This window comes from Octopus sinensis, unplaced genomic scaffold (assembly GCF_006345805.1).
Source record: "Octopus sinensis unplaced genomic scaffold, ASM634580v1 Contig10558_ERROPOS1192469+, whole genome shotgun sequence".
Classification (NCBI taxonomy): domain Eukaryota; kingdom Metazoa; phylum Mollusca; class Cephalopoda; order Octopoda; family Octopodidae; genus Octopus; species Octopus sinensis.
In genome coordinates this window covers 57,690-192,500 of record NW_021832128.1, presented here as the reverse complement: position 1 = coordinate 192,500, position 134,811 = coordinate 57,690, and the positions used below count along the sequence as shown (strand labels likewise).

Here is a 134,811-nt window from a genome sequence, read left to right as displayed (position 1 = left end):
CTCACTACACTCACAGAGTGGTTGGCGTTAGGAAGATCATCCACCTGTAGAAACACTGCCAGATCAGACTGGATCCTGGTGCAACTTCCTGGCTTCCGAGACCCCGGCCACACTGCCCAACCCGTGCTAGCACGGAAAACGGACGTTAAACGATGATGATGATGATGATGATTCTCCGTATTTGTTTCTCTCTCCTTTCTCTCTCTCTCTCACTTCCCACTCTCTTACTTTTCTTTTCTCTCGGACTCTCCCTCGCTTTCTCTTACTCTCTATCTTTCTATCTCTCTCCCATTTATAAACAACAGAAGATCTTGAGTAAGTTGAGAAATAAAATATTTAGAAAGATCAATCAGAAATATGAGGCAGTGGCAATGGAAAGGTCTGCTTCAAGGCAGACAGCAAAACGCTAACATTTAAAAGGGACAGACGAACTTGCGAGCTGAATAAAAATAATAAAATATTGGAAACCAAAGTTTGAAGGGATAGAATCTGAGGATAGTAGAGTCACCATGGCTGGCATTTGTTAATGACGGACAGCAACGTTGTGACAGTTTAACGGCTGGCGTAAAATTTTGAACTTGATGTAAAAGAAGATTCGTAAACACCAAGTTTTGAAGTGATTCTTTCTCACGACAGTAGACTCACCATGGCAAGCATTCAAAACTTCTTTATCATGGACGGCAACACATTGACGATTAAAAGGCTGGTGCAAATTTTTTAGCTTGATGTAACAGAAAATTCCTAAACACCCACTCCTAGAAATTTTAATCCCCTTCCAGCCCCATTTAGACCCCTTTTCACATTTTGGTTAATATAACCCGATTTCATTCGGGTCTACTGGGGCCACATTTTATAAGATGAGGAATTTTGTCCTAGAGGTGACGCCTTTCAGTTGAGGAAAAAAATAGTTGTCATGCAAACTTGTCAGCACCTTTAACATAGGTGTGCATATTTTCAGCTGAATCGACCGACTACGTAATGCACACATTATATATATATGTGTATATATATATATGTGTGTGTGTGTGTGTGCACGCATTATATATACAAATGTATACAAATGAGATATATATCTGTATAAATTAAATTAGAGATAAAACCACTAATAGGCAAATCAAACAGTGAAAAAACAAAAACAAAAAAAGAAAATATAACATATAAAATATATCTATATATATAAAACTGTTGTTGTGTGAGTGTCTGTCCTCTACGATTTAGATTCCTAACCACTCCCACATTTTGCGGTGCAGTGTAACCAAAACCGGGTATCTTATAGTCGTGATTCATATCGAGCCCTTCTGGGTATTAGCGCGCGTCTACGATGAGTCTACGATTTAAAAAAAAATTTACCATCATTTTTTATTCCATTTTAATGCATTTTTTGCTATTATATAAGGGAAGTAACTCTCTAAAAATGTCTACGATGAGTCAACGATTAAAAAAAAAATTACCATAATTTTTTATTCCATTTTAATGCATTTTTCGCTATTATATAAGGGAAGTAACTCTCTAAAAATGTCTACGATGAGTCAACGATTTAAAAAAAAAATTACTATCATTTTTTATTCCATTTTCAATGCATTTTTTGCTATTTTTTTTGGCTATAACTCACTAAAAATGCTTATATAGTTATTTCCCTTACAAACCCGAGCAACGCAGGGCGATACTGCTAGTAAAATATAAAATTGAAAACTTTAAATTATTTAAATTGAAAATAAAAATTATTAAATTATATTTATAATTTGTTTAAAAATATATATAACTATGAAAAAGTATGAAAAAGTTTAATATACATAAATACAGATATATACACTTTGTATATATACATTATATATACATATTTATATATGGAACACACACACACACACACATACATTATATATACATATTTATATATAGAACACACACACACATACATTATATATACATATTTATATATAGAACACACACACACACGCACATACATTATATATACATATTTATATATAGAACACACACACACACATATAAATGAACGCAAGAATATCTGATTCATAATATTTGTTCTCATGCTCGTGTGTTGTTTGTTGGTGACAGACATATACTTAAAAGAACGCCGCCGAAGTGATAGGAAGGTAGGAAACAGAGTCAGTGAAAAAGAAAGGAAATAGCGATAGTGACGTAGTGGACTTCTGAAAGTTATGAAGAGGAGTAAGAGAGGGGAAAGGAGGAAATAGGGTGAGTGAGGAAGATGGCCCCTAGCAACCACACCTTTTAAGATAGGGATTTCTAAGGTAGCCCACGCGCATCGTCACCTCATTCTACATGTCCCTGTAAATTTTGGAGCGAATCGGACGGGATGTAGTGGCATTGAAAGCGATCCAAGCGGTAAAAACGCAATTCAGTTTTATATATAGAGAAGATAGAGAAGAGATATATGGCTGCTACTTTTCGCGGGCCACGACCCCCCCCCTCTCGATATGTTTTTCTCTATCTCCTCTTCACATTGTCTTTCCATCTCTTTCTATCGCCACTCGACCTCCCACTTCCCTATATGCATATACAATAGCGACTGAATAATAATAACGGTCCCACTTTGATTCAAACTGTTTGAATCAAACCGAAAAATGAATTCCAGCTAAGCAATTTAATTTAATTCAGCCCGTACTTACCAGAAATATTTCTGTGCAATTGATTGTTCTTTAATTACCCCTCTTTATCTCTATTATGTTATAACTGTGTCTATTTCAGCCTCATGCCTCGTGTTATATATATATATATATAATTCAATAGTTCATCTGAATATATCGATGTCTCATGTCTTGTGTTTAAATATATATATAATCCTATAGCTCGCCCCCTAATTTTATCGATCAGCCTCACGTCTCGTTAAATATAGAATAATGGCCGTTTGCCAGCTCCGTCTGGCTCCTGTGCGGGTAGCACGTAAAAAGCACCCACTACACTCATGGAGTGGTTGGCGTTAGGAAGGGCATCCAGCCATAGAAACACTGCCAGATCAGATTGGGCCTGATGCAGCCTTCTGGCTTCACAGACCCCAGTTGAACCGTCCAACCCATGCTAGCATGGAAAGCGGACGCTAAATGATGATGATGATGATATATATATATATATATAAATAAATATATATATATATATATATATATATAAATATACATTACAGATGTAGGGTGAAAGATAATTAATTTAATAAAATCAACAAATTTCACCTAGTAGTAGTATTTCAGTATGGAAAAGGACCATATTCGGTAAGAACTTATACAAAAATTTTTTTTATACATAAATATAACAATAAGGGTTTAGCAACAAGTTGCTTGACCATATACCGAAAATTTTTAGAAATAGCAGCCAAAGGACTACTATTTTCTTTTTCTATTTCCTTTTTCTGCTATTTCTAAAAATTTTCGGTATATGGTCAAGCAACTTGTTGCTAAACCCTATATATATATATAAATATATACATAAACTAGCAGCATAGCCCGGCGTTGCCCGGGTATGTAAGAGCCCCTAGTAGGCAACGACTAATCCCAATGTAGTCCTTTCCCTCCAAGGAACGAAGGTGCATGTGGACGTTGCAATGTCTTGTCTTCACTCGAATACTTCTGTATATACGATGTTCCTAGCTGTCCGTTTGGGCGAAAACATGAAAACATCACTGCGCCTCCCAACGCGTGAACACCCACGTAGAGTTGACCGTGGGCGAAGCACTGATCGCCCAAATGTAACCCAGCGACTTGTAGCGTTTGGCCTTGGGATTTATTGATGGACATTGCGAAGCAGAGTTTAACAGGAAACTGAGAACGCCTGAAGTGGATTGGTAGGTCAGCGCCCGACGGTTGAAGGTGCATCCGTGGAATGAAGACGTCCTCTCCCTTCCCACAACCGGTAAGTATTGTGGCCGTTATTAAATGTGGTGCCAAATGTTTCACAACCAAACATGTGCCGTTGCACTGTTTAGGTGGAACCAAATTCCTGATGAGCATAATGGGCGCACCGACTTTTAACTTCAGGATGTGTGGCGGCTCAAGTGAATTCAGGAATTCAACAGGATAATCAGCAAGCTGGGCGGGGTCTGCTGTCCTATCTATAGATTTGTAGACGTGGACATCACCAGGAATAGCTTCAAGTAGCTGGATATTGATGGAGTTGACGGTTGTATTTTTGGGTGCGAGAATAGCTCTGCCTGCCAGCCATTTTAGGTCGCGTAAATTGTTTTGTAGGTCGTGGAAGACAGCGTCCCGGAGGCTAGCAGGGGTGTCGACAATGGTGCAAAGTGAGTCCAATTGAACGCAGCCATCCGCATCAGCCAGCATCCTATTTTCACCGAGCGATAAGAGGTCCCTGGAGAATGCAGCGGATCCGCTGTCACCAATAACTGCGCGCGCATGTTAGTTTGGAGGTGCAAGGGCCGCACATGTGCCCAAAGAGCTGACGACTTAAGGCACGCGCGCACGGCATCGGCATGGGTTCCTTTTGGAATAACAGGTAGAGTCTGCCTGAAGTCTCCTGAAAGAAGTAAAGTTAATCCTCCCATGGGGGCCGTAGAGTCTCTGATGTCTTGCAGGGACCTGTCCAGTGCCTCAAGGGCGCCTTTGTGTGCCATAGTGCACTCGTCCCATACGATGAGTTTGCATCTGCACAGAATGTCGGCCTGTTCTGAGTTCTTGGCGATGTTGCAGATAGGTGACTCGGACTTTGCCAGATCAAGCGGGAGTCTGAAGGCAGAGTGGGTGGTTCTGCCACCCGGAAGCAACGTGGCCGCGATACCAGAGGAAGCTACAGCCAGGGCAATGTCCGTGTTGCGTCTGACCTCCGCCAGAATTAGTTTAGTGACGAAGGTTTTGCCAGTGCCGCCGGGTGCATCAAGGAAGAAGATCCCCCCACGTTGCTGTCTGACAGAGTCTACGATGGTGTTGTAGGCTATGCACTGGTCTGGAAGCAGCCATGGTTCATTATCTTGGACGTACTAGTGCAGTTCCTCAATGCAGTAGGAATTTTCGCGTAACAATTCAGCAGACATAACATTGGCGTGTTCACGTGTGGGTGGTGGAAGGCCGTACTCTGTTAAAGCAGACCCATCCATATCGATGACAGCGTCTTCGAGTTGAATGAGCGCAAAATTGTAAATGAAGTTGGTGAACGTGATCTCGGCGGAAGGGCAGTGTTGCTGAGCCGTACGTAAGAAGTCGTGCAACATGTCATCCCTGTATTTCATCCAGAGACTTAGTGGGTGACTAAGCTGATATTTTTGAAGAAGGATTGCGAAAAGATGTCGTAGGGCCAAAGGCGTTTGCAGTAAAGCGCCCTCTGCCATCGTGTCGTCCCACTGGGAGTCATCCTCTAGAAGGCCAAGTCTCATACATGCTTCCCTGAAGGTGTCGCACAGAACCCCATTGACGGTACGTATATTGCCAAAACCTGTTGGACCAGTGACCTCATGTAGGAGACGGAGGTAGAAGCATTCTTGCTGGTTTGGCGGGATGTTGTAAACTCGACCCAGGCAGGAGTCAAACTTGACGCCTGGGAAGCCTTCAACGTTTTTGCCGGATTTCCGTCGAACCCAGGTGTTTTTAGACCACACGAAGTACGATGGGACCTGTGGGTACAAAAGCGTTCGAGCGAAGTCATCACGTTGGCATAATTTGAAGAAACCAGTCAACGTTGTGTCTTTAGGGCTGGTGGCTATCTGCACAGCACTTTGCTCTGTGAAGTAAATCCGCTGTCCATTTTCCAAGTGTACAGCAAGCTGCACCACAGCCGGGTGTCTCTGATGGAGCGGGAAGCCGTAAATGCGCCAAAACGCTTCGTTGCTGCTGAGGTACCGGCCAGCCAAGTAGTTGGACACTTCGTCGCAACTGGTGGTCCTCTGGATGCTGAACATGGCAGCATCGCTGCCTTTGTTGATATATTTGCAGACATATTGTATTGACCTGATAGAGCTGAAGAACTCAACGTTGACGTGGGCTTTGAATATCTTCGACAGGAGAGGACAGTAGGGGACAATGTAGCTGTTGTCCACTTGATGTCGCCCAACCGTAATCGTGCGGCCTCCATTGGCTGGACTCCTTCGTTTGTACAGAGGATACCCATCGCCGCCTGTTTGAGTCTCCAAAGTGAACCGTTTAGGGAATCCCTTTGAGCAGGCTAATCCGTTGTTGCAGCATGGTGTGTTGGCGTAATTTGGTCCACAGGGCCCATGTACCATGGTAGTGCGGGCAATTTCGTAGAGTTCGGGGTCCTCATCGGGGTCAGGAATTTCGGCGGAAATGAATTTGTCAATATCATTAGTCTCGATTTTATGAGTTAGCCAAATTAAGATGTGAGCATGTGGCAAGCCCCTCTTTGGCCACTCAACCGAAAACATGTGGCACCTGACATGCCCGAAAATCTGACCCTTAACTATCAAATCCTTCATTTTGCCCAAATTCAGACCGAAAACCCTAGCAACGATGTCGTGTCGATGGGTGTGAGATTGACCCGGGAGGAGTTCGCGAGTGATTTCGTCGCAGCTGGGATTGCACGTGTAGGTGATAAAGAGGTCCAGCCGGCCGTAAATGCGCACGTAGGTCAAGGCGTCTTGGGTCCTTTCACGCATATATCGCGGTCCTCCCGTGAAGGTGGAGGGTAGAATGCATGGCTTGCCGATGTTGCGAGGGTCATTTTCTTGTTGCAAGCCGTCACGGAGGTGAATGTAGGAGTCGGAGCGAAGTTTGGTCTGATTAAGTTTAATGTATAGCAGCCTTTCTGATTCCATTTTGGCGGCCATGTCGACGGCGAACTGGTTGAATAGCTGACGACAACGGGGCAATAAGCTGAACTCACCCTCCCTGACCATGAACCGATATGAGTAGAACGCCCTGTAGGAAACCGTCTTTGATGCCGCAGTAGTTTGATTGGAGGGCTGCTGTAAAGGAATTCCGAAGTGGTAGCCGTCTTCCCCATAAGGGAAAAGCAATGGATACTGAAGCACGTCATAAGATCTGTGAGTCTCGCTGATCCTGTGTAGGCTGTTACCACGGGAGGAGATGATTATGTCACGGCTGTTGTGTTGCTCTCCGTGTATGACTGCGGAAATTTCGTTGCACGCAGGTGCGTTGAAACGGCGTTCGTGCTCCCTGTGGGGTCGTTTATCAGCATCAATGACAACGGTGAAGTTTGGAGATGGAGCACTGTCCAAGGCATATCTGAAGCTGCAGACGTAGCTGTTGATATCATGAAGCATGGTTTGGAGACGGAGAAGAATGTCTTTGCGGGGAACATAGCTTGTACCCGGTATTATTCCAAGGCGTGCATCAACCTGCTGGTTGTAGTCAGCAATGAAGTATATTTGGAGGAAAGAAGACTGCTGAATCTCGTCTGGCAGAAGTGACCCAATAAGATGGTAGACCTGTCCCTGCACTTTGAAAGTAGGCATCCAGCCTTCTCTAAGAGGAATTTTGGCCCCGAAAGAGGTCATTTGGAATGAGCAGTTGTACTTTCGAATTATTTCAAGGAATTATGACGATTCGGGGGTTAAACCTGCCGCAAGATCCTTCAGTGGTTGAGGTGGTTCCCGTAGGGGTGGCAGGTCCACTTTGCCACCAGAGCAGCACAAACCAGGTGGCTCTCCATGCCATTTCTTGGCTTAGCAAAACTGGCATACAATTGTCATTGACCCTATCTTGATGTCGTCACGCAAGGAGAAGTTAATTGTGGCGTCGTAGTTGAATGCTAGTGACAACCAGAAAGCGGGGGCAGGGGTATGTACACCACGAATGATATCCCGACGTTTGTTGATACTCTCAAGTCGAGCGCACCGTGCCTCAGCAGATTCAGATGCACGTGCGACAGCGGTAGCAGTGGCATCCCTTGAAAGCCTTTCAGCTCTCGCCTCAGCACCCTCTGAAGCCCTAGCAGAAGCAGTGTTAATGGCATTTCTGGATGTCCGAATAGTTCGTTGGTGTGGAGTTTCGGCAGATCGAGCCATGGCTGTGTTTGCGGCGTTAGCAGCTTGGCGAGCTCTCCTCTGTTGAGGTGTTTCGGCAGATTGGGCCATGGCTTTGTTTGCGGCGTCAGCATCTTGGCGAGTTCTCCTCTGCTGTGAGGTTTCGACAGATCGTGTCCTGGCGGTGCTAGTGGCGTTAGCCGCATTCCGAATGGCCCTTTGTTCGGGGTTCTCGCGAGCTCTGCGGATGGAAGCACAGGAAGAAGCCCGCATGTTTTGGCTGGACTGTTGCTCTTTCGTCAACCTCGACCAGAGGGAAGATCTGTACGCTGCGACCCTTGCAAGTCGGGTAGAACGGTCGCTAGTAGTTTCAGATGCCTGAGCAGCGGCAGAACGGGAAGCTGTTTGCAAGAGGCGCAAGGCGGTTTCCTCGTGGGTCTCGCGTGCCCTTCTAGCCCTAGCAGCCGATGCCTTGGCCGTCCGAGGGCTGAGGAGGGTCCTTCTCTTCTTGGGTGGCATTTTGGTGGATAGCAATGTGTTTGGCAAAGGTGTAATAAAAAGGAACACGTGGGGTAAGTATTTTGGTGGATAGCAATGTGTTTGGTAAAGGTGTAATAAAAAGGAGCTCGTGGGGTAAGTATCCCAAAATGTAAAAAAATGTACAAAAACGGCAAAAAAGCGGGCAGCAATGTGAGTGACAACAACGAAAAAGTCAAAAGTGACCAAACTGAACAAACGAAAGGAAAAGGTTTTTTGATGCACATGACAAAAGCGGTTTATAATAAACCAAGAGTTTGCAAGTAGCGTCCGAGGGCTGTTAGGGTACGTCAAAAATTTAAGGTAAAACGTTTGGGGTGGTAGTTATAAAGAAAGTGTAAACAAAAAAAGTATTCGAATAACTTGCGGCTGCAGCAGCTATTAGCAGAAGTGTTGGGGGTAAAGTCTCGAATGTAATTTCTTCCTGGTAGGAATTGGTTGGATCGAATTATCGATAGCTAAAAAGGTCGAGTTGCGTCCCCTAGACAGTCTGGTTTGTGTTTAATACACAAATCGGTTTGCTATGTGTGCCACATATGATTTAATTAATCGATTTTTTCCAATAATGTATCCTATTGGAATAAAAAGGGCTATATAGTTCCTTGGAGCAGACATGATGCTCGTTGTGAATAAAAAAAAAAAATTCCTGCCAATTTGTGAAAGATATTGTCGAAAATATGTCATCTTGAATTTGAACACGATTTCCCAAAATGGCATGATTTTATCGATTGTTTCTGATGGTAAGGTATTGCATGGAAAACTAACGTCAGAATTGAGTTTCTTAGGGTAACATTAAGCTTCCCCATGAGTTTTGTGAAAATCGATTGCAAGTTGCGAAAACTACCATAGATAATGCGTTGCATATAAAAAGCTTAGATTCTCGAGTTGCGTCCCCTAGACAGTCTGTGGTTTGTGTTTCTGATTGTCGACCCCATGTCGAATGTATCAATTTTTTTCAGAACTGGGGGAACTTTTCAAAATTTTCGCTGCGTTAGTTTTGAATTATGACATTGGGCTATGTGTGTGTCAAGTTTCATCAGAATCGGTTGAAAGCCGTGGTCAGAGTGAGGGTACAAGCAAACAGACACAAGAAACACACACAGACAAACTGCCGTTTATATATAGAGAGATATATAAATATAAATATATATATAAATATAGAAATATATATATATAAATATAGAAATATATATATATAAATATAGAAATATATATATATAAATATAGAAATATATATATATATATAGAAATATATATATATATATATAGAAATATATATATATATATATATATATATATGTTAGTTAGTTAGTTAGTTAATTTGGCTCAAAAGCAAATAGCAAGGCCATGTAGGGGGACATGGAGTTAAGTACAGGGTGGTGTTCATGTAAAGAGTTCAGGCCACTTGAGGTCAAAGGAGGCTTTGAACAAAGCGGTCGTCAGCATCTTCACCATCTCGTCTGGTAGCTTGTTCCACGGATCCACAACCCGGACAGAGAAAGCTCCTCTCCTTCGATTGAGATGAAATCATCACAGGTAGAGCTTTTCGGAATGACCCCGCAGCCGATGCTCTGGAGCAGGAGTGAAGAACAGCTCTATCGAGAGGTTACACTTTCCACTTATGATGTTGTGGGCGAGAATGAGATCACCACGGCGGTGGTGTTTTTCTAGAGAATAAAGGTCGAGCGTCCTCAGCCTTTCTTCATAGGACAAATTTTCGAGACCATGAACTATGCGGGTAGCCAGCTTCTGGACTCTTTCGAGATGCTGTATGTCTTTGAAAAGATAAGGAGAAGAGGCTTGAATCCCGTACTCCAATATGGGTCTCACCAGCGTGACATAGAGTGGTAGGAATATGGCTGCTGTGATCATTCCGAATGACCGTTGAATCAAGAACAGAATTCCGCGTGCTTTGTTGGCAGCATGGACGCACTGGGCCGAAGGCAAAAAGGAGGAATCCACCAAGATACCCAGGTCCCTTACCTGAACGGTCCTCTCCAGCAGCAGACGACCCGGCTCGAAATCAAGTTGAGTTGCAGGAGGAGAGCCAACAGGCAGATGACAGCACTTTGACACGTTCAGACACAGGTCCCATTCGTTAGACCACCTCCAAATTTGGTGGAGGCATCGACGAAGATCCTCTATATCACCGCGAGGAGCGACCAGTTTGACATCGTCGGCAAATAGAAGGGTGTGTTGCGTGAGGTCGTCGGGCAAGTCATTTATGAAGACTAAGAACAATAAGGGCCCAAGCACTGAACCTTGAGGCACGCCACTGCTCGCACTGGAGACGTCGGACTGCGAACCATTAACTTGGACTTGGAAGGAGCGATCTGAGAGGAAGGCACCAACCCATCGTACAATATCCGGATGGAAACTATAAGCTTGAAGCTTGACAAGTAATAGGCGGTGGTTTACCGAGTCAAAAGCTTTGGCAAAGTCCAATAAAACGATGTCAACAGCATCACTATCATCGAGGATGCGCGTCACCAATTCTTTCATTACCAGTAAGTTGGTCAAGTATGATCTCTTCGGCACGAAGCCGTGTTGGGAATCAGAGATAGAGGCTGTGTTTTGGAGGTGGAGCATCATACTTTTCTTAAGGATGGTTTCGAACATCTTGCTGATTATTGATGTAAGGGAAACTGGTCGGTAGTTAAGCGGGTCTTCGTGGCTCCCTTTCTTGAAAATTGGGCAGATTATCGCTGTTCTCCAGTCCGCAGGTATAACACCTGTCGCCAATGACATATTGAATAGACGTGTTAAGGGCTCGCAGATGACCGGAGCCAACGCTTTGATAACCTGTGGGTGTATGCCGTCAGGGCCATGACCCTTGTTGACATCGAGGCCTTGAATAACACATTTGACTTTGTCCCGCGTGATGACCAATCGAAGCATTGGAGGTACCAATCTATCAAATGGAGGGGGTTCACGACCATCATCTTGTTTGAAAATAGTTGAAAAAGCCTCGGCAAATAATTGACTCTGTTGATAAAGGTCCTCAATCGATACGCCTGTTGAGTCTACCAACGTTGCAATCTGGTTGTTCAAGCGGGAATTCCGTTGGACATGGGCAAAGAAGGTTTTTGGATTGCTACTGGCATTTGCCGCGATTTTGTATTCATAACTGAAGCGTTCTTCCTTTTCAATTTTCACGGCTCGGTCTCAAAAGCTGCAGTCGAATCCAGATTTTTGAATTCAGCCCAAGCAATATCTCTGAGTCGAAGTTCTCATTTAACCTTCTTCGTCACCCAGGCCTTGTGTTTCTTCTTCTTGGGAAGCCCAGCGGGAACTGCCTGGTCAGTCAACCAGATTACATATGCTTTGAGGGATGACCATAGTTCATCAACTGAGGACGTCATCAGGGATCGCCAGTCCAGAAGCGCGGAAGCCTCGGTTAGAATTTCAAGATTAATTGCAGAGAAGACTCTACGTGGCAGCGAAGTAGTCGTGGGCGTAGAAAAAGTTGTGTGCATGACGAACTTCAGGACCGCATGATCACTCTTGGCAAGAGGGGCGCACATAGATACGTCTGACACTGATCTTGGATAGCGGGAGAATACCAGATCCAGCATAGATGGCTGCTGCCCAAACCAATGCCTTGTCGGATATTCAACATGTTGCGATAGAAAACAATCTTCAGCCACGTCAAGAAGGGCCTAGCTGAACCGGGAAGATGATGTACAAATTGATGCGGGCCAATCGATCGTGGGAGCGTTGAAGTCACCTAGTATCAAACAGTCACGAGAAGCTGAAACTAATCTTATCGCTTCGAGTAAATGAACATCGTCCTGGGGGTCGGCAAGAGGCGGCCTGTAGACAGCTAACGCGGGCAGGCAAAACTCGGATAGGCTCAGCTTGCAATAGACGGCATCGAATTTTGTTGTAGGTTGAGCATTAGTGGGTAGAATACCGCTGGATGGTTTGTGATCAGATTTAACATACACAGTAACACCTCCACCTCGCCTTTTTTCTCTGTCACATCTGAAGAGGACGTAGCCCTGTAGGTGAATTTCTGAGTGCTTTACTGCTGGAGTCAGCCAAGTCTCGGTGATAGCTATCACATCAGGGGAGTCACATATGGCCAGTGTAAATAGTTCGTTGAACTTTGGAAATAAGGAGCACGAGTTGGTATAGACGATGCTGAGCTGTGAAATTTGAGGGGCGGGAGTTGGGAAACAAGCAGAATAAGGGGTATCGTTGACGGGGGTATCTACTTTACTTCGATTCGCCCTCAATTCACTTTCCCCGTCAGCACTACAGCATGCGACCAGAGGTAGGACTTGATTATTTGTCCATCTTGGATGCGTAAACCCTTCTCTCCCATCTGTTTTCTCATCTTTATATAAATGCTAGCATGGGTTGGACGATTTGACTGTGACTGGCAACCCAGATGGCTGCACCAGGCTCCAATCTGATCTGGAAGAGTTTCTACAGCTTGATGCCCTTCCTAACGCCAACCACGCGAAGAGTGTAGTGGGTGCCTTTACATGCCACCAGCATGAGGGCCAGTCAGGTGCTACTGGCAACAGCCATGCTCAATATATTTGTATATTATATTAATTAATTTTATTTCTATGTTTTGGTTTATGTTTGTCACTGTTTGATTTGCCTAATAGTGGTTTTATCTTTAATTTAATTTATATATAAATATATATATATATAAATAAATATATATATATATATATAAATATATATATAAAAATATATATATATCATCATCGTTTAGCATCCGTTTTCCATGTTGCACCAGGCTCCAATCTGATCTGGAAGAGTTTCTACAGCTTGATGCCCTTCCTAACACCAACCATGCAAAGAGTGTAGTGGGTGCCTTTACATGCCACCAGCATGAGGGCCAATCAGGTGCTACTGGCAATGGCCATGCTCAAATGGTGTTTTTTTCACGTACCACCGGCAAGTGTGCCAGTAAAGCGACACTGGTAATGATCACGCTCAAATGGTGCTTTTTACATGCCACCAGTATGGAAGCCAGTTATATATTGTGATTGGCATCACACCCAAACAGTAGAGTTTCATTCATCATCCATCCAAATCTATGGTACCAGACCCACAGAACACTGTAGAGGTAACACTGACTATATCTCTCTGGCAACAGTTTCTACTCTTTGCCTCTAAGAATTATAACATTTCAATATGAAATCATTAATGGTTGATCCCTCTTGGACCTGCTTCAAGGTCCTGGGACATGCATCCTCTGTGCTCCTACCCTGTGCCTCCAAGAACAAGTTGCAAGCTTATTGTTGGTTGTATCAGCACTGCAATATATTTTTTGAATGGGACCCTCTACCTAAGAACAGAAAATATTCCTTGTTAACCTGTACAATAGGTGATGCAGTGAGGTTGTTCTTTTGAGCATCTTTCATATTGCAGTTTTTGGTGGTCTTATTCATACCAGGCACCAAGCTGGTATATGTATTCAACACATGAATGGTAGAATCATTTTATATATAAAGTAGAATCAATTTTATGCATATATGTATGGGTGGATGGATGGATGGATGGATAATATACACACCATGCAAATCTTTTTAAGGAAAATGGTTGGCATAAAGAACCAGCTACAACTGAGTTTGCATTTCAATATAATGTAATATGTATATAAATTGTTATCGCCATATTAATATGGCATTCTAATTATAAGAATAAAAGCTGTCCGCTGATTAGCTCCATGAGGCCAAACGCCTTAAGATAGCTATGATACACAAACTGTATCCATTTTTAACCTTCGAACAATTGATTTCTAGCGACGCTGCCGCAATCTCTTTTAGAGAGACTTAGTAATATTAATATTTCTGTTATTAAGAACAAGTGGATGTATTCCACTGAAACTAGATAAATAAAAACCTTCGAACAGAGATGTCAGTGTCGCCACCTGCTGAGGTCTGACTGCGCTACATTGACAAAGGGCAAATACCCTGAAACACGTCTGTAGCTGTCGGACTGGCAGTGTGAAGCGGCTGACCTCCCTTGTTCGAAGGTTAAAAATGGATACAGTTTGTGTATCATAGCTATCTTAAGGCGTTTGGCCTCATGGAGCTAATCAGCGGACAGCTTTTATTCTTATAATAAGAATGCCATATTAATATGGCGATAACAATTGATTTCTAGCGACGCTGCCGCAATCTCTTTTAGAGAGACTTAGTAATATTAATATTTCTGTAATATGTATACATTTTAAAGAAAGGGAAAAGAAACTGATATATAATGTATTTCAGAGAAAAATGAAAACAGAAATATTTGAGCTGACCAGTCACTATCCACTATTAAATATTCTATCACAACAAACAATGGACTAGTCTACCTCCTAATTTGCTATGAACAGCCATAATAGAAACATTTCCAGATGTCAACAAACACTGATTCAACCTGCCTGCTTGCTATGTCCATTATAACATTCATCAAAACATCTCCATAGTGGAGAAGGATATCGAATGGAAGTATTTGATCAAACCATTCAGTTGAATCGAATTTGATAGTCATTTCAAGAGGATAAAAAGCATTGATGATAAAACACCACAGCTCCCCTCTAAACTTCCCTTTTTAATGGTAGACACAATCCACCACCTAGTTTAACATCAATCCAAGCCACAGTATACTCAAACTTAACTCTGAAAGGGAAAGTCTGCAAATAGATTCTACTCTCCTTTCTCATCACAATGACTTTTGATTACTCTTACTCAAAATCTTCCCAACTCGTCTAAATGCAACCGCTGCCTTTGTGTCTTTTCCAACAACCATTTCTTCAAACACTGAGGACATCTATCTTACATCCTCAGCAACTTCAATGCTATTCATACAGAACTGAATCTTTTACAATCCTAACTTTCTACAACAGTTAGATTCATTCCCTTATGCATCTCAGATCAACTTATAAATCTATACATACATAAGCACCAGCACCAGCAGGGTCACCAAGTAACTTGCAAGACAAGGAATTTTTGAGGTATAGCTACCATGGAGAAGTCTCCTACACTGACTCATACATACATAGATACATAAAATAGTAGGGTTTGGTTTGAGGGAGATTTAGCTGCTATTTCTAACAGCTATAGCTACTATGTAGTAGTTTCCCACACTGGCTTATACGTACATCAGACAGTTGGTATAATTCGAGGGAGATTTGGTTGCTATTTCTATTAGGTCTAGCTACCATATAGAGGTCTCCCCCATTGGTTCATAAATATCTCTTCTCTCTCTATATAAACGGCAGTTTGTCTGTGCGTGTTTCTGTGTGTCTGTTTTCTTGTACCCTCACCCTAACCACGGCTTTCAACCGATTCTGATGAAACTTGACACACACATAGCCCAATGTCATAATTCAAAACTAACGCAGCGAAAATTTTGAAAAGTTCCCCCAGTTCTGAAAAAAATCGATAAATTCGACATGGGGTTGAGAATCAGAAACACAAACCGCAAACTGTCTAGGGGACGCAACTCCACCTTTTTTAACTAAAAAAAATATTTACCATCATTTTTTTCCATCTTTTTGCTATTTTTTGGCTATAACTCTCTAAAAATGCTTTATAGTTATTTCCCTTACAAACCTGAGCAACGCTGGGCGATACTGCTAGAACTCTATATACTCTAAATCACTTTCTTATCACTGAATACAGCCTCTACCTAACCATCACTATCTCTGCATTTATTAGATCAACAATGCCTTATCACATGATGGATACATCACATTGCACAACAAACATTTTCACACTTTGGCACTTCAAATCAGCTAGCTAGTTGGGGTGCTTATAGCTCTACATTAACTATTCCTTACATTGTATGTGTATTACCTCTACCTATCAGAAATAACTAAGTAGGTGACTGAAACCATCCTCTTAAGTATTTCCCTTCACATCTTACACAAAACTAAAGCACAAAACCCTAAATCTACTAAATGGTTCACACACTGCAGCACTGTGGGAGTACAAAGAACATGATCTTACAATGCTTGGGGAAAAAACCCCACTCATCATATGGTGGACAACTTTATCCATCACTGAAACTGCAAGACCATCATATGAAATGTAAAACAGGATTTAGTGCATGCCACAGAACACAAGCTAATCTTTACTTTTCGACCATAATGTTTCCATAAACAGTACCCCCATAAAGAAAGCCTTCCCATTTGCAGCTCACTTGCATCCAACTCCACACTGCACACACTAGGTAAAATTGCTTCAAACTTTCAAGGCTAATGGTCCAAATTGCTCTTTTCATTATGCTCAGACAATGTGCTCCCAAGCTATTTCTTATCTTTGTCAAATTCTTCAATCTCACTCTAAAGGGATCTGTCCTGATCTTTGGAAACACACATTTTATTATATTCCTAGAAACAGAGCAACCCAATTTATCACTCACTTCCAAAGGTTTTGGAGATATTTGTTAATCACCTTCTCCAAAACCTTAAATCTCCTCAATGTTCACCAGGCTCTTATACTTGAAAAATTTAGTGAAAACGAAATTGTTACACTTAAAAGTCAATGAAATATTTGATCATGTTTGACATGCAAGTCTCTTAGATAAAAAAAAAAAAAGATCTGTTATGCTTTATCCATTTCTTAGACTGGGAAGATCATGTCAGATCACACCATCACATGCACTGATGGAACTCTCACTAACCTACATTAACTCTAAGGTTTAGTTGTCTCCCTTACACACTTGCACATCAACAGCTTACTTGCCATCACATTCAACAACTACTCCTATAAAGACAGCATTCTTTGCATCCCTTCTCACACACTAAACTCTGTATGAAACACTTTTTGTAATCCACTATACCAGGAATTGCAGCACTCCCTACTCATGTTTTTTTCCATCTATGTGTGGACCTATAGAAGTTCAAATTGAACATCAACTGTGCAGGTCATAGGTACAAACATACTTCAGAAGCTAAATAATTACAAATGCATATTTTCCGTATACTTTTCATTTTGATTCAATCTTATAATGCTTCTAGGCTAACATTGATATTTTATTACAAAATCTTATCCTTGCTATTCAGAAACTGAATCCAGTATTAGTTGACTAATTTGTGAAAATCATTTTAATATTTTTTTTCTTTGATTCAATTCCAGTAATTAAAGTTTTAGATTTTATGATTTTACACTTTCTGAAAGCACCATGCAGATGTAGAAAGTAAATGACTCTCTTTTATTCACATTTCTTTACAATAATATTGTTAAATGAACTGTAAACACATTTTTATCATTCCATTTTACTTTACTCTCAAATTCAGATAATAAAAACAATGATTTTTTTTTAAAAACTGGCTCAAGGTTACACATTTGTAATGGCTCAGGCACACGGTTATAAAAGTCCCTTTGCAATCATATGGTTTTGGGCTTGATTTCAATAAACAGCAACTCAGGCAACTCAGTGTCTCCTGCCATAGTTAGGGGAAAGGTGAACTGTACAGAAAGGTGACTGTATCCATTCTTGGGTGGTAGGCATAACCTGTTACCTGGTTAAACATAACCACTTTGCACTTTACAAGTTTCTTTAGTAAAGTTCACTTTGTTGCAGGTATTCAAGTCATGCCACCAGTTTGTGGATAACCTATGAATTATGGCTTTTCCTCCTATTTCAATCTCCTCACATTAAAGCATCAAAAAAGAAAAAAAGTGTGCTGTCAGATGAACACTGGCACCAATTTTATTAACTCAACAAAATAAAATTTTATTCTTTTGTTGTTCCAAATTTTGCTTTTTTTCACTGAATATTTCAAGATATGCTGGGTAAACTAAAATCAGTTATACAAAAAGTGAAGTCAGTAGCATGTAACTGATTTCATATGTGAATATACATAGCAATGGTAACTTAAATACTTTCAAATACAGATTATATATGTTGATAGGATTTTTTATTTTTATTTAACTTTTTGATTAATATTGTATCAGATTATGTCAGAGAATGAGAGTTATGCATATTGCACAAAGTCTATTCTTTGTAGGGTAAGCAAGGAAAATTGCCAGTAAAACAGACTGTATTATGTTATGATACACTATTTATAACGATTTGTTTTGGTTAATGACTTTTTTTTCAGTAAAGAAAAGAATACATTCCCTTGAATCTAGCTCAGTTACTGGTCTTTATTATTTAAACTGGATTTCAACCAGAAACATGGTTTAGTCAAGAGGAACAACAGTGACCACAATCTTTAGAGGAACACCAAGAGTGGCACTATAAGAAACCATGACTCATGCATTGCAGCTAATCATTACTTAGAGCCCTGTAAGTAGCCCAGCAAATAGGAAGCTCAGAGCAGTTTTCAAATAGTGACACAGGCAGTTTCAGTAGGAGACAGTGCATCATGATATTGAAAATATCAAATATGATGAAGTTGCAAATGTCTCTAGAATCCAAGCTACTTTTCAACACCAGTTTTATGGTTTAAGCAACAGATAAGAAATAAATCATCTCCATGTATAATGTTTGACAATTATCGGTAATATTCAAAGATCTATTGTATATTTCTGTCAGCTAGGTATGCTAAGAAGCATTAGAATCCTGATGCTCTAAATACACCATGGACTATCGGAATTGTAATAACAACTTTCATCAATACTTTGGATTCATTGGATTTTTAAGTCTGGAAATGCTTTTCAAATATGCAAAAGAAAGCTATAAATGCATTGCAAACCTCATTGGCATCAAAATAGAGAATAACAGCTTGTACTGAATCAGGGTATTGCCTACAAACTGGAGAGGTGGCATCTGGCAAGGCATACAGTTGTACTTGTGCAGTGTAGTACTTGTTGTTTATATTCCACTTGTACCCATTGTCTTCTTCACTTGTAGGTAACTCCTCAACATTGAGCAATTCTAAAACATCAATAAGTAATTATCATTAATAAGATTCACCAAGAGGAATTTAAATTAAGTCAATAAAATATTTTTACATTAGTTGATATTTCAGTCATTGTTGCTCTAATAGGAGAGAAGTAGAAAAACCACTGAGAAGTAATATGAGTAGTCTGCAAGGTATACAATGAGGGAAATGAGATAGAAGAGGCAGCAAAGTTTGTAACAAGATCCAGGTTGAAATGAGTGGGATGGAAAATAAGTGAGAAAACAACACAAAGGCAAAAGAAATGGACAAATAGACATGCAAAGTGGGAAGAGGAGGAGAAAGAGCTGAGATAAAGAAGGTGTAGTCATAAACATAATGAATTAAGAGGCTGCAAGGAATGGTTAGAATTATAAAGACAAAAATTTGAAGAAAAGAGATAGGCAAAAATGTGCAGTTGTTCATGATGGGAGGTGGGGAAATGAGCAGAGAGTATGATAAAATATATAAAATAATCATTATCATTTAATGTTCATCTTCCATGCATGCATGGGAAGTACTACAATAACCATAAAGAATATTAGTCATATGTGTGGTGCATGCAAAAAAAAACAGCATTCATGTACAACCATGTATACTTTCATCTCCTTTTGGCATAATCTGCATTTGCTGTCTATCTAATTTTGATCAATCTTTCAGCTGTAATTAGTGATTCAGTCTCTCTTCTCAGAACTACTGGAACATCATCATCATCCTTCCATGCTAACATGGGTTGGATGGTTTGACAGGAGCAGGCCAGGCAAGAGCCTGTGCCATGCTTCTGTGTCTGTTTTTGGTATGGTTTTTGCAACTTGAAGCCCTTCCTAACACCAACCACTCCACAGAGTGAGCTGAGTGCATTTTATGTGGCACTTGCACAGGCAAAGTCAATTTTGGCATGGTTTTTACAGTGTGAATTGAGTGCTTTTTAAGTGACATCTGCACTGGCAGGGTCACCAAGTAACTTTGCAAGACAAGGAATCTTTGAGAGGGGAGGGGGAATTGGAGGAGGTGATCTTGTGTCAGATGATGAAAAGTTAGTGTGACAGAAACAGATGTCTTGCTGTAGAGGAATACATGGTTACCCAGCCAGAGAAAGAGAGCAAGAGTTAATAAGAATGAGGGCAGAAACAGGTATACTACTGAAGAGGAGTGGCATGGTTACCTAGAGAGAGAGAGGGGGGAGTTAACAAGAAAGAGGTGTGCTACTGTAAAGGAGACACATAGTTACCAACCCAGAGGTAAGAGCAAAAGGAGGGAGAGAGAATGATCAAGAATGAGGGTAGAAACAGGTTTGTTGCTGTAGAGGTGATACATGATTATTCAACCAGAGGGAAGAAAGAGAAAGAGAGAGAGAGAGAGAGAGAGAGAGAGTAGGAGATAGCAAGAGCAGGAGGGATGGCAGTAAGTAAGGGATCAGGGTGCAGACAGGATGGTAGAGTAAGGAAGAGAGAGATGAATAGTGGCAGGTGCTGGCAGGGTATTGCCAGGGAGTAGGGGGAGAGACAAAATAAAATATAGAAAAATATGCATATGGACAAAGTGGGACATATTCCCAATCACAGAATAAAAGCAGACTTCTAGACAATAATCATTTCAGATGGAGCTGAAAGAAATTATCAGGAGACATCAGCATCTGGTGATACTGATGTATCCTTTGTTGGTATGTTGTATTTTTACTCAACTTTAGTTTTTTGTCTTATTTCGTCTTAAGTAGCCTGCAGCTCTCTTTTGATATAATGCTTGTTTCTGAAGTTTGCCTTTGTATGAACACAAAACATAGGTTGTCATTAAGGGGAAAGTAACAGATGATTAGAAATGGGAGTAGAGGAGGTATGCTTGATGGGAAATATCTATATGGAAAGGAGATAAATTGAGAGATAGAATGGCTCATAAAGGATAGATGGGGGTGATGATGTGCAAGGTGTAAGAGTGGAAATGAGCAACAGGATGATGTTGGAGTGGAAAGGAGGGAGATGTAAGGGTACATAAGGGTGGTTATAGTGAGTGTGAAATGATGGTATGTATGCAAGAGTGCCTAGAATGAAATAAAATGGAATGTGGCAGAGGAGAGACAATTGAAAGCAGAGAAGGGTAATCAGTGAAATAGCATGGGTGGAGAAAGGAGGATAATGGGGAAGGAGATAACTGGTTGTGTAAAGAAAGTGAGAGGAGTAGTATGTGCCAACACTCTCAAATCATTACAACCATTAGATGGTGCCATAGATAGCGAGGTGATGGAGGGCTGTTTGTCAGGGCAATGGGTACGTAAGGAATGCTTAATGGGGCAGAATAGGTCACAAACATAATCAGAATGCTTTTAGCACATTGTATTTGCTGTGTTATGTTTTTCTTGAGTACAGCAAATTGCCAACTGTCTCATTCATTTGTCATCTCTTCTGTACGGCACAACCTCCACTACTTTGTTCCATGTCTTCCTGGGTCTCCTCTTTCAAAAGTAGCTGGCACCTCTTCATGCAACTGTCCTTATCCATAGGCATCATATGACTAAACCAGTGCAGTCATCTTTCTTGCACACTACATCTGATTCCTCTTAGCACTTTGTTGTACATGCTCAGTCAATGGATCGTGCTAACTTCATTACTCTCTAGTCTTTGCATATTCTCTGCATTCACAGCCTACATCTCACTATCATGTAGCATTGCTATTCAAATACAAGCATCATACACTCTGCCTTTCATTCAGGGAGAGACCTTTTGTAGCCAATAGAAGTAATAGCTCCTTGAATTCTCTCTGTCCTATTCTTATTTTAGCAATCATACTTTCAAAACATTACTGCTAATTAGGTCACCAAGGTTACTGAAATTATCCACTACTTCTAATGCCTTCAGGGCATTTTAGAAAATCTATTTCCTGTGTGTCCTTATTCTTTATGGCCCCTGCAAAGTCTTGTTGATTTTGTTTCTGCACTCAGTGCCCTGAGAGTTTTTCTTTTGTGTGTGTGTGTGGGGGGAGTGCATTAGTACTTGTAAGTACATACTAACTTCTCAGCATGCCATTTCTTGTGACCTATGAACTCACAACTTGCTCATATTGGGTACAATAACAAGGAACCAGAAATCAATGAGCCTGTGGGCAAATATGTGGTACATGAAGCTTCTGTTGCCTCACCTCAAACAGTTACAAGAGGCCAAGCCCCTTTCATTTTTAGCAAGTGCTGTTTTAGTCCTTTTTGCTTGCTCCTATATGTGTTGTTTAAGCATGCTTCTCTTATGTCTTTTGTTTCTCTTTGAGCCAACTTATGTCCAGACATTTGTTGTGGTTCATAAAACTTATTGTTATCAACAAGTTCATTATGTAGTAAATGTAACATAAAAATGGAGTTGCTGAATTCATATGCAACTCTTTGTGTTCTAAGTTCAAATACAGTATGTACTGGGATCTCCTTAATTAGCTACACTCCCCTCTTAAAACTAAGCTTACATATCTGAACTTTATACACGAAGAGACATAAATAAATATTGCAAATTCTATTTTTATTCCACTTTACTGCTAATTGTTCACATTATAAAATGTAATGAAAATAACAAACATATATATAAAAGTAAGGTTATGAGATGATAATTATATTTCTACCTTTCCAAAGGGGATATGTAGCATAAAACTCAAACAGGCTGGAAAAGTCAGTTAATCAAGATTAGATATTATGGTATTTATCATGATTTATTAGGTTGGCAAAAAAAGTTTGTAGCATCTTTCAGTTGAAATTTAATCACGCGACAGGAACATATCACATATATATATTTTCTGAAAGAGATCTTCACACATTTTTCTATTTGAATTTTGTGGAGATTATTTACTTCTACAGTTCTTATGATAAAACTGAAAATGAAGGAAAATGAAATACATTTTCATCATTTCACAAAGGAAAAAGCACTCCACAAACAACAAAGACGATATGTGCTGTTTATGGAGATGGTGTCATAGATGAAAGTACTGTTCGAAAGTGGTTTGCTAGGTTTATAACTGAAAATTTTGACCTGGAAGATTGTGAATGTTCCAGCAGGCCTACAGACTTTAATAAAAAACAATTCATGTCATATATTATGAGACATCACAGAGATTCTCCATGTATCTCATGTGAGCATTATAATGCAGTTACAAACACTTGGTTACATGAACTGTTATGATATTTGGGTGCCTCATAACTTAATGGAAAAAACTTAATAGAAATCATTTCCATATTTCCATCTGCGATTCTCTGCTCAGATGAAAAAAAAAATTGATTTTTGTAAAGAATGATCATGTGTGATGAGAAATGGATTATTTACAACAACATAAATGAAAAAGGTCCTGGGAGAAAATGAAATGAACTGCCTTCAATCTCTCCAAAAGCTGGTCTGTATCTGAAGAAGGTGATGCTCTGTATCTGGTGGGACTGGAAGGACATTAAATTCAGACTATCATTGTTCCCAATTAGACTGATTAAAGAGGGCAATTGATGAAAAATGTCCAGAATTAGCTAACCAAAAGGGTGCTGTCTTATATCAGGACAACACCAGACTGCATGTTTCTTTGCAGAGCAGGCAGAAGTTGGTGCAGCTTTGGTGGGATGTCCTACCCCACCCACCATATTCACCTGACTTTGCACCTTTGGATTATTATTTATCTGATCCCTGCATAATTCTCTTAATGGGAAGAACTTTGATTCTTTAAAAAAGTGTAAAAACTACTTAGACCAGTTCATGAACCAGAAAGATGCCAATTTCTGGGAGGATGGGATCATGAAGCTGCCTCAAAGATGGCAAAAGATAATGGAACAAAATGGGGAAAATGTGGTTGAGTAATATACAACTATCTAATTATAGTTAATGTTTTTACTTAAAAAAAAAGCAATGGACTTTTTTACAAACCCAATAAATTTGGCATACATAACCAATTAAAGGACTCTGAATTCTGAGCATAGAGCTGAAACAATTTTTTTGAATTGGCATAGTGCTCTACAAATTTTGTCAGTCAATATTAAAAGGTATTTTTTTTCTTTATTTTCTGTATTCCTGTGTTTTATACAAATAAAATCACAAGAAAGAAAAAAAAAACTGCAAAAATCCAACTGTATGATTCTTCTGAATGTTCTCTAGACTATTTTATAAGGAAACCTCTGCAGGCATATATAATGTAGTAGGATGTGCTGGACATAATAGTATCAATATTTTCTAACTTTTCTTTTCCGTAGTAATCCTGTTAATATTTATTTCAGGAAGAACCTCTTTCCCCAAGGTCTTATGTTGGAATAAAGAATACTTATTTTGATTATTAACTTTGTTTTATTTCCTTCATTTCAATCTAAATATTATGGATAAACTTTTACGTCCTAAACACTCGACGCCATACCAAGCACTAAAGGGTCTAACAAGGCATGGGTACACTGGAAGAGAACTTTCACAAGCTTCCTTACTTTGGTAAGTGCAAATCATGATGCTGTGAACAAATTTGATATCCTTATTAATTTTGTGTCACCAACAGTATTCAAATTCATTTCTGATTGCACTAATTATGACATGGCAATCGCAAACCTTGAGAAATTACATATTGCGCCAAGGAATGAGATATATGCTTGACACTGCTTGGCTACTAGACATCAACAGCTAGGAGAAAGCTTTGATGAATATCTCAGTGCTTTGCGGTTGTTTGCCAAAGATCGTACCTTCAAGGATGTAACTGGAGTAATTTATCAACAAGAAATGATTAGAGATGCTTTTATCAATGGACTTATATCTCATCCCATTCAACAGAGTCTATTACAAAATACAACCATAACACTTGACGCAGCAGTCACCCAGTCAGACTCTAGAGGTAGCTCAGAAAACCTCAGATGCATACAATTCATCAGCTTTAAGAGCAGTTAATAATGAATTACAACTAAATGCAGGATTCACTAAAATGAAAGGAAATTGTTTTTTCTGTGGTGTCAATAGACATGATTGGACACATTGCCCCGCTTGAGAAGCGATTTGTAATAATTGTGGGAAATTAGGACATTTCTCTAAGGTATGTAGGTCCTCTTCTGCTAAAAGTTCAAATACATCTGCAACTCTGTCTGCATTTTTAATATGTTCTTCAGAAGGTAGATCCCACTCTAGCTGCCTCTCCCAACAGCTTTCGGAAAACAATAATCCATGTAAAAATTAATTCTGTGGTTGCTGACACATTAGTTGATACTGGAAGCTCAAATAACTTCATTTCTAAATGACTTGCTAACTAGTTACAGTTGAAAGTAACTTCAGCTTCATCTACAGTAGCCATGACAGAGCCTTCACTGAAAGAAATTGTCATTGGATGTGTCATGGTCACTTTATGTCTTCAGGACTGTACTCAGTCACTCTGCATGGACATCATTATTGGTCAGGATATACTTTCTCAACATAAAAGCCTCAATGTTGAGTTATGTGGATTGTCAACATTATTGGTTACTCCACCTGAATTATTCAATAATTTATCAGCAGATTGTAAACCAATTGCTGTTAAATCTCATTATTACAGTAAGCCAAATCGAGATTTTATCAAGTTGGAAGTCCAATGTCTCTTGGCTGAAGGCATTATCGAGCCAAGTTGTTGCTGCCAAAGAACACCAAAAAAAAAAACAAAGATGGTTGTGGATTATTTCCAGACAGTAAAACATTTCACTCAACTTAATGGATGCATACCCACTACCTTGGATTTCTGATCAGATCAATAACATTGTGAATTATAGTGTATACAGAACCATTGATTTCAAACATGCATACTACCAAGTTCTTCTTCGTGATGAAGATAAAAAGTTCACCACTTTTGAAGCTAACAGCAAACTGTGGCAATTTACGAGAATACCACGAGGAATAACTAATGGTGTTGCTTGTTTTCAATGATCTATAGATAAATTTATATCTGCAAACAATCTAATAGCCACATTTGCATATTTAGGCAACATCACTGTCTGTGGCACTGACCAGAGTGATCATAACGTTAACCTTGCTGCATTCATGGAAGCTGTTAACCCTTTAGTGTTCGCATTATTCTGCCAAAATTAATGCTTTTTCATCATCATTGTTTTGATCTAATCATGCATTATCTTGTAGCTATGAGATTTTGATGAGGTAGCTGTTAATTTCTAGAACAATATTGTAGGGTTGGTGTGAGAGACCAGATCCAGTCAGTTTGAACATAAAATAGGCAGAATACTTTTGGCCGGATATGGCCAGTTTAAGTGCTAAAGGGTTAAGCAAAATAAACTTAAATCTAACAAGAACAAGTGTGTATTCTCCATTTAGAAAATTCAGCTTTTGGGTTGTGAGGTATCTCAAAAAGAGATCAAACCAGATCCAGAACACCTTGAACCTTTGAGAGATTTGCCTGCTCCTCACAATTTTAAACTTCAAAAAAGAGTAGTCAGTTTATTTGCATACTATTCCAAATGGATACCTAATTTTTCAGGCAAAATTAAACTTCTAAGCAGCAATACATTTTCTATCTCTGGAGCTGCACTTGAATGTTTTCTTCAACTAAAGAAAGACATTGAGGGCTCAGTAATTGTGGCTGTAGATGAAACTTTACCCTTTGTTGCGGAGACAGATACCTCTAATTTTGCAATAGCTGCAACATTAAACCAAGGAGGAAGGCATGTTGCTTTTATCTCATGCATCTTGTAGAAGTCCGAGTTAAAACATCCTTTAGTTGAGATAGAAGCTGCCTCAATTATAGAATCTATACGCCACTGGAAACACTACTTAAGCTGGAAATGATTCACTCTTATTATAGATCAAAAATCAATAAGCTTTATGTTTGATGGTAAACATATCGGCAAAATAAAAAATGACAAAATTCAAAGATGATGGTTGGAACTTTCAGGATATAACTTTGACATTCAGTATTGCCCAGGTAATGAGAACAAACCAGCTGATTCCTTGACTCGACTGTTTTCCTCTGCTGTCAGTTCTAATCAACTTGCTGAATTACATAATTCCCATTGCCACTGGATGTAACATGAATGTATCACTATGTGAAAACCAAAAACATTCTAGTATCGCTTGATGAAATCAAAGTAATGATTTCCTCTTGTAAAACCTGTGCTGAAAGTAAACCTCATTTTTTAAAGCCTTCTAACATGAGTCTAGAGAAAGCAACTCAACCATTTGAGAGAATGAACTTAGATTTTAAAGATCCACTTCCATCTGCTACTCATAACAAATATATTTTAACAGAAGTTGAATATTCTAGATTTCTTTTTGCTATTCCAAGTGGAGACACTAGAACTCCAACAGTCATCAAGAGTCTTTGCTCAATATTCTTAGTATTCAGTATGCCTAGATATGTGCATTTGGATAGAGGCTGCTGCTTTATGTTGGAGGAATTGAAAGGATGGCTTCACAGTAAAAATGTTGCCACTAGTAAAACATGCCCATATAACCCAAGAGGGAATGGACGGTATGAACGATACAATGATATCATTTGGAAAGTAATTAAATTTGCCTGTTGCTCCAGAAAACTTGATGTGAAATTTTGGGAGGTTGTTTTGCCAGATGCACTTCACTCGATCTGCTCCCTACTTTGTACAGCAACAAATATTACTTCTCATGAATGAAAGTTCAATTTTGCAAGAAGATCTCTAAATGGGACATCAATTCCAACATGGTTGAGTAATCCAGGTCCTGTCTTATTGAAATGTTATATTCGCCAGTCAAAATAAGGATGACAAGGTTCATTTGATTGAATCAAACCCCCAGTATCCTGTATCCAATATCCAGATGGTCGTGAAAGTAATGTATCACTGCGTGATCTAGAACCATGCAGTGAGAGACCACAAAGTTCCCAATAGCGTATTGAAAAATCAAATGACCAGTAATAATCCAACAGTCGACAAATGTGAATCAAATTTAGTTCCTGTTGGGTCTTCCCCAAACAACTCTTCTGACCAAACCCTAATGAACTCACCAGATCCAAACTTCTTCAACTCTCTTGAGCCTATCCAGTTACCATTATGTCGGTCCCAGCATGCGAGGCGACCCCCAGTTTGGCATGACGTGTAAATATTCACTGTTCAAGTATGTTCACTCAGAGAAAATATTTTGGTTGGGGAGAATTATATGATTCTTTTGAGTGTCCTCTAGACTATTCTATAAGGAAACCTTTGCAGGCATATATAATGTAGTAGGATGTGCCAGGCATAATAGTATCAACAGTTTCTAATTAACTTTTCTTTGCAATAATAATCCTGTTAATATTTATTTCAAGAAGAACCTTTCCCCAAGGTCTTATGTTGGAATAAAGAATACTTATTTTGATTGTTAACTTTGTTTTATTTCCTTCATTTCACAAATTATTCCACTCTTTTCTACTCTCATGAGGCATGGGATTTCAAGGGCTAGCCATACCAAAACTTTGCTACCAAGTTGGACAAGTTTAAGCAGTTTAAAACTCTCTTTTTTTAACTCTCACATTACCTGCATACCTATAAGAAACAAATAACCCCTATAAACCAGTAATGAGGGTTCTTTTATGTTCAAATATTTCTGCTTTAAAGGATGGCAATAAATAATGTACTCCTAAAAAGATTGGAATTCCCTTGGTCATAGGTCTGCTCAATCAGAACAGATATGGAGTTAAATAACATAAACAAAGTCGGCTAAAATAAACAGTAAGTTTCTATTTTTAAGGATACCTCCACATGTGTGTCCCACTGGCTTTGTCTCTTCATAACTTACAGAAAAATGGATATTTTTTTTGTGAAATGTTCGACAAATACGCTTCAGACAGTGTAGATTCCGATTATATCAGAATTTGCTGTGATAAAAAAAAAAAAAAAAAAAATTTCGTGAGTTTCGAAAAATTCACATGCATCGGCTTTTTTTCCTCATAACTTTCAGAAAAAATACATACACACATCATAGATATCTACAAAATGAAACTCGAAATTCCGTAAAACAATTGTGACTTGTGTCAGTATGTATGTGTGTGTGCACACTAATTTTCTTTTTCAGGTTAAATAACGATGTAATCATAATTTACACACTCTGAAAGATATTTATAGAAAATTTCATGAAAAAATATCCAATTTGCTGAAAGTTATGAAGAAACAAAGACGACTCATGTAAATTTTCTTAATTTCCTCATCCCGCCCTTGGAAAAATTGTTTTTTCAACACAAATTCTGATATAATAGGAATCTATACCATTTGAAGCATATTTGTAGAAAACTTCATCGAAAGATATCTATTTCTCTGAAAGTTACGAAGAAGTCGGGTGGCGGGGGCACATGTGGAGGTATGCTGAAATGATATCTAATCCTGTAATTAAATTTTATATTTATCAATTTTTTCCATAAATGCCTTAGTATTTTTGGTTAATATATAGGGTAAAACCCAGTCCGAGGTATAATCGTAATCTGTGCCATTTGAACGGTATTTCTATTCATTAATATATATCCATTTTCCTGAAAGTTATGAGGGAAAAATCGGATCTTGTGAATTTTCCGAAAGTCCTCTCCTCCCACCCCTGTTCGTTTGTGCAAATTTTTGCTTTCATATTGGTTTTTTTTTTTTTTAACACTTAAAAGATACTTTTTTTTTTTTCCGTGACCAGGTCTTACCCGATATATTAACCGTATTTCTTATAGGAATTCAGGAGCAGCAGTAAAATCAGTAGGGGTTAACGCACTCCATTTGTCAAGGGGCTTAACTACAGATTTCTGACCCCAACCCCCGACTTTGGATGATCATAACTTTCAGAAAAATGGATACTTTTTAATGAAATTTTCTACGAATATGTGTTATATCATGTAGATTCCAAATATACAAATGCTTTAGGAGGGGATGGGGTGGGAAATTTCGGAAAATTCACAGGTGTCCACTTAAATTGGATATTTTTTAATGAAATCCTCAACAAATATACTTCGGATTATGGAGATTCCGGGTACAGGAATTTTGGGGAAAAAACAATTGGGGGTTATTTTTGAGAACTGTTCCCCATTCGGGGGTGTTTCGGAACAAGTCGTCCATATTTGATTTTTTTCGTTTTGTGCGTTTGGGCATCCGTAGATTTCTGCGCACGAGTGCGCGCGCACACACACACACACACATATATATATATACGCAATTAAAAAAGTTCAAAGGGGGAATTATTTCAGTCAAACTAAAACGTTGACCCTGTCATAAAAACAAACAAAAAAGATAGTGAAATAGGTGTAAAACAACTTCCTCTAAACGAATATGGCAAAAAAATGCGCGCTCTTGAAAGGGGTGGGTGGGAGAGAGGCCTCGGAAAATTCACATCGTGAATTTCCGAAAGCGCCTGAGGGTCTGACCCGGGCACAAAAACAAAAAAAATTGTGTAATATGTGTAAAACAACTTGTTCTAAACGAATATGACATAAAAAGAGAAAAAAATGCGCGCTCGATAAAGCGCATTTCCGAAAGCGTCTGACGAGGGCACAAAAACAAAAAAAAATAGTGTAATAGGTGTAACACAACTTGCTCTAAACGAATATGACAAAAAAATGCGCGCTTACGAAAGGGGGGTGGGGAGAGGACTCGGAAAATTCACATCGTGAATGTTCCGGGTTTGACCCGGCCACAAATAAAAAGTGTAATAGGTGTAAAACAACTTGTTCTAAACAATTATCAAGAACATAAACACAAAGAGAAATGGTTGGTTCAAGGCAAGTGTGCATTGAACTGAATTTAAATAAGCAAGAAAGATATAGGATCTTTTCTGTTTGATGGACGGAATTTTCTAGTTAACTAAAAAATTTGAAACTTCGTATACTGGTAGAATGTGTCAAACCCCAATGCTTATTTTTTTAAACTCTGGTACTTATTCTGTTGAACTTTTTTGCTGAACTGCTTAGTTACAGGAATGTAAACAAACCAATGCCAGTTGTCAAGTAGTGAGGGTGGGGTACAAAGACACACACACATACAACAGACTTGCACAGTTTCTAGCTACCAAATTCTTTCACTGGGCACTGGTCAGCCTGGTAGAGTAGAAGGCACTTGTCCAAATTGCCATGCAGTGAAACTGAACTTGAAACCATCTTAACCACACAGCCATGTCTGACAAAAAGAAAGAAAACCATTGAGATGTTCATGGCTAGGCTACCTTTGGTTCATAAGTTTACTTGATTTAAGCAAACTTTTTGATGTAGTCCATAGCCAAACAACCTCTCTTCTTTTTGTTAGGGAGATTTTAAACACAAGGGTTACTGTTTGGAGGTCTTATTTCGTTATTGTTATGGATATCGCATTTTCTTTTTTTTTTTTTTTCTGCTGACTTGTATTATATAGTCTTTGACTCAATTCAGCAGTGCCAAACCAAAAGTATAGAAACTATTAATTCACTTCAATGGTGTTGGTTAATGTATTGATATTAATAACTTCACCACACACACACATTCAACTCCATAATAATAATAATAACAGATACTAAAGATGGTGCTATGGCTTTTTCTTTGATAATATATCTTGGATCTTTTCTGTTTGATGGACGGAATTTTAGCAGTTCAGCAAAAAAGTTCAACAGAATAAGTACCAGAGTTTTAAAAAATAAGCATTGGGGTTTGACACATTCTACCAGTATACAAAGTTTCAAATTTTTTAGTTAACTAGAAAATTCCGTCCGTCAAACAGAAAAGATCCATCTTTCTGTGTACCAGAACTTTAGCTGTTATTTTTAGCATAACGAGTTTTCTGGTGAGGGCTTCATTGCCTGTTAGTTGCTTCAGTGGAAATCTATGGATGCACAAACGCACAAAATGAAACAAATATGAATTTGTTCCGAAACACCCCTAAGTGGGGAACAGTTCTCAGAAATAACCTCCAGTTATTCCCCACCCCCAAATTCCTATATCCTCGGAATCTAGATAGTCCGAGGTATATTTGTGGAGGATTTCATTTAAAAATATCTATTTACTTGAAAGTTAAGACGAAGTGGACTCCGGTAAATTTTCTGAAATTCCCCACCCTATTCCCTCCTAAAACGCTTCCCCCACAAATCCTAAAATTTTGTATATTCGGAATTTAAATGATATAATACATATTCGTAGAAAATTTTATTTAAAAATATCCATTTTCTGAAAGTTACGATCATCCAAAGTCGGGGGAGGTGGCAGAAATCGGTAAATGAAAATTTACCCAGAAATCTGTAGTTATGCTTGTCAAAGAATAGGCATTACGTTAAGATCATTTCAAAGATAAATACATGTTCACTCTTTAACAGGAAATTAAAAATACAATCTCGCAGCGAAAATGCCTGTCGAAAAGATATACTGCACCTTCCATCGCCACCCTTTTTCCGCACCAAATAATTAATAAGTAAAACATTGTCTTCAGTGAAATGTTTTGCCATCAAATTTGACAGATACATTTCAATCTAGAGGCAAACATACACCGCAACTCTTCAACGTATACTTTCGTATGTACACATGGTACGTATACGTACATTATAAGTAAACACGTCTAAATATGCTATCATAATTATTTAAGAAAAAATAGCGTGCAAACAAAGCGACAGTAAATAATGACTTATTACAGAAATTTATCCGTACTTAATATATTTTACGATCTTAATCAGTTATTACTTACGCCTGATAAGATCTATAGAATCCGAAATATCAGGAGATGAAAACACTGCACAGGGAAGAATAGCCATATTGAAATAATTATGTGTAATACGTCATACATTTATGTGTATTAATGTCAAGGCAATCAGCTTATAAAGAAAGAGTTGGTAAATCGATTTCAATGTTTGATTTGGGACTTATGTCACACCTACTCAAGTGGCCAGCTTCACTCCTCCAATGATTTTATTTCCTCATATCTTTCAGAAAAATGGATTTTTTAAATGAAAATATCAACAAATTCGTTTCATATGGTGTAGATTCCGATGATATCGGATAATAAATATACTTTATAACACGTATGTACATGATATATGAATAATGCAAAACCACATTAAAATACAAATCCTGGATCTTTTCGGTTTGAACGGCAGTTTTTAACATAAATTTCTAGGTAACTAAATAATTTTAAACTTCGTATACTGGTAGAATGTGTTTATAAAACATCTTTTTCTCTTGGCTTTATTGAGAAAATTCTATAGTTTGTAAGATATTTGGTCTTTAATTTCTTGCATTTCGGCAATTTCAACCAATCAATGACCGTCTATTGAGGTGAAAACATTCTGGGCCGTATAAATATGGGCGATCTTTCGTCTCGAGTAGACCTTTCCGTCGATTTCCGTAAAAAAAATTTTTTTTTACATATGGGCTTGCGGGAACTTTTGAAGTAATATACATACATATACATAACTCTTTCTTTCACACATTACTCTGTCTCTTCACACACACTTCACTTACACAACATACTGTCTGTCTCCCACACCCCATCAAACACACACACACACACACACACACATGTACATCAATGCTCCCATGCACGGTAACTTCAAAAGAATTTCCCTCGTCATACAATCGCTTTCTCTTAGTCTCTTTCGCTCTCATTACTTCAAAAGTTCCCGCAAGCCCATATGTAAAAAACAAAAAAATTTTTACGGAAATCGACGGAAAGGTCTACTAGAGACGAAAGATTGCCTAAATATGTCCCTCGTTTAAGAAACAGATTGGGTTTATTTACATTTGTGAAGAAAAAACGGCCGCTTTTTCTAGTGGTGTCATATGAAATTGTCACCCATAATTATAACCCTAGTATCGATCTATTGCATTTCGATCTGTTTTAGGGTTAGTTTGGGTTAGGGGTGGGGGAAGGGTATCTTTTTTTCTTTACAAATGTAAATAAACCCAATCTGTTTCTTAAACGAGGGACAGATTCATACGGCACAGAATGCTTTTTAACTCAATAGACGTCACTGATTGATTGAAATTGCAGAAAAACAACAACAAATATCTTACAAACTATAGAATTTTCTCAATAAAGCCAAAAAATGCTTTTACCGTAAATTCATAATACAAATAAGAAAATTCATTTCGATCATCAACTTACGGATATTACAATTTCACATTATTTATTAATTATACAAATGGGAACATCAAAATCGAACAAAACAATAAACATCAATATGTAATATAATAATAAAAATTAAAATAATACAAATAAACTGCTCCTTACAGCTGTTTCAACCTATGGTCAAAAGTCAATTCAACTTAAATTGCCTATAGATGCCATTGTAATATAGTCCTAGGCATTAAAAATTATATTTATATGTTTAAATAACCAAAGGCCTCGTCAGAGGATATACATAACAAGAAAAGTACAATATTAATATATAGAAAACATGCTTCACTTACTATCCAATAACAACAAGAAAATAAATAATAAGACAAATATTCAAAATACATATATATATATATATATATATATATCAAGTAATCGATGTACGTGTGATCTTTCGTTATTTTTCCCTCTATACCTGCGTGAATTATTTTTGAGTATACATTGGCTGGGAGACAATAGTAGAGGAAATAGCTAAAATTATTTGGCTGCTATTTCTAAAAGTTTGGTGTGTGGTAAAGTAAATTATTTTACTGAACCCTAACTATATAACGTAATGTTTTATATATATATATACATAAACACATATAAAATATACAAATATACATACATAGGCAAATCGTACATAGTAATCACATGTGCAAAATACATAAATAACAACATTGAACAATATATCACATTACATTGGATTATCATGCTTCAGTCCAGTAAATGCATTCTAACGTAATATACTACCACTTTTAACAATACCAACAGTATTGTTGTTTTAACGATAATACTAAACAACGTAACAAAAATTCATGAAACAAGGTACAAAGTATAAATATTCACACATACACATATATATATATATACACATATACACAAACAAGATATTTGCGTATGAATATATTATACAAACATAATCTAAATAATACTTAACGCATCTACTTAACACGAACAAGTTAAATTCTAGCATCCAAAACATTCAGTCCGAATTACAAGTCCAGGCAAGGTTAGTTCCACAAAATATAAGTTCCCGTTCTATGCATATTAGATTTCACAATGTTTACATTCTTGTTATTGGATATTAAAATTAATACATCCACATAATCAAATAAATTTAATTTTAAAAAACATAGTAGTAACTCCATGTCCAAGTTTAATTTAGTCCAAGGTTTGCGTTAAAGTATGCATATTAAATATATAAAGATATTTAAAATTATATTGGGGGTTAGGAAGCAGTCATTTAAATTATTGGCTATTTAACCTATGCATATTAAATATTTAAAATATATTAGGGTTTAGGGAGCGGTCACGTAAATTCTTGATCTATTTCCAATTGGCTAATTCATTTAAACACATCCGTTAGGCCTGTTTTCAAGGGTCCGGGAACAGGGGGTACAGTGGGTGCACCTGCACCCCCTAGAATTCTCAGTGGGTGGAAGATCAAAATTTGCACCTCCTACATAATCTTACCAGTTTCAGAAAAAAGCGTCTAAAATTTATCGGTATAAAATTCTTAAGTTCGATCTCGTCTCAAAACAAAGGAAAAAAATAATAATAAATAAAAGTGATGAAGCTGACATAAAATTCCCTAGGGAGTTTATGACCACTAACTTTTGAAGGAAAGTAGTGTCAAAATACAAAAAAAAGTAAGTGACAATAACAACAGTAACAACAACAAAACCAGCATGCATGGTTAATTTTGAATATATAGCATTACTTGAATTATTGAAGACAGCTCCCACCCAGTTAAAATGTGTAACTCTCTCTTTCTGTCTGTCAAATACTTCTCTCCATCTTTCAGTACCACTCCCAAGTTCTTTGTAATTGGTGTTGCTAAAGATTTAAAATATGGTTGAAGACCGTTTGACCCCAGTCTAAAAATAAAACCCTTTCAAAATTCTTTCAGTCAAAACGATTTTCTCATACAGGTTGTTAGGTCCAAAATGTGCATGAATAAATTGTTTGAAAGTAAAAACTTTGAAAGGAAACATTTAACTATAAATAATTGCAAACCAAAATTACAAAATAAATTTGTAAAGCTACACATTGGCTAACCACAAAGGGTGGGTGTTACTGTAGCTTTTAGCCCCAGGAGATCATCGTCTCCAGCTGGCTTTAGGCACACTATCTGTGCCCTTATGGTATTTGCAAAGGGAGGTCATCCCTTTCTGGAGACAATGATCTCCTGGGGCTAAAAGCTACAGTAACACCCACCCTTTGTGGTTAGCCATATTGAGATGGCTATTATACTTTACATAGTCGAGCGGTTACTGTTTACATCTCGTTCAGAGATTTATTATTGTTTGCAGACAGTTTTTCGAAATCAGTGACGGAAGTTACAAGAAAAACACTTGAGTATTTGCATACAAGGTCTTCCTTTTCATCGTAAACTGGTGATTACCGCCCGTTGACAAGAGGCAACTACCTCGAAACTGCGGTCCGTGCGTATCACTTAGGCTTACAAGAAAGGGACGACCTCCCTTTGCAAATAACATAAGGGCGCAGATAGTGTGCCTAAAGCCAGCTGGAGACGATGATCTCCTGGGGCTAAAAGCTACAGTAACACCCACCCTTTGTGGTTAGCCATATTGAGATGTGTGTCAAGTTTCATCAGAATCGGTTGAAAGCCGCGGTCAGGGTGAGGGTACAACCTGACAGACACACAGACAGACAAACTGCCTTTTATATATATAGATGTTATGTTCATGTCTGTTAGTTTCTAACTCCACTTCAATCATAGTATCATTTAGAACCGCCTCTGCATCTTCCACCCTACATTTATGTGCATGTATAGACGTATATATGGAATCTTTTGTGGGGGTATGTGCGTATATAGAGTGTGCATGTGAGTATACTACTCTTATTGCTTATTTTATTATACTTCTTTACACTTTTTTCTGTATGTTGCCTTTAGCCCTGTTTTTTCTTGTGCATGTGCATATATAGACGTATGTATGAACCTTTTTCGTGTGTGTTCATATATATATACGGGTATGCGCATATGTAGACATGTGTGTGCGTATATAGATGTTTTACTCTTATTGCTTATTTTTTTATACTTCTTTACACTGTTTTCTGTATTTTGCCTTTATCCCTGATTTTTCTTGTGCATGGGCGTATATAGACCTGTGTATGAACCTTTTTTGTGCACGCGTATGTGTGTGCGAGCGTGTATGCGGGTATGTATATATTTTTGGTGAATGTGTGGGTGAGCATGTGTGTGTTTCAAGTGAGGGTGAATGAGTATATACTTATAGGCGCCTGTGTAGGCACATGTGTAGGTATGGACATGCACGCTTACACGAATACTATGAACATTTTTACTCCCTTCCCTTACTTAGTGGTCATTCCAATAGCTCTTTTGTCTTAATAACGGTCAATCACACAATAATTTCCTTTTGTTTAAACAGTCATTTTCATAGCATTTTGTCGATGGCCAGATAACTGAAGAAATGGGGGCATGGGTTTCCGCCCCAACATCCGGAACTTGGAGTTTTATCATGACTACCGAATAATTGTCACATATTAATTTTACATATATATCTATATATACAGATATATATATCATCATCATCGTTTAACGTCCGTTCTCGATGATGATGATATATATATCTGTATATATAGATATATATATATATATATTATATATATATATATATATATATATATATATAATATATATATATATATATATATATATATATATATATTATATATATATATATATAATGTATTAAAACTGAAAATGTGCGTGTGTGTGTATCGGTATGTCCTCATTTTGCACCAAAATGGCTCGACAGATTTTTTTTAAACTTCACAAACACATTGCGTATGTGTCTGGGGAGGTTTTAAGTATAAATCAATTTCGAAAAAATGTTTGGGTAAACATTTGGGTGCGATTGAACGGCGGGCGTAATTATTTTAAAGCTTCCAAGGGAAATAACCCATTTCCTCCTTCGTAAATTATTTGGTAAAAATGAAATTGAGTTACCCTAACCCTATCCCTAATCCTAACCTTAACCCTAACCTAGCGCTGATTGAGATTGAAAACAAGACTTTAGCTTTAGGCGATGACATAATGACCACTTACGGGCTCTCCCCCCCCCCCCCACTGCAAAGCCTACCTCAAATGATCTCCCTTCTGAAATTGTTCGGGAAACATCTTAAGACATTACTGAACTATCTGCATATGTACAGATCAATGAGACACTCCTGCTACCTGACCAGAAGGACGCCTACGACACTATCGTTCAGCAAGTCCAGGGTCGTAAAGGTGGGACAGGCAAAGCATTCATAACTAGACTCATCCTTGCAAAAGTAAGGCGACAAAAGTGCATTGCAATAGCTGCGGCAACTTCAGGCATAGCTGCTACTCTGCTCCCTGGTGGTAGGACTGCACACTCTACGTTTAAGCTTCCCCTTAACCTTGCAAGTTCACCAACGCCTGTTTACAACATTTCAAAGACGTTGGACAACGGGCAATTGCTTGCACAATGCCGCCCTATCATTTGGGATGAATGCACAATGGTTCACAAGGGTGCCCTTGAGGCATTAGATAGAACTTTGTGAGACATAAAGGAAAGCCACGAACCAATGGTGGGAGTGTTACTGTCTTGCTATCTGGGGACTTTTGACAAAACTTGCCAGTGATTCCAAAAGGCACAAGGGCGGATGAAGTAATAGCGTGTCTTAAGTCTTCACCTGTATGGGGTCATTTTGTTACTTTAAAGTTAGAATCCAATATGAGAGCGTGCCTCCATGAGGACCCATTGTCAGAAAATTTTGCAAGGGACATTCTCCTTTTTGGTAATGGTGAAGTTCCAGAAGACGGAAATGAAGATGTTGACATAAGTAACGTTTGCACAATAGCCAATACTATCCAGAGTCTTCAACACCAGGTCTTCACAGGCCTAGAAGTCCACAATGGAGATTTAGATTAGCTTTGCCAAAGAGCCATTTTGGCTCCTAAAACATTGTGGTCAGGGCAATCAACAACAGCCTCTTACTGCGTTTGCCTGGGGACGTGACAGTCACTAGACACCATTCACAATCAGGACGAGGTAGTTGATTATCCCACTGAATTTTTGAATTCCTTGGAGCCTTCAGGTGTACCTCCACATATTCTTACTCTTAAACTAGGTAGCCCTGTTATGTTGATAAGGAATTTAAATCCATCGAGGTTGTGCAACGGTACACGCCTTGTTATCATAAAATTATTTCCCAATGTCATTGAAGCAATGATTATGACCGTCTGCGATAAAGGTCAAGACATCTTCATACTGCGAATTTCCCTTGTGCCTTTGGCTGCTGACTTATCATTCACATTCCGCAGAGAGCAGTTTCCAATTAGACTCAGTTATGTCATGTCCATTAATAAGTCCCAAGGGCAGTCGCTGTCTGTCGTTGGACTTTACTTAGCTGAACCATACTTTTCACACGGTCAACTGTACGCTGGCTACTCTAGAGTGAGTTGTAGGAACAGTTTACATGCCTTCATCTCCCAGGGGAAAACTAAAAATGTTGTTTATAAGCCCGTACAGGCGCCATATTTCAGTCCTACGTTATTGCTGTTATAATTTTTGTTGCTTTATTTTTCACTTGATTCTTGTTGTAATTACAGAGTTACTTAGGTGTTAGTCTTGCCATAAAACGTGAAAGGTGCTTAAGGGAGGGAGTGTTAATCACTTTATTATTTTCATAGACTTTTCGAACTAACGCACCCAAGCAACACCGGGTACGCCTGCTAGTATATATATTCATATATCTATATGGGACTTTTTATACGTATATGTATGTGAATACATATGTATGTATGTATGTATGTATGTATGTATGTATGTATGTATGTATGTATGTATGTATGTGTGTACGTGAGTGTATATGTGTGTGATTGTGTATGTATACATATCTGTATATCATCATCATCATCATCGTTTAACGTCCGCTTTCCATGCTAGCATGGGTTGGACGATTTTGACTGAGGGCTGGCAAGCCAGATGGCTGCAACAGGCTCCAATCTTGATCTGGCAGAGTTTCTACAGCTGGATGCCCTCCCTAAAACCAACCACTCCGAGAGTGTAGTGCGTGCTTTTTACGTGCCACCGGCATGGGGTCCAGTCAGGCGGCACTGGCAACGACCTCGCTCGAATCTTTTTATACATGCCACCGGCACAGGTGCCAGTAAAGCGACGTTGGTAACGATCATGCCCGAATGGTGCCCTTTTACGTGCCACGGGTGCGGAAGCCAGTTGGCTGCTCTGGTAACAATCACGCTCGGATGGTGCTTTTGGCACCCTACTAGCACAGGCATAAGTGCCAGTAAGGCAAACGCTGGTAACGATCATACTCGAATAGCCGCTCTGTCAACGATCACACTCGTATGGTGCTCTTTGCACCCCGCTAGCATGGATGCCAGTCAGAGTTTAGTGACCAAAGAAGGAAAAGGTATGCATAAGCGGGCTGGTTACGCTCCTGGCATAAGCCACTGGTCATGGTCTCATTTGGCTTGCCGGGTCTTCTTGAGCAAAGCATATTTCCAAAAGTCTCGGTCGCTAGTCATTTCCTTGGTGAGGCCTAATGTTCGATGGTCGTGCTTCACCACTTCATCCCAGGTCTTCCTGGGTCTACCTCTTACACAGCTTCCCTCAACCGCTAGGGTGTGGCACTTTTTCACGCAGGTATCCTCATCCATTCTTGCCACATGACCATACCAGCGCAGTCATCTCTCTTGCACACCACATCTAATGCTTCTTAGGTCCAACTTTTCTCTGACATCACACATCACACATCCATCTGATCATACTGGCTTCATTCCTTGTGCGCTTACGCATGTCCTCAGCAGTCACAGCCCATGTTTCACTGCCGTGTAGCATGGCTGTTCATACACATGCGTCATACAGTCTACCTTTTACTCTGAGTGAGAGGCCCTTTGTTGCCAGCAGAGGTAAGAGCTCTCTGAACTTTGCCCAGGCTATTCTTATTCTAGCAGCTACACTTTCAGCGCACCCTCCTTCACTACTAACTTGGTCACCTAGATAACGGAAGCTATCAACTACTAGTTTTTCTCCTTGGAATGTGGTGGAAGTTGGTCTCTGCGCATTTTCAGTGTTTATTGCTCCCAAGCATCTGCCACATACAAAAACTATCTTCCCAGTTAGCCTTCCTTTGATATTACTGCACCTTTTATGTGTCCATAGCTTACACTGGGTACATCTTATAGAGTTTCTACCTATGCCTCTACTACAGATTGAGCAGGGCCATCTACCTGAAGGGATTTGTGGTTTGCCTGCCTTCATACTTATTAGGACTTTGGTTTTAGCTAGGTTGATTTTAAGGCCCTTCGATTCTAATCCTTGTTTCCACACTTGAAACTTCTCCTCTAGTTCTGATAGTGACTCAGCAATTAGAGCAAGGTCATCAGCATATAGGAGCTCCCAGGGGCATCCTGTCTTGAATTCCTCCGTTATTGCCTGGAGGACTATGATAAATAGGAGGGGACTGAGGACTGAACCCTGGTGGTCCCCAACCTCTACCTTGAATTCTTCAGTGCACTCGTTGGCAACCCTTACCTTACTTACAGTGTCCCTGTACATGGCTTGCACAGCTCTCACTAACCATTCATCTATCCCTAGTTTCCTCATTGACCACCAGATAAGGGATCAGGGGACCTTGTCAAAGGCTTTCTCCATGTCAACGAAAGCCAGGTACAGAGGCTTATCTTTGGCTAGGTATTTCTCCTGCAGCTATCTCATCAGAAATATGGCATCAGTGGTGCTTTTCCCTGGCACGAAACCAAACTGCGTCTCATCCAAGTTGACTTTCTCCCTAATCAGTTGGGCTATGACCCTCTCCGTAACCTTCATTACCTGATCCAACAGCTTGATACCTCTGTAATTATTTGTATCTAGGGTGTCACCTTTACCTTTGTAGCAGTTGACTATTATGCTGCTACACCAGTCATTGGGTATGACTCCTTCGTGTATCACCTGGTTAATTATATGGGTGACTAGGCTATAGCTGATACTACCAGATATTTTGAGCATCTCTGCAGTAATTCCTGATGGGCCTGGGGCTTTCCCTGTCTTCATGCTTCTAATTGCTTTAACTATTAAGGAACTGTCAAATCAGATAGCTGGTCCCTCTGTTGGGTCGACATTCGGCAGACTCTCTTTATCTCATTCATTTTCTTTATTCAGCAACCTTTCATAGTGGCGTCTCCAAACCTCTCTCTTTGCATCCTCATTTAGCGCAAGTGAACCATCATCCACACGAACACATTTCTCTCCTACCACATCACGATTCTCTCTACACACTGTCTTGCAACACACACACACACATATATATATATATATGTATACAAATATATATATATGCATGTGTATGCGTGTGTATGTGTATATATATATGTATATGGGTGTTTGTATGTGCTTATTATATATAATGTTTGTGTATGTACATGAATGTATGTGTTATACCTATTATTTATATATATATATATATATATATATATATATATATATATATATATATATATCATATATATATATATATATATTGATATATAAAAAATATATAAATATATGCATTACACATATATTTAATGTTGTGTATGGAGAGGGTGCCATAGCTGAAAGAACCACTTGTGATTAGTATGCCAAGTTCAAAAATGGTTTGTGTTTGTGTCCTCTTCATTGTTTAGTAGTAATTGCAGAGACAGATAGAATGATGTTGTAAGAGAACAGAATTAGAGCTAGAGAGAATTGTAGGGTGTTGTCTCACAGCTGCTGACAGTAATTTTTATTACTCCTGCTGACCATTAAATTTAGTAGAGGTACTCCTTGTGATCATGATTCTAGCAGTCCTTTCCTTAACTAATTGAGTCGTCATGAGCTGTCACGAGCTGCCTCGTTCAGATGTCTACAAGTCACTAACTGATTTTGCTTGGGGTGTGCTTGCTTATATAAAGATCCAGAAGGATAGATATATCATTGAGAACAATAGATTTAGTTGGTGGTCTTGTTATCTCTATTCTAGCTTTAGGAGATTAGAAAGGGTCAAGTAGTGAAATCATTATTTTGGCCTAGCTAAAGGCATCTGGAAAATGTTAAACTGCTGTCAGAGAAAAACCATTGTTCCATCATGTGAACAGTTCTGTTGCAGTGTTAATTTAAATTTGGCTATGGTGGATCAAATCCACTTCATGCATGCAAGATTCACTACATATCCATATATATATATATATATATCCATATATTTATATATCTATATATATAAACCATATACATATATATCCATAATTATATATATATCCATTATATATATATAAAACCATATATAGATAAATATAGAAATATATCTATATATATAACCATATATATATGTATATATATATTATATATATATAATATATATATATATATATATATATATATATATATATATATATATATATATCCATATGGGTATATATGTATATATATATATATATATATATATATATATATATATATATATATATATATATATATATATATATATATATCCATATGTATATATCCATATATATATATATATGGATGCCCCACAAGCGGGACTACCAAATGATCAGAAAGACCACTTTTATGATACCCTTCTACAGGCTACTTCAAAGACTAGTGGCAAGGACCTCATCTTTGTGGGTGGAGATTTTAATGGGCATGTTGGGTGGGAATCAGGTATCTTCACTGGGGTACACGGTGACCATGGTATTGGCACCAGAAATGATGAGGGAACTAGACTACTGGAATTCTGTGATGCATGTAACCTTTTAATCTGCAACACTAACTTCAAGAAGCCTGACTGTCACCTTATAACCTATCAGTCAGGAGTCTCCGCTAGCCAAATAGACTTCATCCTCACCAGACAGCGGGATGCAGGGTCGCTCTTGAATACAAAGACCCTCCCAGGTGAAGAATGTATCCCTCAGCATAGACTAATCATCAGTGACTTTAAGCTTGAGGCCAGAAGGACTCTAAGAAACAAACCAATCCAGAAAAGAAGGATTTGGAAGCTAAAGACCCCTTCACATGGTCAGAGATTTAGGGACATACTCATCAAGAAATTTGATGAGAGGGAGGAGGAGCTTCAGACGTCAGACATAGAAGGTAGCTGGGAATTCCTACGGGACAGCTTGCTGAGTGCCACAGACCAAGTCTGTGGATGGTGCAAAGTCCCTTCCAGACCTAGAGTTACGTGGTGGTGGAATAGTGCAGTAGACAAAGCCATTAGTGCAAAGAGACAGGCCGGAAAGCCTGGAGGGAGGGGGGGTAGCAGGGAACTGTACCAGGTAGCCAAAAGGGGGGGCTGGGCGGCAGGTATACATAGCCAAAGATGTAGCAGAAGAAAGAAAGAAGAAGTTTGCCAATGTCCAGCGACGTGAGGACCAAAGAGCTGAGGTATTTCGGATTGCCAGACAGTGTGTCAGAGAAAATAGTGATGTTACAGGAGAGAAATGTGTCCGCATGGATGATGGGGCACTTGCTTTTACTGTTAGTGAAAAGAAAGAGGCTTGGAGAAGCCATTATGAAAGACTGCTGAATGAGGAGAATGAATGGGAGGAGGAGAGCCTGCCAAATGTTGACCCAGTAGAGGGACCAGCTATCCGAATAGACAGCTCCCTGTGTAGTTAAGCAATTAAGGATATGAAAACAGGTAAAGCCCCCCCCCCAGCCCATCTGGAATCACTGCTGGGATGCTTAAAACAGCTGGCTATGTGGGCTATGGCCTAGTCACCCGCATTGTAAACCAGGTAGTTCACAATGGAGTCATACCCAATGACTGGCGTAGCAGCACCATAGTCAACTGCTACAAGGGTAAGGGTGATGCTCTAGATAGAAATAATACAGGGGTATTAAACTGTTGGATCAGGTGATGAAGGTCATAGAGAGGGTCATAACCCATCTCATTAGGGAGAGAATTTGCTTAGATGAAATGCAGTTCGATTTTTTGCCGTGGGATAGAAGCACCACTGATGCTATATCCTGGTCCAACAACTGCAGGAGAAGTACCTAGCTAAAGATAAACCCCTCTACATAGCTTTTGTGGACTTGGAGAAAGCCTTTGACAGGGTTCCCCGTTCCCTTATCTGGTGTCGATGCAGAAACTGGAGATTGACGAATGGCTAATAAGGGCTGTACAGGCTCTATACAGAGAGGCTGTCAGCAAGGTTAGGATTGGCAACGAATATAGTGAAGAATTCCGGGTAGAAGTAGGTGTGCACCAAGGCTCAGCCCTCAGTCCCCTTTTATTCATCATAGTCCTCCAGGCAATAACAGAGGAATTCAAAACAGGATGCCCCTGGGAGCTCCTCTATGCTGATGACCTGGCTCTCATAGCAGAATCACCACCGGAACTAGAAAAGAAATTTCGGGTGTGGAAGCAAGGGTTAGAATCAAAGAGCCTTAGAGTAAATGTAGCAAAGACCAGAGTTATAGTAAGCAGAAAGGCAAACTCAGCACACACCCCCTCGGGCAGGTGGCCCTGCTCGATCTGTAGGAAAGGTGTAGGTAGAAACTCCATAAGATGCACCCAATGTAAGCTATGGATGCACAAGAGGTGCAGCAACATTAAAGGGAAATCAACAGATAAGATAGCTTTCATGTGCGGCAGATGCACAGGGACAATAGACACCACAGACACTCAGAAAACAGATTCCATCACACTCCAGGGAGAGAAACTAGAAGTAGTTGATAGTTTCCGCTACCTGGATGACCAAGTTAGTAGTAGAGGTGGATGCACAGAGAGTATCACCACTAGAATACGAATAGCCTGGGCAAAGTTCAGAAAGCTCCTACCCCTACTGGCGACAAAGGGTCTCTCCCTCAGAGCGAAAGGTAGATTGTATGATGCATGTGTGCGAACTGCCATGCTTCACGGTAGTGAAACATGGGCTGTGACTGCAGAGGACATGCGTAGACTTGAAAGAAATGAAGCTAGCATGATCCGCTGGATGTGTAATGTCAGTGTGCACGCACGACAGAGTGTAAGCACCCTGAGAGAAATGCTGGATATAAGAAGCATCAGATGTGGTGTGCAAGAGCGACGCTTGCAATGGTATAGTCATGTGCTGCGGATGGATGAGGAGAGATGTGTGAAGAAGTGCCACTCCCAAACAGTTGAAGGTATCAGGGGGAGAGGTAGACCCAGGAAGACATGGGATGAGGTAGTCAAGCATGACCTCAGAGTGTTGGGCCTCACTGAGGCAATGGCGAAGGACCGAGATCTCTGGAGATATGCTGTGACTGCAAAGACCCGGGCTGCTTCCTGCATCAGTTCTGCATAGCCCCTGCCCATTCAAAGTATCCTGGATCCCAGAACATCCCGCTGTGCTTGAGGAGACCTGTTGAGTCAAGTACATGAACATGAACGTCGAAATAAATATCAATGGAAATAGTAGTTGTGATGCCTGTGCCCGTGGCACATAAAAAGCACCATCCGAATGTGGCCGATGCCAGCCCCGCCCCGACTGGCTCCTGTGCCGGTGGCACATAAAAAGACCATCCGAACGTTGCCAGCTATGCTGGCTTCCGTGCCGCTGGCACGTTAAAAGCTCCAACCGATCGTGACCAATGCCGGACCCCCCCCCCAGCACCTGTGCAGGTGGCACGTAAAAAGTACCCACTACACTCGCGGAGTGGTTGGCGTTAGGAAGGGCATCCAGCCGTAGAAACTCTGCCAGATCAGACTGGAGCCTGGAGCAGCCTCTGGCTTCCCAGACCCCGGTCGAACCGTCCAACCGCGCGGAAAACGGACGTTAAACGATGGTGATGATGATGATGATGATGGATATATATATATATATATATATATATAGTTAATCCAAACCTGAAAACACAAAGAGAAAACACAACAACGCGAGGATGTGGAACAAGTATAGTGTTATTGGACGCTCAGGAAAGGAAAGAAAGAAGGAGGATTTAACGTTTTGAGCGGAGCTCTTTGTCAGAAACATAGGAAAAGGAAAGACCCAAGGAAGGGAAAACGGAGAAAAAAAAATCGCCAATGGTACACACGCGGTCACATTTTGAATGGGGGGGAGGTCAGATGATATAGTGACAACAGTGCAAGGGAGCAGAGTGGTGGGGTGAGTGGGGTCAGGAAGAGGGGGTGCAGAGGTGTGGGGAGGAGGGTTGGAATGGTTGGGTGAAGATGGGGTAGGGTGGGAAAGTCAGGGTAGGATGTGTGTGGGTCTGTGGTGTGTGCAGGGGGGAAGGTTGTGGTGGGTGCGAGATTGGATTGAGTTGGGGAGTGTGTAGGGGTGTGGGAGGGGAAGGATGTGAAGGGTTGAGGAGGTGGTGGAGTTTTTTGTTTTTTGTGTGTGTGAGGAACATTTGGAGTTGGTGGTTGAGATTAAGAATGAAGCAGAGAATGGGTTGGGTGAAGGGTGGAGGGCAGAGGGAGGAGAGGAGGAAGTAAGCCTGGGGAAGTTGGTGGTCAAGAGAGTGAAGGAGGGAGCAGGTGGAACGGATGGTGTCACGGATGAGGAGGCGGGACGTGCGGGCGAAGGTGGGTTCGATGAGGGTGGAGGAATAAGGGGGTGGCATGGAACTTCAAGAGGAAACCACTGGGTGTGATGTGCTGGCGGAGGCAACAGCTAAGAAAGGAGAGATGGCTAGAGTGGCGAGTTTTTTTAAAAAGTGAGAGAGTTTTTTTGCGGGTTGCAAGCATTGGGGGAGAAAGAGGCAAGAAAACGGCAAAGAAAGGATTGAAGGTGTTGGAGGAAGGAGTGCAAGTCAGGCATGGTGAAAAGGTGTGAATGGCTGTGTAGGTGTAAATGGTCGCGACACAAGTAGAAAAGGGGAAGTAGAAGAAGAAAGGTAAACAGAGGACGAGGAAAAGTAGAAGAGTCATGGACAAATTTTTTGATTTCCAATCACGATTACAGTGGCATACTCTGGATGAATGGTAACAGTAAACTGTAGGTGTAAAATTCAGGAATTGGTTATCCAAGTCAGTCAGAAGGCTGGGGTCCGTGTGAGCGTGCGGTATATAAAGTTAATTCAAACATGAAAACACAACAAGGCGATGACGTGGAACAAGTATAGTGTTATTGGACGCTCAGAAAAGGAAAGAAAGAAGGAGGATTTAACGTCTCGAGTGGAGCTCTTCGTCAGAAACATAGGAAAAGGAAAGATCCAAAGAAGGGAAGACGGAGGAAAAAAAATCACCAACGGTACACATGCGGTCACATTTTGAATATATATACATACATATATATATATATATATAATATATATATATATATATATATATATATATACATACATACATATATATATATATATACATACATATATATATATACATATATATATATAACAGGGTTGCGTTCTGGCACCGACGCTCTTCGGAATTTTCTTCTCCCTTGTCCTGTCCTATGCCTTCAGAACATCCGACGACGGAGTGTTCCTCCACACCAGGGCTGATGGTGGATTGTTCAATCTTGCGCACCTCAGAGCTAAGACCAAAGTCCGTCAGGTGCTGATCAGAGAGATCCTCTTTGCTGACGATGCCGCCCTAACATCACACAACCAGCCGGGTCTCCAGAGGCTGGTCAGCTCCCTGGCGGATGCCTACCAAGAGTTCGGCCTTACCATCGGCCTGAAAAAGACAGAGATCATGGGCCAGGACATCGGAGGGGTCCCCAGCATCAGTGTCGGCGACCACAGCTTGCAGGTGGTGAACGAGTTCACTTACCTGGGATCGACGGTCTCCAGCAGCCTGTCCCTCGAGCCGGAGCTGAACAGATGGATTGGGAAGGCTGCTGCTGCCATGGCTAAGCTCTCCAGGAGAGTGTGGGAAAACAACATGCTCACAATAACCACCAAGATCGCAGTGTACCGAGCCTGCGTGCTGAAGACCCTATTCTACGGCAGTGAGAGCTGGACAACATACACCCGGCAAGAATGCCGCCTCAGCGGCTTCCACATGCGGTGTCTTCGACGGATCCTAGGCATCTCCTGGAAGGACCGAGTACCAAACGGAGTCATCCTAGAACAGACTAATATGCCAAGCATGCATGCCCTCCTCGTGCGGAGACGACTGCGCTGGCTCAGACACGTCTGCCGCATGCAGGACGGTCGCATGCCTAAAGACATCCTGTACAGCGAACTCACCACAGGATCCCGACCTAAGGGATGTCCACAGCTACGATACAGGGATGTGTGCAAGCGCAACCTGAGGACTGCCAACATCTGTGTGGACATGTGGGAGGTAACAGCTGCTGACCGCTCTGCCTGGCGTCGGACAGTGAGGAAAGGCGTTTCCATGGCTGAGGAAAGGAGAGCACAGCTGTGGTCGGACAGGCGGGACAGGAGGAGGACAACTGCAGCAACACCCCACACGTACCCATCGATGTTCGTGTGCAGCAACTGTACCAGGGACTGCCACTCAGAATTGGACTGTTCAGTCACAGCAGACGCTGCTCATCATCAAAGTAGGCCCCACCCTTGGCGCGACCCATTGTCTATCAAGACAGACGGGAGGATATATATATATATATATATATATATAATATATATAATATGTGGATATATATATATATATATATATATATATATATATATTATATATATATATATAATATGTGACAATTATTCGGAAGCCAAGATAAAACTCTGAGTTTCGGATGCCGAGGTGGAAATCCACATCGCCAGTTAATTATATCCTCTGATGAGGCCTATGGTTCTTTTAACATATATGTATTATATTGTTTAAATGCCTACAACCCTAATATATTGATATCTATCGGCAATGTAAATTGGACTCACTTTTGACCATAGGCTGAAACAGCTGTAAGAAGTAGTTTATGGATTTCAATAATTTATAATATGACTTTTAAAATCTGTATTCATATTATATTATTTATTGATTTATATAATATTTAGTATGCTTTTGATGTTCTCATTTGTAAAATGAATAAATAATCTAGCACTATAATATCCGTAAGTTGATGAACAAACTGAATTTGTTTCTCCATTTTCTTATTTGTATTATATATATATATATATCCATATATGAGAAAAGGTAAGTTCAAAAAGAACAATTCAAACTTTTTGGGGGATCCAAAAAGAGAAAAAAGGTGATATTTGCGGAGATTCTTTATAGGTATAAGAATATACCATAAACAAGTATTAAAAAAATGGAGAGATGTTGAAACAGAGATTGATTTATTATAAAACTGATATATATATATATATATATATATATATATGTTGGTATGGTCATGTGGCGAGAGTACATGAGGATAGCTGTGTGAAAAAGTGCCACACCCTAGCAGTTGAGGGAACTTGTGGAAGAGCTAGATCCAAGAAGACCTGGGATGAGTGGTGAAGCATGACCATTGAACATTAGGACTCACTGAGGAAATGACTAGTGACCGAGACCTTTGGAAATATGCTGTGTGTGAGAAGACCCGGCAAGCCAAGTGAAAGGAGAGAGAGGGTGGAGAGGAGAGAGAGAGAGAGGAGAGGGAGAAGAGAGAGAGAGATAGAAAGTGGGCGGTTCGTTATGACTCAACCATAATTCAATACAATTTTGATTGGGTAATATTTCCGTACAAATTATTTGTTATTTTTATATACTGTATACACAACACGAAAATAATTTGTGGCTTGACATCAACATTGAAATAGGTGTGAAAAGTTGAGATTTAGAGAGAAAAAGAAAAAAATTCATTAGAAATCTCCATATGCCATGCTCACACACAAAATTATAGCTCTCCAATTGAAATTATGATCACCTTTATTTTGTAATTTGTGATGAGTGGATTTAAAATTTGATCTTAGATAAAATAAATAAATGAAATTCCTCAAGATTTGAAGATTTTACAAAAGTTAAAATTAATTTTTTTCAGAAATTGTGCAGAATAAATAAAACCCTTCAAAATTTGCGGATTTCAGTCATTTATCTTTCATAGACCCAATGACAAGAGTCATAAATGAAAATGATGCAAGGAAAAAAATATTTTCCAGATATTTAGCCTGTGGTTTAAAGGTAATCAGGTACCACCAGCAGATTGTTCAGTTGTTATCACATATTGACTCGACTGATCTCTTCACATCATGTCCGGCCTCTACCGTTGACCACATAGAAAAGAGGGAAACTTCCCTTGTTGCTCACCAACATGATGTTATCTTGTCCCTTCCAGTCTTCTTGTTCTGTCTCTCCCTCTCCTTTCTGGTCAATTACCCTTCTACCATGCACTGTCTCTCCCACTCCCTTCCGGTCAGTTACCCTTCCACCACATGCCCCTCTGATCTAAAGATCATTATTTCCCTGTTCTGTTTCCTAATTGTCCATCCACCTGGGGTGGGAAGTGATATCCCCTTTGAGATCTCCGTATGGTCACGGAGCCAACTCCTCCCACCCCTTTGGATGAGCTAAGCACCCTTCAAATATTCAGGATGTGACACAGCATTCCATCCACTGATACATTATTGGGAGTACTGCTTGCAGTTACCTTTCCTTCTTTCCAGTGTGTTGTGCACTGAGCGTTTAGGGGCTTCACCCACGCTTCATCTCCATCCTGCACAGATGTAACCTCTTCTACCTCTGGGTGCTTCGGCACCATGCTCGGGTGTCTCCATTTGTACCAGAATATGGCCCTTTGTGGGATCAACTCTTTGGCTTTCCCTATGTTGAGCAACATGTTGTACCAGAAGACTGCCTCCATGGGGGACATTCGTCCCCTCTCAGCCATGGCTTTAATTGTATGGTGTTTGTGCTCCACAATCCCGTTTCCACTTTGCTTGTATGCAGCTCTGAAGAAGTGTCATGTGCTTCACCTTTTAAGTATCTCTCTCAGCTGCTCTGAGTGAAAAACTGTTCTTTTACTTGTACTTGTACTTGTGATGGCGTTCACCCAGGGCAAGTTGAGCTGGCTTTTTCTCTGGTCCTGACGGCATCACGAACCATGGCAGCCCTGTGCGAGGTCACTGGAGATAGTGAACCATTCGTGGTTCCATCTGTGCAGACCGACCACCTGCGGACTTGAGAGTTCAGAGAGGTCCTCCTTTATCGTTGTTACCCAGGTCTTCAGCTGCCCGTCCGTGCGTTTACACCCGTGCGTTTGCACCAGTTGGGAAGTGGAGGTGGGAGGAGGACATCACGAATCAGCTCACTCTCTGGATGCCGGGCCGCATGACCGAACCACCTCAAGTGTCATTGTAGAAGCACCGATGGGAGGGGCCGGAGATTCAGGCGATGATGAAGACTGGCTGTAGGAACCCAATCAATGTGTCGGCAGTGAAGAATGTGGCGGAGACAGTCATTGTTGAACACCTCCAGCCTGCTGTCCATCAATAGCTCATCTTCCAAGAACACCACATTCAGCACTTCCATGACTTTGGCAGCAGTCTCCACCCTGGGTTCTCTCCACATTAGCCATTCGTCCCAGTCCACAGTCGACCATTGAAAGGTACACCTTTCCCCTATAGTGCGTCATGTCAATGGCTAGCCTCTTCTATCTTGGTTTGTATGTTCTTGGAGCAGGATCAATCGATTGGCACCTGTTGCATTTCCCCACTGTCCTCCAAATGCTCTCCCTGGTGACATCGGGGTTGACTGTCCTAACCAAAAACATCCTGTCAATCCCCATGTGGTGCATGTTGTGCAACCTCCTTAGTTCTGTGCTCGTCAGCTGACAAACCGCTGCTACCCTACTTGGAAATCCTCTGCTGTTTTCAATCAATGCTTTTTCACTTTGTTTAGAACGTCCGTCTTATTTTTTCCTGAGGTCACAAAAACCAAATGCAACTCCAAATTGAACTTGGCTGCTAGGTCACTTGGGATTCCCAGGTGATGCTTAATCACCATTTCTGTGGCATCTATTGTGCAAATTCTCTTCCAGTTGGTGATCACTGATTCCACCCACCCTCGCACAGTGGCAGAATCAGTCAGACCTCGATGGTCTGCAGTCCCCATTTCAGTGCTAGGTCGACACCCTTCAACACAGCATCCAGTTCTGCTACATTGATGTGGTTGCAGTTGTCCGTCTTCCTAAGCCATGCCACATCTTCCACCTCAACACCTCCTATTTCTAGCATGACTCCCAATGTTATGCTGCTCATGTCACACCACATGATCCCTTTCTTTGTGTCAGGCACATACCAGCTACTCTTCATTGGATCTTCTGCTCACACACTCTCCAAGACCTCTTACATCATTGCCATAGTCTTCTCTCCCACTTTATCACTCCAGTTCACTCCTTCTACTTGCCTTTTGACATAGCTGCATGCCATTTGGAGCCATCCTGCAAAGAGAGTAGTGACCCACTGGCTTCTCACACATTGAGAACAGCCCTCGCCTATTCATATCCTGATTTAGGTCCAGGATCATGTTTCCTCTGTGAAACACAATCCTACCCACTTTGTTTCTTTTAAGCCTGAGGTCCAATGCAGTACCTCTTTCTATAGCCTCTAGTGTTATTGTTGTCAGCTACGATTTCCTCAGCCAATCCCACATTCTCATCTACCAGGATATCATTGACATATGAGCTGGTAGCCTGCTTGACTTTGGCCTCTTTGGTCAAAACTGCCTTAAAGACCTTCGCCATGATCTTTGGTGCAAACTCAGTTAAACAGAAGATATTGAAATTAGTCATTACACATTTTGCTCCAGTTTAGACATCAGTTTTTGAAATTTGAAAATGATCAAGTCAGGTAGTACGTTCTGCCCCATGTACCTCACTAGTTGGTACTTCCACAACTTCTCTGAGCTGTGGATAGGCAGATAGGCCAGCTTGGGGTCAAGTGACAAAGAAACAAGGAAGGTATCGGGTGGTTGTGAGATGTACGAAAAGTAACAGCTAAATAACCCTTAGATCAGACAAAAAAAGATTTTCTGTTTTTGTTTTTTCATAGTCATATGAATTCCCATGTGAGAATACAAATTCACAAAACTTTTCTGAAAATTCCAAAAACTAGAAAAAGTTATAAGATGTGATACGGAGTACTTAAAGCAGAATTCCACCTGACTCTCTTTCTCATACATTTATGCACCATGCAGTTAAACAGAAGATATTGAAATTAGTCGTTACACATTTTGCCTCAGTTTAGACATGAGTTTTTGAAATTTGAAAATGATCAAATTAGGCAATTAGTGTGGGAAAAAATTGACTTGGAACCCAACACAGGAAAGAATTTGGATTGTTGAACACCCAAAATTATCTAAATATTTTGTTAGGAACCTCAATTACAACTGGGTCAAAATTGAGGGAAATTTTCTTGGCAATAAAGTACCTGTTACTTGATGGCTTGAAACTGCCTCAACTGCAAAAACAACAATGGTGGCCAATATTTACTTGCAATGATGCAAGAGTACAAAATGATAATGTAATACTTGCAATGTAATGGTTTCAAACTGGTAGTAAGAAAGTAACAAGAAATTGATAATGACTCATTTTGTCCAAGTTACCAATTTTGCCCCACTTCACTGTAGTTATTTCATTTGACAAAATAACGAAAATAGTGAAAAAAGAAAGAAAGAAAAAGATTCGGTTTCAAGAAAGCATGTGAGCATAAAATCAATAATTCTAAAGCTGGAAAAAAAAAAATGCTTTGAGCTGTTGAGAGATGTAATTTTATAATTAAACCTAAATTCAAAATTTAAGTTTTGTAACATACTACTGACTTGCTCTTTCATAAAATAAAACCAGTTTTCAATGCCCCACTAAAATAATGAAGTTCACAATGGCAATGTATGTGTGTGCATATTTGTGGTGTGTAGGTGTCTTTAATGGCCAGTGGTCAATCTAAGGTTACTGTGCTCAGTCATACATTGAAAGAAGGAATCTGAACTAGAGACAATAAATAACTTCTTTCTATTAATCTCTTTATCTTTATATACATCCATAGTCTCTCTCTCTCTCTCTCTCTCTCTCTCTCTCACACACACACGATCACACATACAAACACATTTTTTGGAATGTTTTGTTGTTTTCTGTTAATGTCCCAAAAGAAACTACAATTAATTCCCATGGGAATTGTGTCTGCTTTGGGAATGGATAGTGTTTTTAATTGAATGAATTGATGTCCCTAATGTAGTTAAAACTATGGTTATTTATCAAAAAAGAGGATCTATTACATTTTTAAAGATATATTTGTTTATTGAAAGAGAGCCTCTGCATGCAAGATTGCTGAGAAGTGGGGCTTCCCTGTATTAAGTGCTACATATCCTTCATAGCAGGAGGGCCCTATATCAAGTTGATGCCTGGGGCAAATTACCCTTCTCGATCCCCTATAAATCTGGCCCTGATCACACACACTCACACAAAGCAATCTTTATATCCAAATTAATTTGGACGCTTTGTTACAACACCAAATACTATGGTAATCACCTTGAGAGGAACCTCTCATATGGACGCATGGTGCATACATATTTATATCGTTGGCAGGCAAAAATCTATTAAGGCAAGTCTATTATGGACACCAGAACTGTCAGATCGTGTGATTTCAATGGTGCTAGGAAAATTTTGTTTCAGAAAATTCTGTCCCAATAAATTTGGTCCCAGACAATTTTTCAAATTGGTATCCAGTTCATTTCACCCACGAAAGAGTCCGTTTGCCCACACATCATTTTGCTCATGATGGGGTCTGGTTGCCTACATGTCATTTCACCCACAGGATAACAAATATTTCCAATTTTAAGAAACCCTGATATGGTTGCAAAATATTTTAAAAGTGAGAAAAACAAAACAAATTAATTGATGAAGTTAATAATGTTTACTACTTTCATAAGTTTAGTTCTGATGAGACAAAGAAACTGTGGTACTGTGAGGTCTGCAATACACATGTTCATACAGAGAATAAACCAGATGAACCTATAATTATTTCAATAGTCAATAATCAATATCACGAACCAACATGAAATGCAGTGGAAGCATGATTCGCCATTTCAGCATTAAGAAAAAAGTTGCAAGATGGAGTTGAAACAAGTACTTGAGTGCTTATTTCAGAAACTACAAATGATATTAGTGAGAATGCGAAATATGAACCACTGTTGCAAACAGTTTCTAGAAGTATTACAAACTGGCACAATAAAGCTTTTGGTTACCTCTTCATCAAACTGGATTTCAAGTGCCTGAGTCTTTTAAATATTTGGAAGGCAATGATTTGTTCCTGTAATACAACACAGGCAGTAATGATGAAAAGAGGATTTTAATCTTTGCCTCTAACGAAGGTCTTCAACAACTGGAAAACACCTCATTTTTAGGAATGGATGGCACATACAATTCATCACCTAGTGCATGGTATCAATTTTCCACCATTCAAGCTATCATAAATGGTAGGTCTTATCCTCGAGCTTTCATTCTACCACCAGACAAAACACAAGCAACATATGACAAGACTTCTTGAAATATAAAAATTGCAGCCCAATACTAAACCTCGTCAAATATTTAACTTCGAGCGGGTAATTTGTAACAGCTGTTACCATAACTTTACTGGAAGCACCAGTGTAGGTTGTTTATTTCATTTTTGCCAGACAGCTTATAGGAAATTTTGCTAACTTGGATATAAAGTTCAATATAGTACTGATGGTTCTTTTGCCACCAGAAGTAATTGATACTTATGAAGATCTTTGTGAGGACAAATCAATTCCAATAGATTATATAAGCTATTTTGAGCTGACATACATTGGACCAAAGAGAAGAAGACGAGACAGACAAGAAGAGCCCTTGTATCCGGTAATGTTTGCAGTTGAGTAATTCAGGAATTGCCTCAGAAAAACAATGCTCTTGAGGGGTTCACTCAGTGTTGAGCACATCAATAAGCAATCACCTAAAAATCTTGAAGCTTACTGATGCTCTTTGAAAAGAAGAATCCCTTACACAGGCCAAAATAATTCATGCCCAAAGAGGAGATAATCCACAGAAAAAGAGAAAATACCAGTCAATAGATCCTTGCGCAATCTTTTGGTAGTAACGATAAATTAACTTTCCTAAAGGCAATTTCTCATTCATTAAATTCTTTGATTTAATTTTCAGGGACAGAATGTTCCCAGACCTATTTTCCTAATTTTTTGTTTAATATGTTTGATAAAAGGAAATATCATATATGTATTTTTTGATGGTTTAAACATGAATTAACCTTATTTTTCTGCTGGTTTAGACATGTGATTTTTATATTTTTATAAATAAAATTATTATTCTATTTTGTTTTTTTATTTATACTGATTAGTTAGATCAGTGTTTACATGAGAAGTATATTAGTAACGCCTGGGATCAATATTTTCTGGGACTGACTTTTCTCGGACCCACTTTTCCTAATTTCCTGTGTAACATGTCTGATAAAAGGTAATATTATAAATAAATTTTTTGCTGTCTTATACATTGGTTTATTTATTTTTTTCAATAAAATTACTCTTCTATTTAATTATGTATTTTTAAAAATTTGTTTAATTGATCTTTTCATGGGTGGTTTACGAATAATTTCTGGGACTGAATTTTCTGGTCACCGATTTCAATGTACTGAACCTCTTCAGTGACAGCTGTTCATTTACCACATAGCAAAATCTCACTGTCAGTGATATTTAGAATTCCAGTGACTTTTCAATTATTGATGTCAGCAAAAGCCAGCTATCTTATATAAAACATAAATATTAGCAACAGAAGCTATATTAATAGCAATCTCCCTACCAATGATATATAGAATTCATAAAAGCACCATACAGCTATACCTGCACCTATGTAGAAAGTTTCATTTAAAAATACCCTTTATTGCACTTCTTGGACTGCCTATGGAAGTAACTGAACAACATCTGCGAACATTTAACAGATTTTATTATTGCATATAAAGACAAACTGCATTGGCCTTTCACAAATAACAGCAATAATTACAAACCAGGAGAGAGGTACTGCTTGGAGTTTGCAGCAAGCTGTTGGTGTGGGAACATGTGGATTATCCAACATAACTGGAAACAACTGTGCTATATTCATGACGATGGAAGTTCCTGTCATCTATCTGTGCCATCCGTCTTAGTTCCTGTCATCTATCTGTGCCATCTGTCTTAGTTCCTGTCATCTATCTGTGCCATCCGTCTTAGTTCCTGTCATCTATCTGTGCCATCCGTCTTAGTTCCTGTCATCTATCTGTGCCATCCGTCTTAGTTCCTGTCATCTATCTGTGCCATCTGTCTTAGTTCCTGTCATCTATCTGTGCCATCTGTCTTAGTTCCTGTCATCCATCTGTGCCATCTGTCTTAGTTCCTGTCATCTATCTGTGCCATCTGTCTTAGTTCCTGTCATCCATCTGTGCCATCCGTCTTAGTTCCTGTCATCTATCTATGCCATCTGTCTTAGTTCCTGTCATCTATCTGTGCCATCCGTCTTAGTTCCTGTCATCCATCTGTGCCATCTGTCTTAGTTCCTGTCATCTATCTGTGCCATCCGTCTTAGTCCTGTCATCTATCTGTGCCATCGTCTTAGTTCCTGTCATCTATCTGTGCCATCCGTCTTAGTTCCTGTCATCTATCTGTGCCATCCGTCTTAGTTCCTGTCATCTATCTGTGCCATCGGTCTTAGTTCCTGTCATCTATCTGTGCCATCGTCTTAGTTCCTGTCATCTATCTGTGCCATCTGTCTTAGTTCCTGTCATCTATCTGTGCCATCCGTCTTAGTTCCTGTCATCTATCTGTGCCATCCGTCTTAGTTCCTGTCATCTATCTGTGCCATCCGTCTTAGTTCCTGTCATCTATCTGTGCCATCTGTCTTAGTTCCTGTCATCTATCTGTGCCATCCGTCTTAGTTCCTGTCATCTATCTGTGCCATCCGTCTTAGTTCCTGTCATCTATCTGTGCCATCTGTCTTAGTTCCTGTCATCTATCTGTGCCATCCGTCTTAGTTCCTGTCATCTATCTGTGCCATCCGTCTTAGTTCCTGTCATCTATCTGTGCCATCCGTCTTAGTTCCTGTCATCTATCTGTGCCATCCGTCTTAGTTCCTGTCATCTATCTGTGCCATCCGTCTTAGTTCCTGTCATCTATCTGTGCCATCCGTCTTAGTTCCTGTCATCTATCTGTGCCATCCGTCTTAGTTCCTGTCATCTATCTGTGCCATCCGTCTTAGTTCCTGTCATCTATCTGTGCCATCCGTCTTAGTTCCTGTCATCTATCTGTGCCATCCGTCTTAGTTCCTGTCATCTATCTGTGCCATCCGTCTTAGTTCCTGTCATCTATCTGTGCCATCCGTCTTAGTTCCTGTCATCTATCTGTGCCATCCGTCTTAGTTCCTGTCATCTATCTGTGCCATCCGTCTTAGTTCCTGTCATCTATCTGTGCCATCCGTCTTAGTTCCTGTAATCTATCTGTGCCATCCGTCTTAGTTCCTGTCATCTATCTGTGCCATCCGTCTTAGTTCCTGTAATCTATCTGTGCCATCCGTCTTAGTTCCTGTCATCTATCTGTGTCATCTGCCTTTCTGTGTTATCTGGTTGGTAAAAATACGTGCCAGATGGATTTTATAGGGGGACCAGAAGTAGAATTCCAGAATGTTTGAGAAAACCTGTCCATGCCATCACTTCAAACTGATTGGTAGTTAATAGACCAATCATGTAAAACTATGGTGGTCCACTCATGAAGTCTGACTGATTATCTAGCAGTTAGGTTTCAAATCATCGCTACACTGGCACTGTCATAATTTTTGCTATGGCATCCTTTTATATTGATGTCATTTTCCTTTAAAACGTCAAATAAACTTCAAACAAGCTGTTCAGCACCATGACCTATTAGGTTGTCAGATAAATTCATTTGTTTCTTTCCAGTGAATAAACATGAAAATATTTTTATTGTAATATTTTATGTTTTTTGTAGCTTGTTTCTTTCTCTACAACTTTTGTATATCATTTTTGAAATGATGGTGTGCAAAGTAGAAAAATTGAGCATTTTCAACACCTGCTTCTCTCTGCTTTAAATCAAGGTTTCCCCGATCACATCCATGTTTGCAATGTTCTCCATCTTCCTCAACTAGCCTACAACATATTTTCCTTACCACCCCATTTCCACCATTGTATCAAACATCTATGCTCCATCTCTGACTTCCATTCTTCATGGGTATGCATACTACATTATTGAGCTTCTACTGTCTCACACTGGTAGTATTTTAGGAATTTTTCATTTGTGATGCATTTGTTCCTAGAACTTTTTAGTATGATCCCAAGGCAATGTCTGTGGAGTATATCTGTAGTTCTATAGATTCTGCTGATCTTTTCCCTCATCTTATGGATCTAAGTCACTGTCAGCATGTTGATTCTGTAGATAGGCATAGTTAGTTCCTTGTTGATAGAGGAAATAGGAAATACAGGTGTAGCAAGATTTGAAACTGAGTCATCAGATTATGATGTAGTACAACCTTTTTCACTTGAGAGGCTGAGTTAAGGACCAATCAGCAGCCAGACTTCACGAGATAGATCATTCTAGAGTCTTCTGGAACGTTTCAGTACTAGGGTTCATCATCATCATCATCATCATCGTTTAACGTCCGTTTTCCGCGCTAGCACGGGCTGGACGGTTCGACCGGGGTCTGGGAGCCAGGGGCTGCACCAGGCTCCAGGTTATAAAAAGGAATGTTTTTAGTGCCAATCTTCAGTGTGTGACAACTCATGGCCCAGTCACACACTCTTTTGCTGTTTATAATAGAAGTTTCTATGGCTCTGGATATGTCCTTATAGTTGGCCAATATGAATCTAGTGTGTATATTTGTCTCCCGTCTTGGCAAGCTTAAGTACAAAGCTTTTGTAATCAAGTATTTATGAATGCTACAAAATTATTCTTTTAATTGTGCTGATTTATGGAGACTTTCTAATTCATGACTGACTAACCTGAAAACTACTTGTGTGGTGAAATAAAAGTTACTATTAAATGTTTTCAAAGTATTGTTGTTTTCACATGCAACCTTACCTACAAATAAATTAGTGACACTAGTAATGACAAAGCTAATATCCAGCTATCATGACTAATTATTGAATTGAATTGTGAATCCCTTCTACTTTCCAGAAACAATGTCTAAACACAATCCTGCTGACCTTCTTAACAAATAATTTTGGCTGCTTTTTCATTCAGGAAAGGCTAACTGAAGGTATTTAAAACCTAACAGACCAACCAAATCAAATTAGAGCACGAGAAGCCTACAACATATTTTCCTTACCACCTCATTTCCACCATCGTATCAAACACTAGTGGAAACTACTATTGGCTATTTTCATTTTCCCTCGAAATAGTAGTTAAATCTGGGTGACTGCATCAAGAATTTTTTTTCCAGCTCAGTAGTTTTGTCTTTCTATATTTTTTCATTTCTTATTGACCCTATTATGGCATCTTCTTTTGTTCCTTCAATTTCCTCAGAAAACAGCATTATCATTCACATCGCCATCTTGGACAGAGGACCCTTCGATTTGGTTTCTGCAACTTGAACCCAACTTTGCAGCTAACAAAATATCTTCTGATACATGTCAGTTCTATTTACTAGTCAGTGTTTTGCCACTTGATTTGAGTAGTGAAATTAAGGACTTGATCACTAGTCATTTGGACCACCTGTTGTATCAAAGAATAAAGGCAGAAATTTTGAAACATGCTTCTATGTCCAAGCAGAAGAGACTTCATCAACTCATCCATATGGAAACTCTAGGTGATAAACGATCTTCTCAACTAGTGAGAAGAATGTATGATTTGGTTGAAGACAATCCACTTGAATCTATGTTACAGCAACTTTTCTTTTCCTACTTTCCACCTAATATGCAAGCTGGTATAATGACCACAAGGGAGTAGAGTTTTATTAACCAATCAGAGGAATTAGCAGACAATATTATGGATATTTCTTCTCCAAATATCAGTAATACTGAAATTTATCTTCTTTGTTCTGTAAGTCAACTGATGAGAAACTGCAAGACAAGATGAAGCAGTAAGAGTTTCCACGGTTCTACCTGCATTTAAATTCCCATGGCAGGAGAATTTCAAGAAAGCGATTTTTCAGCCCTTGTAGAAATTTCTTGAACTTTCTGTTGGTATCACATTCGTTTCAGAATGGATGAACACAAAGTCAGCTGTTCAACACTGGGAAAACACCATCGCCAGAGATGAAATGTGACTAGATCTCTGAATGGATTATCAGTTTGTCATGTCTTTTTTGTCTACACCTTATTCAGGTAATGTTTATTAGTTGACACTGGAGCAGCTTGTCGCATATAACCTGATTCATGTAAGCCACCATCCATCATCCTGCAAGTTGTAAATCATCCTCCTTTTCCTACTTTCTTTAAATCTGGACCTCAATTTAAAGCAACAGTTCAAATGGATATTTGTCATTGCCAACCTACAGTATCCTATCCTTGGTGCCGACTTCTTGCATCATTTTGGTCTTGTTGATTTGAAGTACAGGTGATTGATTCAGAAACCGAGAAATCACCATAGGGTGTGTATTCAAAGCCAACTGTCAGTTCGCTTTTCTTTGTTCCATCAGTGTTCAACTGTTTCCATGAGGTTCTTCAGAAATTTCTGAGTATCACTCATACTATTTTTTTAATAACAAGAGTCTAGGGCACTCTGTTATTCAGTATCTTATTACAAAGGGATCTCCTGTCTCATCTTGACCAAGACGTCTCATCATAGACAAGCTTAAAATTGCGAAGGAAGAATTTGGTCATTCAACCTTCTAGCAGTAACTAGTCTTCTCTGCTACATTTAGTCCTGAAAATGTCTGAAGGATATTGGTGTTCTTGCAGAGATTACAGGTGTTTAAATGCCTTAACAGTTCCAGATAAGTATCCTATTGTTGTGTGAAGAAAATGAAAAGAGGTTCACCTACCTTCCTCTCTCATCGATGCCTGTCTAGCAGTAATCTCTCCAGCGATCCTGCCCTACCCCTGTCACCTAGTATAAGCAGCTACTATCTGACCAACTTGGGAATGAATTCACTGATGTCAATTCATGATGCCTGCGGTGGGCAAAAAGAGGCCAACACTCGCCTCTCTCCCCCACTTCCTCTTCCGGTCAGCCCCTTGATGTCATGACCCTCTTCTTCTGGCTCATCCCCACATGCCACTTGATCTCAAAGATCGCCTCCTCACTTCACTCCATGTCGAAATCTACCACCTACCTGGGTGAGCGCCTTGCATGTTGAGATCTTCTTAAACTGGGAACCTCATTCTCTTCCTCTTCTCCACAATCATCATACAACGAAGCAACAACCTTACGAACATCTAAGACATGATATGGCATTCCATCCACAGAAATGCTTTTGGAATTGACAGCTGTTACTGTTCCACTGAGTTGTGCAGCATGCCTTTGGTGGCTTGGCCCAGACTTCATCACCCACCTCCATGAAGACAGGCCCTTTCTTTTCTACAGGGCATCTCGATGGTTTACTCGGATGCTGCCATTCATATTTGAATATTGCTCTATGTGGCATGGAGTCTTTGGCCTGACCTGATTGGGGTGACATGTTGTACCAGAATACTGCTTTCAGTGGTGAGACATGTCCCCTCTCCACCATGGTCTTCATTGTTCAGTGATGTCTCTCCACAATTCCATTTCACTTGGCTTGTATGCTGCTCTGAAAAAGTGGTACACTTTCCACCTGTCAAGCATCTCCTTCAGCACCTCCAAACAAAACGCTCTGTTGTTGTCCATCAACAATTTGTCCACAGGGCCCCACTCTAAGAATACCTCATTTAGAATATGTGCCATCTCGTCTGCAGTGCCTCCAGCAGGCAAAATTGTATGTATTCTTATAGAGGGGTCCTGTGGACAATTGCTGATGGACAACAGCACAGCATTTCGTTCAGAAGCACTGAAGGAGATGGGATTGTGAAGAGACATCATTGAACAATTAAGGTCATGGCAGAGAGGGGACATGTCTTGCTGTTGGAAGCAGTATTCTGGTACATGTCGTCCTGATCAGGTCAGGCTGAAGAGTCCATGCCACATAGAGCGATATTCAAATATGAATGGCAGCATCCGAGTAAACCATCGAGATGCCCTGTGGAGTGGGGTGATGAAGTCTGGGTCAAGCCAGTGGAACAGAATAGTGATGGCTGTCAATTCCAAAAACAACATCTCTGTGGATGGAATGCCGTGTCATGTCTTAGATGTTTGTAGGATTGTCGCTTCATCAGATGATGATTGTGGAGATGAGGAAGAGGAAGAAAATGAGGTTCCCAGCTTAGCAAAAGCAGTGTACTCTCTCTCTGTATAAGCCTCTCTCAAGTGCTGCTCAATCTTTGCCATGCTCAGTTGTTCTTCATTCATTTCGAGGTACAGTGCCAGTGTGCTCCCCTCCAAATACAGCACCATGAGGCTTGCTACATCTTCAATGCCTTGTGACCTGGCCACAACTTTGACCTTTCAAATCCAAGCTACTACGTCTCCTTCACCATAGAAAGGGATGATGACATCATTGCTGATCTTTATCTTCACTGCCATCATATATTAGAGGACAACGATATCTGTATACGATTGCTGAAATAAGTTGTCATGTGTGGGAAATGAAAAGAGTCTCACCTGCCTCTTGTTGAGGCCTGCCTAGTAGTAATCTCTCCAGCGATCCTACACTACCCCTGTCACCCAGTGTAAGCAGCTGCTACCTAACCAACCTGAGTGCAAATTCCCTGACATCTGTTCACGACGCCTCCGGCAGGTAAAAGTAGGCTGATGTTCACCTCTCTCCCCTTTCATGCTTTCTCTTCTGGTTAGTCCCTTAACCATTGACGTCACCTATTCCACATATTCATGACTTTTCAGCTTTTTTACAGCACAGTCTTTTCGAAGTTTTATTTAGTACATACCTACAACCAAATTCCAATTAAATCAGCTGACATTCCTAAAACAGCTACAACAGCTTTTGGACTTTTCAAATTTCTTAGCCGATAAGCAATCTTCTCAATTAATGCTGCTAATATCTTCCAAAGGTTTATTGATGAAGTCATTCACTTTTTAGATTTTGTTTTTTCCTACATTGACGACTTATTAATTACTAGCACTACAGAGGAGTAATATTTTCTTTATTTGGAATAACTTTTTACTCGATTTGGTGTAATAGTTAATCCCAATAAATGTCTGTTTGGTGTTTCTTCCATCACATTTTTGGGACATGTCATTAATAAAAATGGAATTAGTCCTTTAAAAGAAAAAGTTGATGTTATTCTTGATATTCCAGTTCCTGCTTCGTTAAGGAAGTTATGAGAATTTCTTGGCCTTATTAACTTCTACAGAAAATTTATTCCACCCTGTACTGAAACAATTTTCCCTCTAAATGAATTATTACGTTGTTTAAAAAATTAATGAAATATCATTAAATTTGGCTGAACTGCAATTTTTCGAGGATATTAAAGACAAGTTAACTAAAGCTTCACTTTTAGCCTACCTGATCCCAAATGCGCCATTATCATTGATGGTAGATGCATCTGGCATTGGAATCAGAGTGGAATTGCATTGATTTGTTCAAAATGCTTGGCAACCACTGTAACATATTTACGCTGGAGTCATCACTTGTAGTGTACAAATGAGAAGTTATTTGATGTAGAAATAGCATTTCTTGTTCTGCATCAGGGTAGCTATATGTAGATGGTCAAAAGTAGGATGAAACTATAATAACATCGAAGAGAAAAGAATTATATTCACAGACATTATTTGCCAGCAGTGGTCTGTGACACAAACAAAGCAGTAATTGAAGTAAGTGACAATGACAACAATGTGTGCTGTTTGCAAGCTCTTAGTGAGTGTCAGAAGCAGGATATGGAAGCCAAGTTAACAGTCTGCTGTCTGAGAGGAAGAAAGGTAAGAATTGCATTGACCTTTCCCATTCAGCCAAAAGATACTCTCGCTAGCTGGCTGAAAACCAAAGAGAAAGAAGCGAAGACCTCATTTGGTTATATAAGGTTTAGCCAGGAAGTAGGTCAAACCTAAAACAAAGGATTGACAGTTCCACGACCACATATCTTCCAGCATAGACATAAGACACAAAGGATCAAACATTTGTCTGAAAAGCAACTGGTGTGTGGATTTGGTTTTGAATCTCAGCTGAGCAGAGGAAAGCGATCTCCTACACCATTTTCTTTTTTTTTTTTTCACCTTCCAAACATTTAAAACCAGCAGAAACGATAGATACAGCAGCTTTGTAAAAGAACTCTTAGTGGATCTTTTCCTTTTGAACGGCAGTTTGTAACATAATTTCTAGGTAACAAAAAAATTTTAAACTTCGTATACTGGTAGAATGTGTTTATAAAACATCATTTTCTCTTGGCTTTATTCGAGAAAATTCTCTAGGTTGTAACATATTTTGTCTAAAATTTCTTGCATTTTGGCAATTTTAACCAATCAATTACCTCCATTGATGTAAATAATATTCTGTGCATAATGAATATGTCCCTCCTTTAAGAAATAGATTGGGTTTATTTACATTTGTGAAGAAAAAAGATACCCTTCTCTCACCCCTAACCCTAACCCTAACTAACTCTAACTCACCCTAAATCTAAAATAGATTGAAATGCAGTAGATCGATACCAGGGTTATAATTATGGGTGACAATTTCATACGACACCGCTAAGTTTTTTATAGCGGTGTTGTATGAAATTGTCACCCATAATTATAACCTAGTATCGATCTATTGCATTTCAATCTATTTTAGATTTAGGGTTAGAGTTAGGGTGAGTTAGGGTTAGTTAGGGTTAGGGGTGGGAGACGGGTATCTTTTTTCTTCACAAATGTAAATAAACCCAATCTGTTTCTTAAAGGAGGGACATATTCATTATGCACAGAATGTTATTTACCTAAATGGACGCTAGTGATTGGTTAAAATTGCTGAAATGCAAGAAATTAAAGACCAAATATGTTACAATCTATAGAATTTTCTCAATAAAGCCAAGAGAAAATGATGTTTTATAAACACATTCTACCAGTATACGAAGTTTAAAATTATTTAGTTACCTAGAAATTTATGTTAAAAACTGCCGTTCAAACCGAAAAGATCCAGGATTTGTATTTTAATGTGGTTTTGCATTATTCATATATTATGTACATACGTGTTATAAAGTATATTTATTATCCGATGCTGTTCAAAAGGAAAAGCTGCTTATTTAGTTCTGAAACTTTTTCAACATTTTTTAGTAGGGCAACATTTTACAATTTTTCAGATCATAAGCCATTGACATATGCACTTGTAAAAATTAACACTTCCTTCTCCAAGCTTAGATTCAAAACCAAATCTAAGGATTCTCAGTCGTTCAAACCACCATGATCAACAGGCACGAAAAAAGATTTTTTTTGTTCTGCCAAAAATTGATTGATTATCTCATTCAGGCATTTTAGTATCAGTAAAATTAATTTCAACTCGTTTTGTTTGGCCTAGTATGCAGAAGGACATTTGTAATTTGGTGCACCATTGTATATCTTGTCAAAAAGCTCAAGTTCAGCGCAATTTTAAAATGCCTTTAAGCATTTTTGTTACTTGGTCCTTCACTGCAAGTCCAAGATAAAATGTATCTTTTGGTATGCATAGACCGTTTTTCTAGATGGTCTGAAACCATACTTATTAAGGATAATTCTTTTACAGTTTGTACTTTGTATTTCTGGGCCATTTTTTTGTTCATATGTATATCTTTTAATAGTCGGAACTACTGTAGTAAGACAGAAAATTGCATCATCAGATTGTGCAGTTTTAAGTCATGATATACGAGGGTGGGCTGAAAAGTTCATAGGCTGACTATAAAGGAGAGAGGCTAGAGCTGTGCGAACTTTCAGGCATTAATTTCAACTCTTCTTAATAATTGTATTGTTTCTTTCCAGCTAACCTGACATCCAACTATCTGTCAAAGAAAATTACAAAAGTAATTTGTAGCAATTTCTCTTGAAAATGGACAAAATTTGGCACTCTGGCATTAACAAGTACCTGCAGATAAAGGTATGCTGACATAGTTGCTACAGTATGAGATGACACTTCAGTTTTATCAACAATGCAAAAGTGGGCAGCTGAAATTATGAGGGGAAGGGATCCAAGGCCTGGATGTCCTGCAACTGCCAGCACCGAGGAAAACATTGATTGTGTTTACCACATGGTGATGGATGACAGGTGATTGACTATAAATCAAATAGCTTATATATCCCATGAGAAAGTTGAGAATAACCTGCACAATGAATTTGGCATGACAAAGGTTTCTGCTTGGTGGGTCCAAGTCTCTGACACTTGATTAAAAGCGCACCTGATAGAATGCATCGCAGCAAAAATCTGACATCGTTTGAAGCAAGTCTAGCTGGTTTCCTTGAATGTTTCCTAAGTCAGGATCAGTGTTGGGTTCATCACTTTGAGCCAGAGACAGAGAGGCAATCCATGCAATGAAAACACCCCTCCCCACTTGCTTCAAAGAAGGCTATGGTCATTTCATCTGTAGGGAAGGTGATGGCCTCAGTTTTTGGGGATACAAAAGGCATTGTGTTTATTGACTATCTTTAAAAGGGTTAGACCAAATGCCCAAGAAAATTGATGAAGTGAGTCTTAATTCATTAGGACAATACTCAGCACACACGTCCTTGGTTTCAATGGATGCTGTTCGTGACTGTGGCTTTGAACTGGTTGATCACACTCCCTTTTCTCATGATTTGGCCCCATCTGACTATCATCTGTTCCTCAAAATGAAAAAAACAAAAAGAAAAGAAAAACACTTGGTATCACACACTATTTTTCTGTTTATAATAGTAGTTTCTACAGTTCTTACTCAACCTGGATATGTTGTTATAGTTGGCTGATATGAATCTAATGTGTATTTTTTTCTCTTGTCTTGGCAAGCTTAAGTACAGGGCTTTTGAATGGTACAGAATTACTTTTTTCAATTGTGTTGACTTGTGTAAACTTTTAATTCATAACCAACATGAAAATTACTTGTGTGGTGAAATAAAAGTTACTATTAAATGCTTGCAAAGTGTTGTTCTATCATTCACATGTGGCTGTACCTATAAACCTGTGGTGAGTCACCAGTGTAACAAGCAAGCTGTGTAGAATGTAACCAACATAGTGAGAGTCAGTGATTTAAAGTATGAAAGTGTTCATGGAAAATTCCAGTAAATGTGCAATTGAGAAACATGTGTAATAGAATATCAGATGGCAGTTTTTAAACAAAACATTGTAATTTTATTAAAATAGTAATGGGAACTGAAAAATGATGAGCGAAGCGGGTGCATGTGTAGGACTCAGAGGAGAGCGTTAAAACTTATGATTGAAGCTATTTGGTTGTAAGCTTTTAAAAGCTAGCAGAGACGAAGCTAGCTTAGACGGAAATAAACCACTCATAGGTAGAGTTGTGTTGATATAGACTAACTAAATGGATGCTTGCAAGGCAAAGTTGACAAAAATGTAATAGGATATCCATGATGTGGTCAGAAGTTTTCAGTGCTAAGTTGGTGAGAAAAACAAAAAGGCAGGTCCCATCTTTGGAGAACTGATGTGGTTTGTCTTGTGTTCTTCCAATGGCTGTTAAAAAAACGCGTGCTTGCCTATGGGGCGGATAACTGCTTCTAGTATTAATACGTGCCCAGCTCTAATTGGTTGAAGTATGCCATAGCACAACTGTGCTGTGTTATGACAACAAAAAAATATCTTTCTTGACTCCAGCAGTACCCTTGCTCAGACTACAAGTCGATATGAACAACAGTAATGCAGCAAGAAAAAGGAAGGAGAAAAATACAAAGTGAAATGTTCAAACAAGGGAAAAAACATGAATGCATCAAGAAAAATGATATAACAAATGCAAGAAAAGGCAAGTACACAAATGGAGAAATGAAGTTGAAGTATGCCACCACACAACTATGCTATGACGAGACAACAAAAAATAGCTTTCCTAACTCCTACAAACCCATTTGCAACACATTTTCAAATATTGGAAGACAGCCACGACTTTGTCGAACTTCTTCTCCACATCACTCTTCAACTGTGCAGCTTTAGCAATGATACGTAAACAAATCAATGACCTTCAGAATCAGCTCCACCTACCAAATTTGTTGCTGCTGTGTCTCACCAATAATCATGACTTTTGTCGTTTCATTGCTAAATTGAAGTCCAACATTTTGCTCTGACACTTTATAACAAGTCTCGCATTAATTTAATTGGGTCTTGAGGAAAATGAAGACTTTCAGGAACTACTGGAGAGAATTTTTCGGTTTCATCAATTTCTACTGCCAATTTAACCCTAACTACATTGAAGTTTCAAAACCGCTCACCGCCATGTTTAAAAATGAAGATAAAACTTAGCCAAACACCTTCAACAGAAGTTTGTTCTCCTCTTTCAGGACTTGTAAGAGAAGTTGGATGAAACTACACTTCAAGTACATCATCATGTATACGCACCACTATGATTATTAACAGATGCATTGGTTGTTGAAATGGGAGGTATTTAAAACAGCTGGTCAATGAGCCTGATAGCCACTGTCCTTTTTCTCCAAGCATTTGCGACAGATGATGACTGTTACATACTGAGAGAGTGGGGACATATTTTCACCAACTGCACATATAGCAAACCTCTGATTCAATGATTCTCAAAATAATAAATACTAGCTGTCCCCATCAAATATTAGCAAAATTTTCCTACCTTTGCTTCTTTATTAATGAGAAAATAAAACGAGTTTGCAACCAATATAATACTGTTTTGTGCATAGTAATGAATAAGTTTAAAGGTTAAAACCATTTTAATTTAACATAGCAATTTCTCCATTCCTCCTTAAATGTTACAGCTCCCTGCTCTGATAAAAAACATTGCTCTAATGTACACCCAGAAGTCTAGACATTATTAACAGTCCTGTTTCTTCAATTTCACAGATCTCAAACCAATGAGAGAGTCTTTCATGTAGGCAATTGACTAGCTAGGAATAGCAGTCAAATTTCCCTCAACGAAAGGGCATATAGGACAATGTACTCTTCCTGTATATACAAAAGATATGGGCAAGGCATTCAGTCAGAGTTAAACAACCCTGAAAAAACTGCTTAATCACTTTCAAATAACTTAGCATTGTCTTCACCTTCGACTCCCTCTTAATCCAGTCAGACCATTTTTTAAGGTGCCACTTACTGTCTGCTAGCGCCAAATACTCAGGTGACTGTGGCTAATGTTGGTGGTCTGCTCAGATTGAACGAACTTCGTGTCTCCATAGCCCTCAGAGTGGGAGCTTACGTATGCATAGGTTTGATATGTTGATTAGAGGTAATTGGTGAGGCTTGTGAGGGCGTTTGGCTGTTCCAGCACATCAGCCTCGCCATCACCCGCAGCAACGCTGCAAGCTTGCTGGCATGTCTCAATAGTTATTAGAGAGGTTTCCCGGTGGTGAATTGTTTTGTTTTTCTTCTCTTTTTTCTTTTAATTTTTCAGTCGAATTCTCTGTTTTGTCCACATGTAAGTAAATTTAAATTCGTTGTTATACTTGGGGATGGTAATTTTTTCGCCAATTAAACAAGGGCAATAATATAGTTCTAGATACATTATCTAAATAAAAGATCGGATTGTTACGACAGAAACATCTTGGATACGTTTGATTAAAGTTAACAAGGGACTAATTAAGAACAAAAGTGGCGAGAAGAGGAGGAGGAGGAAAATATAAGCAAAACAAGTAAAATGGTATTCTACGTCACATATTTGGTAGCCATATCAGTTGCTAGGTAACATGCTAGTTAATCAAACACGCCTGGCGGTGTTAATTTACATGTTGGAATGTTATGAAATTGCTTGCTTGTGTCTCACAAGAACTAAACGTTTATTTAGAAAAGAATGACATCCACACACAAAAGTATCAGTGATATAATAGTCCAGGTAATTTTTAAACAACTCTATTGACAATATATTAACCCTGTATTATGACATGTAATTTTTAAATTACTCTATTGACAATATATTAACCGCTTTAAATTCTCTTCTATTTTATTCTCATTCTGCATATCATATTTATGTAAGTATATCGGCAGGCGAAATTATGCCGGTATATCTCATAAACTCATCTAACCTTATATATACATATACCAAAAACTTTATTTAGCATTGCATTACACACACACACACACACACACACAAATACGAGTGTATGTATCTATGTATGTATGTATGATAATATAAGCTTACCGCACATCTCTGTTTGGCCGGGGCAGTCCTGGTTGTTCGGTTTGCAAATTTGTGGCGTTTGGTACAGAAATCCCCCAGAATGTCTCTGTGATGGATCAAAAACGTAAATTGTAAGAAGAAAAAACTGAAAATATTGAAATCGGCGACAAATCGAAAGTACTGTGCAAATCTTGGAGACAAACTAACATACACTACGTTTCTTTGCCAAGAGGTCCAACGTGTGTGACAGTTGCATCATGAGGAGGTAGATATTGTAGTTTAAAGATATTTTCCTTGTATCTGGATTAAGAATGGCATACTTCAGAACATGTTATCTAATTAATGATGAAAATCAGTTTATATAATTTCTAAACAGAAGTACTTTTACGTACGATTTTTATTATTTGAATATTGTTTCCGCTTCAGTCTAAGAAATTGTGGAAAAATTTTTATATGCATACGTACATGCGCTCACAACCAAACATTCAGACTCAAAGAGTAATTCAGAAGTCCCTTTGGCTCTGATCCCGTACCTGAAAAATACCAGAAACCCCACCCCACCCAATTATTGATGAAATTTTATGTCACACTTTACTCATGATAAGTCAGATCATTTTTCCATCCATATAATTCTTTCTATACTATGATGTAGGCCAAGTTAAAAAAAAGTTTAAATCTTCATTTTGTTGAACATCGTTATTTTCTGCGCCAGTCTCTCTCCACCCCTCTCTCTCTCTCACATGCAATTACAATGAATACGGAGATTGGTACATCTACATTTTTTTTTACAGTTAATTATAACAGCGTAATTGGTTTAATATCACCGACATTTGTTTCTGCTGCATAGAGAACTAGCAATTATATTTATATCCAGTATTTTAGATTATGCAACTTTATTCAAAGTCTAAGATCTTTTCTGTTTGTCTTTCACTTTTTGAAATTTTAAAATTAAGCGAAAAATTTCAAATCTGGTGTATTGATGTAATTGTTTACGCTGGATCTGCTATTGTTATTCACTTGTTCTAGAAGTTTCCCAACAACGGAGTTTTGTTTCATATTTTTTTCTTCTTCTCCTGGTTATTTCGCATGCTTTCAACGAATGTGACATCAAAATCATGCGTAAACTGCTCTTTTCCCCAACAAAGGAAAGATTTGGCTGCTATTTCTTGCACGCCCTGCTACCATGTAACAGGTATTTCGAGTCCGTTATCGCAAATAGCTGTTACGTGGTAGCAGAGCGTGCTAGAAACAACAGCCAAGTCTTTGGGACTGAGATTCATTAAATGCACTCAAAAAATTTTTTGTAATGGTATTCCCTTGAAGCAATCTTTTGCTCTAACTCTCAGAACTGTCATCCGGACCAGCTGGTTTTGTTAATTAATTTCCATAATTTTTTTATTTACTTTTGTTTTAAAGTGAAAGAGAGAAGAAAGTGAAAGAGACACGATCGTATATATGAAATGGAAGCGCGCGCGCGCGTGAGAGAGAAACAGAGTGCCACTTACACATACATAAGAACACACATGCACACGTACATACAAAAAAAGATGTATGCAAATGTATAGATGTATGTACTCTACATGACAACACACCCCTTCATTCATTCTCTCTCTTTCACACACATACATCCATTTCATTTACATGTACATACTATGTGTGTGTGTATGTCACAGATAGCAGACGTGTGTTTGTGTTGACTGACAAGCCATGACATTCATTATATGTGTGTGTTGACGTCACGTAGGCCATGTTTTTTTTTTCAAGAAATAAACAAAAATTGTGTTCAATCATTTTCATTAATATCACAAAAATTTATACTGCACTGCTGAAGGTAAGTATGAAAATAAATATGCAAAAAAGATTAAGATAAAATATAATATTTCTGAGATATTTCGGGTACACACAAACATCTCTAGAGTTTTAGTATTATTAGGATAAAGGAATAAAGTCATGTGAAATGCTGGAACAGGCAATATGAGAAGGAAATCCTCAAAGAAATTTTTTAATGAAAAATGACAAAACTATGTTAAATTGCAATAAAACAAACTGTACGTTATACTACTGTAGTTCAGTTCAGGTGGCCAATAGTGAGAATTCAAAACTAAAGTTTGAGATACACCAGGGTTAGAGTTAGGGTTTAGGGGTGGAATTACAGTTTAGGGTTAGAATTAGTGTTTAGGGTTTAGCAAGTTTGCTAAGTGCAGCTCTGGCTCTGATATAACTACACTTTCTTGGTTCCAATGAGTCAGGTGTAACAGTGGAAAGAAATACAAGAAAACAAGTTGCAATTGACTGCCACATTTTATTCAACTGCTAAATGAATTGGCACAGAAAACATTGATACATCTTGAATGATACTGTCTGAAGAAAATATACATATTGTTTCTCATGAAGTTGGAACTTGGCGATGTGTGCCGGGTAGAACAGGAACAGAAATATGTAGCATGACTTTTTGCTGGCAGACAGGAACAGAAGTATGGCATCAAAGCTAACTGCAAAATAAGTCTCCTCTCTCTACCGAGATCTGAACTCAACTGTTCTTCCTACCTCACTGGAGAAAAGTAGGAAAAATTCCTCTTTTTAAGCATGTGGGTGGGCTCCAACAAGCCAACATAATTTCTTGCACTAGGCTGGTCTGTCATGTGATAGGGTTGGATAGCCCACATAAAGCCAGAAAAACTTGACCATCATGTGACAGGTCATGTGATCACTTGTAGAAATCATGTGTATGAACCAATTTCTGGGTATTTAACGCAAACATACTTCTGCTACAACTACCCTCAGACCCGTAGATTCATCGCGAAAGGCACAAAAATACAAACAAAAAAACTGTACCAAGAAGGAAAAATGTACAAAAAGGAAATCCAATGAAAAAGGGATGAAAAATTAGCAAAACAATATCAAATAAAAAATTTACTGTAAATCAACCGATATGAGAATAATCAAAAGTTCTTAAAAAATGATTGAAAACAGTTCAGGCAGTCAAAATGAAAAAAAAAAAAAAATTTTTTTTAAATAGTGTGTATGCACTGTTTGGTTGGCCAAAGTGGGCCAGTATAAGACTTGCAGGGATAGAAAGTCTCAAAAAAGTGAGTCCAATAACTTGAAAATGCAAAAATTCAAAAAATTTCACAGCCTTAATGCTGCAAGTTAATGGAATCAGTTGTATGTAAAGCAATGCCATAGCACAATGTAGGATAAAACTTCTATCGAAGTTAATCACACCAAGAAAATTTTGTAATTTCGCTAGAGAAGAAGGAATTGAAATATAACAAAAGAAGCGTACACATAGTGAGATATGTAGCTTGTAACACTCGACCAAGTAGTGTATGTTGAACAAAATGAGAGAAAATACTGTACTCCAGTGGTTCCCAAACTATGAGTCGCGACCCACAGATGGGTCGCGAACGGAATCTTAGTGGGTCGCAAAAAGTTATAAAATTACGCATTAGCTTTGATTAACTGCTGTCTATCGAGATAGTTCAAGACTTATGTTTTCAATACTAGACTTGTTGTTTTATCAAGCAATAGGCTTTTTCATGAACTTAACAAATCAGAGGTTGTCATTTTCTCAAGTTATTTATTTGTACGTAATCGTAAAAAGGAAAGGTCTGTTTTTACCTATTTATAGAGAACTTTAACTAGGCGAAGTATAACACTGATCGAGCCGATAACAGTTACTACTTCAAGGTTTTGTATTAGTGTTAGTATTTATACATAGGGTATAGAGACGTTGAAACAGTTATAAAATGTTTTGTTTCACATTTAATATATAAATAGCAAAAAATTTAAATAAATAAGACATGGATTTCACTAGTAAGTTAATAAATTATTTAAAAAGTATAGGAGTGATCACCAGGAGGTTATCCTATGAAATGATTGGAATAGACAGCAGCTAGACGGTAGATAGATCAATAGAGTCTATCAGATAAACGGTTTAAATAGCATCACATCGATTGAAATGACGTTTATCATTAATTGTAGAAGTTCGCATGATCCCAAACGTTGTATTTTAATTCTGTCAAATCTCTCGCTAAGTCAAAATTATCTGTCCTTCTAAATTCAATTTTTACGTATTTACTCAGTCCTTCATATTATGAATAAATGGTTAAAAAAGTCAGTTGAAGCTGATGACGATAAGTCTTCAGTGAATCGAAACAAAGAAAAGACCAATCAATCAAAACTAAGCCAGTCAAAGTGAAGAAAAGTATTAAGAAAGTATGATTATGAGTACTTAAAAATGGGATTTACATGGAATGGAGTTGAAGAAGATCCACAACCACGATGCATCATTTGTTATGAACAACTTGCAAATGTCCAAACAAGCATGCGTCCAAACAAATTGCATTGTCATTTTGAGACTAAGCACCTCTTAAAAGACAAGCCTCTCGATTTTTTTGAGTGAATGTTAACCAAGTTAAAGATAGGACAGAGCGTTATGCAACATTACACCAAAGTAAATGAAAAATCTCTGTATGTGTCTTACTTGATCAGTTTAAGAATTGCAAAAACTGGTAAGCCACACACAATTGGGGAGACTTTAGTTCTTCCAGCTATAAAAGATACAGTTAAAGTTTTCTTTGGTGATAAGAGTGAACAAGAAATTGAATCAATTCCTATTTCTAATAACACAGTCACGCGTAGAATCGATGAAATGTCTCAATGGGTAGAAAATCAAGTTATTGAATGGATTTGTGGAAGTCTTTTTTTTCTTTACAACTCGATGAATCTACTGACGTACAAGGTTTGTGCCAGCTACTTGTTTTTGTACGTTACATATGGAACTTTGTACCTCATGAAGATATGTTGTTCTGTGAACCTGTCAGTCGAAGTACCAGCGATGAAATTTTTAATACAGTTAATACTTATATTAGAGCAAAAAATCTTGATTGGCATAAATGTGTCAGAATATGTACAGACGGCGCACGGGCTATGTGCAGTAGAAATGGTGTGGTGACCAGAATACTTGAGCTTAATCCCAATGCATCATGGACTCACTGTAACCTTCACAGGGCAGCGTTAATATCAAAACATATATCTGATAATTTTGAAAATGTTTTGAATACTTCAGTCAAAATAGTGAACTTTATTAAGTCAAAGCCTTTGAAATCGCACCTATTTGAGAAGTTCTGCGAAGAGATGGGAAGCGATCATAAATCACTTCTTTTGCACACAGAATTACGATGGCTCTCTAGGGGAAAAGTGTTAACAAGACTTGCAGAACTCCACAAAGAAGTAGCTATATTTTTAGAAGATAAAAGCGATTTTGCGAAATATTTGCGCGACGAATAATTTGTTTTGAGGCTTACATATTTGGCAGATATTTTTTCGAAATTAAACAACCTGAATTTGTATTTACAAGGAACAGAAGGTATCAGTATATTTGCAATTCAAGAGAAAATTCGAGGTTTTATGAAAAAACTTGTCTTGTGGAAAAATCGTATTAACAACCGAAATTATGACTGTTTTGAAACTTTTGTAATGGAGAATAAAGCAAAAGTTGATGATGGTATAATCATTGAGATATCTGAACACTTGAATAAGTTAAATGAGAGTTTTGAATTTTATTTTCATAAAGAGATGAATACTATGCAACAGAAAAGATGGATTATGAACCCCTTTCAGCCTGACGTGACGACTGGAATATCAACAAAAGCCGATGAGGATTTATCTGAAGACTCTTCCTTGAAAATGATTTTTAACACCCGAAAATTGGTACAGTTCTGGGCGGCTCTTCAAACCTCGTACCCAATCATTTCCACTGAAGCATTAAAAGTACTTCTCCCTTTCACGTCATTTTATATTTGTGAAGCTGGATTTTCAGCAATGGTTGGGATTAAAAGCAAATATCGAAATAAACTGCAGCTCTCAAATTCTTTACGCCTGAAACTATCACACATTGAACCTGATGTTAATTCTATCATTGAGCGTAGCAAGAAACAGGCTCATCCTTCTCACAGGCCTCACTGAAGATGTAAGCTGAAATAAATTTGTTAATTTCATTAATGTTTTTACTCAGGTGAGTTAAGTGGGTCGTCATAAACTGGTGTGAAATAGTGGGTCGCGACTATAAAAAGGTTGGGAATCACTGCTGTACTCGCTTAAACCATAAAAACTTGTCTACATTCCACATGACCAATAACAAGGTCCTGTAGATGAAAGTTTCTGGCTTGAGACAAGGTGAAAAAGCATGGAAAAATGTCTTTTCAGTGAGCAGAAAAAGATATAAAAAGATATATACTGGTTGTTTGTAAGCTGTAATGTAAAAAAATTTCTTGTTGAATGATGTAGAGAATTGACTGCTATTTCGAGCAATGTGTTGGTGGAAGGCAATAGTAAGAGATATAAGCTGTGACAAAAAAACTGATGAGTAGCTGGCTGCTGTAACTTGCTGCAAAAAAGGATGTGAACGGTGGTCGTAAAATGGACATGAAGCTCCCCAGGTTAACAGGTTGAAAGGAAAATGTTTGCAGGCATCAGGATGGCAAAATCCTGAAGTCACAAAATGGTGGTGAAGTAATGTTGGTTACAGGCATTCATCAAAGTTGATATCTGGTGCACATAAGTGTGAAATCCCCAAGTTGAAGTAGCAGAAAAATGACAATTGTCGAGTTGAATGTGGTGCATGGCTAAAGTACTGATGAGAAACATTGCCTCAAGATGAATGCCATAGTGGGAGAAAAAGGCAGCAAACTGCCAAATCTGAGTCAGAGATTTAATCCGATTGGAGCTTAAACAGGACAAAAAATGTGAGATAAGAAACTGCTGTGTGGTGAAAATATTGGCATTCCCCAATTCTCTGGCTGTGAGAATTGGGAAAACGACTTCCCATGCCAAAGCTAACACCTACACAGAAACAAGTTTAACCAACTCGGCCAGATTGAAGGATAATGATGTGAAAACATGAAAAACTGTAATGCAAAATGGGAATGGATATCATCATCATCATCATTGTTTAACGTACGTTTTCCATGCTAGCATGGGTTGGATGATTTGACTGAGGACTGGCGAACCAGATGGCTACACCAGGCTCCAATCTGATCTGGCAGAGTTTCTACAGCTGGATGCCTTTCCTTATGCCAACCACTCCGAGAGTGTAGTGGGTGCTTTTATGTGCCACTGGCACAAGGGTCAGTCAGGTGGTACTGGCAATGGCCATGCTCAAATGGTGTTTTTTATGTGTTACCTGCACAGGAGCCAGTCCAGCGGCACTGGCAACGACCTTGCTCGAATGTTTTTTCATGTGGCCAGTCAGGCGGTACTGGCAACGGCCACACTCAAATGGTGTTTTTTACATGCCACCTGTACAGGATCTCAAATGTTTTTTCACGTACCACTGGCACAAGTGTCAGTAAGGTGACGTTGGTAATGATCACGCTTGGATGGTGCCTTTTACGTGCCACCGGCACGGAAGCCAGTTAGCTGCTCTGGTGATCACGCTCAGATGGTGCTCTTAGTGCTCCACTAGCATGAATACCAGTCATCGAATTTGATTCCAATTTCACTTGCCTCAACAGGTCTTCGCAAGCAGAGTTTAGTGTCCAGTGAAGGAAAGGCACACATAAGTGGGCTGGTTACACCCCTGGCATAGGCCACAAGGTTATGGTCTCACTTGGCTTGCTGGATCTTCTCAAGCACAGCATATTTCCAAAGGTCTTGGACACTAATCATTGCCTCGGTGAGGCCTAATGTTCGAAGGTCATGCTTCACCACTTCATCCCAGGTCTTCCTGGGTCTACCTCTTCCACAGGTTCCTTCAATCGCTAGGGTGTGGCACTTTTTCACACAGCTATCCTCATCCATTCTTGCCACATGACCATACCAGTGCAGTCGTCTCTCTTGCACACCACATCTGATGCTTCTTAGGTTCAACTTTTCTCTCAAGGTACTTACACTCTGTCGAGTATGCACACTGACATTACACATTCATCGGAGCATACTGGCTTCATTCCTTGCGAGCTTACGCACATCCTCAGAAGTCACAGCCCATATTTCACTGCCATGTAGCATGGCTGTTCGTACACATGCGTCATATAGTCTACCTTTTACTCTGAGCGAGAGGCCCTTTGTCCCCAGTAGAGGTAAGAGCTCTCTGAACTTTGCCCAGGCTATTCTTATTCTAGCAGCTACACTTTCAGTGCACCCTCCCCCGCTATTGATTTGGTTACCTAGGTAACGGAAGCTATCAACTACTTCTAGTTTTTCTCCCTGGAATGTGGCGGAAGTTGTTCTCTGCACATTTTCAGTGTTTATTGCTCCTGAGCATCTACCATATACAAAAATTATCTTCCCAGTTGATATTACTGCACCTCTTATGTGTCCATAGTTTACACCGGGTACATCTTATAGAGTTTCTACCTATACCTTTTCTACAGATCAAGCAGGACCATCTACCCGAAGGGATTTGTGGTTTGCTTGCCTTCCTACTTATTAGGACTTTGGTTTTAGCTAGGTTGACACTAAGGCCCTTTGATTCTAATCCTTGTTTCCACACCTGAAACTTCTCTAGTTCTGATAGTGACTCAGCAATTAGAGCAAGGTCATCAGCATAGAGGAGCTCCCAGGGGCATCCTGTCTTGAATTCCTTCGTTATTGCCTGGAGGACTATGATAAATAGGAGGGGGCTGAAGGTAAATGCCATACTGCTGATGTTAAGACAGGTTAAAAAGGTAGCACAAAAGACGGTAAATACTTAGCATGAAGGAATTCTACTGGCAGGTTGACTGCTATTTTGAGCAAGTAGAAGACACTATACAGGCACAGGAGTAGTAGGAGGAGATAATATTTGAATGTCAACATTGTTTTGCATGCAGAACCCTTGAAGATAGAAAACAGTTTCTGTGGCAGTGTTTTCAACTAGAAAAAGTTCTTGTGCAACTGCATATAATGGTCTAAACACTTGAACCCAGACAATAATTCAAGAATGTGAAGGGTTTTGTTAATAAAAAAATATTTAGCTTCCCAGTGAAAGAATGAAGTAGTAGCATTATATAAGATGAAAACTGGTTGTAGCTTGGTTATAGGTCTAAGGTCACCAGTTTTAGTGAGTTTGTTGCACATAGCTCTGGCCCTGGTATAACTACACTTTCTTGGTTCCAATGAATCAGGTATAACAACGGAAAGAAATACAAGAAAACAAGTTGCAATTGACTGCCACACTTTATTCAACCGCTAAATGAATCAGTACAGAAAATGTTGGTACATCTTGAATGATACTGTCTGAAGAAAATATACATATTGTTTCTCATGCAGTTGGAATTTGGCGATGTGTGCAGGGTAGAACAGGAACAGAAATATGTAGCATGACTTCTTGCTGGCAGACAGGAACAGAAGTATAGCATCAAAGCTAACTGTAAAATAACTCTCCTCTCTCTACCGAGATCTGAACTCAACTGTTCTTCCTACCTCACTGGAGAAAAGTAGGAAAAATTCCTCTTTTTAAGCATGTGGGTGGGCTCCAGCAAACCAACATAATTTCTTGCCCTAGACTGGTCTGTCATGTGATGGAATTGGATAGCCCATGTAAAGCTAGGACTTGACCATCATGTGACAGGTCATGTGATCACTTGTAGAAAACAAGTATGAGCCAATTTCTGGGTATTTAGGGGTAGACACTCGACAGCTGAATGATAAACATACTTCTCCTACTAGGGTTAGAATGAATGTCTAGGGTTAAACTTACGGTGTAGAGTTGGCATTTACTGTCAGTCTGACCATTGGATGACCTGTGGTTAATCAATTAGTAACATATTTTTAGTGAACATTTTTCTAAAGTTTTTCTGGAACAAATCAGTAACAAAATCAGATTCAGAGTGAAAAATGATATCAGTATTCCAAGTTTGACAAAAACAATTGATACATTTTTTGTTATGAAAATAAAAAGTGAATGTTCAGTATATAGGTATGTAATGATTGTAGTAGTATTAAGCAGACAATAACTTTGACTTGTTACAATGGAAACAGGCACCAATGTGTCTGTGGCTTATGACTGGCTAAAATTATCTCAAATTTGCCAGCTTTAAAAGCTATTAACTTTTCATTTATCAATTTATGGCAAAAATGAATTTCATTTCCACAATTAGCATACAAAACTATATCAATACACCAAATTTGATATCAGTTGGAAGAGAATTAAAAGAATCAAAAAGTGAAAGCCAGACAAAAGATCCAAGATGTAGTTCAAAGTGGAATGAGTGAATTTATGCGTGGTTAGCATATTGTGCTAGGTTGCTATGGCTTTTGAGTGAAAAAAAGGAAGTGATAGGTAGATTTAGAAACTTGATATGGCTATAAAAATTACTATGTGGTTGACCTCATCCCGACCTCAGGTTTAGGTTTGAAATGAGTCCTAATCCCTATGTAGGTGAAAGTGTATTCTTAGTTGGATTATGAGTTTGTTATTTTTCATGTTTTGTACAATAGCTAGGTGCTAAATGAAATTGAATCAAATCAAATTAAATTCTATTAGATGTATGTGCTATGAAAAACTTCTTTATGGGAGCAGTTGAAAATGTTTCTGTGCAATCAAGTTTTTGACTATATGCAGTTTCTGTATCCTATATGCGCTATGATTTATTACAATGATATTTTGATTTAATGTGAAGACTGATTGCTACTTGAAAGTCAAACTAGATATTTATCCTATAAACACAAACACCTCCTATTTGTGTGGAAGATACTAACTCATACAGTCCTTGCATGAAAGTATTTAAAAGTTCTCCTATGTAGGTGCAATTATCTTAAGGTTTGTTCCTGTCTACTGTTAGGCAATTGGTGTTTAGATGTAAAAATATAGAGTATTTCCTCTATTCGTAAGTTCCATCTTTTTCCTCCTGTTATATAAGGTACATCTATGGCAATTTTTCCCCATTGTATATTGAAGCTAGTTTTCTTGTTTTTAACTGACCAGATGAATGCACTTAAGCTAGTGTTATGCATTTTCTTGCTATCCTTAAATGAAATTAAATGGTTTGCCAGTCTTGCCTTGAAGTTTATCAGGCATGTACCAATATAGAAGTGTGAATATCTTTCTGAAGGAATCTTACATTGGTTTACTAAATTTTTCCTTATACATTCAGTAGTTAAGGCAAACAATTTTTTTTCCACAATGAAAGATTTTTTTTCTTTCTAATCCTACCTATGTTAATTGGACCAGAGTTAAATACGCTTATTGTTTCTGTATCTATTGATCTACTATTGTTCACATTCTGGTTATTGTCTTGGGTCCCCATGTTATTATGTCTAGCGATTTACTGTACCTGGTCTAGTTTCTCTAAGAAATGTAACAGTTGACTCCCTTCCATTACCTGCTTTCTCTTGCGTGTTCGTTTCCTTGTGATTGTTTGTAATTGTGGCGTTCAAGATCCTTTCAGGCTGGCTATATGTTCATGGTTGTTATCATTAAGAGTACTATTACTATCATTTCTACTAACTACTTTATTGCTGTCTCTAGTATTCTAATATAATTTGTGCTAAGTTTTTGATGGCAGAAAAGACCTATCTGATATTGTGTCTATTAAAGATTTTATGGTATATATCCAATTTACGAAAATGTTTATCTATAGTAGCGAAAAATTTACCTGGAATTGCATTATACCACAATGTAGCCCTTGATTTATTAGTTCTATTATTATTAGTAGTTGGTCTAATCTGAACGCCTTACTTCCCTGGGCATGGACACATTGAAACTCCGACGTCTGGCAGCTGACTTGGCAGACACCTATAAAATTATTAACCATCTTACAAACAATAACTCTGAGCACCTTTTCAAACTCCACCTGTCTAACACCCGTGGACGTTTACAAAGTCAGAAAACAGCACAGCTCCCATTTTTTCACACTAAGAGTTGCTGAAACATGGAACAGACTGCCGGCATCAGTTGTTAGTTGTCGGAGCACTGCATCCTTCAAAACTTCCATGCTTCTTGAGATTCGCCAACACTACACCTGACTTTCTCCCCTCCATACACATGCAAGCATGTATCTGACTCAAACACTGTTCGCTTTCCAGACATTTGTACATTACTGCATATACTTTATACGCACTTTTTGACAAGTTGTGGTGCACCTGAGCACTGTATGCAATAATTTCATTATATTATATACTAGCAGTATCGCCCGGCGTTGCTCAGGTTTGTAAGGGAAATAACTATAAAGCATTTTTAGAGAGTTATAGCCAAAAAATAGCAAAAAAATGGGAAAAAAATGATGGTAAATTTTTTTTTTAGTTAAAAAAGGTGGAGTTGCGTCCCCTAGACAGTTTGCGGTTTGTGTTTCTGATTCTCGACCCCATGTCGAATTTATCGATTTTTTTCAGAACTGGGGGAACTTTTCAAAATTTTCGCTGCGTTAGTTTTGAATTATGACATTGGGCTATTTGTGTGTCAAGTTTCATCAGAATCGGTTGAAAGCCGTGGTCAGGGTGAGGGTACAAGCAAACAGACACACAGAAACACGCACAGACAAACTGCCGTTTATATATAGAGAGATTATCTTGTGAGAGCAATTCTTTCTACTGCAGTGTTTACCCCTGGGGTTGATATTATTATTCTTGTTTGCATTACCCATATTCAGTATTTTCTTATTTCTGAGGGGGTCGTTCCTATTTCTGATACCTGGTCAATTGTTGCTTATGCTATAATTTTTGCTAGGGAGTTTAACTATATTTTCTTTAGCGGGTTTGACATTATTATTATTATTGCTTAAGTTGCCCACTTTGCGGTTGGTTTTAAAAAATTTTTTTTTTTTAGTTACTACTACTATTCCCTGTCTCATTAACTACTGTTCTGCCTTCCATTTATATTTATATTCATCCCAGTTTCATTCATATACGCATTATTAAAAAATTTTTTCTTTTTTCTAAAGATCTCTTCAATCACAGATAATCTAGAGATGCGAGTAGAAATATTATTGACTATAGATTTCCTTATACTTTTGGAGTGATGACTGTTAAAATTGATATACTTGAGGTTGTCACTGGGTTTATAGAATGGTTGGTACCTACTTGTACTCAAATCTAAGATAACATTCAAGAAATCAACTACAGTATACTCTTCCTTCCATAGAAGAAGAGAATATTATAAGCTCTGTTCTTACCTGCTTAATCCGTGTATGTAAAATCCAACCCAAGTTTAACATGCATTTCTGTGTTGTGAAAATTTCTGAGACAACAGGACCTGTGTCAAAAAAAGACAATATAGTCATGATAACAGATGACTTGTTGTTGTTGTTTTTGTTGTTGTTATTTTATTGTGTCTGGGGAGAGTCATTCTCTTTTAGTGCCTTATTAATTTATAAGAGATGAAGTTGTAAATCATTCTTTTTGTTTCTTGGAACTACCAAAGATCCAAAATATTGCAATATGCATGGAAGAAATGTAAATTATTGAAAATGGGAAATACATAGATGTAAAATGGCATTATTGATTTCAATTAATTTAAAACTAAGTTAAACTGGATCTGTTAAACTATCTAATGCATTTTATGAAATTCATAAAAGTATTTCCTGTGTTGTAACATCACCAACTAAATTCTAATAGATAACACATCTATTAGAAAACAGATTGTCCAAGATGCCATATTTTCACTCTTTATGTTGGGTGGTTTGGGTGCGTGTGTGAAACTTTCAAGAAACAGGAGAAAAACCCATAATTCTCTGAAATACTTACTTTTACTTACAACACAGAAGTGCATGTTAACCTTGGATTTTACATACACAGATTCAGCAGGTTAGAATGAGCTCTAGCCACATACACATAAATACATACATATATATATATATATAATATATATATATATAAATATACACACACACACACACACACATCCACATGCACACACATACATGCATACATACACACACACACACACGTATATCAGCAGAAGACCATGCATGGGTATGTTAGCAGAAAGCTCTGAGATGATAGTAACATTGATCAACAAAGCAATCTATCATGGACCAACAACCAGATTACTACTTCCTACTTTGAAGGGTATGTGTTTGCAATTCAGGATCAGGAAATATCAAATACCTGATGCACAAAAGGGACAGAGATGCAGGAAAAGCAGCGAAATGTGACAACCGATGCAGACTTTGTGCAGTTAACACCAAAGATATTACCCATATCATAAGCAATTGTCTGAAAATGTCATTACAGTATTATCTACTGATGGGACATGATGTTGTAGTTAGGGCACTGTATAACAAGATCTGTCAGAATGATTACCCCGAGGACAAAGAAATAAGAACCCACAATATGGTGGAAGCCATAGCTACAAAAAGGAGTACTGATGGAATGTCTTCCCAAAACCAGAAAGGAGAAAGCTGATTCAAAGACTACAGATCCAATCCATCAATGGAACTGTAAAAATCTGTAAAACTTTTCAGAAGTTTATCATTTAAGTATATATATATGAATGTCTAGGTATGCAACTATATGCATGAGAATATTTACATAAGACAAAGCATACAAATCTGCACACATACATACAAAAATACCCCGTTGATGTTGAAGTTCCAATGAAGGAGCTTTGGATCTAGGTCAGCCACGTAGCCAGCCGATTGCAACTGGGGGTGCTGAACAGGGGTACGGACAAAAGCTCCTACTTAAAGTGTGAAAGTGGACAAAGGCCCCATGCTTATATTTTTCGGCTATTTTTTCATTTTTTTTTTCACATTTCTTGACGCCTAACCTGGTCAAAACTTCTGATATATTTCGTTTTTATTTTCATTTTACTTGTTGCAATCATTAAACTGAGGCCATGCTGTGGCATCACCTCGAAGAATTTTTAGTCGAATGTATCGATTCCAATATTTTAAAAATGATTTTCAACAAGCACATAGTTAAGCCTAAAAGGTCTTTCTACATGCTAGAGATAACAGCCAAATCTTTAACATTATTTTTATATACAGTGTGTCTTCTCAACAATTCAATGATTTTGTTTTGCATTGCTGCTAAGGTATAGGTCGCATTTTTTTGAATCGTGCTGTAACATTCCATTAGCTTTGAGTCTTTCTCTAATGTGTACTGGAATAATTTCATAAAAAGACCACAAGGCTACGTATCATTTTCTGAATAAAGATCCTGAAAAGCTTCATTTTCGCTTCCTCGAAAAGGCAATTCGTTTGCACAAAGAAAATGAACAATATCAACAATGGAACTGATATAATAACGGTTTTTGCTTAACTGAACATTTTGCAAGATTGAAGACATGGATGTTATTGTGGATAAATGCTGTTGGCGTTCCTTCCATGTTACCATAGCTTGGATATGGGATGCAGAGTTTGTGTGCGTATTTAAACCTTTGTTTTTTTCTTTTGCATGATGCCAATTAGAATATCCATTTTTAATAAAACAAGTATCAGCTTGAGCAGAAGTATAAAAGTGCTGACAAGCAAAACAAAACAAGGCTTTCTTTGAAAGAGAATACTCTAACCATAAACGACCAGTATACCAACTTGACGAGAAGTCACGTCTCTGATTTTCATAAATTTTTAGATCAAACTTTGCTAGAACTGGCTGCACTGGTTGGCAGTCGACCTGTCCTAGATCATCCAATGAGGGTATCAAAGACTTTGCAAGACCTCTCTTGAACTGCGAAACTTTGTTTGCAATTCTCTTCTGTTTAGCATTATTAGATGAATCAGATTGGAAATTCAGCAATGATTGCTTCAGTTTTCTTTTTCAATAGTGATTCATTATTTTTGGGCACCGATATTTGCAATAATTAATTCTAAGATAGAATATCATAGTTAAGAGTAACAATTTCTTAAAATTTATGTATTTTTAAATTAAACTCGAAAGAGATTTCAGTTCAAGCAATTTTTTTTTTCAATTTCTTCAAAGTTATGCTTTTTTAGTTAAGCACAAAATAATTTCAGTATAAACTTTGTTCAAAGATGTATATTTTGGGAAATTTCAAAACTTTTCTTTCCTTTTTTGTGAATAATAATCCTCTCTGACTAGTGGAAATAAAATGACTTTTTAATGTCCATCTCTGTTCATATATATATGTGTGTAGTGATGCATTTATTACCATAAATCTCTAACTACAGCAACAATTCTTCACATACTTTTCAACAGCAACAAGGACAATCATCAGCACTGCCATCGCCACCACGAACACCACAACAACAACAACTGATCCAGCATTACCCACTCCTTAATTCAACCCACAGTTGATGACTGGGTCAGCAGCCAATTCTGCGATGACAATTACAGCTACAACAAACACTTTAACCAGTTTACCCACATTTTCATATCACTAACAAAAGAAATTCAATTTATTGCATCTTTAGCAACTTCAGATATTGCTTATGAGAAAAAAAAAAGGTGGCCACAATGTATTATTTCAAAAGTGGATAAAACAAATTCTCATACTGGGGTGGAGGGGCTGAGATTCTAACTGGGGGTGCTGAGCACCCCATAGCCCCGCCGTAGTTACGTGCCTGATCTAGGTTAGAAACTGGCTCTTTCTCTGTTGACAAGAAATCTTGAAATAAAACTGAATAATGACATACATATATACATATGTCATCACGGTATTATCTACTGATGAGATATGATGTAGCCAAAACACTTTATAATGAGATCCATTGAAAGGATAAAGAAATAAGAATCCATAGTATGGTAGCTACCCATAATAAAAAGGGGTACTGGTGGACTGTTCCAGTGAAAACCTTAATAAAATTTAAATATAATAGACCAGACATAGTGATTTGGGACAGAGAAGAGAAACTATGCACAGTAGTGGACATCAGCTACCCAGTGAATGTTAATATAAAGCTAAAGATCAGTAAAAAGCAAATACCTACACTGAACTATTGAAAAGTCTACTGTAACTCTACCTGGATTATGAATTCAGGTTTATATTTGTAATTATTGGGGCAGCGAGATATGTGAACACACTGCTTAAGCACCAATCTTGAGAAATTAGGCTTCTCACAACCAGAAAGGAGGAAGCTGATTTGAAAACTACAGACCCAAGCCATCACTGGAACTGTAAAAATCTGTATAAATCTCTAAAATTTCTAGAAGTTTACCATTAAGTATATATATGTATGTTTTGACATATAAATCTATATGTATATGCAAGACAAAACATCAAAATATCTGCGCATGCACTGACTCCAAATATTGCACACATATACGCAAAAATACCCCGTAGATACAGTTCTATATTTAAGAGATGAGGAATTATATACCTTATTTACATTTGATGGATATTTGTCCTCCTAAGCAGACCAAGTGCAGATATGAGCAGCATATGGGAACCAATATTAAGGAAGGATAGAAAAATATTAGATTTATAAGCCCTAAAATTCACTCCATAATTGCCCATGGGCATATGGCACTAACTCCAAGCTACTGAGTTCAATTCCAAGCAGTGACCTGAACAATAATAATAATAATAACATCGAAAAATACCTTAGGAATTCGAACCCAGGTTCGAAATTTCCCCAAGACACCTGAAGAAGGCTGGAGGGTATATCAGCCGAAACGTTGTGTTAACAACAAACAAGATAAGGACAAATATCCATCGAATGTAAATAATGTACACTGTAGATGTCATTGAAATCCCAATGAAGGAGCCTTGGATCTAGGTTAGAAACCAGCTCTTTAAATAAAGTGAATTGTTTACTGAGAAGCGAAAAAAAAAATGGTGACATGAGTGAGAAATAAACCCCAACACTGACTGGTAGAGAGGGTACCTACACATATGTACTTATACTTACATATACATACACAAAAATATATAAACAGGCAATTCATGAAAACAAAAAAATGTATGTATATATATATATAGGTGTGGCTGTATGTATATATATATATATATATATATATATAGATGTGGTAAGAAGGTTGCTTCTCAACCACATGGTTCTGGGTTTAGTCTCTCTGCGTGGCACATTTTCTAGTGGATTTGGTTGATGGAAACTGAAAAAGGCCTTCATATATATGTCATTTTTTCTTGCCCCTCCTTAATTCTTCTGTCCCTCTGCTTCTACTCCTCTCTCTTCTCTTGCCACGTGACCAAATCAGTCAGACTGCTCGCTCTTTCTTTCTGGGTCTGACTGTGGTCCTTGCAACATATTCTTCCCTATGTTTGTGAAATTTTTGTTTCTCTGCCATAAGGCTCTATTTCCACATGTGCCAGCTTAATTCAATTCATCCTTAGTTGAAAGACACCTGTTGTTACTATTTTTATTGTATTTTTTATTGTATTTATATTTGTGTAACATTGTCCGTTTTTTCCATCCTTGTTTTTATGTACATTCGCTGCTTTCTTCCAAGGAATCTAATGTTCTTAGCTTAGTTTTTCCTTGGGGCTGGCCAGATTGGAGCAATCTCAAGAATAATCATTTATTATTTCATTATCCACTGATGTCACCAACAGTTGAATTCAAAAATAGCCTTTCTTAAATATGCTTATTTTTTATTTTTATAATTTTTTCATTATCCGCTTATGTTACCATACAACAATGTCTCAGGTTGAATTTGCTTTAAGTGTTCTTTTTGTAGGTATTTATGTACTGGTAATATTTCAGATGTTTGATTTGAATTTCACTAATTTTGGATCACCTTGATAATGTTGTGAGAAAAGTCTAGAGTTGTTCATGGTATCCATATTTTTTCGGAAATATAAATTTTAATATTTTCAAGTTTTCTATATATGTATATATATGTATGTGTTTATATATATATGGGTGTGTAAATGTATATATATGTTTGTGTGTGTGTCTATATATATATATATATATATATATATATATATGTCATCATCATCATCATTTAACATCCGTTGTCCATGCTGGCATAAGTTGGATGGTCTGACCAGGGCTGGTAAGCTGAGGGGCTGCACCAGATTCCAGTTTGATTCGGCATAGTTTCTATGACTGGATGCCCTTCCTAATGTCAACCACTCCAGGAATGTAGTGAGTGTTTTTGCATGCCACTGATATGGGTGCCAGTTGTGTGACACCAGTATCTGCCATGACTAGGATTTTACTTGGCTTATTGGGTTTTCTACTCATGCATGGTATATTGTCAAAGGTCTCAGTCATTTGTCATTTCTTCTGTGAGGCCCAATGTTCAGGTGTGGGTGCTAGCTATGTGACACCAGCATCAGCCTCACTGTCTCTGTGAGGCCCAACATTCAAAAGGTGCTTTTTACGTGCCACTGGCATGGGTGCCAGTTACGTGACATTGGCATCAGGCATGACTATGATTTCACTTGGATTGAAGGGTCTTCTCAAGCATGGCATATCACCAAAGGCTCAACATTTGAAGATGATGCTACACCACCTCATCCCATGTCTTCTTGGGTCTATCACTTCCACATGTTCCCTCTACAGTTAGAGATTGGCACTTCTTTACACAGCTGTCCGTTGTTCATATACATTACATGACCATCCCAGTGCAGTTGCCTGTCTTCCATATCACATCTGATGCTTCTTACACCCAACTTTACTCTGAAAACGGTTACACTCTGTTGTACATGCACACTGATATTGCACATCCAGCAATGCATGCTAACTTCATTTCTTTCAAGCATACACATTTCCTTGACAGTCAGAGCCAATGTTTCACTGCTTATAAGCATAGCTGTTCTCACATAGGCATGATACAGTGTGCCTTTCACTCTGAGGGAGAGGCCCTTTGTTGCCAACAGAGGTAGGAGCTCTCTGATCTTTACCCAGCCTATTCTTTTCTCACATCTACGCTCTCAGAGCATCCACTTGTACTGACTTTGTCACCTAGATAATGGAAGCTATCAACTATCTCTAGCTTACTCGCCTGGCATTTGATGGAGTCTATTTTCTGTACATTTTTAGTCCTTATTATACCTGTGCACCTTCCACACACAAAAACTATTTTCTTTTGACCTTCCTCTGATATTGCTGCACCTCTTATGTGTCCATAGCTTACACTGGGTGCATTTTATAGAGTTTCTACCTAGACCTTTCCTACAGATTGAGCTGGGCCATCTACTTGAAGGCATTTGTGATTTGTCTGCTTTTCTACATACTAAGACTTTGGTTTTTGCTAGGTTAACTCTTAAGACCCTTTGATTTTAGACTTTGCTTCTACACCTGAAATTTCTTTTCTAGTTCTGATAGTGATTCAGCTATAAGAACAAGGCTATCAGTATAGAGGAGCTCCCAGGGGTAGGCTGTCTTAAAATTCTGTTATTGCCTGGAGGACTATGATGAACAAGAGGGGGTTGAGGACTGATCTTTGGTAAATCCCTACTTGTACCTTGAATTTTTCAACAGACTGTTGGAAAATCTCAATCAATCAACATGTAGTTTCTTTAATGTCCATTGGCCCGGATGATATTTTACTCAAAATCTTCAAAATGCAAACTTATTTTATTCTATTGGTTTGTAATATATGTGATGGACTCTTCCGTTGGTTTTGATGGATTAGCTCTGACAATGTACTTTTTTGTCTGTCAGTTATAATGCTTATGTCTAATGAGACATTTAAGTCCCACCAATGATTTGCAAAGAAGGCTACAGATGCTGCAAGTATGAGGATTATAGGTCAGTGCAGACCTTTTCTCTTTTGCCTTGCACCCTGAGGCGTTAATGTAAGTTGCAACAAAGTTTCTAATACTATTTTGACATAACAATCTCCGTTTTGTTTGTTCCAAGGCTGTTTGCTCAATGGTGTTGTGAGCTATCTTCATTTCTAAGGGGTTACTTTTCAGCTTGTCCTATCTGAGCCATAGTTGACCAACATTCCCAGGTATTCTTTCGTCACTCATTCTGATGACATGGCCAGTCCAGCACAATTCTGATTGCATAAGGAAGCTCTAAGTTCCACCAAGCTTACACTTGCTAAACTTCACATAATTTAGGTTTTTTCCATCAACCTGTATAGGAGTGTCAGGAAAATTGTGAACTGGTGGCCTCTGCTTGACTCTTCATATTTGTTAAGGAGTAGGGCAAAGTTGATGGATAACTTCTGTCTTTATGCTGTTGGTCAAACCAACGGCTTTACATGCAGCAGAAAACTGGTCTAACATTCCTGAGCTTCCTCTAAGATGATCACTCCTAGTGCAACATCATTTGCAAAAAGTAGATCATGAATGTTACTGGTGCATAGCAGTATTCTGGCTTTGAAACGCTGATGATTGAATAGTCCATCACTGAAAAGAAGAATGCAAACAAAACAGGAGCCATAACACAACCTTGCTTTGTGTCGTTTGAAGTGGGTGCTGGTTGTAAAATTCATCCTTTTCCTGCTCGGTGGTGGCCATGGTTGGGGAATAGCAATTGACAAGCATAGCATAAGTGTTGTGATCAAATTCCAATGTTAGTGTCTTGATGCGATCAGAAATACTTTTGGGTAGAGAAAAAAAGGAATCTATTTGTTTTGATGGCAAAACCAACACCAGAGTGATGTGGCTTGTCCTCATTTCTTTCTCAACAGAAAAATATGTATCCATCTTTACTTTCTTCTAACTGTGATGATCCTGTAAGACAAGTTTCACTGAGTGCAGATGTGTCAATGTTGTATTTCTTTAGTTTAAGAGCAACCAGTGCTGTTTTTCATTCTGGTGCTGAGTGACTGTCTTGGAGAGCGTGTACATTCCAAGAACCAAGGTTAATATTCTTAGATTTCTTCATGTTTCAACTGTGTTACTGAATAACCAAATAGCTGCAGTGGGCTAACAAGTTTAAGGTGAGTAAGCAATGTTTGGGGCTCCTTTTCTCACCCCTCCCTCTGTTGGGGAAAGCAGTGATGTGTCTAAATAAACCTGCTTTGTCACCATCGGAGGACATGGACAGCACAGTTACTCACAAGCTCTTCTAGTAATATTCTTTACCTGTTCCTGCCACTTTCACTCTCTCGCCAGGACTTTTTGATTTTTGCAAGTTGAAGCTGTGTCATATTGAATGAATAAACGTAAGTTGTCAGAACACCCACACATATGATTTGATTTGAGTTTTGAAGGCTTATGTAGAACCAGCCACACTTTTTGGAAGTGATGATTGCAAAAATATGGTGCACATATGTGCCACAATACCAAGAACAACACACCTCAGGCTTTTTCTCCAGAGGTTTCCATCTCCTAGACAAGCCACTATAAACAATTGGAGAGCCTAGTCTACCCTATGAGTCAGAGTTTGCTGATAGTACAGCCCTGTTAAGGAGACCCTTGGCAACCAAAGACTTGGTTTTATATCAGAGTTTCCCTCTTCGAGGTGGGATGCCTTCACCATTGTAAGGGAGCCTCATCTTCCCCCTAATATATGAAATTAAATGCATCAAATTTAAGATATAAATATAAATGAAAATAAGATAAAACAGTATATACATATACACATATTGTTGGATGGGCATTGACTACTCATGAGTTCCTCTGCCCTTTTGACAGGTTTTATTTTTTATCCTGCAGGGTGTCCAGCAATTACCTTCCTCACTAAGCAAGCTTGGTCGGGTTGCCAGTTTAGTCACTGATGATCTGACCACGTAACAGGTTGTACTGGGTTACATGTTACCAAGTCAGGGATGATACAACTTGTAGTCAGTCATTCTTCATCACAAAATATAAACTCCTTTTGAATGCATCTACCACAAATGACTTTATCACCAGGGCCTTAGAATAACGCACCACTCATTCACCATTAACTCTTTAAATGTATTGTTTATTATTTAAATGTACTTTTTACTAACAGCTAATTTTCTCAGAAGCTAACTAATTAAATAAGGATAATTACTTGTCTCTTGGCCTGTTTAATTTCACATTCCTCGTTTCCCTTGTTTAATTTCTCATCCGCCATGAACACTATGAATGTATACTATACTAAACATCCCTGATACTTACGATAGATGCTCATACCATTTTCCCCAAATTAAACTCATTTGTTCACAGTGCGCCCACCCTGTCCCGCCCCCACCACCAATACTGGATATCTTGATCGTTACTCCGATCTTTATCTCTATCTTCTCACCATCTACACTGGATATCTCTCTCCTCCCACCACCATTACCTGATTCTCTTCTCTCCACTGCTCCTCCTCACTGGGCAGTTCTCTGTATACTACCTGCACCCCCACTCTCTCCCTAAAAAACGCAACTAGGTTAGCTGCCCGCCTACTTAACTGACTATCCTTCGTTTCATCTAGAAATATTCTAGCAACTACCCAGTAATTTTCCATGCACATATCAATTGAAGGAGACAGCTAATGGGCTGTACATGTGTGTTTGTTCGCCTGTGTCTGTGTGCATGCATGCTTGTGTGTATATATAGATGAACTTGCTTCCTCTCTCTGTGTCTGAAATCACCCCACCCTTACGATGACCATAATGCTTATACTCACAATGGCGCTAACACCTAATCCTACCTCTAGTAGGGGCTATGATCTTAATCCTAACACACTTGAATGTTTGAATGATGTCAGGTCGGAAGTGAGGAACAGATGAAGCATGCCTAAAAAACGAACATGACACCCTCCCTCTTCTTTTCAGGCAGTGAATAACATCTCTCCCCCCCAAGCCTCACCCATATTCCTTTCCCAGTTTTCAGAGTTGGCACAGTCAATGTAGGCACACTGAAAGGTAGGTCTAGTGAGATTGTAGAGATGCTTGAAAGGTGATGTGTCAATGTATGCTGCATACATGAGGTAAGATGGAGAGGAGCTTCAGCTATGGTCCTCACAGGCAAGGTACACAAGTACAAAATCTTCTGGCAAGGTAGCACAGATGGAATGGGGGGTGTAGGCATACTCCTTGCAGAGAAATGGGTAGATAAAGTCAAAGAGGTTGTCAGGGTATGTGATAGAGTGCTTAAGCTTAGGCTAGTCCTGCAGAATAACACAGCTACAATTATCTCTGCCTACGCTCCACAAGCGGGCCTACCAAATGATCAGAAGGACCATTTTTATGATACCCTTCTACAGGCTACCTTAAAGACGAGTGGCAATGACCTCATCTTTGTGGCTGGAGATTTTAATGGGCATGTTGGGTGATAATCTGGTATCTTCACTGGTGTACACGGGGGCCATGATATTGGTTCCTGAAACGATGAAGGAACTAGACTACTGGAGTTATGTGATACATGTAACCTTTTAATCTGCAACACTAATTTCAGGAAACCAGACGGTCACTTGATAACCTATCAATCAGGTAACTCTGCTAGCCAGATTGATTTCATCTTCACCAGACAGTGGGACACAAAGATCCTCCTGGGTGAAGAATGTACCCCCCAGCATAGGTTAGTCATTAGTGACTTTAGGTTTGAGGCCAGAAGGATACCAAGAAGCAGACCAATTCAAAAAAGAAGGATTTGGAAGCTAAAGAACCCTTCACATGGTCAGAGATTTAGGGACATCCTCATCAAGAAATTTGATGGGAGGCATCAGACATAGAAGGTAGCTGGAAATTCCTACGGGACAGCTTGCTGAGTGCCACAGACCAAGACTGAGGATGATGCAAAGTCCCTTCCAGACCTAGAGTTACATGGTGGTGGAATAGTATGGTAGACAAAGCCATTAGAGCAAAGAAACAGGCCTGGAAAGCCTGCAAGGGTGGGATTAACAGGGAACTGTACCAGGTAGCCAAAAGGGAGGCTGGGCAGCAGGTATACATAGCCAAGGGTGAAGTAGAAAAGAAGTTTGCCAATGTCCAGTGACGTGAGGGCCAAAGAACTGAGGCATTTCGGATTGCAAGACAGTGTGTGAGAGAAAATTGTGATGTTACAGGAGAGAAATGTGTCCGCATGGATGATGGGGCACTTACTTTTAATGATTCGGAAAAGAAAGAGTCTTGGAGAAGCCATTATGAAAGACTGCTGAACGTGGAGAATGAATGGGAAGAGGAGAAGCTGCCAAATGTTGACCCAGTAGAGGGACCAGCTATGCAAATAGACAGCTCCCTTGTAGATAAAGCAATTAAGGGTATGAAGCCAGGAAAAACCCCTGGCCCATCAGGAATCACTGCTGAGATGCCTAAAAAATCCGGTGGTGTGGGCTATGGCCTAGTCACCTGCATTATAAACCAGGTAGTTCATAACAGAGTCATACCCAATGACTGGCGTAGCAGCACCATAGTCAACTGCTACAAGGGTAAAGGTGATGCTCTAGATAGAAATAACTACAGGGGTATCAAACTGCTGGATCAGGTGTTAACAGTCACGGAGAGTGTCATAGCCCATCTCATTAGGGAGAGAGTATGATAAGATGAGATGCAGTGCAGTTTTGTACTGGGTAGAAGCACCATTGATGCCATATTCCTTGTTCGACAACTGCAGGAGAAATACCTAGTTAAAGATAAAGCCCTCTACTTAGCTTTTGTGGACTTGGAGAAAGCCTTTGACAGGGTCCCCCGATCCCTTATCTCATGAGCAATGTTGAAATTGGGGATTGACGAATGGTTAAAAAGGACTGTACAGGCCCTATACAGAGAGGCTGTTTGAAAGGTTAGGATTGGCAATGAGTATAGGGAAGAATTCCTGGGGTCCGCCAAGGTTCAGCACTCAGCCCTCTTTAAACATCATAATCATCCAGGCAATAACAGAGGAATTCAAGACGGGTTGCCCCCGGGAGCTCCTCTATGCTGATGACCTGGCTCTCATAGCAGAATCACTACCAGAACTAGAAAAGAAATTTTGGGTGTGGAAGTAAAGTTTAGAATCAAAGGTCCTTAGAATTAATGTAGCAAAGACCAAAGTTCTAGTAAGTAGGAAGGCGAACATGTCACACACACCCTCAGGTAGGTGGCCCTGCTCGATTTGTAGAAAAATTGTAGGTGGAAACTCCATAAGATGTACTCAGTGTAAGGTATGGTCACATAAGAGGTGCAGCAACATCAAAGGAAGATTAACTGAGAAGATAGCTTTTGTGTGTAGCAGATGCACAGGGGCATCAAATCCATTAGACATTCTAAAATACTATTAAATTTCATTTAGTTTTAAAAAAAGCAAAATCGGACAGAACCTATGGAATGACCTGATATATATATATAGATTCAGATGAATTAGGTTCTTATGCTGAGACACCAGAATTTAATATGGTATTATCCATACAATTTTAAAATAAGGTGATTAAAATCAAAATAAGCAACAAAGATATCCAGAGGTAATGCAGTATGATCATTTCAAGCAACTCCATTTAATTGAACAATGCAATCATTACATCAGTTTAAATGCAGAGCAATACTCAGCTGCATAAAAACATAGAATTTAATTAAATTAAAACAGGTGGATACATTAGTATAATTTTACCTAAAACCTCCAAGAAGGTAAGGAGATAGATAAAGAACATGCTGTCTTCACTTCAGCTTAGAAGCTACTAAGGTATCAGGAAGAAAGACTTGTTTCAGATCTAGCTTGTCACTGTTTTATAGTGTTTGTTTTAATTCATAGTCTAGTTTATAAAATCTCTGTATATCTAAGGCCAAAAGAACAACGAGCAGTGTCTGTTAGGAAGGGGGCTGAGGGAGTTGACAGAAATCATAGTGGGTATAGTCATAAAAACTATCAAGATTTTAATAGTTATTGCCAAGCTAATATGGCAGTCCAGAAAAATAGGACGAATGCTGCCGTTGATTTGCTCCAAGAGGCCATCATCTGTAGCTAGCTATGTAACACACTAACCTGTGTCCATTATAATCTTCGAACAGGGGAGGTCAGCCGCTCCCTTTGCCGGTTTGGCATCTACAGACTAGTTTCAGGGTATTTGCCCCTTATCAATGTAGAGCAACTGAACCAAGCAGGTGTCGTTATTGACCGTCTGTTCGAGGGCTAAATTCAGTGGAATACATCCACTGGTTTTCAAAAATAGAAATATTAATATTTCTAAGTCTCTCTAAAGGAGACTACAGCTGTGGTACTGGATATTAATAGTTATCGCCAAGCTAACATGGCAGTCCAGGAAAATGGGATGAATGCTGTCATTGATTAGCTCCAAGAGGCCATCACCTCTAGCTAGCTATGTAGTCCTCGAACAGACGGTCAGTAGCGATACCTGGCTGGTTCGGCTGCTCTACATTGATAAGGGGCAAATACCCTGAAACTAATCTGTAGTTGCCAGGCCGGCAAGGGGAAGCGGCTGACCTCCCCTGTTCGAAGATTATAATGGACACAGGTTCGTGTGTTACATAGCTAGCTAGAGGTGATGGCCTCTTGGAGCTAATCATTGGCAGCATTCGTCCTGTTTTTCTGGACTGCCATGTTAGCTTGGCAAATGTGTATATTTCATTTGTCACTGTTATTTATGACAACCTTAACCTTAAAGCTAAAACCAGTACAAACGCACGAACGATATCATAAATAACAGTGACAAATGAAAAATACACCGCCGATAGTTGTTGCTGACAAACAACGGCAGTAATTTTTTTCAGCTGAATACACGTCATTGATTGGTTGAAATTACTGAAATACGAGAACTTTAACGTGAAATAACTTCCTAAATATAAGCTTTTCTCAAAAACGCAAAGAGTAAAAGATACTTTATATGACACATTCTACCAGTGTCCGAAGTTTGAAATTATTTTTTAAATCTGAAGGCGATCTTTCGTTTTAACTCGAAATAATGTTAACATTGAATTCGGTGGTTTCCGTGACCACATGTTGTCTTGTCAATTATCAGTTGGGAAGAGAAAGCTAATGGGTTGTGCGTACGTGCTTGTTCCTGTGTGTGTGTATGTGTGTGCGAGCTTATTCTTGTTTGTGTGCGGGTGTGTGTGTGCATGTTTGTTCCTCTGTGTGTTATTTCTACATTCCACAACATATAAATCCCCCCCACCAAAAAAAACAGAACAGACACACACATACACAGAACAAGCACGCACACAAACAAGAATGAGCATGCTCACACACAGAGGATCGAGCACGCACAACCCATTAAGCTTTCTCATGTGGTCACGGGAATGACCGATTCAATGTTTACATTTATTTCGAGTTAAAAACGAAAGTAGCACGTTTCCGTCGATTTCCGTAAAAAACTTTTATTTTTTTACATATGGCCTTGCGGGAACATTTGAAGTAATGAGAGCGAAAGAGACTAAGAGAAAGCGATTTTATGACGAGGGAATTTCTTTTGAAGTTATCAAAGCATTGATGTACATGTGTGTGTGTGTGTGCGCGCGCGCGTGTGTGTGTGTTTGATGGGGTGTGGGAGACAGACAGTATGTTGTGTAAGTGAAGTGCTTCTGTTAGTGTGTGTGAAGAGACAGAGAGAGTAATGTGTGAAAGAGAGAGATAACTGAAATTTTTTACTCGGTGTATGTGTAGATACATACACACACACATACATGCAGACATACATATACACATACACCGAGTAAAAAATTACACTGAATCGGCCATACATACATACACACACACATACATATACACATACACCGAGTAAAAAATTACACTGAATCGGCCATACATACATACACACACACATACATATACACATATACCGAGTAAAAAATTACACTGAATCAGCCATACATACATACACACACACATAGATACATACACACACACATATACATGCATACATACATATACACATACACCGAGTAAAAATTTTCAGTTATCTCTCTTTCACACATTACTCTCTCTGTCTCTTCACACACACTAACAGAAGCACTTCACTTACACAACATACTGTCTGTTTCCCACACCCCATCAAACACACACACACACACACATGTACATCAATGGGCGATGTTTCGCATGTCGTAGCACGTTTTCCGTCGATTTCCGTAAAAAACTTTTATTTTTTTACATAAGTAATGAGAGCGAAAGAGACTAAGAGGAAGCGATTTTATGACGAGGAAGTTTCTCTTTGAAGTTACCGTCTAGGGGAAGCATCGATGTACATGTGTGTGTGTGTGTGTTTGATGGGGTGTGGGAGACAGACAGTATGTTGTGTAAGTGAAGTGCTTCTGTTAGTGTGTGTGAAGAGACAGAGTAATGTGTGAAAGAAAGAGATAACTGATTTTTTACTCAGTGTGTGTGTATATGTATGTATGTGTGTGTGTGTGTGTATGTATGTATGTATGGCCGATTCATCGTAATTACGATGAATCGGCCATACATACATACACACACACACATACTTACACACACACACATACATAGATACATGCACACACATACATACATATACACACACACCGAGTAAAAAATCAGTTATCTCTCTCTTTCACACATTACTTGTACAAAATATAATATAAAATATAAAATAAATGAATAAAAGCAAGTGAGGATAAATAAAAAAGTTAATGATAAATCAGGATTAAGAGAGAGAATGTACCTGCATGTGTATGAGGAGTCTAACGCTTATAATTAGTGGGGGGAAAGAAATAGGTATAAGCATAACTATATAGTTCGTATATAAGTAGACGTATTATATACGAAATAATAAGACTAATTGAGAAATAAGCATAATTATACATCAGAAACAACGCAATGAAGCCAGTTCATAAACTCCGCCATTCTCTTTTGTATATATAAGCATGAATCGTAGAACACTGTGCAAAACAGTTAAGGGGAGATAATATGAGATTTACCAAAAGTTCTAAATTATCATAAGCTAACTAGAGTATGTCATACGACTTAACATGCATTTAATTAGGTAGATCAACGTATATGCAAAATGTAATTTTATACAAAGATTATAAATAGACGAAACAATAAGTTAAATAAATAAAATGAAATAAAAGAGTTAACATTAAACCTAACAAAGAATGGATCTTTTCCTTTTGAACGGCAGTTTTCAACACAAATTCTAGTTAACTAAACTCTTTTAAACTTCGTATACTGGTAGAATGTGTTTATAAAACATTTTTTTCTTGGCTTTATTGAGAAAATTCTATGTGTTGTAGCATATTTCGACTTTAATTTCGAGCATTTAGCCAATTTTGACCAATCGCTGACCTCCATTGACGTAAACAACATTCCGTGCTGTATGAATATGTCCCTCGTTTAAGAAACAGATTGGGTTTATTTACATCTGCGAAGAAAAAAAGATACCCTTCCCCCACCCCTAACCCTAACCATAACCATAACCCTAACCCTAAAATATATTGAAATGCAATAGATCGATACTAGGGTTATAATTATGGGTGACAATTTCATACGACACCGCTACGGAAAATGGGATTTTTTTCTAGCGGTGTCAAATGAAATTGTCACCCATAATTATAACCCTAGTATCGATCTATTGCATTTCAATCTATTTTAGAGTTAGGTTTAGAGTTATGGTTAGGGGTGGGGGAAGGGTATCTTTTTTTCTTCGCAAATGTAAATAAACCCAATCTGTTTCTTAAACGAGGGACATATTCATACAGCACGGAATGTTTTCACCCCAAAGGGAGGTCAGCGGTTAAAATTGCCGAAATGCTCGAAATTAAAGTCGAAATATGTTACAACATATAGAATTTTCTCAATAAAGCCAAGAAAAAAAGATGTTTTATAAACATTCTACCAGTATACGAAGTTTAAAAGTGTTTAGTTAACTAGAAATTGTGTTGAAAACTGCCGTTCAAAAGGAAAAGATCCCAAATAATAAATATGCTATTGAAAGGATGTACTAATAATACATTAAATTTTGTTAAATAAAAATATTATTATCAATACAGATTAAGATATGAGATAAATAATAAAGAATTAAACAGGTTTAAACCAAAGAGTATTTTACATAATATATGTGGGATTAAGAACATATATCTGATAAATTAATAATATATGTGGAATTAAGGACATATTTCAGGTAAATAAATACGTTAGGTAATATTAATAAGAAAAAGAGAAGGGTAACCCATAAATCCATAAATATAAATTAAATATATATATACACATATGTATCTATCTGTGTGTGTGTCTTGCTCTAATTGCTGAGTCACTATCAGAACTGGAGGAGAAGTTCCAGGTGTGGAAGGAGGGTCTAGAATTGAGGGGCCTTAGAGTCAACCTAGCTAAAACCAAAGTACTAATAAGTAGGAAGGTAGACAATCCACAAATGTCTTCAGGAAGATGGCCCTGCTCGATCTGTAGAAAAGGTGTAGGTAGAAACTCTATAAGATGTACCCAGTGTAAGCTATGGACACATAAGAGGTGCAGCAATGTCAAAGGAAGACTAACTGGGAAGATAGTTTTTGTATGTAGCAGATGCTCGGGAGCATTAACCTCTGAAAATCTGCAGAAAACAACTTCCGTCACTTTCCAGGGGAAAAAAACTAGAAGTAGTTGATAGCTTCCGTTATCTTGGTGACCAAGTCAGTAGTGGGGGTGGGTGTGCTGAAAGTGTAACGGCTAGAGTAAGAATAGCCTGGGCAAAGTTTAGGGAGCTCTTACCTCTGTTGGTGACTAAAGGCCTCTCGCTCAGAGTAAAAGGCAGACTGTATGATGCATGTGTACGAACAGCCATGCTACATGGCAGTGAAACATGGGCCGTGACTGCTGAGGACATGCGTAAGCTCGCGAGAAATGAAGCCAGTATGCTCCGATGGATGTGTAATGTCAGTGTGCATGCTCGACAGAGCGTTAGTACCCTGAGAGAAATGTTGGACCTAAGGAGCATCAGTTGTGGTGTGCAAGAGAGACGATTGCGCTGGTATGGTCATGTGGCGAGAATGGATGAAGATAGGTATGTGAAAAAGTGCCAATCCTTAGCAGTGGAGGGAACCCGTGGAAGAGGTAGACCCAGGAAAACTTGAGACGAGGTGGTGAAGCACAACCTTCGAAATTTAGGTCTCACTGAGGAAATGACCAGCGACCGAGACCTTTGGAAATATGCTGTGCGTGAAAAGACCAGGCAGGACAAGTGAGTCCAGCCCACTTATGCATGCCTTCCTCCCTTGGACACACAAAAACCTGTTGAGGCAAGCGAAGTCGATATCGAACCTCATCCGACGACAGGCACCTATGCCAACCCCCCTTTGCTTGCGAAGACCTGTTGGGGCAAGTGAAATCGGAATCGAAATTGAACCAATGACTGGTACCCGGCAGATGCCAGGACCCCTGGACTGGAGATACGTAAAAAGCACTATCCGAATCATGGCCGATGCCAGTGCCGCCTCAACTGGCTTCCGTGTCGGTGGCACGTAAAAAGCACCATCCGAATCGTGGCCGAATCAGTGCCGCTTCGACTGGCTTCCGTGCCGGTGGCACGTAAAATGCACCAATCCGACCGTGGCCGATGCCAGCCTCGCCTGGCACCAGTGCAGGTGGAACGTAAAAAGCACCCACTACACTCACGGAGTGGTTGGCATTAGGAAGGGCATCCAGCTGTAGAAACTTTGCCAGATAAGACTTTGCCAGATAAGACCGGAGCCTGGTGCAGCCTTCTGGCTTCCCAGATCCCCGGTCGAACCGTCCAACCCATGCTAGCATGGAGAACAGACGTTAAACGATGATGATGATGATGAAGTGTAGATCGTATACGAGTGGATATATATTTGTAAAAAAGAAGTTTGAAAATGCCACTATATTAAATAAATTTTAATTTTCTTAGGAATTTTACATGTTTCAGTTCTTGAAAAAACGAACCTTATCAAAAATATTTAAAAAAGTTAAGTGTAATAGAAAAGTTCATAATTGTTTCTTACTGGTCTCAATAGAATCCATGTGGTGGTGTTTTGTCGGTAGTAGGTATAATAGCTATAAATTTCAAGTTGAGTGTAATACAGAAGTTCATAATTGTTTCTTACTAGTCTCAACAGGATCCACGTGGTTGTTTTTTAGCTTTCTTGTGTTCGAATGACCCGCGACTGAAATGGTAGTAGCAGTAGTGATTGTTGGTCGTAGTAGTAGTAACCGTGATGGTGGTTGGGGTTGCAGCAGCTCATTGGTTGTAGTGGCTTAGCTGTGGCAGTAGTAGCAGCAGCAGAAGAATGACCAGTGGCTGAAATGGCAGTAGTAGCAGTTACTGTTGGTCGTAGTAGTGGTAACCGTGGTGGTGGTTGGGGTTGCAGCAGTTAAGCTATGGTCGTAGCAGCAGTAGCAGTAGTGGAGGACTGTTGATCGAAATAGTAATAGTAGTGACCATGGTGGTTGTAGTAGTAGTGATAGTGGAAGCAGTCGTAGTGATTGTGGTGGTTGTGGTAGAATTCCATTTTTCTTTTCGGAAGACCAATGTTTTGTTTTAATATTCCTGGCCCAGGGTGTTCAAACTTGGTCTAAATTTTTTAATGAAATAAAGTTCTTTATTTTGGCATTGAGTGAAGGTTACGCTGTCACTGAATTTGTAAAGTGGGCAAGTTGTAAATTTCGGATTTTTATTTGAAGCACATCTATCTATGTGTCTGCTGACTGGTATTTTCCGGTATTCAGGATTTCTGATTTGTGATTTATGCACCACCATCCTTTTTTGTAAGCTGTTTTTGTATGGCCTATATACTGCCTATTGCAACCTGCGCATGTTAAGACATAAATTAAGTTTTCTGATGCACAAAGGGTTAAAGGAATAATAGATAGGGAACAAGTGGAGAGGGAAGGGTACGTTGATTAAAAGAATGTTCAAAGGCTTAGGAAAGAATTTCGCTATTGAAGTGGAGTGCACATTAAGCTAGTGGTTTGAACAATTAGCTTAACGTGCACTCCACTTCAATAACGAAATTCTTTCCTAAGCCTTTGAACATTCTTTTAATCAACGTACCCTTCCCTCTCCACTTGTTCCCTACCTATTATTCCTTTAACCCATCTCTTCCTACTATCTAACTTTGACGTCAATTCTACTAACAGTTTTTTTTAAAACACTTATTATCGTTTTGTTTACCATGTAGGCAGTCATCGAAATTTTTGTTTGTCTTGTTGAGAGAGGCTCCCTTTCTTTCCTGATGATAAGATTGCATCTTGCACCCTTTATTCCTTTGGAATGAAACCATGTTGTCTTCGAAACATATGTCGAGAGTAAAGGAATTTTACTAACATCTTTGTTCGACTCCATTCTTTTATTTATTCATATATATATATATATCAGGTCATCTCATAAGTTCTGTCCGAATTTTGAATAAAGAGAACAAGTGATCAAATGTTATATTAAATTGAAATTTAATCATCAACTGATTATCTATGACATCCTTCCATCTATTCACAAGTTTTTTAATCCCATCAATGTAAAACTCTTTTGGTTTCAAAGTGAAGAACTCTCAAATGTCAATTTTGACCTCCTCCTGGCTTGCAAAAGTTATGTTCCCCAAATGATTTTGTAAACTATGAAACAAATGGTAGTCTGAAGGAGTATGGTTGGGAGAATAAAGTGGATGAGGAATTTTTTCCCAACCAAGCTCTTCGATCTTCTGTGATGTGATCTTTGCATTGTGGGGTCACACATTGTCCTGATGAAACACCACTCCTTTTCGATTCACTAAAGCGGTCTTTTTTTTCTTCAAAGCTTGGTTCAAACGCTCTAATTGCTGACAGTAGACTTGAGCATTGATTGTTGCATTAGGTGGTAACAATTCAAAGTGAATTACTCTAATTGCAAACCCACCAGATAGAGAGAAGAACCTTTTTCCCATGAAGTTCCCTTCTCAGTTGTTGTTGAACTTTTTTCCTTTTACCAAACCACTGTTTACAACGCTTGACATTTCAATAGAAGATCCTTTTTTTGTCACCAGTCACAAGTCTATCCAAAAAGGGTGAAATGAGTTCACAAGAATGGAGAGAAGAGCAGATGTCAACTTGGGATTTGCGGTTGCTTTCAGACAATTCATGAGGCACCTATTTTCTAAATTTTGGAACCTTTCCAAGTTGTTGAAGATGATGATGAACAGTTGTATGGTTTGAAGTAAACTTTATTGCCGATTCTTCAACTGATAATGCAGGATTTTCTTCAAGTAATGCCTCAAGGAGCTTATCATCAAACTCAACTGGACGTCCTGTTCGATCTTCATCTTCAAGGCTGAAATCTCCACTTCTGAATTTTGTCAACCATCTTCTGCAAGTTCTTTCATTCAAGCATTCTTTCCCATAAACTGAGTATGTTTCAAGTTGCTTCGGCTGCAGAGTTTCCTTTTTTGTACTCATAAAGCATTATGTGCCTCAAATGCTCTTTGGATACTTCCATGTTAGAAAGGGTTTTAATCAGAGAAATTTTAATTCTATTATTCTGTAAAATGATATTTAATTAGTTCAAATGTACACAAATGCATAAAAATAATTTTTAATTCCATTAGACATTCTAAAATACTATTAAATTTCATTTAGTTTTAAAAAAAGCAAAATCGGACAGAACCTATGGAATGACCTGATATATATATATAGATTCAGATGAATTAGGTTCTTATGCTGAGACACCAGAATTTAATATGGTATTATCCATACAATTTTAAAATAAGGTGATTAAAATCAAAATAAGCAACAAAGATATCCAGAGGTAATGCAGTATGATCATTTCAAGCAACTCCATTTAATTGAACAATGCAATCATTACATCAGTTTAAATGCAGAGCAATACTCAGCTGCATAAAAACATAGAATTTAATTAAATTAAAACAGGTGGATACATTAGTATAATTTTACCTAAAACCTCCAAGAAGGTAAGGAGATAGATAAAGAACATGCTGTCTTCACTTCAGCTTAGAAGCTACTAAGGTTTCAGGTAAAATTAAACTAATGTGTCCATCTGTTTTAATTTCTATGTCCAGATAGCTCCCCATAATATGGGCACGTAAAAAGCACCCACTACACTCACAGAGTGGTTGGCGTTAGGAAGGGCATCCAGCTGTAGAAACTTTGCCAGATAAGACCGGAACCTGGTGCAGCCTTTTGGCTTCCCAGATTCCCGGTCGAACCGTCCAACCCATGCTAGCATGGAGAACGGACGTTAAACGATGATGATGATGATGATGAAGTAGAGATAGAATACATTATTTACATTTGATGGATATTTGTCCACATCTTGTTTGTTGTTAACACAATGTTTCGGCTGATATACCCTCCAGATTTTATCAGGTGTCTTGGGGGAATTTCCAACCTGAGTTGTCATTTTTCGATCCTCCTCCTCCTTTCCCCCCTCTCTACTTCTGTCTGTCTCTGTCTCCCCACTCTCTTCCTGGGTTGTCATTTTTCGATTCTTCTTCTTCTTCTCTCTTCCTGGGTTGTCATTTTTCGATTCTTCTTCTTCTTCTTCTTCTTCTTCTTCCTCCTCCTCCTGGGATTATCACTCAGATGCAGATGCACTCTGCATTGACAACAGATTGCATTCCCAGAATACAGAATGATACCCTTTAGCGAGCATATTGAGAAATGCGCAAAGCACCTACTACCACAATTTTTAATCTTTCCATTCTATCAATGTGCTATTGGAACGGCAACACAAATTAGATTAAACAAGGAAACATTCTTCATTGAAAAATATAAGCCTGAACTTAACCATCCTAACATTCTTATACAGAGAAACTCATCTCATTGGAAAAAAAAAATAATAATAAAGCGATTATCTCCCTTATACCGAAAGAAATCTCTGATTACCTCCCCCTGCCTGGAATTCTGCTTTACACTTCATAATGAAGACATGACACGATGTAGGTAAAGAAATTTGAGAAATTGGAAAAGTTTACACAAAACCGGTTATTTCTCCAAAAACTATGTTACTATACACAAAATCTTATAGCATTTTTCTAACATAACGACTTAAATATATTCTTTAATCTTATAATACAAGCCTTCTGTGGTTTTTCACTCTTTTCTATTTTTTATACATCCAACCACGTGCTTTCACACACCAACTTTCTCACCTATATATATATATTCCCCCTCTCACATCCACAACACTAACCATGCTCTCCATCTCTTTAACTCTTTCTCCTTCTCTTCTTGTCCCTCTAAACTTCTCTTCACTCTTGATATGAAGAGTTTATATATGGTAATTCCACATAATAAAGGACTTCTTGCACTGAAACACTTTCTGGACCTTTGACCTGGCCCCACCAAGCTGACACTTCCACACTTCTTCGTCTGTTTGAACTTGTTTTCTCTCTCAACTGCTTCTCGTTCCTGGGGCATTTTTATCAACTGTTCTCAGTAGTGGCCATGGGAACAAGAATGGGCCCCAACTATGTTGGCTACATTGAGAACCAAATATTCTCACAATTCACTGGTCCCACTCCCGAACTATATGGTTGTTATATCGATGACTGTATTGGTGTGACCTCACTCTGCCGTGAACACTAGACTCCTTCTTCTCTTTTGTCTAATCCTTCCATCCTGACCTCAAATTCTCCTGCACTATTTCTAACTCTTCCATTGAATTTCTTGACATTTCTGTCAGTATACACCACTCCGCTGTCACTACCTCCATCCACTATAAACGCACTGACTCACACTCCAACCTCAACTTTTCCTCCTCTCACCCTATCCACACCAAGCTCTCCATCTCCTACTCCCAATTCCTCCATTTGCTCAAGCTCTACAGTGACAACCATGACTTAGTCATGACACCACCCCACATCACTTCACATACACTAGCACTGATCACTTCAATTGATGGCTTGCTACTTCATCCTATGTGGATATCCCCTCACCACTATCCACACTGCCGTTGCCAGGGCATGTTCCAAGGACAGTACCTCTGCTCTTTCTCCCTGCACCCATCCAGCTGTTGCCCGTCTCCTGTTTCCCCTCACCTACCATCCCTCCAGCCTGACCCTCAAATGCACCATTCTCTGAGCCTTCTGATGACTCCAGCCCAACCCCTCCACCTCGCACATTTGCCCCAACTTACCCCTCCCCTCCTTCAAACGAGACCATAACCTGTGTGACCTGGTCCACAGTTTCTTTCCCTAACCTCACTTCCCAGCCTGGCTTGTTCCCTTGCTCCTGCCCATGCTGTCACACCTGATCCTACCTCTCCAACACCACCATCCCCACAGGCACCAATCATTGTCTCTATCACATCACTGACTCCTTTACCTGCACTTCTAGTAATGTAATTTACTGCATCGCCTGCTCTTTCTGCTCTTCCCTGTACATCAGTCAAATGGGATGCTGCTTGGCTGACCGGTTCACGGATCATCTCTGAGACATCAGACTTGGCAATGACACCCTGGTCTCATGCCATTTGTGCTCTTCTGGTCATTCACTACAACATCTGTCTGTGTTCAGACTATTTTTGCACAGGGCCATCTGGACTCCCACCTTCACCGTGAACAGGAATTAATCTTCTCTCTTTGCTCCTTTTTGCCACATAGGCTCAACACCCCTTCTCTCTTCATCTGACACCTACTGCCTCTCTTCACTCCTACCTCCTCTCTTCATTGATACCTCCTCATCCCACCCACCACCACTCTCACCCCACACTCACCCACACCATCATCCCACCCATATCACTCCACATACACTAGCACTGATCACTTCCCAGCACCCACACACCATCCACACAATCTTCAATAGTGTCACCACACATACCAGTATATGAGCAGCTACACACTCTGTAGCTCAGTACACACACCACATGCCATCATGTACACTCCCACACCCATACAAGTACATACAATATATACTCCCACACACTTACAGACACACACACACATCTGAGTCACCAGCCCCTATTCACACACATGCACACACCATTCTCACATACACACGCGCATGCGCACCTTCATTTGGGATCACTAGCACTTTATTATCTCCCTTTCTTTCAACCTCTTCTTTCAAAATTGTTTTGTAATCATTCGCCATGCTTGATTGCTAAATCTACAAGTCTTTTTTGATTCTCTCTGTTTATTTTCTCATATTCCTTTCTGTTGAAGAGGATAGGATCAAAATGTAAAAGACTTTTTCATTTTCCCGAATGCCAAACTAATACACCTGCTTGTTGTTCATACATCTGTCTTCATTTTTTATTTTTCTATAAATTTCAACTATATATATATATATATATATATATATATATATGCTGTAATCCTCTGTCAAACTGTTATCACACCCATCTTGGTATAGTAGTGTAGTAAGTAAGACAAGTAAGACCATGACTATCTATGACCATCTACTTTGTACTCTTTCCTGGCATTGACTGACAGTATTTATAATGACTAACACATACCACTTGTCACATGGGTGGGGTGTACCATTACTACTATTATCCCCGCAACATCTCCCCTTTTAAGCTTTCTTTTTTTCTTTGGGAGTGTAATTTTAATTCTTTTAATAGCAATAATCTTTATATCACCTCCACCTCCCTCTCTTGAGTTTTTTCATACATTTACACATTTAATATTGTTTTTATTTTGCCTCTACTTCCAGGAACTCAATTATTTGTAGTGGTGTTGGTACTTGAAAAGTATCACATAACCATTCCATTGGTTCTTCCATTGGTTTGCCCTCAATAAATTTCTTTTTAGTTGGTTCATGTGTCTCTTGTATGCCCCTTTCCTTGCTTTTACGAAGTACAGCATTTTTCCTATGTGTTTGGTTACCATGCCCTGTTCCCAACTTTGTTTTCCATTCTTACATGCCCTAACAAATACCTTTTCACCAATTTTGAAATATTTTGCTATATTATTTGTTTCAATTTTTCTTTTCTTGGCAAGTTGCAATTTGTCAAAGACTGATTTTATTTTCCTTGCAAGCATCAGCTTTGCTGGTGACATACCTACTGGTGTATTTGGATTTGGTGTCACATGGTATACTTTTAAGTATTATTGTAGAGCTACCTCATCTGTGACTGCCTTATTTGACTTTTTTAGGACTGTCTTGAATGTATCAACGAAGCATTCTGCTTGTTCATTACAAATTTCTGGCCATTTAGAGAAATTATCCATTACCACTAAGTAGTATGAACCATTTAAAGGACCAGCGAAATCAATGTGTAGTATTGGCCACAGAACATCTACTTTTGGCCAAGGTTCACTTTTTATCATCAGTAATTTTGCTGTTAGAGCATATCCTCTGCAGTCTTTCACTAAATTTTCGATTTCTCCATCCATTTTTGGCCAGTACATGTAGCTACACATTAAAACTTTCATCCTTGAAATACCAGGATGTCCAACAGGAAATTGCCTCAACATTTTCTTTTTATGTCTTCTAGGGTTACCAAAAATTTGTGTACCACATTCCATATTACATTTTTTAAAAATTTCTCCTTCTGATTTTAAAGCTGTGATTATCATATCTTTGAATAGTCTAGACAAACCATCTGTATGCCCTAGGTTTTTTTTATGGTAAATATTTCATTTTGTAGTCATAATTCAATAATGTAGAGCTCCATCACTGTAGTCTATTCACTGTGTGTTGGTATTCCTTTTTTTAGAACAGTATATCGACAGTAGTGGGTGATGATCCATTTGTAGATGGAAACTTCTTCCATGAATAAATCTATGGAATTTTTTGACACTGAATATGATTGCTCACACTTCCTTTTTTATTTGGCTATAGTTCATTTCAGCTGGTAATAACGATTGTGATGCATGGGTTATAACCTTTTTACTCCCATCATCATATTTGTGCAGAAGCATGTGCCTCTTACACTGTAATCACTTGCATCTGTAGCCAATATAATATCCAACTTTGGATCAAAATGTGTTAACGTTAAGTCCAATGTTAAAATGTCTTTTAGCTTATCAAATGCATTCTGGCATTTATCAGTCCAGCACCATTTTGCATTTTTCTTTAAGTGATCATTTAATGGGACCCTTACACTATGTATATTGGGAATGTAAATTTGATGATAATTTATTAAACCCCTGGCGTGGTTCATGTAGTGAGTGTGTGCGATTTGAATATAGATGCACCTACCTTCTCTTCGTGGTGACGGAGATCCTCCAGAGATGGCTGGTCCTTCCTCACAGCCCTACCCGAACACTAACAATAGCAGCTGCTAGCCCCAAACCATTTAGCGACTTCCTCGCACGTCTTGTCACCAGCACGACCCACGTTGGAAAGGTCAACTTCCGCCCCCTGCGCGCGCTTTACGGCTGACCCCTTCCGCTTGCCCCAGCTTCTGGTCAACGCACCCCGCTGGCTGACGTCCGGCTGCTGACGTCATCCCACACGCCACCCTGATCTTAAAGATCACGATCTCTCCGCTCCATGTTGTAGTCTACCATCCAACCGGGAGAATGCCTTGCTCGTCGAGATCTTCTCAAGCTGGGCTCCTCACTCTCCCCCTCTCCCGAATCATCGTCCGTCGAAGCAACAATCCTGCGAAGGTCCAAGACATGTCGTGGTGTGCCATCTACAGATACGTTGCTTCTGGAATTGATTGCCGTCACCGTTCCTCTGCTCCATTGAGACGTACAGCGCGCCTTTGGTGGCTTGACCCAGACTTCCTCCCCTATTTTCACGCGAACGGGTCCCTTCTCTTCCTCGTGACCCTCCGGCGCTTTGCTCAGGTGCCTCCATTCATATTTGATCACAGCTCTCTGCGGCACAGATTCCTCAGCCTGTCCGGATCGGGGAGACAAGTTGTACCAAAAAACTGCTTCAAGCGGCGAAATGTGCCCTTTTTCCGCTATGGCCTTGACTGTCCGATGGTGCCTCTCCACGATCCCGTTACCGCCCAGCCTATACGCTGCTCTGAACAAGCGTCGCACGTTCCACCGATCAAGCATAACCCTCAATGCTTCCGAACAAAACGCCGCCCCGTTGTCCATCAGTAGTTCTTCCACGGGACCTCTCTCTAAAAATATCCCGTTCAGGATCTGCACGATCTCGTCAGCAATGCCCGATCTCAACTCCCTCCAAATGGCCAGCCGGCCCGGCCCACAGTCGACCATGGAGAGGTACATTCGCTGACGGTAGTGTGTCACATCCACAGCTAGCCTTTTCCAGTTCTGCTCCACGGAAAGGCTTCCCTGTTCATGCCCACACGGAGCAGGGTCGATGGACTGACACCTGTCGCAGCTCCCGACCACCTTCCGGACGCTTCTCCTGGTCACGTCAGCATCAATCTTTTTTGCCAGATACAGGGTCCTGTCCACACCCAGGTGATGCATAGCGTGCAGTTTCTTCAGTTCAGAGTCATCCAACCGACACGCCGCAGCTATCCCTTTCCGAGCCTCCTCCGGTTCTTCCAACCACGCCCTTTTCACCCTGGTCAGTACGTCCGCCTTGTTTTTCTCCGAAGGCACGAAGACCACGTTCAGCTTCAGTCCGAATTCGGCGATCAATTCACCTAGAACTCCTAGACGGTGCTTCACTAACATCTCCGCAGCACCTTTCGTCCGCACTCTCCTGTCACCGGTGATCACCGATCCTACCCAGCCAAGCACAGTGGCCGAATCCGTCCGCATTTCAATTGTGCGCAGCCCCCATTTCAAGGCCAAGTTCACCCCTTTCAGCAGCGCGTCTAATTCGGCGACATTGATGTGGTTGAAATCATCTGCTTTCCGAAGCCAGGCCGCGTCCTCCACCGCAGTGCCTTCGATTGCCAACACCACCCCTATCGCTATACTGCTAGCATCACACCAGACGGTCCCGCATTTCGTCCTGGGCACGTACCAGTTCCCCCTGACCTGGTCTTCCGCTCTTGTTCTCTCTAGGATCTCCTGCATCATCGCCACCGTCCCTTCATTTAATGTAAAAAAATTTTTAATTCTTGATCAAAACGCACATAAATTAGCATTTTAATTATTGGTATTAAATTACATAAAAATTCTTAATATATTAAAAAAATCATAGAAAAAGAGAAATTGTTTTTTTTTCTTCTTAAGTTCCTTGTGAATATTCCTGATAAATACCCCTTATATTCACCATTAGTACATAACCATAATATATTTAATCTCATATTTCATATTATCAAAATAGATGCTCAAATTTGAAGACATTACTTTGAATTGATATTAAACCACTTTCATATATTTTATAATATTTTACTTTTGCAAAAGAGTTAAGAGTTGAAACTTTCAGGAATTAATAACACATATATGTTAGCCATTATTAAGAAGTTTTATGAAATTAGGGCTGACATGTTGGATGATATAATATTTTTCATCAAAAATTTCTGTTAACAGTTTGGCCTTATGTATTCATATCTGTGTGCATAGTATAAACAACTGGTTCCATTCTCACATGTCTAAACATAGATACAGTAATGAATTTTGAGATTTATGTTGACATGAGTTGATATCTCTGTGCTGGTGATAAGTTCATAACTTGGCCATCTTTTTCCTGACATGTTTCCTTTGCTTCCCTCTGCTTTGCTCTATACCTAACCTTTGTCTAACCTATGCTTAACCTTTGTCTGTTTATCATCATCTTCTCATGAGAAGCCTGTTGATCCTTGCACTTTGCTCAATATTGAGCATTTTGCTCCCTTTTCTTCACTTTCTTTGCTTCATTCCTGATGTCTTCCCTTGTTAGTCTACCTTTCCTTTTCATGGCATCCTTTTTCTCTACATCCCTTTTCTCTGTGCATCTTGCTCTTTGCTTTTGTCATATTTCTTCTTTTGATAATTTACCTCGTTTTGAGCTGCTCTTTTGTCCTTTTTTAATTTCTTGTAATATGCAAGCAAGCCTTTCAGCATCTTCCATATCACGAAAGTGTTGTGTAGGTATCTGCACTTTAAAAGGAAATTATGAACGTAGTATAGTCAATAAGTATCTTTAGTACACATAATTCAATTTCAAATGGACATATTTAAAATAATATTTGGGCTCACATAATGCAAAATGCAGTAAATAATGCTAAAATTACTTCTATTCAAATGTTCATCCTCATCAGAAAACAATCATATGACCCCGATGCAGCGGAAAGCGGACATTCATTTTCAGCCTCAGCAATATTTAAACATATAGTAATTTAAGTTCTCATTGCTCAAACTTGCTAAAATTTTCACACAATAGATCACTACATATGTACAATTCGTGCTTAAAAAATGTAGAAAGAGAAACCAATTTTTTTACCTTGTCAAGTAATAATTTATGTCACCGGAAATGCTAAAAAAGTTTTCCTCAACATATGAAGATGGCTGAAAACTCAAATCTGCCAGAACATATATTGGCAAATAGCATACCACACTGCAGTGTGTGTTCAGTACTTTCAGTAAAAGTAGAATAAAACACTGTTTCCCCATGTATAGGCATACAGCATGGGTTAGAATGTCACAAGGTTGCCTAAATGAGCCAGCATTACTCTCCTATCATAAACATGATGTCTGACCTCATAACTTTCTCAAGTAGAGAGGACCACTGTTTTCTGTTGCATGACAGGGATGCCAGGAAAACCCCATTAATTTGATGCCAAACACATAGGAATAGTCTTGAAATTCAGACCTCAAAACTTCATTTTAATTAAGTTGCAAAACACTTATTTTAGTGCATTATATGAGTTTTGGGGGATTTTCTGGCAATTAATCTTAAGTAACTAACAGCAACTATGAGAAGATCATCAATTGTGTTTAAATATTTGATTATTGATGTCTAAGTATGCTACGTGTGAATTTTGAAGTCAGTTGGTAAATAAACAACTTTAAGAAGTTACAACTATTTAAAGTAAAAAAACCATGATTAGGTACCCTGATTGTGCTAATATTTTTGGAGTTCTTTATAATCTCTGATGAGGCCTATGGTTATATATATAAGTACCCTATTTTTAAGTGCCTACAACTTCAATATAATTGACAACTATAGGCAATAAAAATTAAAATAACTACTTTTAGCCATAGGCTGAAACAGCTGTAAGGAGTGATTTTAATGATTTCAATAATTTATTTTATGATTTTTATAATTTGTATTCTTATCTTATATGTATTGAATTATAAGGTATATATGTATGCTATTAAGCTTCTCATTTTGTTAAATGAATAAATAAGTCCACATTCTAATATCCAAAATTTGATGAACAAACTAAATTGTTTCTCCATTTTCTTATTTGTATTATATATAATATATCATCATCATCATCATCATCATCATTTAGCGTCCGTTTTCCATGCTAGCATGGGTTGGACGGTTTAACTGGGGTCTGTGAAGCCGGAAGGCTTCATCAGGCCCAGTTAGATTTGGCAGTGTTTCTACGGCTGGATGCCCTTCCTAACATATATATATACATATATATATATCATCATCATCATCATCATCGTTTAACGTCCGATCTCCATGCTAGCATGGGTTGGACGGTTCGACCGGGGATCTGGGAAGCCAGAAGGCTGCACCAGGCTCCAGTCTTATCTGGCAATGTTTCTACAGCTGGATGCCCTTCCTAACGCCAACCACTCCGTGAGTGTATATATATATATATATATAATTGGCATATATATATTATCATCATTATCATCATCATTTAACGTCTGTTTTCCATGCTGGTATAGGTTGAAAGGTTTGACACGAAGCTGGCCAACTGGGGAGATGTCCAGACTCCAATTCTCTGTTGTGGTATGGTTTCTATGCCCAACCACTTTACAGTGCGTGTGGGGTGCTTTTTATGTGCCACCAACATGGGTGCGTTTACACAACACAGGCACGAGTGCATTTTATGTGGCACCTGTAAAGGACAAACCTGCATGTATGGATGTCAGTGATTTTACTTAGCTTGGCATGTCTTCTCAAGTACAGCAAATCATCACAACTACCAGTCCCTTGTCATTTCCTCAGTGAGGTCCAGTATCCAAAGATCCATTCTCACCACTTCATCCCACGTCTACCCCTTCCACAGCTTCCCTTCACAATTAGAGCTCAGCACTTCTTTATGCAGCTGTCCTCATCCACATGCAACACACGACCAAACCAGTGCAGTCTTCTCTCTTGCACACGACATCTGATGTCTCTTACAACCTTAAATCATTTACACTCTATTGTGTGTGCATACTGACATTACCCATCCAACAAAGCATGCTAGCTTCATTTCTTTGAAGCCTTCGCAAATCCTCAGTAGTCAAGGCCCATGTTTCACTGCCATGTAGCATAGCTGTACATACACAAGCATCATACAATCTGCCTCTCACTCTGAGGGAGAAGCCCATTGTTACTAACAAAGGCTGAAGCTCTCTAAACTTCACCCAGCCCATTCTTATTCTAGCAACTACACTTTCAGAACTTCCTCTTCTATTGCTAACTTGGTCACCTACGTAGCAGAAGCTATCTACTACTTCTAATGATTACCCTAAACATTTAAGGGAATCTATTGTCTGAAGGGACTTTGATTTGTCTGTTTTCATACTCATTAGGACTTTGGTTTTTGTTAAATTAACTCTAAAGCCCTTAGATTCCAGGTCTTGTTTCCACACCTGAAATTTCTTCTCTAGGTCAAGTAGTGATTCAACTATAAGAATAAGGTCATCGGTGTAGAGGAGCTTCCAAGTGCAGCTGGTCTTTAATTCCTCTGTTAAGGCCTAAAAGTCTAAGAAAAACAAGAAGGGGCTGAGAAATGATCCTTGGTGATCTCTTTCCTGTACACTGAATGCATTGCTGTACTTGTTGCCAATCTTCACCTTACTGGCAGCATCCCTGTACATGGCTTGTACTGCTCTCACTAACCACTCATTTATCCCTAGCTTCCACATTGACCACCAGATAACAGAGCAGGGGACCCTGTTAAAAGTTTTCTCCATGTTGGCAAAAGTCAAGTACAGAGGTTCATATTTTTCCTGAAGTTGCATAACCAGGAATATAGCATCAGTTGTACTTCTACCTGACACAAATCCAAACAGCATCTCATCTAGGCTAACTCTCTTCCTAATTCATTGAGCTATGACCCTTTCTGTGACTTTCATCACTTGGTCCAGTAATTTGATACCTCTGTAAATATTTCTGTTTGAGATATCACCTTTGTCTTTGTAGCAGCTGACTATAATGCTGCTACACCAATTGTTAGGCTTTCAATTGACAGCAACACTTTATTCTTCAACTAAATAGAATTATACAGCAAACCAGATTAAAACATCATGAAGAATGTTGTCTGTAAAAAATCATACATTGTTGAACTTGCTTACATGTGCTTCAACAGGAACAAAAATAATGTGACACAGCTTCCTGAAAACAAACTCTGAATTAAAATGAAAAACCTCATGCTATTAATAGGACAAAGTTGACAAAAAATTCCATATGGATAGCAAAAATTGATCTTTGGGCATACTAAATTCATTCAAATCTATATTTGAGAAATCTATATATATAAAACTTAACTTGTGTATCTGTGTGTGTGTCTGTGTGTTTAACTTCTCGGCACATCTCCTAGCCAACAAATCGTAGAACCACCAAAAATGGGTCACTTAAAGTTTAGGTGAATGAAAATTGAACTGCGCTATTCCTGTTCCGAAATTCATCTTGCAAGTGCAAAAATCAATAATGTGTTTGTTTACGCCTTATCCCATGCATTGAATAATGAACTTTACTCAGTCAGCTGTTTGACGTGAACTGTGTTCATGCTTGCAAGCATGCGTAAATTGCATGAAAAATAAAAAATCAAGATATAAAAACGAATCGCTGTAAACATTGTAGAAATTCGGCAAAGAAATGAATTTTCGGGATGTAGCCTGGAGGGCTTTTTCGTATTAATCGTTTGGACTTTGTGAACACATACCAATTGTTTTCATAACATTTTTAACGCTTTGAATTAAATGTGACCATTTTGCTTTGAGTCTGCAGTTTGAATCACTTTAACCAAATTTTAGCAGGCCAGATTTTTGATCATCACGATACATTGCCAGCGACTCCCTGAAACTCTCCCCTGAAATCCCCGTTGAGAAATCTATATATATAAAACTCAACTTGTGTGTCTGTGTGTTTAACTTTTGGATCTACCAAGTTTCATTATTAAGGATAGAAAGTAGTGTGTAGCAAATCTATATATATATAAAGCTGAAGTTGTCTGTGTGTGGCAGGTTTGGTAGCCTTCAACTAACACTATCTCCTTCGAGACCCTGCAGCGCAAGTTGACCAAAATTGAGAGTATGATAGAAGAAGGCTTGCTCTTCATTCTGTAGAAGATAAAATTCAAATCGGACCATGTTAACACCAAAAATTATTTACATCAAAAAGGTGCTTTTTTTTCTATGAAAATCCTTATTTTTTACGATTTTTGACTGCTGTGTCACCATTTTTCGGTGTATTTCAACTGGAAAAATGTTCACTTGAAGAGAATAACATGCAAAAGTTTTACTTTTCAAAAATTCCAATTCTAAAGGGTCAAAACAAACCCAAGCAACACCGGGTGATACTGCTAGTATCCTGATAAAAGATTTTATAACTTTTTAAAAAAATAATTTTTTTTAAATATCCCCTGTATACTTAAAAACTATATTAATTTTCACAAAGATTTTCATATATATATATATGCTAGTAGAAAGACCACTCTTTGGGTAGTTTTCTGCTAGCCACTCGATAGTATTTCCACATTTGATTCTCAATTCTAATAATTTTTATGATATTTTAAGTCTAATTATTTATTTGTATTATAATGCTCACTTGCTTAGTAAATATTGCTTTCATTATATTATCATAGTCATACTCCCTTTTTTTAAAATAAAGATCAAGGTAGCCCAACTACATTTAATGTGCCAAGAAATAGCAGCGATCACATAGAGATAATTTAATACCTATAACGTATCAAATAGCTATTGCAACAAATTCACTTGCTAATTCTTAGATTATGACAAGAAATAAGTCACATGAGTTTGAAGCCTCAGTAAGTTTTAATAAATTATCCAATACAATTTATTTTCAGTACATATAAACAATAAACTGAGGGCATTTACAAAGCGAATTTAAGTCAACAAAATACCTGATTTGCTCATCTGAAAAAAATGAAATAAAACTTGAAATGAAAAAATTGCAATGAATATGTATTAAGTAGATTATTATTAATGAAAACAATTAGAGGCGGGAGAGAGAGAGGGGGAGAGAGGGAGAGAGAGGGAGAGAAAGAGAGAGAGAGAGAGTGAGAGACTGTTGCAAATGAAAATGAAAAAAATTTGCCAGAACATATTAATATCGTTTATCAAATGTTAAAACCTCCTCTACAGTAAATGTAAAGCTTGGCAACAAATGTCTAAATTTGTGATAGTAAATATTAACAGATGCTTCAAAAGTGCCTTTTTATTGATATATATTAACAGAGAAATTTATAAAAAATTTTCAGAGAGTCAAACCTATAATATGGCTATTATGGAGGGTGTAACTAACTAACTAATGAACCTCACAGAAATTTATATGTAAATATATAGCTGAGTCAATCTGTTATATATATTTATCATTAGTAATTGGTAGAACTTACATAGGAGTGCATAGGTAGATAGATAAATGGATGGCTGGATGGATACACACAAACACACACACACAAACACACACACAAACACACACACACACACACACACACACACACACACACACACCACACACACACACACACACACACACAAAGGTCTGGTACTGTGAGAACACATGGGAATGGCATTTCCTTACTTTTTCATATATACTCAAATTTAAAATGACCTAATATAGAGTTGATTCTGCATAATGACCAGAAGCAACCTCAGCCTCAATAACATGATCATATAAACTGACAATAATGTAGTGTGTGCCATTGCAATCTCCATTAGTAACATCTAAATTTCTAAGAAGCATTATGTATCTTTTTTTTATTCTTCAGTTTGAGAATGTGTAGTGGAAACCCTGATGGTGTAAGTTTGTCGATGAACTCAATTGGGTACAGAGTTTCATTATCAACTGTATCTGAGCTTCTGTTTAGTTTTAGCTCACCAGAGATCCTGGTCAACAGAAAGTCATTCACAAATTGGGCTACTTCATTTGTTGGAGTAACAATGGTTTTATTTGCAAGCCACTCAGGGTTTGGAAGTTATTTTTGAGGTCAGCACATACAAAATCACATATATCTGAAAGAGTACCACTTTCAATGCAAAGGTCATTGGGTAGTTTGATTTTGAATTCACCTAGGTTTTGTTCAGCAGAAATGTTACCATTTCCTACATCAAGAAGGTAATTAGCAAACTCTCTTTCCTCAGAATGACCTTCTGTAAGAAGTCTTAGATTGGTTGTCAATTCCACTACTTCCACATGATCGCAAAGAAATGATCTCTTTTTAGTGTTGCATCAACAATTTGTGTTCTGATACCATTATTTTGAGGTAGAATATTCTCCTCTTGAGATACCCAAACCAGTCAGTCTTGTGTATTGGAAACAAAATCATGTCTATACCTCCGTGCATATTCAGACATCTCTTTCAGTCACTTCATCTGATTCTGTTGCCTGTCTTTCTCTCTGCTGTTGTGCCTTCACTGTTAAATTTTCTCTTTCAGTCGCATATTTTTGGGATACCCCATGTTGAATTGCAAAATTCAAATGTGGTATTTGTGTAATAACGAAATCAAACCTGGAGTGTGTGTATTTATATTAGAGAGAAAGTATGAGTGTGTTTGTGTGACAGAGAGGGGGAGAGGGAATATTGCAAACATTGAATGAATATAAATATGAAATGCGAAAATAGTTAAAAACTATCTTGTTTAACGTGATAGAAATTGTAAGGCTTATAGCGTTCCAAAATGCCATAACAACAAAATCACTTCTTCACTTAAAAAAGAATTATACCCATATTTTAAAGAATTTTCATTTTGTCAAATATATTCATTTAACAAACTCCGGAAACTGATAATATTCTTGAAATTGTGCCTCTTACAGCTATTTTGTGTATTACCATGCATTCGTTTAACACAAAATCACGTAAAAATTATACTAGTATATTAAAAAATTTTCATTTTATCAAAAATATTCATTTAACAAACTCCAGAAACTGATAATATTCTTGAAATTGTGCCTCATATCAATGGCTATTATTAAATTATCAATAATGAAAATAGAGGCAAGAGAGAATGAGAGACTGTTGCAAATAAAAACGTAAAATGTTGCCTGCAATGAATTAATATTGTTTATTATTAAACATTAAAATCTATTATGCAGTGAATGCAATGAATATTTAAATTTATGAAGAATTGGATGCAGGGAATGCATCAAATATTTAAATTTGCTGGAAATTGGAGTCGAAAAATTCAATAAACTTCAGAAATTGAAATTATAGAAAATTTCTTAGAACATGAATTTATAAAAATATTTCCAAACAGTCAAGCTTTTAATATTGCCTTCTTTTAGGACTTTTACATACCTAATTAATAAGCAGCTTTCTTCATTATATGCTGTGAAGTAGAATTCATACCTATTGTTTTTTATTACTTTAAGCCTGAATAATGATTATGCACGCTGTTAACCGAAGTTTTGAATTCATTTTCTTTCTTTTGCTAGCCTTTTATGTAGTGTGGTTCTCTTGGAGAACTTATAGTGGTAATAGTGTCTCTTGACGTCTAGTTTTCAGTGCATGGTGAGGCTCAAGCCAAGCCCTTGTTATAATTATTTATAACAACAAAATCAAAAACAAACAATGTGCATGCATAAAATTAAAAATATAAAATGGCAACAATTTACCCATTGCACCCTGTATATACATATATATATGAATATCAATGCCTGTATATCTCCCGTATTGTCAATGATGAATGTCACAAATACCTTGGAATCAACGAGGATGTTGCATCTGTTGATGCTGTAAATAAAGCTAGAGTGACAAAAAATACTTCAGCAGGCTTTGGAATATATGGAAGTCTACATTCAACATGATCATATTTTACAGTTGTTGCACAGTGTCAGTACTAGTACCAACACTTGGGATCCTAGACTGGACATTTGAAGAATTTCAGAACTTGGACATCAGGACTAAGAAGGTACTGAGAACTATTTGTAATTTCCACATTAGCAGTGATACTGACAGGATCATTGTTAAATGAAGAGATGAAGGTAGAGGCGTTAGATCAGTCAAGACTGTTCTAATAAGTGCTGCATTGTATCACGTAGACATCAGCTCCTGAATAAGTAGAGAAATGAATGTCACAAATGTACTCAGCAGTGAAGGGAATAACATCATGAGATTAGATAAAGAACTCTTGTGAACCAAGAGTGGCTGGACTTAGCTACTTAATCAGAGACTTTCAGAAGAAATATTCATCATACCAGCAAAAAGTCAGAAACCGGTTCTTCCCTTCTAAGAAGAATTCTAATTAATAAAAATGAAAGACACATACATACATACATACACACACACACACACACACACACACACACACACACACACACACACACACACACACACACACACAACAACAACATCCTATGTGAAATTGTACTCTCTTCCTGACAACCTTGCATACAACCCCAAAGAAGATTTGAATGTGAAAGTTTCAGCATACCAAAAAAAAAAAAAGTTTATACTTTGGTATATTTCCTCAAGACTTAAAGATAACACTAATATGGATATGAAGTTCAGCCTTTCTTGAACTTGTGACTGCTACATCATACCATGCTTTGAAGGTTATGCATTTGCAATCCAAATGCAAGAGATTGCTACAAAATACTAATAAACAAAAGAGATAATCAAGCACTTGGAGACCCCAAATGTAACCAAAAGTGTCTGTTATGTCACATTTCTATGGAAAATGTCACATGTGATTAGCAGCTGTCCAAAAATGTTATCAAGATATTAACTCCCAAAGCTATGGGCTAGATTAATTATTTTAGTGCCTACCTATACAAAGAATGGTGGTGCTTCGTTTGATATAAGTGTATACAAATACATACACTTATGTATGTATGTATGTATGTATGCATGCATGCATGCAAGCAAGCAAGCATGCATGCATGCATGCATGTATGTATGCATGTATGTATGCATGTATGTATGTGAGTAAGTAAGTAAGTAAGTAAGTAATTTCCCTAATGAGTGAAGTAAAAACCTTTGTTTTGAATATCAGACTGGTCAGATTTAAAACATTCCCTGTCGTTCGATATTTTATGTAAGTACCCTCCTCAGAATTTTGAAAAGCATGTGACAACACAACAGCTAAGTATATTGCAAGGAGAGTGGGTGCATCAATTTCTCCTCGTTTTACTCCATTTTCCACGGCAAAAGATTCAGAGAGCCTACCACCAAAGTTAACTCTAGCTTTCATATCATGATAATGTTTACAAATTTTTCTGGGCAATCTGTTTTCCTTAGAATTAGCCACAGAGCATTTTGATTAACAGTATCAAATGCTTTGCTCAAATCAACAAAGCAATGATATAGAACAAGATTCTGTTCAATGCACTTTTCTTGTAATTGTCTGATAGTAAAGATACAATCAGCTGTGCCCCTGGAGGAGTGAAAACCACACTGAGACTCAGACACTATATTTAGAACTAAAATGCAGGCAAGTACCTTTCCAACCAAAGACAAAAGCAAAATCCCACGAAAATTACGACATAGATCCTTTTGGCCCCGATTTATACAAGGAGACTAAAATGACATTAATCCAGTCTTGAGGCACTTTCTCAGTTCTCCAATAGTGACAAATTAATATATTTAAGAGTTCAAACGTTTTGTCACCACCATATTTCAAGACTTCTGCACAGATTCCATTAGACTCTGGAGACTTTGTTATTCAGCTTATTCACAGCTAAATAAATGTCATTTAGAGTTGGTTCAAATGCCATCTCTTCTATAACTGGAAGGTGTTCCATTTTTTCTATCATCCTCATGTCAGCGGATGATGGTCTATTCAAAAGTGCAGAAAAATGTTCTACCCAGCGCTTATGAATAGAAGGGGTGTGAGTCAGAATCAAACGTCCATTTGCTGTTCTCACTGGAGCTATCGAAGAAGATTTTGGGCCAAATACCTCCTTAACATAAGAGTACAAACCCTTGGCATCATTTCTATCAGTTGCTTCTTGTGCCCCTTTTGCTCTATCATTCCACCATTCCTGTTTAATTTATGGTTCAAGTTGGGGTTCAAGGACTGGGAAAGAAGTGTATTGCCTTAGTTTTGTTTTTCTAAAAGTAGATCATGAATTTCTGCTGATCTATCTGCGAACCAGTTACTGGACTTATGTTATTTAAATCCCACTGACAAACTTGCAGCTTGAAATACTTTTGCTTTGAAATTTTCCCATAGATTGTTTGGGTCAAAATTGATACTTTCCTATAGCATCATGGAATCTTTGCAAGTTGCTTGATAATTTAAAGTTTGCAACATTTAACTTTTTGGGTACCTTAGGACCAGACTATTGATTTTTTAGGCATTATCGAAAAATCTATTTTCCCACATGCTAGATAATGGTCAGTCCAGCTCTCTGCCCCTCTCATGGCCTGAATGCTAGAAATGTCTTTCATATCTTGTTTTCTGATCAGAATATTATCTATGAGATGCCAGTGCTTAGATCTTGGGTGCATCCAGGTGATTTTATATTCATTTTTCTGTTTAAACAGAGTGTTGGTGACAACCAGATTATTCTCAGTACAAAACATTAAAAGAGCTACTCCATTTTTATTACATTTTCCAATCCCATGTTGATCTAAAACAGGCCATGAAATAGTCCTTTCCAGCTCTTGCATTGAAATCTCCCAATATGACCAGCTTGTCAGAAATTGATACTTTCCTCAATAATCATGCTAGATCATCAAAAAACTGTCCTACAGTTTCATCAGAATGGGACATTGTTGGAGCATAAATACTGACAACGGTAAGAAACCTACTTTTTGTCAGTTTAATACGGTATGACATGATCCGTTTAGATATACCACTTGGAAGCTCTGCAATGGAGGACACTAATATATTCTTGAGAGCAAACCCAATACCAGATTCTCTACATTGACCTTTTGGTAGGCCTCACTAAAAGATAGTATATCCATAAGTAGGTTCATTTACTTGACCCTCACCAAAGAGATGAGTTTCAGAGAGCGCAACTTTATCAAGGGAATATTTCTTAAGCTCACAGGCAATAAGTGCAGTTCATCTTTCTGGCCTCTTGTTGAAATTATCATCAGGAAGTGTGAGCACATTCCACCAGCCAAAATTCAAATGATGTTTATTTTTACTTTTTCTTGAAGATTGTTTGACCACAGTGACAGGATGACAGCTGGGCCCAGCCTGTGATACACTGGGATACTTACCAAGCCAGACCTGTTCCCCTGACATTCCCAAGCCTCTTTTGTCATTTACTAAATCTGTTTGAGACATTTTAGAGTAAGTTACAAGTGCATTTTTAGGTTTCTACCAGCCAACTAATTCAATGATTTTATTAAGGTTTGGTGTACAGGAAACACCTGTGCAGATGAAGAATTTTCAGTGGGTGTAGCTTGCACTGCATTACCCCCACCTCTTGGCGCAAGATGACTTTCGCCGGTGTGGCATGAAAATTGATAAAACCAAGAACTTCTAAGGCATCAGGTTTTATTTCGGAGATTCTCTTCTTCTAGGTTGATTACCAACCAAGGTTAAAGGGCTTCTACCTGCCCATGAGGTAAGCTATCCCATTCCAGACACCAAACTGACACTCAAACACCCTATAAAGTAACTAAATATTATTCCGGTGTCCAACAAGGAGGAGCTCATTCATACATAAAACAGTATGAGATGTGATTTGCAGATATAAATAAGAATTAAATATAAATAATATATATAAATATAAGAATGTAAAAGATAAGCAATAAATATAAATATGTATATAAAAGTAAAAATATACATATATATGCATATAAAAAAAGGTAAATGTGTGAATAAGAATGACAAAAATTAAATATAAATATATATATATATATATATATATATATATATACACAAAATAAGAAAATGGAGAAATACACCTTAATCAATAATCAACTACCAGATAATACCCATTCACATAATTTATTAACCAACTACATATGAACATCAAGGTCAAACATAATAGTACAGAACAAAACAGTGCACATCAATGAGTAATATGATACAATAAGTACAATATGTATGAATAAATATAAATATAAACTATATCTTACAGCTGTTTCAGCCATGTAGATATGAATATCTCATTATGCTCACATTAGCCAGGTGTGATATGTAGATATGAGTATCTCATGCTCATATTAGCCAGGTGTGATAAGTTAATATGTGGTTATAAATGAGACACTTACAAATATATCCCAAGGGCTCTTCAGAGATTATAAAGTACAATCTAAATATGAATATCAGAGAACGTACACCCATACAAGAATGAGTACATATACATAATATATAATATATACATACATATAATTGTATATGCACATGCACCTATATATATATACGTATATACATAATAATATATAATATATAATAATATACATACATATAGTCATACAGCTTGATGTATTCTATGGGATTTTTTCCACCTAATATGTACTGTGAACGGCGTAATGCACATATTGTTTTACTGGTATTGTTATTATTAATAATAATAATAATAATAATAATAATAATAATAATAATAATTTATTCTTTTTATTGGCCACAAGGGCTGACATACATGATTACATAAAGGGACAAAACAGGACGAAAGGTTACAAAGGGTTTTGTCCGTTTTTGAAAAATCCGAGTAAAAACTTTATAACAATTAAAAAATTAACAATGAAAAACTCCCAATAGGGGGAGGCGTTACGAAAGGTTCCTGGTGGAAAAAACCCTATAAAAGCCAATGGGAGCCTGGTCAAAAAAGGGGTGTAGAGAGTCCCTTTTTTCTCCTTTTATATTACCCTTTTGAAATCACAGGCGAAACCTGAGAACTGGTCCATTTATACTGGCCAGTCTCGCACAATTCACCCACCTTTCATAAAACTTGCTATCGGACAGCACTTTCCTCTCTAACCTCATCTTCCTCTTCAAGTTGAAAAAGTTGATGAGGCCTTGACCAAAGAGGAAAGTGTCTGACTTTAGCCTTTTCAAACGAGTCCACCACACAACTTCTTTCGCCACAGCCACTAGGCACAAGAAAACGGCCTCGCCCTCCTTGTTAAAGGAGGTCGGCGGGGCAATCTTCACTATGGATTCGGCCGATAGTCGGATCCGTCCTACACGTGACAGTAGCTGTTCGACATAAACCCATATTTCAGCAATACTCGGGCACTGGACGAGTGCGTGCAGAACGGTTTCGCCGTCCTAGCAACACCTCGGGCAGGCCCGGCTGACGGCACTTCCGTGCCGGTAGAGTTTATCTCGAACAGGCAGAGCCCCTCAGATACACTGCCAGGCGAGCGACCTCTGGAAATTATCCATCGGCCCCGGCTCGAAAGTCCTTCCGAACAGACCGCTCAGTTCGTCATCTTCAACGCCTAGAGTTTCCCCGAGAACGTCGTCGCATTTTTCCTCCACTAACCCTCTATAGAACGCTAGAGTGGAGCTGTAACCGATTGCATTGCCCGCCTGGCGGAGGGCGGAGAGAGCTTGACGGCACTCGAGGTGCCAAGCGCCCTTTCTCGGTCTACGTTTGATCCAGGTCTGCAGCTCTGTCAAAGAGAGGAGCTGTGGAAAATCGCGTCTGACAAAAGACGACCACACCTGTTCACCGTCTAGGAAACGCTTGAGATGCCGCAGCCTGAGCGCATGTCTGCGCATCAGCAACCACGGCATTCCAAGGCCTCCGTTCAGCGGTCGTTGACAGCAGATGGATCGCCTGACCAGTGGCACCTGACCCTTCCACAAAAAGTCGAAGAGCAGGCGTACCAGCTTGGCCAACCAGCAGTCGGGACAAGGAACGACGGTCAAGCGGTAATAGATGATGGATGCGATGTATGCATTCGCCACCTCCGCTTGACCTTTCAGGGACAGCTTCCTCTCGGCCCATTTCTAGGTGAGACGTGCCACCTTGCTCGTCACCTCTTCCCAGTTTTTATCCACCTGGAGGTCCGGACCGAACCAGACCCCGAGCAGTTTAATGGGTCCGTCTGTCCAGCACCCTACGACGCTATTGGACGACATGGGCTTGCCTCTCCAGGTGCCCAGTTGCAAGCCCACAGACTTTTCCACGTTAATCTTTGCCCCTGTCACCGCTTTGTACTGGTTTAGTGTCTCGCCAATCAGGCCAATGTGCCTGTGGCTCGACACCATCACGGTGACGTCATCGGCATAGGCAGACACGCTGTTTCCGCCTCCTAGATCGTGCAGGATACCCCTCAAAGCCTCCAACTTGCGCAGTAATGGCTCGAGAGTCAAAATGTACAAGAGGGAGGAGAGAGGGCATCCTTGGCAGGCCGAACGCGAGATGTCGAACGGTTCCGAAAGGTGACCGTTCACCCGTATCACCGAGCAGATGTTGCTGTATAAAGCAGCTATCCACCCGCGGAAGACTGGACCGAAGCTGGCTGCCTTCAGAACAGCTGCTTCGATGGTCGACCCTATCGAAGGCTTTACTCTGATCTAAGTTGATCAAAGCCCCACCCGCACCAGCGTCGTTACCCACCCTCTCTATGATGTAGCGCATGAGATGGAGGTTGTCGTGTATCGACCTGGTCGGCACGGCGCATGTCTGCGTCTTTCCGACCAGCTTGTCCACGACAAGTGCCAATCTCTTGGCTAGCACCTTGGCCAAAATCTTCAACTCTGCATTGAGCAGAGTGATGGGCCGAAAATTTCCTATAACGTCCCCCTTGTTTGGGTCCTTCTTCAGCAAAGCCACTACTCCTCGACAGACAAAAGCAGGAATTCTCCCGTTTTGCTGCCAGTTGCAGTAGACGTTTGCCAACAGGCCCGCAAACAAGTCTGGCATTGAAACGTAAAGCTCGTAGGGCAGACCATCCAAACCCGGTGATCTACCTCTCGTGCAACTCTTCATCGCTTCCTCCACTTCCCAGGCAGATATCGGTCCTTCGCAGCACTCTGCCTCGCTGTCCGAGAGTTGCGGTAGGCCGTCCAGGTACACACCGAAGTCTGCACCGTTTTCTGTTCCACCGCTCGTCCCAAACAGTTGAGCAAAGTGCCGCTGAAGCACCGTACACATCTGCTTCGGTTCAGTAACCTCGCGCCCGTTCTGGTCCACCAAAGACCAAATGGTTGCTTTGTTGCCTCGCTTCGCTTCCGCCACGCGGGCCCATCGAGCGGCTCTAGTCCCCTCCCCGCTTAGCGAACGTGCCTTAGTTCTGACAACGCAGCCTTCGTGTTTGGCGTCGAAGTGTTGGTCGAGGGCCAACCTTGCCGCCAACACGTCGGTCGCGATGCCAGTTTCAAGAGTCTCATCTAGTTTCTTAACTAAATCCCGCTCTCTCTTCCTACGTTCAATAGCTAGAGTCTTACTATACCTAATCGACTCTACTCTAATTGCTCTCTTGAGGGCAAACCACCAGTTGTTGTTGATGATTGCCCCCATGAGCGCCCGCTTAACTAGTAAACTAATCCGGTCTCTGTAAGCTTTGCACGCCGTTAACGACACGTTCAGCTTCCAGTAGCCGGGTCCCTGTCTATGTAGCCTATCTAAGTCGACCGTACAGATCACTAATTTGTGGTCCGTATAGTCGACTAGGTGGAATTGTGGACACCCTACGCTGTCCTTATCCACTGGCCTACAAAACACTCTATCTAAGTACGATCTAGACGACCCGATGTGATTGGTCCAAGTTCACATTGGCACATTCGGGTTGTCTAGTCGAAACCTGTCGGACAGCTGAAAGCGGCTGAGTAGGTTGGCGAGGCTCTTGCACCCTCCCCCTCTCCTATCAGACGCTCCCCTGCCCACCCGATCGAAACGTTCGTCTAAGACAGCGTTCCAATCCCCAACTAGCACTAGAGTGCGTGATGTTCCCAGGAAAACTTCCAGACGTTTGAAATAATCCGACTGCCCTGCTCCTGTCGGAGCGTAGGCAGCCAGCAGTCTGAAAGCATTGCCGTCACTACCGTCCACGTCGAGGACCACCAACTTACCTTCCGGATCCAAGAAGACTGTCCTTATTTTCAAGTCCAGGCCCTTCCGAAACAACACCGCAGTACCACCACCACCCGCTCCCGGCCGACACGGAGATAGAAATATCTCGTATCCGCCGAAAAAGGCTGCGAGTTCCTGTGGGTCGGAGAGCCTGGTTTCACTGATGGCTGCTACATCCACATCATTAAACCTCAGGTCGTTTAACAGGTGACCCTGTTTCCAAGGTGACCCGAGGCCTCTCACATTCAAGCAACCGATTCTAAGATTTGCCATGTTTCAAAAGTAAGGAAAAAAAAGGAAAAAAAAAAAAGCTCTACTTACTGTTGTTGGTGGTGGGGGTGGCTCCCTTGTGCTTTTGCACAGGTGCTTCCACAATATTTTTATAAAGTTTCTTCGAGAAACTTTTCCCTAACGATCCCACATCGTTAGGGAATATTTGTTTGATTTCATCATATGTTTTTGCATTTATTTTTATTGTGAGAATGTGTGCTGGTGGTGTGTTTTGTGTTGGTATGATGAAATCGGTTATATTTGTACTAGTTTTGTCTTTTAAGTACTCCACTAGTTTTTGGTTCTTTGTGTTTATTGATGTAATTGTGTCTGTGTGTTTGTGTGTGTGGCAGTGGCAGTAGTGTTGTCGAAAGTGTTGTTGTTGTTTTTTGTTGTGAGTGTGTTGATGTTGTGAAGCACTATTTGTTCGTGCTTCCCTTGTGTGTCTTTTTGTTTTCTCCTCCTTTTCTTTTTTGGAGGCACCATGTTCCATTCTCCTTTGTTGGAATCAGAGCTCGCACAATCCGAGAACTCTTCATCCGGCAAAGGAATAGATGAGGGGTCTGCTTCAGCAGCAGAACGAAAAGTTGTTGGTTCCGCCGGTATCGGTGGTGCCGCTGCTCTTGTTGCTGTTGATGGTGCCCGCGTCGGTGAGCTCTCTCCTTCTCTTCTTGCTGCTGTCGACCTTCTAGGTACTGGTGTTGGTGTTGGTTTGGTGGTTGCTGTTGCTGGAGGTGGTGTCGTTCGTCTTGGTGCTGGTGATGGTGTTGGTGGTGTGGCAGCCTTTGGTGTTTCGTGCTGTTGTTGTTGTTTCTGTTGTTGTTGTTGTTGTTGCTGTTGCTGCCTCTTACTGTTTGCCTCCATTCTTTTTTTTTGAATGGGGCAGTCCCTCTTCAGGTGGCTTTCGCTACTGCAGAGGATACATTTTGGCTTTCACCCCTCTACAGCAACGTTTAGCCTGGTTCCATCCAGTAAGATGACCGAGTCAGGTATGGCACTAATGTTTTCCTGCTGGAGCTGTACCAGCAGTTCAATACCCATACCTGACCAGTTCTTTTCTCTTACCCTCCGAACATTTAGAATAGTGGCAGTGTCCTCTATGCCATAGAGGATAGCCGCCACTAGCCATGAGATGTTAAGTTCGGTGGGTATTGTATTTATTCTTATTTTTTGGACCCTACGATCGAGGTACGTTGGCACGAGGAACAAATTTTCATTTTACAAGGGCGAGATGGCATGCGCCCTTGCTTGCTCCTCTGTTGGGAAGCGAACCTCCACGGTTCCGAACCTCCACGGTTCCGAACCTCCACGGTTCCGAACCGCTTCCCTCTGGTCACGTAGCTCTTTTTGCTCCATATGGGCTTTAGAGCCATTTCTAATTGTTGCGATGTGGCGTTAAATAGTCTTTTAGTTTTCTTGTCGAAAACTTTGTAAAAAATAGTTTTTTTGTTGGTGTCATGTATGAGTTGTTTCCCTCTTTTCTCAACAACTTTTTTGCCATTTTAATATCCTCTATAGAAACTTTTACTTCGTCCGAAATTTGCTTTGCAGCAGAAGCAAAACCGTTGGAAGTTTTTTCACTTTGATTTGTTTTCATATTTGTGTCAATGTTATTCATATTTTTCCTTTCCTCCCCCTTCGGTGCTATAACATTAGCTGTAGGCAGAGGAGGGAAATCTAAAATGACTTCGAAAGTGATGTCTTCTTTTTCGTTCTCATTTGGAATGTTTTGCTTTCCAGCAGGTTCCATTACAATGTTTTCTTTGCCTTTTACGGCGCGAAATGGGCGGTTCGGAACCGCTAACAAATTTTTTTCTTCTTGTGGAGGGGGTGGTGTAAAAAGAATGGAAGAGCCAGCTGCTCTTTTTAACGACATTTTGGGAAATGTTCAATGTGACAAAATGCAAAAGTAAATGTTTCAAAACGTAATTTTACCCCCAAAGGGGTAAAATTTTGCCTAGCCAACTAGCTCTGTAAAAAGTTAGTCGGCTTGGCCACACAAATATTCAAAAATATTGCAACTTATAAACAAATTTCCAATCAAATTGGCACAAAACTTACTCTGCTTCCGGAGATACGTCCATCCACTTTGAAAGAATAATAATAATAATAACAATAACAATAATAATAATAATAATAACAATAATAATAATAATAATAATAACAATAATAATAATAATAATAATAATAATAATATTAATGGCATTTTGTAACTTAATATAATGAACTCTTGACTTTGTATATGTACATTTGCATATGTATGTTTGTATATTGTAATATTCTAATATATTGATTTGACTAACTGTAACCTTATATATATGTATATATATTATTATATATTATTATGTATATACGTATATATATATAGGTGCATGTGCATATACAATTATATGTATGTGTATATTATATATTATGTAGATGTACTCATTCTTGTATGGGTTTACCTTCTCTGATATTCATATTTGGATTGTACTTTATAATCTCTGAAGAGGCCTTGGTATATATTTGTAAGTGTCTCATTTA

The 134,811-nt window shown here is 38.9% G+C and overlaps 3 protein-coding genes across 6 annotated transcripts; 1 reads left to right on the top strand and 2 right to left on the bottom strand.

Moving 5' to 3' along the window:
• Nucleotides 1-17,629: 17,629 nt before the first annotated feature.
• On the bottom strand, nt 17,630-33,028 carry LOC115228453 (alpha- and gamma-adaptin-binding protein p34-like). Of its 3 annotated transcripts, none has more exons than XM_036498941.1 (3): nt 32,568-32,719; nt 19,119-19,300; nt 17,630-18,066 (listed from the first exon to the last, which is right to left on the bottom strand). In XM_036498941.1, the coding sequence occupies exons 1-3, from the start codon at nt 32,614-32,616 to the stop codon at nt 17,944-17,946; spliced, it is 354 nt and encodes a 117-aa protein (XP_036354834.1). In that variant the 5' UTR covers nt 32,617-32,719; the 3' UTR covers nt 17,630-17,943. The 3 variants fall into 3 exon arrangements, with proteins under 3 accessions (XP_036354834.1, XP_036354833.1, XP_029654890.2); XM_036498940.1 differs by lacking the exon at nt 32,568-32,719 and adding an exon at nt 32,878-33,028 and having other exon boundaries at nt 17,651-18,066; XM_029799030.2 differs by lacking the exons at nt 17,630-18,066; nt 32,568-32,719 and adding exons at nt 18,073-18,218; nt 32,878-33,024.
• Nucleotides 33,029-39,032: 6,004 nt separating this feature from the next.
• On the top strand, nt 39,033-39,866 carry LOC118761203 (ATP-dependent DNA helicase pif1-like). Its single transcript, XM_036498942.1, has 2 exons — nt 39,033-39,141; nt 39,430-39,866. The coding sequence occupies exons 1-2, from the start codon at nt 39,033-39,035 to the stop codon at nt 39,864-39,866; spliced, it is 546 nt and encodes a 181-aa protein (XP_036354835.1).
• Nucleotides 39,867-55,836: 15,970 nt separating this feature from the next.
• On the bottom strand, nt 55,837-85,612 carry LOC118761202. Of its 2 annotated transcripts, none has more exons than XM_036498937.1 (3): nt 85,481-85,612; nt 72,408-72,531; nt 55,837-55,988 (listed from the first exon to the last, which is right to left on the bottom strand). In XM_036498937.1, exons 1-3 carry the CDS (start codon nt 85,586-85,588, stop codon nt 55,846-55,848), a joined length of 375 nt encoding a protein of 124 aa, XP_036354830.1. In that variant the 5' UTR covers nt 85,589-85,612; the 3' UTR covers nt 55,837-55,845. The 2 variants fall into 2 exon arrangements, with proteins under 2 accessions (XP_036354830.1, XP_036354831.1); XM_036498938.1 differs by having other exon boundaries at nt 72,408-72,492.
• Nucleotides 85,613-134,811: the final 49,199 nt, after the last annotated feature.

Coding starts and splice junctions, on each gene's coding strand:
- LOC118761203 (XM_036498942.1), top strand. CDS start 39,033: ATGAGAGCGTGCCTCCATGAGGACCCATTGTCAGAAAATTTTGCAAGG. Junction 39,142..39,429: donor AAATGAAGATGTTGACATAA/GTAACGTTTGCA, acceptor CTCTTAAACTAG/GTAGCCCTGTTATGTTGATA.
- LOC118761202 (XM_036498937.1), bottom strand. CDS start 85,588: ATGACTATATTGTCTTTTTTTGACACAGGTCCTGTTGTCTCAGAAATT. Junction 72,532..85,480: donor TACATACACGGATTAAGCAG/GTAAGAACAGAG, acceptor CAATATTTTCAG/TTTTTTCTTCTTACAATTTA. Junction 55,989..72,407: donor CGGCCAAACAGAGATGTGCG/GTAAGCTTATAT, acceptor AATATTTTGCAA/CCATATCAGGGTTTCTTAAA.
- LOC115228453 (XM_036498940.1), bottom strand. CDS start 32,944: ATGGCTATTCTTCCCTGTGCAGTGTTTTCATCTCCTGATATTTCGGAT. Junction 19,301..32,877: donor TTCTATAGATCTTATCAGGC/GTAAGTAATAAC, acceptor TTGATGTTTTAG/AATTGCTCAATGTTGAGGAG. Junction 18,067..19,118: donor TCTATTTTGATGCCAATGAG/GTTTGCAATGCA, acceptor TAATGTGAGGAG/ATTGAAATAGGAGGAAAAGC.